The sequence below is a fragment of the Poecilia reticulata genome, chromosome 5 (assembly GCF_904066995.2).
Source record: "Poecilia reticulata chromosome 5, P_reticulata-male-v2, whole genome shotgun sequence".
Lineage (NCBI taxonomy): Eukaryota > Metazoa > Chordata > Actinopteri > Cyprinodontiformes > Poeciliidae > Poecilia > Poecilia reticulata.
Genome location: NC_088834.1, coordinates 26,155,506 through 26,298,162, shown reverse-complemented (window position 1 = coordinate 26,298,162; position 142,657 = coordinate 26,155,506). Strand labels below are relative to the sequence as shown.

The window sequence follows — 142,657 nt, the reverse complement described above, 5'->3', positions numbered from 1 at the left end:
TTATTCAAAATGTCTTTGTTATGACAACTTGACATTAACCAAGAAATCATTACTGATATAAATTTGTTATAAAAGTATTACTGATTGCACTTAAAAAATTAGGTAACTTTATATTGTTAAAGGTAAAGTTTAAACAGTAATGATTTCTTGGTTAATGTCAAGTTGTCATAACAAAGACATTTTGAATAATGTCAACTTTGTATTAAAAGTGTCATAATTTACTGAATGACGCTTTATGACAACAGTCTTAAATATTCATGAAGGCTTATTCATGTTCATGACAGGTGTTATGTCATGTTTATGAAAGTATCATGACAGTCTTATTCACCCCCCTTCAAATAAAGTGTTACCCAGCATGTAAGCTAGCGTTAACATAAGAGTTACAGAGGGTTGGAATACGTTTTAAAAGAGCAGTGCAGACTAAGTTTTGGTTTTAATGGCGAGAAATAAGCCGTGGCAAGTCAAAGAGAGAGGAAAACTGATGAAGGAACAGATGAAAAAACGTTCAGGGGTGAGATGAGACGTGCGCACTCAGAAATGACGGTGTGCAGAAGTCAGCCCAGCAGCTGGCCTCGCCGCCTCGCGCTCCCAGCCGGCGTGATGGGGAGCAGGCTGATTGCCACCAGAGGCTTCAGATGAACACAGGACAGAAATGGAAATGCTCACCATCGGTGAAGCAGAGGATTCTCATTTGGAAAAAGGGCACCTGAAAGTAGGCTACCCGAAACACCTGCTGGAGAGGAAATTTTAGACAAGGGCGGGGAGTATAAGATGCCGAATGAAGGCAGGAAGCCAAGAAGTGCTGGTAAACAAGCTGTCCCAGAGAGCAGAGGTGGCAGTTTTTTCCACTCTAAAGTCTTACATCAGCCTTCCTCTACAACAGGCTCACGGTTTCCTGGTTGCCAGCGGCCCCCAGAAGGCTGCTTCGGTCTCTAAAGACTCTGCTCATGATTGCCTGAGTGAAACGCTGCATGATTACCGGGCTACACACTCAGGGTACATTAAGGAGCAAAGGTGGAAAGATATTCCCAATCTTAAAATCACAGCAGCGGAGCAATCTGATCACCGAAGGATTACACTGAATCCTACTCATTTTGACCTTCCTACAATAATGGCCTCAGTCACTTTTTTTATTTTATTTTATTTTTTTTGCCGAAAGTGAAATCACTTTAGAAAGGTGACGTTGTGACACGTTGGTTTTCCTGCAGAGATCGTTGGATTGGCTGTCCAGGTTTATTTTTTAAAGTTTATTTCTAGGAGACTTGTAGCTCTAGTGTGATCTCAACCCGCTGCTCTTTAGGCAAAAGTACAGTTCAGTTACTATTTTTGAAAGCACCACCATCTAATTAAAGGGCTGCTCATGTGGCACACACATCAGCCCGTGTGACGGTTGCTGAAAAGCCTGACCCTGGAGAGGAAAGAGCTTTGAATGTTCTCCATCTTTAAAAAAACAAAAAAAGGCCAATTAGACTGAATCTTTGAGCTTAGCTCTCTGCAGACAGATCATTTTCTAAATGCAGATAAAAGTCTTGGCAGAGAACAGCATGGCCACTCTTGCTAACTAGCTGAGTGTCAAAGGCAGGAAAACGAACAGGCCGTTGCATTTCTGGACGTAATTTATCTACTTAAGTCGCCACAAGTGGAAGAGGATCACCAACGACTCCTCCAGGTGATTGAAACCAGGAACATTTCCAAGATTTGAAGAAACCAATAATGAGAACAAATATAGTCTGTAAATGATCAGGCTTTTTAGGAACTAATTATGTCATTGCTCATATGCTATTGTGACAGATGTACACCTGCATACAGAAGAGTGTCTACAGCTAGATATGATCAACGTGGCTTTCCACCCTGGGCGCCATCATTTCAGAGAGCAGCATTAGCACTCAAAAAACAAAAAACGTACAGCTGCCACCTGAACAAGTTCTGTTCTGCTTATTGATGCAGAAGTTGGTATCTGATTGAGAGGTTCCGGCTTGGCTCTATTAAAGGGACATTTTACTGTTTTTATTGGAATTTGAACTACATTTGAACATCTCATGTTTGTTATCTAAAAATACGCCACACCAAATAAGCTTCTGAACATCATGTCACAGTAATGTGACAGTATAGTTCATTCAGTTCAATACACACACACCACCAGAGACTCAGATTTACTGATAAAGTCACAAATGTAGAGTAGCACCACTTTCCACACACATCTGATGTGCAGTGCTTTTCCCCTCCAGTGTGTGGAACCAGAAAGTGTGAGACAAGAGAACGCCTGGCATGTATAATTGAACAGCTTTGGACACATCGGCTTCTCCCAGAGGCAGCAGCTCAAAGATTAAAAAAGATGAATGGCAGCGGAGATAATCTCGCTATTCCTGCGTGACATGCTGATGTAACAGGTTGTCAAAATGACAGAGCTAGTAATAAGAGATAAAGAGGGGATACATGAATGGAGGATCCATCAAGGAGCGGGGTTATTTTGAGGAATTTGGTTGGAAATAGAAACGCTGCGGAATCACAGAACAAAAAGATCACGATTGAATAACAACGGTAACAATATGGGATGTGTAAAGTGACAACTGAGCCGATCATATCCTCATGATTCTGTTCATTGTGACTTGAATACCTTAAAAATAAAGACAAATTTTGCATCAGAAAGCGTATTCTTTCCCTGAGGTTGCTTTTGGAACATGGAAAGTTTTTCATGATCTGTGTATCTTACAGGAACGCTGCAAGAACTTCAGACCGAAACGTGTGATGAATGAGGCAGACAACATACTGCGATAGATCAAACATGCAGCACCGTGCAAAGTATTTATGTCCCTTTAACTTTTCCATAAACCAACTAATCTACAGTGCAGTTTATCTACAGTTTAACATTTTCTTATATTACTGCGTTATTCCAAGTTTTATTAAATTATTTTCTTTCCCCAACGTTATCAACACTTTGACAATACCGATAATGCTTTTTGAGATTTTTGCTAATTTATGAAAAACAGAGAACCAGTAAATCAGCTTTTGCTTGATACTTTGTTGATGGCAGCAATTAGAAGCTCAAATGTTTTTTGAACACGGAGACACCAGCTTCCAGTCACCTAACTTTATGCAGCTTGACCAGATTTTCCTTCTATTTCTCCTCCAGCTCCGTCAGGTTGGAAGGGAAACGTATTTCAGACATTTTCAGATCTTTTTAGTGATTGTTCAATTGGATTCAAGTCTTGGCCACTCCAGTCCGGTGAGCTTCATACGGACTGCCATGTGCCTTTTGTTAAGGAACAGCTTCGGTCTGGCCACATAAATAAAACACTAAAAAGCAGCCTGACACTTGACTTCTGGACAGTGAGTTTGGCGAGAAATTGTGTGTTTTTTTCCACTGTGTTGCAAATGAAAACAGAAAAAAAAAAAAAGATTTAATGAGCATCTTTAGGAGGATTTCTTCTGCCTGCCAAGCCCTCAGAGGCATTTTTAAACAATTTGTTCTGAATGATCCTAGAAAACCTGTCTGTAATACTGTAGTTTACATAAAATGAGGCCAAGTTCCACTTTTCCAAATCAGTTTTTTTTTCTTAATCTATGTAGTTAGACCTTTCCCCAAAAAATCATCTGCAGTTTTGTCATCACAGAACTAAAACACAAATGGTTAAATCACGAACAAAAAAAAAGACAGTCACGAGAGTGTGATCTGCCAATTTCTATGCCAATTACGGCATAAATCACAAAAACTAATTCCTACAGAGCCCTGCGGGGTACAGCTGCACCAGTCAGTAAAGTAAACCTTCTGCATACAGAGGCTGAGCAAGCTGCTCGAGACTGTATGTTTATTGGAGACAGTGATTTAAACAGCTTTCATTGTCAACCACACGCTGTTTTATGCACAAATGAAATGTGTGCTGTTTCTTGAGGAACGATTTGTTTTAGACGTGTCCCTTCGTAACACCGGTCCATAAAGAAAAGCAGTGATTTACACATTAAAGCTACATGCAGACCTTGTTTATACATGAGTCAATAAAAACTCTATTATTAGTGGCGGCTCAGACATGTGTTGGTCTAAGACGGAGCTTAAAATCCACAAAAAAAAAACTTTGCAAAAATGCCAGGAAGCAAAACTCTAAAACGGCTTCATTTGATTTAGAAAATAAACTAAGCTTTAACGATGAACCAAGCAAAGTAGCAAAAGTCCAAGATGATGAAAGCGTGAAAAGAGCCGCACCCACCGAAGTCTCGCTCTGCTGTAGCAGCTGAATAACCAACCAACTAAAATACATTTTACAAAGCCTCTAATGGTTCCTGTGATTCCTCTGACTTTGTTTTTAAAGACTTCGCTGGTACTGAAAATAGCTAACTTTGTGCTCGCTTCCCATGGTAACAACTTCCAACCCAGCAAGTGCGGCGGCTGCGATGCATGGTGCATTCACTAATCAGAATATTTTTATTGGTTTTTTAATTGTCTCTTTTCTTTTAGTCCAGCTAAAAACCATCCAAAAGTGGTCAACTGCATCTGTAGTTAAGTAGAAAAGAGAAGGCGTTCTCATCATGCATGTCTCTACAGATGGAGTCTTTACAGGTGGAAACAACTGTGAAAAGGAAAGATCTCCTGTAGAGGGGTGTGCTGCAGTGGATCAGCAGTAGCCTCTGACTGAAGACGCTGTGTTGTCGAGTTATTGTATTATGAAGGTTGTTCAGTCTTTTCTTAATTTTATTCTTCTCCCCACAATTAGCTCTAGAACAGTGATCAGAACTGAGCTCGGCTCTCTCCTGAGCTTGTTAAGCTTTTTTTAGTCACTGGGTCCCATGTTCCTACGCTAGCTGATGACGTCAGAGGAGATTACACTCTAAACAGCAGACTTATAAAGATTTAAGGACATAAACTAAGCAGGCAACATACAAATCTTACATTAACACAGTAACATATTTTTGGCACTAATAGAATCCCTACCAATACATAAGCCCACAGCAGATACAACATATGCCCCTTAAAGCTTCACTTTCCTAAAATAATGGCCTAAATCATTTTTTTTATCTTTTTACAAAAAAAAAGAGGTGGTGATTTTTTGTTTGTTTGTTTTTTTGGTCAAAATTTCTTTTGGCAAAAAATGACTTGAGCCATTATTTTACACACAAGCCCGCTACATACACAGCTTACTTATGTACAGAGACATGTTACATTACATAAGCACGCTACATAGATAGATGTTTACATTTACATTTTTGACACTAAAGGAACCCCACATTAAACTTCACCAATACAGTCTGTTGTCCAGGGAGACGGAAAATGTGTTTGACATATTTCTACTGCTTCTAAAATCTACACTCTTCTCTTCTTCACATTAAAAATACAAAAACCACAAATGTATTTAGCTGTCTGAACTGATGTTTTCCTTTTGTTATTTATTGCATATAGAAAAACAAACCAACTTTAATAATAAATAGCCACTTTAACTATTTATTACAATAATCCTCCACATTAGTAGGAGTTTAAGTGTCACAAAGCTCCCCTCATTAGCACAGTCACTCCTGCAGTACGAAATGTTAAGTAAACAAGGAGGCATTCATTAAATACCTCCACTTTTCTCTTCATCCGAGGGCTGACATGCCATGCTTATGTTCAAATACTTCATTATGATGCAAAGTTATTCAAAGAGGCTCCCTAAAATCCTATCAGGCTGTCAAATCAATTCAAAGGAAGCTGTCAAGGGAATGAAGTTTCTGTCATCTTCTGTTGCTGGAAGCGTCCAATGTGACATGATTTGCGGGGTTTAATTTAATGGTCAGATGTAATTAAAGAAGGTTCCAGGTGCAACTTGTGGATTATGAATAAATCAGAACACGCGGTCTCTTGTTCGTGTGTTTGGCCTGGTCAAACCTGACCTCAAGGAGTCCGTTCATTTTTGTTTGTGTAAAAAAAAAAAACCAAGCAAAAGTTGACTTCCATCACCTGCTGCAGCATCGTGGGCACAAAGCAAGTAGAGCAATGAGTCTCATATGAAGGTATTTTAATGCTTTGGTAGAGTGAAAAATGCACTTAATTTTTTATTATGTTTAAGATCTTTAATTTACTGTAGTTTATCTGTGAACCTCTAACAGTAGTTTTGTGTCTGTGAGTGATAAATATTCACCATTTACTTTGTCCCCCCCCAACATGTGTCATTTGTTCTGGGCCATTTGGGGGGGAATGTAAAAGTGTAACTTTTTTTTAATTTTTAGGATAAATACAATTTGTGCACTTTTTACTTAAGAATTATTTGAAGAGGTGCAACTGCTGTATGTCAAATGTAAAACCGCAAAACCGTTCTACGATTTTCTCTCTGACTTCAACTTCTCAGGTTCAAGGCACAAATCTTTTTTTCATGAAAAATACCTTCATACTCTCATCACATTACTTGGATCAAACCTGAGAAGCAGCTGCAAAAATGGATGAGCAACCACAACAAAATAAATAAATAAAAGCAACATGAGAATATACAGCAAGAAGTGCTTGTGCAACAGAGAAATCAAGCTGTTATTGGAGAACTCTCTCCAGATTAGCCACCATGATGGAGACAAAATGTTAGTTAGATATGTGCAGGCCACTGCTCATCCTCAGCTCAATTGACCTGAGAGAGAGAAAAACAAACCATGCCACACACATAGCGGCGCATGCACTGAGTAAGTTGCTCTCCAAAGACTCCTGCTTATAGTCCACACTAAATGGCTTTGTGGTGAGGCTGAAAGCAGAGATGATGAAAGTCAGGAGTGTAACACGGAGCTGTGAATGTTTGATACCAGGAGATGAAACGCGTCTAACAAATCAGCCACAGGGTCCTCGGGTCGGTCAGCTCTATTTCTGTCCTGCTCACACAGACCGGTCAACGCGCCTCCTGAGGGACGGACTGCAGTCCTTGGACGATTTGTGATTGTGAATTTTCCAGTAAAACGGTACTTTAAGAAAGTCTTCATGCCCCTTAAGTCTTTTTCCTTTTCTTTACATTACCAAAAAGCGTCTCCATGTTTTATTGGATTTCATGCGATAGACCAACACAAAATAGACTATAGGAAAAAGATACAATAATGAGAATAAGTATTTACTATCTTACGGATTTGTTTGTTTGCACAACGAAACAAATAAACTCATTTCCATATTAGTTCATCTGCACTTTGCACACAAAAACATTAATCTCTGGGACACAGCTCCTGCACATTACCATGGTGCTTACACTTTGTATTGAAAGTTGCATTATGCAACTTTTCTAAAAGTAGATTTTTACATATTTGTTAAAACTGTCAGCATGTTGTGATAGCATGAGACAGGTAATCTGTGTGAAAAAAATCAAACTCCTCCACCTCCTTCTTGAGCTACTATATTGCTGTCTGAAGAAATTCACCGCTTCCAATAAAAAACGACCTATTGGAGTCAGGGGGTGGGACTTAGTGCTGTCAATCACCTCGTTTACGCTCTGCTCAGTGTGCTGAGAAACAACTTACCGTTACGGGAAAACAGTTTATCCACCGTCATTGGTGGTCATGCTAGCTAGCCTTAGTATTCACAACAGCATCTGTTCACAGATTGTCTCATAATATACTGTCCAGACAATTTTTATGAGTGATATATTTTGATTTTTACATAAAGTCAATCACTGACTCACTGTGTTGAGGTGTTGCCCTTATACCCGTCCTCAGACAGTCGACACAAACGTTGTGGATCAACTTATCAGAAGCCCACAAAGCCATGACATTATCGTCAACTGGACTTTCCCATAGAAAGTTCTCCTGGCTCGGTGCTGTAGTCTTTGGTTGAACTGAGCCACTGAAAGAGATTTAATTTACTCTGTGTACTGTGTGTTTTGTGTAGAAAGTATGCCTGAACAGGTGATTTTGTTTGTTTGTTTGTTTGTTTTGGTTCCTATTAAAAAGGAGGGATTCTTTTCCACTGTCGCCACTTGCTTGTTTAATCCGAGGAATTGTTCTGAAACGAATGACTCCATGCAGCAGGTTGGGCTTGCTTAGACAAATCCTTTTGTTGTTTTTTTTTTGTTGTTGTTGTTTTTTTCTTTTTTACCAATTGACATTAATGACCCACTGAATTTGCACTGCATTCTGGGTTATGAATGGGATCCCATGGCTTTGCTTTTTCTTGCTCGTCAAGGCAGAAACTTCAACTGAAAGTGCAACAGCGGAATATAAAATATGAAAACGCAGCACCAGTTGCAGCTATAAAAAGTATGCAGCACCTACGTTATCAGCCTACAGAGTTACGTCATGATGCGAGCATTATTTATGCAATGTGTTTTATATGTATTAACAATAATCTTTAAGTACAGTGTGGCCATAAGCAAGGACGGATGTAACTGTTCAACATACAAGCCTAATAAACTGGGTTAAGTCTGAAAGTACTGGATCAAGTTGGTCTTTTTATTAGCAGTTCAGGTGAGTAAAATATATGTAATTTTCTGTCGCATGTAGTGAGAAGCTGGAAAAAAAAATATTCAGAGGCATAAAGCTTTAAAAAAAACACTAGAGAGCACCTAAAGGGAGAGGATGAATAAGAAAAAAAATCAAGTAAAACCATTTTTTTTAACTAAGTTTTTAAGAAAACATCTTTCTCTTTTTCACATCTTATTTGCATAAATCTTCAACTGACAATAAACAAGAGAAGATTATTTGGTCACATTTGTCGCGTCTACTTTTCAGCCTCTTTGCACCGAATGAAGCCAGATCCATTATTCAGTTAGACTTTCCAAATTTCAGGTTTGAGGGGAGAGCATGGGAGCTCTAAGTGTTGCTTCCCATGCCACCTGAATTATTCATCACGCGTATGAAATATGGAGCCGAAACAGCCGGCCGCTGAAAGGCGAGAGAGAGAGAAGGTGGACAGAAAGTTGTCCAGCAACAAATTGATGAGGTAAGTCAACTGAATGAGGATTAGAGGTCAGCTAATCAATCTGGCCGACTGGAATCAGTCATACACACACACACACACACATGCACACACGCACACACAGGCTTTCCGTCTTCAGTGTTTCCCTCCTTAATGTTGCAATCAAAGCTCTCCGCAGCAGAACAGAGCTCCTACCACACGCTTTCATCAAGGCTTCTCCCTTTTTCTTTCTTTGCTTATCTCCACCTCCACACCGTTGCCAGCAACGCCTCTCTGCTCAGTCGCTCCTCTTGCTGCATCTCATGTAGTTTCTCTCCATCTTCTGTACATCCATCTCTTTTTTCCCCCCTCACCATTTTCTTGTTTTCACAAACTATTTCGTGTCTAAAACCGCACTATAGGCGACAAGTTCAACTGGCTCTGATGTCAGTGTCATTTTCAGCCTGAGGGTGAATAATAAGCAGCAGTGGAAACATCCCAGCTCCACCTAAAATCCATATTTTGTTTACAGATTGTTCCCATACGTTTATATGATGCCCTCTAAGCTTTTTCCACATTTATTCACAAATTGTATGTATTTTATTGGGATTCTGGGTGATTAGATCCAACACTGAAGAGTTGTGTGCTGGGGCCAGTGCAATCCAGTAGCCAAGCAATGACATTTTGTGGACAAATTCACAAACGTGTCTTTGTGCAAAGACAATAAAGTAAGTCTAAGTCTAAAGTAAAGCTCATACTTATGAAGAGGAAAGAAAATAATTAATGAATATTCTTCTTATTATTATTCTACAAACAAAAATTTGTATAGATTTTAATTGGATTTGTAAATTCATATCTGAATCAAGTAGAACTGCTTTTGGTGTTTGTTCAACTTTGTTGTTGTTATAAACCAATTGGACTTTCTGCTTTCATCCTCACCTATCATCACTTTGAATTGCTTGAACTGTAATTAATGAACAAGAAGAAAATGTTTGTTTTTCCAAATAAATAAATCATTAAAATTAAAACAACTCCTTTTGATGGCAAATGCCCCAGGGTCACCAGTTTTGCACATCTAGAGACTGAAACCTTTGACTGTTCTTCTTCTCTGCCAAACAAGAAGAAGCTGTCCTGTTACCAGACTCTCAAACTTGATCTGTACGGTTCTTCTAGTGACTCCGTTCACGAGTTTGCAGTTGTACCACTCTTTGTATTTTTTTTTTCCTGGGAGATATGCAACACATATCTCTAACCAAACTCTGCTTTAAACTTCTCCACAAACTCTCAAGATCTCCTTGATCTCCATGACGCTAATCGCTCACTAATGTTCTTAACCTCGGTTGTAATTGCAGTAAGACAATAAGTTGCACATAAAATTGTATCCAGGTGTTTCAAAATCAGGGCTTCTCTTTTTGCCATGTAACAATTCTACTTCTGTTGGTACATCAGATTTTGCAGCAAATAAAATGCACTGAGGTTTGTGTTTCTTATGTATAAAATTATGAAAAGTGGTGTAAAAAATTTTTTTCAATGACTTAAATGCATAGGAAGTAAAGAAAACAGGAAAGAAAAATCCTTCTCTTTTTTCTTTTTCTTTTTTTTACTGTGTGTGGCCCAAGACAGCATATATGACTATAGATATGAAATAGGTATATAAGCCTTTTTAAAAATCTGACTTTAGTAACGCAGCTGGCAGCCCCCCCACCTCCACCCCTCCTCCTCCCACTTGATCACCTGTCCCCCAAAATGTCCGTGCACGCCGCTGGAAGCAATTATTCGTAACCAGCTACTTGTTGATTAACACGGTATAAAGTCCGCCAAGCCTTCAACCACAGTAATTACCACACATAAACCTCACTTGTAGATGATTTGAAACGGCGTTTTTAAGTCCTGCTGGACAAACGCAAACGCATCCAAGCGGCCGGTGCGCAACTCCGGTGAGCGCAGCAGCGAGATGTTTCCAGCAGCTGCAGCGGGAGGCTCCCCGAGGAGCGTGGGAGAAGCACAGCCCGTGTCAGGCACCCCACTCCCACAGACACAGCCCGAGGTTCCCAATAAAACCCAGATTCCTCTGCAAAAAATAAAAAATAAAAATTCAATATGCGAGCACGCTCTGTGCCGAGCGGCACGCAGAGCGATGCGCCGCTCCAGCAACGAGCACGCATCACGTAAACAACAAGAAGTTGAACGTAAATGTTGAAAGCGCCGTTTGTTCACGTTTTAGACACTTGAAAGCAAAAATCAGGACTGCGTAAAAGTTCACCAAATGCAATATGGAAGAAAGAGCTTAACCACAATTACAGAATCATAACGCAGAAATCGCAGTTTTAAATGTTTTTACGAAGATTGATGTCAACTATCACCATGCTACTTGTTCTCGTTTTGAAAAGAAATCGCAAACAAAGCATGAAATATCTGCTTAGTGATGAAAATCATCTCACCTCCCGCCCCGCGTCCGGACCGCGCGCTCAGTGATGCATTTCTGCAACCTGTGGGCTGCCTGGCTGGGAGAGTTGATGTGAAGCTGGATCCCGCCTCGGTCCTGTGGTGTTTTTTTTTTTCTCCCTCTGTGGATCAGTAGCAGCAGAACAAACAGCAGCCAAGCGACCCAATGAGAGACAGAAGAGCTGCAGCATTGTCCGCAGGCAGAGCTCAGGCTCCTGCTGGATCCTCTGAAGACTCCTCTATCAGCATGACTTTCACTGACTGGGTGGTGGAGGAAGAGGAGGAGGAAGAGGGCTACAACATATCTATATTGTTATGAAGGCCAAACCACATTTGCAACTCATTTAGACTTAAGAGTCTGAGCTTTTATCTGGAATCTGTTCTGTGCTTGAACCAATTGTATTATACCAGGTTTTCAAAAGAAATGCTCATAATTTAGACGTAGTGGAATAACCACGGGAGAATGACGTCCCTGAGGTGAGCTACAGGCAGAGACTCCAAAAAGGTGCACATTAACGTAGCGATGAAAATGGATGTTTTTTTAGTCCTTTTCAGAAAAGGTCATTATAAACATGAGCTCTCTTCTCAAAGTTCCTTCCTTCATAAAGCAAAAATAAAACATTAAGCCACTCTGTCCACACTTCAAAGTTAACTTTTTTCAGTGCTTAAAAGTTTAAAGCTATTCAAAAGGAAACTGCATTTGAACATTTTAAGAAATCTAAAGTTCCTTCAGAGAGAAAAAGAGTGAGTTTCAGCAGATAACAGGAAGGCTGAATGTATTACAACCAGTTAATAGAGTAGATTTACTTGAGGAACCTTATAAAACAAATGCAACACTTTTAGTTTTACAGCACTATTTTTTTAACTTAATGATTCTCTACAAACCTCTACTTTACCAAAGAAAAAGCTCGTTTTAACCAAAAAACATGTAGCTCAGCGAATTGACTTTAAGATCTTTTTCTTACAGCCACTTCTTTGCTTTCAAAAACTCGATAAACATGTTTTAAGTTGTAAATGAAATGTCCTTTACATTAATAAAACCCAGGAGATAATATACATAGCATTTATTGTAATTCACACATTTACACTCAAGTACCAATTCTTCCCCATATATAAAAAAAGAGGAAACATTGTTTTAAAATACAGATAAGACTGGGAAAAAAAGAAACCAAGTGCCACATGCAACATGAAAGGGTGCCACATTTGCTCAAACCCTAATGAATCTGACATTTATCTTCTACTCAGGACGCAGACACCCAATTTTGTGAAAATCTGTCCTGCTTCATTTGCCGCCTTCCTGAAAAAAATGTTGCTTCCATCCCCAGTTTTATCCAGCACCGCCAACCCCCCCCTCCTCCTGCTGCTGCAGCTGCTGGTCGTTCCCTGATTTCCTCTGCAGGCTGCAGCCGACAGGACGGTACGGACCGGGCGACAATTAGGGAAGCGTGGGAGAGACAGCCGAACCTGTTGCCAATTACGGCGACCATGATCTGGAACGGCACATAAAGCCGGATTAATGGGCTCCCAGAGCGCGGCGTAACTCGCTCCACAGCTCACTCAGCTCCACCATCAGGCACGGAGATAAAACAAGGTGCTTTTATTTATTACGTTTCCATGGGAACAAGTTATACACAGAAATAAAAAAAAAAAAAGTGCATTCAAAGGAGCAACTTGTCAACTCCAATATTCAAAAACAAACTGTAACAGCAAAAAAAAAAAAGTGAAGTTTTAAAGGTATGACACAAATCTAACCGGAACTGTTCAGTGTGTGTGAAATCTACACTGTGACCTAAATCAAGGAGCTGGCATGTCCGCCTGCGACTTCAGCGCATCATCGTCGTCATCAGTCGGAGCTCTTCCCCAGCAGCATGCTCTGAAGCTGCCGAATCCGGCTCTCCTGCGGCAGCGCCGGCAGCGCCAGCCTCTTCTCAGCACGCTCCTCTTCCTCCAGCAGCTGCTCGATGTAGCAGGAGGAGCCCAGCAGGATGTGGCCTGTGGCCTGCATGGAGAAGATGGTCCATCGCAGAGCCTCCCTACGGCACAGAGCACAGGCAGAGTGAGGAGGAGAGCGGGTGAAAATAGGACCGTTCCTCATGCAGCAGCAGAAATACACAGCTCCGACATGCATATGTAAACATCTATACACCATTTGGATTGGTTGGGTGCAGAGTAATGCGCATCCAGAGCAACAACCAAAAAGGACCTGGTACAGTGGGCCACACAAGTATTCGCACCATTTAAACATCTCCATGTTTGTCACATTACAACGGTAAACTAATGGGTTTTATCAGAGACCAACAAAGTAGTGGGTAAGTGTGAATCTGATGTTTCACAAATCTGAAGTTTGTTATTTGATCGTATTAAGCATCCAGCTGCTTCAATGCATTGTACAACCAGCTAACTCTGCAATTACAGCTAGAAACCAGTAGAGGCGCACTTCTACCAGCTTTGGAGCAGGTAAAGACATTCTGTTCGCTCTTTGCCAAATAGTTCAAACTCATCCTGGATAAGACTTTTGCAATAGGTTTTGCTGGATGATGAAGAGTCCTAGAAATTGTTGCAATAATGTTTTGAGACCATTTTAAATTAGTATTATAATGGTATAATAATGGACGTTTTCGCTCTCAAAGACAAACTTTAACAGAACACTCCAGAGTGGAACTGGACAACATTTTGAATACTGTATAGAAAAAATTAAAAAAATAAAACAAACAAAAAAACTACACAACCAAAATCAAATAAAATTGATCTAAACAAATCAATCACACCTTGAAAAAAAATAAAAATTAAAATGATATCAAGCTCATGCTAACTTATGCAATTAAACAATGATTAATTGCTTACTGCGACAGGTTTAATCCTAGATTTAGAGAACCTATTAAGACTTCCAAATCTTGGAATTAGGTCTAAACTTTGACTGGGCTATTCTGACATGAGTATGCTTTACTTTAGTCCAGTCCAATGAAGCTCCAGCTGCATGTTTCAGATAATCATCTGACTGGTTTTCTTTCAGTCTTCTTAGATCAACCATCTCATCACTGCTGGAAAGAAATATATATAAAAAATGTAAAAAAGCATCTCCACCATGTTTTGTTTCCAGGTCTGGTGCCTCGGAACACCAGACCTTTATTGTGTGGTGAAAGTTTGTCATTTCCTGGATTTTATTTAGGGGCATAAGAGTAAAGAGGGCTCAACAAAAAAAAATTCCACTTTTCAGATTTGAATTTATAAATATTTTTGTCCTCTATTTTGTGCTCATCTTCCACATAAGATCCCAATAAACTACAGTGCACTGAAAAGTGTTTGTTGTGTTAAAAAAAGAGAAAAAAAAGCAGCCCAAAGCCATTTTTAGCCTTGCTTCCTCAACCTGCTCTCATGTCCTTTCAACAGCAGAGCGAGTATCACATTTGACAAGTCTGCAAACCATAATCCTCTTTGGCCGAGGCTCCGTATCAAAGCTGGAAACCAGCCGATCCAGGCAGTGGTGACATAACACCTCGGAAAATTAATCTCACTAAAATCTGACCTTTGTTCTTCTGTCAGCTCTCTGTATTGTCACCAATAGAAAATGAGCAGATAAATTCCTGTTTTGTCTATTTAAGGTGCATCTAATAATTCTGGAAATTGGTGCTCAGAAAAATAAAAAAGGTCACTAAAACATCTGGAAAGAGGGGCACTGGCTCCAAAAAAGCAATTCAAAGATTGGTTTGCGGTTTGTAGATGTCAAGTCAACCATTTTTTTTAAACAAGCCCAGACTTTATATCGACTCAGTTCTACAGGAGTTCATTTCAAAAGGTCAATTCCTTAGATGGGACACAGCAGCTTATCTTTAAGTTACTAAAGTAAAATATAAGACAGCAGTTCTGAAAAGGCCTCAGAGAGAACATCCCAAGTTTTGAGCTCATGAAGCACCATTGAATCCATCCATTAAAACTAGAAAATGGCATAAGAAATACAACTTCCTGTTTCAGTTTGCCACATAGGAAGCACAGGAAACATGTGGACCAATTTGAGAGTACACTCCAAACCAACGCCATGTCGCAATCAGCACACCATTCTTATGGTGAAGCAGGGTGATGGCAGCATCATGGTGTGGAGCTTAATCACTACAACTCCATTTAATTTTGACCAGAGTTTAGGTTTTTGAGAAGTTCCGTTGGATTTGCGTAAACTGCGTTTAGAGTTCATGCCAACTTGAATGACGGATTCATCTTTTGCACTTTGACAACTCAGAAGATGATTTGATTTGTAGTCAGGGCACCATTTCAAAAAGGTCTTTAAGAAGGTTATTTGCACTAGAATTACCAATGGTGCAAAAATCCTGTTTTGGAGAAGATTACATAGAGCAATTTCAACGTTTTTGTAAAATCACAGATTTTATATATTTTTTTAAAAAAAGGGTTGTTATAGAAAACCTAAACTTTAAACAAAAATATTTTTTTTTAAAACTGACTTTTTTGGAAAAAAAAAGTGCTGCTGCAGTCATCAGTAATTTTATGCTGCAACAATCACAAAGAGACATGGCAACATCCTAGAGGGACTGACTAGGAACTCCTAATGAAACCCTCGTCAGCCAATCACCTGGCATCACCCATGTGTCACACGAACTGAACTCCATGCTTGCTTATAAAGGAACTACAGATAGTTTGTCGATCAGAAATCCTGGTTTTTTACCTGCATTATTCAAATAAAGTAAAATCTCTGCTATACGTTTAAGACTCACTTGAGCATCTTTTTGGCTGCGTAGCATCGCAGGTCGTAGGACACAGTGTAAGCGCCGTAGAATGTCGCTTTCACATTAAGGCAGCCAATGAAATCCTTGGGGTTGTTTTTGTATAGGTCCAAAGTCAGTTTGGCCACATCTGTGCGGGGCTTCTGTAGGCGCTCGATGGTCTGAAGTCTGGAGGGGCAGTTCTGTGAGGAGGAGGAGAGACAGAAGAGACATCGTTTGGTTGGAAGAACATTTTGTTGGCATTTCTGGAATGGAAACCCCAGTAAACATTCATAAGGAGGAATTCAACCTTTCCCTTTAATTATTTTATATTATGAAGACACCTTATGTTGATTATTTCAGTTTAAAAGGGCAAACCACATAATTAAAATTGTTTTTATTCTTTAGGTTAGATATCTAACATGCATGCAGCTGGATTGCAACGCCTGACATTTCCCTACCAAATAAACAACTGGCATTTTGAGGCATGGACAGACTACTGAAGAGTGCCATCTAGTGGCCGTTACAGTGAACAAGACTCTTACAGGATGTAGACTCCACTTTTGTTCCTTCTCTAGAACCATCAGAACCGTGTTCTCCGGAAGCGTTTGGAAGAACTCCTCGGTTTCCACGCCGGTGCCATCCTCATCCAGAACCAAGGCGCTGACGCACTGCAGACTGAAAGAGTCACTGACCTGGAGCCAGCAAAGAAAAGCAAAGATAGTCAGCACAGTTAAAAAATATATATATAGATATACATATGATTATAGACTTTATAAATATGCTAAAAATGTACAGAAAATCTGAATTTAGATGCATCACAGGATATTAAAATCCAGGTGGTCTTCTTTGAGAGAGAATCTGACAAACCTATCAAGACAGACACTTAAACCAGAGGTACAGTGGAAGGGTTTAGGATAGAAATGGAACAATTTGAAAGATTTGGGCAGATATCCAATATTAGTATTGCCATTTAAATGCCGATAATCAATATACTGTAAAGATTTCGACCCTGATACCATGAAAATACAACCACATGACTGACATTGATTCTCCGTTTCAGTTAAACACCCAACAGTCTTGATCTGAATCACCATCACATGACCAAACAAATCCCCCATGGACTACCATTAACTCAGCACCAGGTTATCCACTGCCAAGGCTTCAGCTTATATTTAGCTTTTCCATCTTCTCACCTTATTCATCAGGTCTAGAAGGGTCTCTGCCATGATTCCTTTCTTCACACTGCGGTCCACATTCGTTACCCTGAAGGGTTTTGGTCGAAGGGTTCGACCCGAAAGCAGCTGGGAGGTCATGGAGGCGCTGGCCGAGACGCTGGACGTCACAACCCTGAAGAAAAAACGAAATGGTTTGAGTGGAAACCTGCTGCTTCAACTTAGCAATGCCTTGATTGTGCAGGCTAATGGAGGACAGGCCTTACTTTGACAGGGAGGATGGAGTCAGAAGGCTGAGAGACTTCATGGCATAATCCATGTGAGCGGATGCAGACCTGCAATTACAAACAGCGTTGGTTGACATCTTTCTATAAGCCAATGGTGACAGCTCAACTTGGTAACTTTGTACTTCAAGTAAAACCCAAGCAAAACGGAATCTATTCCTCAGTTCAGAACAATGTTTGACCGTGAAGCCCAAAACAGTAAGTTAAAACAGTCTTACATTTTGAAAACGTGACTAATCCCCAGCAGCTGTCCTCAGTTTTCTCTCAAGGGATATCCTCACTTTCTTCCTCCAATACCGATCCAAGCTCAGTTAGACTCCTCAAACACCAACACAGATGCTCTCCCTGTTCTCTTGTCTCTTCTTCTTGCAACACTCGGTCACTGAACTTTGTGCTGATGACTGCTGAGCTGGTGGCGAGCCGTCAGCTTTATTGAGAAACTCTCCACGGACACTCCCACTGACTTTGGACCACACTTTGACCCAGTGGCACAAACTGCAGAGCTTACTGGCCACCCAGACAGAAAACTACATACTTCAATTTTAATTTTTTCAAAAATACATTCATAACAGTTCAATACTATATTTTAATTTAATCCTGAAATAAATGTTAACATTGCAAGCTATCACATTTCAGGGGCATTCAAACACTTGGTAGCTTTGGTGGACTTTTAACTATTTAAGATCCTAAAGCCCAGAAAAAGGCAAATGGAAAAAAAGTGGGTTTATAGCAACAGAAGAAGAAGAAAAAAAGTCCAGTCATCATTTTATACTCTTAGCGTTTTGTGAATGCTCACATGATTTAATTTAAACCTCTAGTCTCTGACTAAAATGCAAGTGCTGTACAAATCCGATACTGTTCACAGTTTCACTGATCTCATGCTGATTCACTGAAACAACGCTAGAGTCGGGTCTAAATTCATTTAGAAACTCTGATTTTAAAACTTGGGATCAACAAATTAAGCAAGCAGTTCCCCGTTTTACTTCCGTTCAAATAATGAGGTAGCTAAGCAACCTGTAGTCATTTTTCGCTGATGGACTTCAACTTGAGATTTATGGTGCTGATTATTTACTGTGTCAGAGGTCACGCTGACTTTAACAGTAATTATGATGGGACGGATCAATTCCCCGCATTAGGTCATGGTTAGTGTACAGTACATGCCAGCTAACACACCGCCGCTGTGTCAGCTGCTATAAAAATCACACAAGGTGTGTTCAGAACACGTGGTTAATTATCATGGTTCACCTGGAAAGAGTGGATAATTATTTTTAAAAGAAACATGGGTCTACGTACACGGTACTCTGCCGAGATATTGACAAACGAATCACAAATTATGGGTATTTGACATGATAAATAAAACATTTAGGCAGAGCAGGATAATGGGGAAAGCAAGAAGTAGATTTGACCATAAGAGAATCCAGAAACTTCAATAGAATGTTATAAAGAAATACCTTTAAAAGGTCGGAAAAACACAAACTTACTTTCCTTGTGTTGCTCACGCGAAGTTCTTCCAAACAAGCCTGCGTCTAGGTCCGCACCATTTACACGCCGGCGTAGCTTTGCGGCAGAGGAAGTAGGAGGAGTCGGCAGTCCCTCTTAAATTGGCACATCAGCTGCCTGACAAATAGCGCAAACCGCCAGCATCCGCCAAGTTAAGGTTGCAAAAACAATAGCCTATGCTCCGCAAAAAGAAGAAGAAAAAAAAAAGTAAAGAAAGATTGGAAAGCTCTCGAGTATTTTTAGCTTGTAGCCATTCAGCCATATGTATCTGTTTATTTCATGCTATTTTTGGGGTTGCACTTTTTTTATTGGCAAGTGAGGACACAATATTTCTTATTTGCTCTGAGACGTCCTCTCCGTTTCAACACCATCTCCCTCTGGAACCGCCTTCACCGCTTACGGCTGGTTTCTGTGTCGGGACTCAGACGTAGGAGCGGACCTGATGTCTGATTAACACCTGGATAGCATCAATTAAAGGATATGTTTCCAGTCTGCCGTTTTTCGCAGATTATTATGTTTTTTTAAGTTACGTATTAAAACATAGGGTTTGTGCTTATGTATAAAGTGCATTTTATACATAAAATGTATGAAATAGATTTTAATACAAATGCATTTTAAAGCAAAAATACATTTTAAAGCAGTGCCGTGCAGAGACCTTTGGAAGGGCGGGGGCTCAAAGTTAAAAAGGGGCACACTGGAAAAGATCTTAAAACACCGTACAACAACATAGCAACATTCTATATTAATCAAGAATCTAATATTTAATTGGACTATATCATAGTCATCATGTGGGGACAATGCAAAGCAAATAGTCTAGTTTCCCCGACAGGCATAATGCTGCTGTTTCTGCTGCTGACAGAGCTGGAGGGCTGAGTAGATCTGAGACTGTTGTTAAACAGACCATAAGAGAAAAGTTTGCTGGTTATGAAATAAGCAAATGTTATGCTATTTTGCTAAATAAGCCCTACTTCTGTTTAACCTCTAACAACTTGGCTGCGCCTGCTTTAAAGAACAAAAGAGCTCTGACAGCTTAACTACATAATTTCTTGATGTTAGCACCTCAGAGATCTAGAACTGTAAGACAGTGATATCAAGGCAAAGAAAACTCTGTGCTGTTAGAGTCCTCCAGGCATTCAGGGGCCCCTATAAATGGTTGAATTGTAATACAGATCATAGATCTAAACTGTAACAGTCATTTATTGAAAATTACAATGCTATAAAATTTTCTTTAATACATTCAATAGAGAAAAAAAATGTAAAAAATAAATAGTACATTTAGGATTTAATGAGGAAGTTTTGTTCACAAGTTTTTTGGCGGATGTTTACGCCTCCTTTTTTCTACAATGACCCTAATATGTTTGTCGTAGTAACCCTACTGAAATAAATCCTTGTTTAATTAAGAACTATAAAGTGAAAGCTGGAATAGCTCAACGCGTGACTTAGTTTTTCTTTCGCGCCTGCGCATTAGTCCTTACACACGGAGCCCTCCAGGGGACATGGGGATTTTTTTTTTTCTTTTGCGTTCCCTCGCAAAAGGTTTTGCGTTCCCTCGCAATAATCTATTCATCAGTTCATGCGGCATAATTGAATACTGAGCCTTTCTTACGGTGGCCGCCGTAATTTCTGCTTTAATACAAGCTTATGTGCGGTTTTTCCATGGACTATTGAGTTATTATCACGGGGTAATAAGTCATTTGATTGTGTCTATTGTGTTCGTCTGAATGGTTTAAAGAGCTGCTTTCAGTGCCGTTCCATCTGAGCCTTTACAGACATAAACATGCAGTAAATAAATCGATTTTCAATCAGTTTTCTGCACCAAAGAGTTAATAATAATAAACACGTTTTCACTGAGGCTCTATAGGAGCCATATGAATTAAATAATTATTGATATGACAGAAGCAGCGGCTTTGACACCTGGTGGTGGGTGTGTCGATGTGGGCGTGACTGTCATGAAGTATGAATGGGAAGGTGACTGGCTGCTGGCTCTATGTGTTTTAGGAAGCGGGTGAGCGAGGTGGTCAGTCCTCGCAAAGTTTGGAGCATAATTAAAATTTAATAAATCGATAATTATGACAGAACAAAGAAGAGGTTTGGAGTTGATTGATACACGGACAGATGAGAATCCCCGAGTTAACCCAGTGAGCCCCTCTACCACCATTAGTTTGCTGTGTTTTATAATAATAAAACGTGATTGTTATTATTAACGCTTTGGTGCAAAAAAAAACTGATTGAAAATCGATTCATTGACTACATGTTTATGTCTGTTAAGGCTAAGATGGAACGGCTCTGAAAAGCAGCCCTTTAAACCATTCAGACAAACACAATAGTGTCATGAGGCGGTGGTTTCCGGTGAGGAGAGACGCAGGCAGGACCCAGGATGTAGCGGGAAATATAAGTATTTATTGAAAAAACAGGAACAACGGGGAACAACACGAGGGAAACTGGCAGCACGGAGACGGAGGAAATAAAACAGACAATCAACAGGGACCATAGACAAACTCTTGACCAGGAATCGACGAGGACTACAACTATCGACAAGGACCCGACGAAGAACACAGACAACAGGTGAGACCAAATACACACGGGGTAATCACGGGAACGAGACACACCTGGGAGACAATCAACGGGGAAAGACACAGAGACAGGACTAACAGGGAACAGGATCACACAGAAACTCAAAAATAAACACATAGAAACACGGATCATGACAAATAGACACAATCAGATGACGATTTACCCCGCAATAATAACTCAATAGTCCATGGAAAAACCTTATAAGCTTGTATTAAAGCAGAAAGTACGGCGGCCACCATAAAAAGGGCTTACAGTATTCAATTATGCCGCATGAACTGATCAGTAGATCATTGCGAGCGAACGCAAAACCTTTTGCGAGGGGACGCAAAAAAAACAAAAAATTCCCCATGTCCCCTGGAGGGCTCCGTACTTACACGCATGCAGGCGGAGTAAAAAGTAGTTCCCATCAAATCCGTCTTTTTAAATCACATTAATTTAGTTTCTTTCTAAGGTGCACTCGTTAAGATACATTATCTAAAGTCACTGAAGTATTGAAAGTATTTATACTTGACTTTGAGAATCGATTTTAAAGCTTAAAGGTCTGATATCGGACGAATAGATATTCCAGTATCAATCCGCACAACACTTTCACCAGTCAAAAAGCGAAGAAGAAGAAGAAGAAAGAGTTCTCTCCATTATTAACGGATTGGTGCATCAGACTCAACTTTACTCGTTGGATTATTAGAAAGCTGTATTTCGATAAAAATGAGGGAAATTCTCCATCTTCAAGCTGGTCAATGTGGCAACCAGATTGGTGCGAAAGTAAGTAAACATTCATTTTTAAAAATGATACCTAAATTCGTTGGGACACCACAACTGAAAAGTTACATTTAGTTTGGGCGGGCTTCTAAATTAGCGTTAGCTAGCTTAGCAAAAAAGAAAAGAAAAAGAGTATAGGTAAGTACTAGCTAAATGACAATATATAGCCATGCAAAATGAAATAGCATGTCATAAATCCATTTTACATTGTTTAACACCGTCTGAAAATTTACATTTAGGTTGAGGCCAAAAGAAAGTTAACATAACCGCCAGCCGTTGGTTTCCATTACTTTCCCGCTCAACCCGTTACTAATCTTCTCTCTTTGGTTGTAGTTCTGGGAGGTAATAAGTGATGAACATGGCATTGACCCAACCGGGGTATACCACGGAGACAGCGACCTGCAGCTCGACCGGATCAACGTTTATTACAACGAGGCATCAGGTTTGTTCACACTTTGCTTCACAGTGCAGTTAGTGGAGGAAGCGCTTTAGCACCTTTACCACAGGTGGGCCGTTACATCGCCTAATTAGATTTTTCAGTGATGCACACAAGTCCAAACTATGAGGCGTTGCCGTGGCGAAGGGGTAGAGCGCGCGACCAAATACAAGGAGGCCTCAGTTCTGGAGGTGGCCCGTCAAGGGTCCGAGTCCCGCCCGATGACCCCTGCCCCATGTCCTCCCCCCCTGTCGCCCTCCTGCCTGGTCAATCCCAAATGAATGAACACACAATTAAAAAAAAAAGCTACCAGTTGCTACCATTTTTCCCGAACTGGTAAAAACGAATTATGAGTGTATATAGGTTTCTGACGATTCTGCTTCAAACAGTTTATACTTCATATTTTCCACAAATCATTTTTGACCCATTCAATAAAAATGTTATCCCGATTTTATTTGTCACCCAGTTAATGATGTTAATGTTTTTGTGTGAATATTGTCTCCCCTCTCTTCTACTAGGGGGGAAATATGTCCCTCGTGCTGTGCTGGTCGACTTGGAGCCAGGCACCATGGACTCTGTGAGGTCTGGACCTTTTGGCCAAGTGTTTAGACCTGATAATTTTGTTTTTGGTATGTATATTTCTGTAAGAATTTAGTTTTGATTTTTAAAAAATGAAACTAACATATATTGGGGTGCCTAACAAAACTGGAGTGTTAATGGTTTACTTTCTCGAATGTTTTCCCATATAAATAAATGAAACTGGATATTTAGTTTGTCAGGATTTTTATAGTAAGCTGACTTTTTAAAAATAAAAAAATTAAATACTTTTATCTGTAACAGGTCAGAGCGGTGCTGGTAATAACTGGGCTAAGGGCCACTACACCGAAGGAGCTGAGCTGGTGGACTCAGTCCTGGATGTGGTGAGAAAGGAGGCAGAGGGCTGCGACTGTCTGCAGGGCTTCCAGCTCACCCACTCCCTGGGAGGAGGCACCGGCTCCGGGATGGGCACGCTCCTCATCAGTAAGATCCGAGAGGAGTACCCAGACCGCATCATGAACACGTTCAGCGTGGTGCCATCACCCAAGGTTTATATCGTCACCTTCCTTAAATAATGGCCCAAACGGGTCCCCTCCTGTCCCAAAATGGTTTTATTTATTTCTTTATGTTGCTTTACTCATCTTATTTGCAGTAAAGAGGTGGTGATGTTTTATTTTATTTCTTATTATTTTATTTATTTATTTATGTTTTTGCCAAGATCATTTTTGTAAAAAAATAAATAAATAAATAAATTTATTTAGGTCATAAATTTAGGGAGGTGATGATGCTTCCTCAAGGTGTCAACACATACTTCAGATTCATGTGTCTCAATGTAAGGCTTTGAAATGTCCTAAATTCACCTAAAAATAGCAAAAATATATTGACTTGTGGGAGTTAAGCTTACCGGTTCACTTGCTTGCTAACTTTTTTTTATGTCCTTGGTGGGTAAGTGTAAATTTGTCGCCATTTGGGTGGACGATATTCGTCTTATGTTGCCAACCCATAAGATTCTGTGTGCTGGGTACAAAAAAGACTGTAGTCAGCAGTTTGTAGTACGAGAAGCACAAAGCTACACATTTCTTTTGTACATTTCTGTTGTGATATGGGTCTTAAATTTCATTCATAGTCATCTTAAAAAGTCTTATATTTGGGTTGGTGAAATTTTCAGAAGTCCTCCTCCCAGCCTTAAACTAGGTTCCATTGTTCTGTCTGTATTCCCCTGCTGGCAGGTGTCGGACACCGTGGTGGAGCCCTACAACGCCACCCTGTCCGTCCACCAGCTGGTGGAGAACACTGACGAGACCTTCTGCATCGACAACGAAGCGCTGTACGACATCTGCTTCCGTACGTTGAAGCTCACCACACCCACCTACGGCGATCTGAACCACCTGGTGTCGGCCACCATGAGCGGCGTCACCACCTGCCTGCGCTTCCCCGGCCAGCTGAACGCCGACCTGAGGAAGCTGGCCGTCAACATGGTGCCGTTCCCCAGACTGCACTTCTTCATGCCAGGCTTCGCGCCGCTGACTAGCCGCGGTAGCCAGCAGTACCGGTGAAGACGCTCAGTCCACCCTTAGATTAGGATTATCCCCCACTTCTTTACATACTTAATTCCAACTGAATGTCTTCTCTTTTCCAAGGGCCCTGACCGTCCCTGAACTCACCATGCAGATGTTCGACGCCAAGAACATGATGGCGGCCTGCGACCCACGCCATGGCCGCTACCTGACAGTGGCAGCCATCTTTCGCGGCCGCATGTCCATGAAGGAGGTGGACGAGCAGATGCTGAACGTTCAGAACAAGAACAGCAGCTACTTCGTCGAGTGGATCCCCAACAACGTGAAGACGGCCGTCTGCGACATCCCGCCGCGCGGCCTCAAGATGTCCGCCACCTTCATCGGAAACAGCACAGCCATCCAGGAGCTGTTCAAGCGCATCTCAGAGCAGTTCACCGCCATGTTCCGCCGCAAGGCCTTCCTTCACTGGTGAGTTAGGGTTAATCAAACGCTAGTCTGTTTGCCTAGAGAGTTTGTTTGGGGAGGTGTGAATGTGCTATCCAACTGATGTGGACCAATAAAGCAAACTGGTCCTCCGAAAAACCTAGGTCTCAATTTGGTTGAATGAACTCTGATGCTGTTCAAATTCATATGTGAATGCAAGCATCCCAGAGACCTCTCCAAAAGCAGGAAGCCAACTTTAACACAGGGCATTCTGGGTAAATGCATCTAAAACAAATGCATTAGCAGAAGAAATGGCTCATGGTCAAAGACAGAAGCGAAATTCTACATCCACTAAAACCTGACGTCGCTCCATTTGTTTACTTTTCATTAAGAAGGAAGTAGCGCTCAGTGTCTACTTCTCAAGTTTCCTTCAGTAGTTTTTTTCCCCTCCTTGATCCAAGGAGAGAAACAGGTTTTTCAACAGGTTTGGTCTTTGACACAGTGCAGTGTGAAAGTGAACCGCACCATCTGAAAATGGAATGAAAAAATATTGCAACTTTGATCCTCAATCTAACCGAGTTTATCAGGTGTACTAAAACAGTGGCGTTCTAGTGCAAGGCATAGATGCTAATGTTGTCTCGTCACAGGTACACTGGCGAGGGCATGGATGAGATGGAGTTCACCGAGGCGGAGAGCAACATGAACGACCTGGTGTCTGAGTACCAGCAGTACCAGGACGCCACGGCCGAGGAGGAGGGCGAGTTTGAAGAGGAGGAAGAAGACATGGCCTAAGCAGCTAATGTGGTGGTTTTGCTCCTGGGCAACATTGTTAGATTTCAGCCTTTCTTTCTTTGTTCAAAGTGTCGAACCAATGACACTTAAGGTGTGATAAATGTCACCAGTTTTGCTTGTTCTAAAAGTTTTAGGATTCCTTTCAGGCCTTGCAGAAAACATGTTAAATATTACATTAGAATTTTTTTTTCTGGAAAATAAATGTATTAACCTGTAATTCTGTCCTGTAGCATTTTGGTTGTTTTGTACATTGAAGCTTTAATCTGTGAGCGGTTTGTTTTTATGTGGTCACTCTTTTTTTTTTTTTTATTGGATTGTGATGATGAGTGTTTTTCTGAATGTTGCAACTCCTCCAGTCTGACCTCCACATTGACCGCTCACAGTACATTTCTGTAAAGCTGTTGTGGTTTCATTGATATCACTACATTAATAACTTGATGGTATGTTCATAGAGTTTTAAATAAAGGTTTTTACCGTGGTACTAAGCTGTGGATTAGTGATTTTGTCAGTTGAAGACATATGAATAAATACTTTAGCAATTCGAGGGGATTTCAACGCTTTCATGTTGAAAATGAAGGAAATAAATCTGGACTTTACGGAGCCTGTGTATAAAGGGGCGACATCTGCTGGCCAAATGGCAGCATTGTATTTAATCGGAGGGAACTTTTGAGCCATATGGAATTAAAGTCCAGCACATGCGCAGTAACATGATGTAATGATCTGAAACAAAAATAAAACTAAACTTAGAATATTTTCAGGTCCATCAAACATGCAACAGCTGAAGTTAGTGATGATCTGCAGAACTGAGGAGATGGGGACATGCTCTTAAAACTATTTTTGGCTCAGTATTTTCACTTAATCGGAGCTACTGAAATATTATGTAAAGTCATACTGCATATAGGTACCATACTCTAAATAAAAACTACAGTACGTTCTTGCTTTGCTATATTGACAAAGTACAACAAAAATATTTCCATTTGAGATTTCTTTCTTTCATTTGTTGCCCAAAATCATCACAGCACCTAATTGTGCACTCAGGATTCATTTTCTCTGTGGACAGACCGCCAAGAAGTAGCTCCTAACTCCATAGTGAAAGTAAAATGTTACATAATTAAATATAAATAGATATAAACATCTGAGAAGTGTGGCGTGCATTTATATCCAGCCCCCCTTTTACTATTAGTTGCATAATCTACAAATCTCCCTGCATGCATAATCCATTACATTTACGTCCTGTTTCTCCATAATTAATTAAAGCTACAGTACTCTGACATGAAATAATCCAGTTCCGTGCTCAGCGCAAAACAGAACAAGCTGAACGTAAATCAGGCGAGCAGCTCGTTTCCCCCCCGCTGCTTCAGATCTTCCTCTCGGAGCAGGAGCGCAGATGACTCATCCGCGCAGATATTCGCCTAATCAAGAGCAGATAATGCATCTAACTTAAAATAGCTGCGGCATGTTAGCCAAATTTATTAAGTATTAAGTGAACAAAGGGTCCGCAGAAAGGATCTGTTCTTCCCTCAGAGGTCAATATCCTGCCCGGGCCTTTGTGCCGCTGTCGCACAATCAGATACCGCCGTCGGGTGACGCAGACTCACTCAGCCGGGCTTTTTACGGGCTGCTGATGCTTGTAATTACGCTGAGCACGGCTGATATCAGCACTGAAATGAGGAGGAAGCGTGATCATCACATTGGATTTAATTGAACAAGTTTTTTTTTGTTTTTGTTTTTCTTTCAATTTAAGATCACACATGCAAACACGAGAGACGTCGTTTCACACCACAGTGCAAACAAAACGTCAGCCACCAATGTTCACAGCATCGAGCGGGTACGTGGGCACACGCACGTCACTCTGGTTATTTGGACTCCAAGTCAGTAAATGTGGTGAAGTTTAAGTTATTTAGCATAAGTAGAAAAAGTTGCACAGAACAAAACACGGATCGTAGCAACAGGATTCACCCCAAGCTGAGTTAGTTTGAAACAAAGATTTATGTTACAAAGTCTCGTTTTAGTGATTTTTTTCCCAGAGCCGGTCCAAGGTTGAATGAGGCCTTGAGCAGAATGTGATTTGGGGGCCAAGCTTCCTGTCAAACCCACCTTCAAAAAGACATGTTAAGGTCTTTTTGAAATGGAAAATGTTTACGACACCAATAACTTTTGTTTGTTTTTTTAAATGCAGTTTTTTTGCTCTTATTTTACAATAAAAATTGTTTTGCTTATTTTTTTACCTTTTTGTCTGTTTGAAATAAATAAATATTCTCACAAATTTAGAAAAAACAAACAAACAACATTTTTGTACATGCCGATACATTGAACTTGATTATTCTGGCTTGTTCTGAACTTGAACATTTCCTAATTATTTTCAAACAAAACAATTGAATTTTTAAAAGTTTTATTGCTCTGGAAATTCCAATTTGTGTTTTAAACTTAAAATGTGTTTACATTTTATTTTAAACATTCGCAACACAGTAATTCTAAGTACTAAAAGATCTAATCTTTAAAACTGACGCATTCCTTTTGTGGTTTCGAAGCCTGAGCTGCGCCTTGCTTCGCTTGTGCCTCGGGCCGGCTCTGGGTTTCCGTCCCTCCGGCTCTTTTCATTTCCTCTTGCCAATCCTCGCCATGAGTTCCGCGTTGGCCGCTGCCTTGGTCCTCATGTCCTGGTTCTTGGCGAGGTCTATGAGGACACTGAGGATGCTGGTGGGGACATCCAGGGACAGGGCGAAGCGGGAGCCCTGCTGGGCTCTCTTCGGCACCCGGGACACGGGGCGCGGGGCTCTGGCCTGCCGCAGCACCAGGTGATGCTCCGAACGGAGCAGTGAGTTCAACACGCCGTCGCGGTTCAGGAAGTCGACGGCCAGGACGTCTCTTTGCGTGTCCTCATCGAGCCGGGCGAGGGCCGGGCGGCTCACCTGGCCCTGAACGCAGCAGGGCAGCAGCAGAGCCAGGCAGAGACACACACACACTCTCCTCATGGTGAACACGTCTGCAAGAAGAGAGAGAGACACACACACAGAGAGAGAGAGACACACAGAGAGAGACACACAGAGAGACAGAGAGAGAGAGACACACAGAGAGACAGAGAGAGACAGAGAGAGAGACACACACAGAGAGACAGAGAGAGAGAGACACACAGAGAGACAGAGAGACACAGAGAGAGAGACAGAGAGAGAGAGACACACAGAGAGACAGAGAGAGAGACACACACATAGAGGCGGTTTCAAATTTTGTAAAATTTGACCAGAACTTTGCTCTTTCAAGTCTTCTATAAGCGCACCAGCAGCTCCGTCCCTACTGTGCTTTTTGTGCAAGTGACTCCAATTAAAAAAAAAAAAAAAATTAAATGTACTGTACTGATAGAATCTAATTTGATATAAAAAGCAACAGCTTTTTATATAAATAATAATTTTTGCTTTCTTTTCCCATTTTTTTCTACATACCGTAAATGTGCCAAGTTTTATACATTACAAAGAAAATAAATTCCACTACCTGACAGTTTTTAATGAATTTGCACACACACAAAAACAAAAAACAACTCCTGGAACAGAGTTGTTTTTTTTTGGAGAAATCAGTGTTTCTCCAAAGTTTTAGAAAAAATAGTTTCTATGAGATAGCAGGGGGAAAAAAACACTTTTGTTGTCGTTTTTGGTTTGACAGAACTGCAATATAAAAGGTTAACACTTCTTAAAAGTTATTGATAGTTTCAAATGATCCAATTCATAAAAAAAACACATATGTAGATACATTTTTTTTTTTTTTCTACGACAAGCTTTTAGTTTGCGTGTCGAATGAGAGCAGGATTCTGGATCTTCCAGGTTCAGAAAACGTTCGAAAAATGCAAAACCATCTTCAACTCTTATCCAACTTCACATCCACAAAGGTCACGAAAGCAGAGGACACTCGGCACTCACTCAGGAGGGAAAAGCTGACGGCGTATAACCAGGAGGCACCTGTTGCTCCTCTTGCGGTGATCAGATCACCTCCCAGTGAATCTGCAGCGTCCTCCTCCTTCTTCTTCCGGCCTGTCAGATCTTCCTCTCCACTTGCTCGTCCTCAGCCTCTCCGGTCTTCCTCTGATCCGGTGCGTCCATCCCCTCTCTGTTTATCTCTCACACCCGGGCGCCCGCCCCTCTTTTCACTTCCTCTGCACTCCAATCGCCGTCTTTCTCTTTCTAAAAATAAACATGATGCTAATCGCAGAGTGGCTTTGCTTTTAATTAGTTGGATATCTGCTCCGGTTTGGAGGCAGAGCGCACAGCCACGTCAGGTTGCACATGTTTCGTGCGAGATGTTGATTTGACAGCTGAGAGATGCAGCGAGGGTGTGATTTCTGTTGTGGGTTATATAACCGTATAGGGAAAAGGGTGTGGAGAAGCAGATTTGAAATAAATATGTATCTAATCACTTTGGGCATTCTTATAGATGAATGTGGGGAATTGCAGCATGCGAGTGTCCCAACATTAATAACAAAAGTTAAACTTTTTGCACATTTTTTTCATGTTTTTTTGCTGGAATTTTCTGTTAAAAATCAGAAAAGCGTTTGTATTCCCCCCCTTCTTACAGTGATACACTTAAATAATATAACAACAATAATCTTAATTGCTTCTGGAAGTGACCTCATCTCTATCCTGTTTGAGGCTCAGAGAACATTACCAGCATTTGCAACTATACAAACCGGAGAAAATATTAGTGAAATTAAAAAAAGAAAAAAAAAATACCACGAGAGAAGAGCTGCAGTTCAAAGCATCTTTAAATGCTGTGATCAGCGTCATAGAATCTTTTCAATCCAGTCTGGGGCAGAATGGCCTAGTCAAGGGTCTAGACCTCAATCCAAATGTTTATCTTTAGCAAAACGTAATAAATGCTGATTATAGATTTAGCTATAGATATGTAAAATTGGTATACCAGAACAGACTTGCAGCTGCATGCCTCACTTTTCAAGTTAAAAAAGAAAAAAAAACGCACTACTTTTATTGTTTTGCGCTGTTTATTGCGTCCCAAACAACGCGATGAAATACATTAGTGCGTAATTACAACGTCAACAAAATGTGACGTTGTAATGCAGCATCAGAGACTCAACTCCCGACGAGAACAAGGAGAAGGAAGAGGCTGCAGGCCCAGAAAAGAAACCCAGCGCGTCTCGAGTCACCTCACCTCTACCCCATCAAAGGCCTTCTCCTCATCTCACTAACGACACAGAACGGTAACAAAATCCAAACCCCGCAGCGCCGGGGGATGATCTCAGTAACATCAGTGCGGTGAATTAACGCAGTGGGTCGGACCAGCAACATGTCTGCCATCGATCCATCAGAACCTGAGGAAACTCCACCATCAGTGTGAAGGATAAAGTTTGGAGCACCGGGTTTTATCGTGAGATTTTAATGTTAATTATTGCTCTGAGTGACTGTATTCTAATAACTGTTCTTTTAGTGGGAGAGAATGTGAATGAAAGTTATTCAGCTTTATTTTATAACCGCTTCTAACATTTTTACGCTACAGAAGATCCACTTTAATCTGTTTAGGAAATAGCAATGATCTTTTCTAATTCAAGACTAGCTTGAACTATAGAAAAGTAAAAATAACCTCCCTGCTCAATCTACCAGCATTAATGAAAATGAAATTTAAAAAATACCAAGAGAGAACACCAGGACGTAAGAGCAAAAACTAGCAGTGATGAATCCTCTAGTGTCAAAATAACCTCCAGTGACAATTCAAAAATAATATATATATATATATACATATATGTATATATAATTTCCCCGCCCGTCTCCTGTGCATCAGAACGATTGGCCGTGATTAGTCACACAATATGACATTAACCTGTAAATTAAAATTCCTCCATGCAATATATATATATGGGAATATTTATATGGGAAGACTGCTAGAGTGATAGTTAGCTACATGCTAACAGCTCAATTTCCAGGCAGTAGAGAAAATATTCCAGTTCGACGTCTCCAGCAGGACACAGTCAGTTGCTGTCGAGTTCTGCTGATCCGCTTCATCTTTAAATCTGTCGGCTGTGGTTAGAAAGCCAGGCTGATCTGGGAAGTACCAAGTATCACCTGAACTTTTGAGATGTTAATCAGATGCTCCCAGTGGTAAAAAACCCTCCCCCCAAATAAAAACACATTATTGTCCAAAGTAAAGAAAAATAAAATCCTCCAGCTGCACACCGGTTGAGTTTGCCATTTTTGAATTGAGGTCAAGGAATAAAACAATTCACTAAAGCTGTATTGTTTTTATTTGTGTCTTAACGACAACTTCTGGTATGTACAATAGTGGACAGAAAACAAATGTTTACAGAATGTATAAATATTCTCTCGTTATCCCAACTTGGATACTGGCTGAATTGAATTACGAAGTTAATAATCAAGAATTTACGTTTGTCCTCGCTGCAAGTTTCTCAACAATGTTTCAGATGGCAAGTGCCTGAAAAGTACAATCAACACACGGAGAATATTTGAGAGACTCTGACCGGCTGCTTCCCCGACGGGTAACTAAGATACAGAATGGGTGAGATGAGAGGAGGACCCTCGGGTGACAGAAGAAAAGGTAGTTAGGACGAAATGAAGAGAAGCGGATGTTTTCCTAGAACCGGAGCCAGTACATGGCGCTGCGCATCCTGTTGTAGTCCGGTAGCTGCTCGATGGGACCTGGTGGAGACGAGGACGGGACAGGTTAGAGCGCGTACAGCGGTACCCGGTTCTGATCCTACAAGAACAGGAAGGGTGGAGAGCTCACCGACAGCAGCCACGGCAGGACACTTATCGTAGATGTATTTGGAGCAGATGTCGCGCACCATCCTGGGAGTTACAGCCTGGAAGACGAGAAGAGGAAGAGAAAACTCTTCAGACTGGAAAGTTTTGAGTTGTAAAAAAAAAAAGGCACCGCAGCGTGCTGTGGAAAGACGGCTCACATCGATCCGGGCGTCCCACTCTGCTAGAGGAATACGACGTCCGTAGTTCAGGACGTGTCTGCCGATGTCGTCACAAATCGGTGTTGTGCCTACGAGATGGAGTGGTTGTTAGCTTAGATTGATGTGCGGCGTGTAGACTGAATTGTAGACATCCACGATAGCAAACCTGTAGCTCTGGGGCCACATTTAGTGTGTGTGAGTTTAGCTTTCTATTTAAGATTTCTCTAGCATATTCTTATTACTAACAGGCCTTATGAGAGTCAAAGCTCTGCTCTAATGTGGTGAACCTCCTTCTATAAGGCTATGGATTAGGATTGGAGGTTTGGTGTGAACTAACCTTTGGCTAAAGTTTGGAATATGCTGCTAATCGTTAGGGTAAGAATGGAAGTCAATACATTTGCTGAAATAAAACATCCTACCAAGTATATGTGGTCTAGTTTCTACTGCAAATATCCTAGTATACTTGAAATTAGACAAAAACTAACAAGTAAACAATTAGCAGGATGAAGAAGCTTGTTTTAAGTCAATAATTCCTTAATGTTAATGAAAATGTACTAGCTACACGATAAATAATCTGCCAGTTAAACAGGACATTTTCCCCACATAATAAGTTAAAATCTCTTGTTCCACTGGCAGATTATTAATCTTATAATACAGTTTCATTAATATTAAGGAATTATTTACAAACTCACATATTTTACTATAGTTACTTGTAAGTTAGTTTTATCTAATCTTTTTGAAGATTCATGAAGGTTTCACAGCTCAAGACTATTTATTTAACAGTAAGTGAAACAAAAATCATTGTCTAGATAGTAAAGGCAGCAGGAGAGAGACCACGGTACCATTGAGCTGTGCAATCAGACTGGCCTTCAGAGCGTTTTGGGCTCTAATGACATCACTGTCTGTGACCGTGGTGCAAAGGTTCATCCTGCAGAGACAAAACAAGGCAGGAACCACATGAAGTACAAGCACTCCTCGTATAACCAGCAGGATTAATCCACCTCTCCGACTCTGGATTAAACGATCTCGGATCGGTTCTTCACCAGGCGTTCTGGGTCCAGTGCATCATGTCGTCGATGTGGTGCTTGTCGGTCACAAAGTGGATGCCCAGCAGGCCGGTGTCGCTGTAGGCAGAGTGGAAGGCCTGGAAGCTGTGGCACAGGTTGTCCTCCACCGCCAGGCGAGCCAGACGGCTGCTCAGGTGCTGAGAGAGAGAGAGAGAGAGACGCATGTCAGACCAAAGACATGCAAAGAAATTGATGACACCCAACAATCCATGACGTAAACGATGCTCAGCAGGTGTGTTCCTCCCGACAGGTCCGGAGGCAGAGGGAAGACCCCTGACTCAGGTTTTTAGACAGGCAATGCTTTACCCCTCCATAATGGCCACTCAGGACATGGAGAGTCCCGAGTGGGCAAAGCTTAAAGGGGATTTTCTTTTTTCCCACCAAGTCATGAGATGTTACTGTTCTCACTACCAGAGGAAAGACAGAAAGAAAACAGATGTTCACCCACCTTTCCACCCCCGTAGGTGAGGTCATAGCTGCCAACGATGGCGTTGGCGACCATAAGGGGAACGATGTCGGGGCTGGAAACACTGGCGCCCTCCACGGCGATGGCGATGTGCGCCAGGGGAAGACCGTCGTCCCGCATGCGGATCTGAACAAGACAAAGATTTTACTGTAAACGTTCCAGTCAATAAGGATGCAAAGGTACTAAAGCGTCACCAATATTTCTCATCAAAGTCTGACGAGCAAAGAGCCACACAGCTGCTGTCAGTCTGTGACGGCGCCCGGCGAAAGTATTCACACCCACTGAACATTTATACATCATGCCTTCGCTACAACCAAAAACTCTAATGTGGAAATAATCTAATAATTCAGTGAGATGAAACATGCTGGTCAGACTGAAAGATTAACCCAAATATCTCACAGATATGAATAATTCTGTGCTTAGTATTATTATAATTGTCTAACTGAATATACTTGAGGATTTTTGGGGAATGTTTATTTTCGGTGTCTCACCTCGCTGCCAGTGAACCGGCAGGGAGACAAGACGGGGACGGCGTCTCCCTCATACTGAAAGGAAAGTCCACTAAAATGAGACTTGGCCATGCCCACCAGCTCGTCGTGTTTCACACCTGTAGATGAGGCGTATGTTAAAAACATTAAAACTCTGGGTCCCACCGCCATCAAACAGGAGACGGGAGCTGCGGACCCACCTCCTGCGGCCGCCAGCACCATCCGGGGGCCTTTGTAATGGCTGCTGACGTAATCCACCAAGTCCTGACGGGTCAGGTTCCTTACAGCGATCAACACAAGAAGCAGTGTTCATTTTGGCAGCCATGTTGTCTCTGTCATCAGTGTCTTTAGCTATGTTACGATGAATAATGTAGCAGCTGGACTCAATAATGAGCTACGTCCACAAAAAGAGCAGCTTCAGTGGCGCCGTTATTCTAGTGGAAAGAATATTTAATACCAGGGTTTGAACACTTTTCACACCGTAAAACATTTACGGTGTTTTCAAACGTTTCCAGCACCACGATTTGGAGATATAAACAATACAGGTGAAGTAAAAAATTATAATAATAATTTCACCATTATATGACATTTATTACCGTTATTAAAAATGTTTTACGGTGGTATTCTACGTTCTACAGCAGGAACAAGGTAAACTAAAATATAGGTTTCTGTTTGCAATGTTTCTCTCACTCATCCTGTAGGCACATGAACACAATACTGACTTAAAAAATCTCCCAATTTCAATAACGTTGTATAAGGTACAAAATATAACAATCAATAAATCATTAGGAGTAATACATGTGAATGACATTGAAACAATCTAATCAAACTGTGTTAAGGTAAATGACCTTTTTGTTCAAATTAAATACTAATAATATTCAAAGTTACAAAAAAAACGCTAAACCTCCTCACAAAGTTTTCAAACATTTAGCAGATAGAAATAATTGAGTTCATCCTAACAAACCTAAAGCACAAAAAGTTAAGTTTGATTTAACTTCAGACTGAGAAAAAAAAAAAGTGTCTTTCTATTAAGTGGAAAAGAAATCTGGCTTTGTCTGTAACTGTAATCAGCTTTAGGCTTTTAGATTGATTAAAAGCTTGATATTCAAACTGTGCAGTTTGAATATCAAGGACTTTATACAGAATTCAAGCACTTTCCAAACCTTGAAAAAAACCTAAATGAAATTCAAGCGTTTTTAGGGATTTCCAGCCATAACTCTGTAAACCCCGACTACGTGAGCAGAAAGCGCCCCGTCCCTCCTACCTGGCGTTGCTGGACGGCCCCAGCACGCTCTGTCCTAGCGGCGTCCCCTGGAAGGCTGTGGCGTGCAGCAGGTCCAGACAGACTTCCTGCAGGTTGCCCTCCACCTCCTCCATCTCCCGCAGCACCACGCTCCTCTGCTGCTCGATGTCCGCCTCGTTCAGCGTGCAGCTCTGCACCACGTCTGACAGCAGCTCCAGAGCTGGAGACCAAGGGTCAGTTAGTGGTCGGGATTTGAGGCGATGATTTAATGTGATCGTTCCAAATCGCTAAAACATTTCATGGCTTCTAGGAGGTTTGTTTTCTCACCTATAGGAAGGTCTTTGGTGAAGGTCTTCATGTAGAAAGCAGTGTGCTCCCTGGAGGTGTAGGCACTCAGGTGAGCACCCATAGACTCCACCTGCTGCTCCAGGGCGGTTTGGGGGTGCTTCTTTGTTCCCTGCCGAAAATCGATTTGTACACTTTTAGTTGGGATCGCTGCATCCTGGCCGATGCTTGGTCTTTGGCTCCCCCTACTGTCACTGAGTTTAACATCACAGGCTAAAGAAAATCTCTGAACCTTGTGGATGGGAACTGATGGAGCCTAAAAGTATCAGGAGAAGCCATCAAAATCTAGAGGAGGTGCAAGTACATGACCCAGCAAGAATAGGACTATGTTTTCTGATAAAGACAGACTTTAATAGAGGAAAATGTAACGTCTTCTTTTTTTTCCTGATATACAATATGGCCCAAGTGTAAAACAGAAAAAAAAATATGTAGCAGAATTTCACTAATTGGACACTGAACACACTAAACCTCAGCAATAAAGAGACTCTTCCTTGTGGAAAGTGTGACTGAGTTAAAAGAAATAAAAATAAATAAATCTAAGTAACTTTCAGAATTGATAAGTCATTTAAAAATGAAGTCAGATCAGAACTGTAATTTCCACGACGTGTCAACACATGCCAGTAGTTCACTGCTATGTAAGAGAGTGGGACAGCTTCAGCTTAATGTATTGCGGGAAGTTCACACTTTTTAGCTGGATTTGGAAAAGTTGGCAGCCTTTTAGGCATCTTAGAGTTAAACTAAGAATCATTCTCATTCTCTAGATTAGCGGTTCTCAACGTGGGCGGTACCGCCCCCCCAGGGGGCGTTCAGAGGACGGCAGGGGGCGCTGGCGGACATTTTTACAAAAGGGGGCGCTGGGATTCCTTTGGGGGGCGTTTGGTCGAAGATAAACTTTACACTTTATAAGCACAACAATGCCAGTTTAGACTTTGAGCAACTTTCTAAGACTATATTGCGTAACATTAAAACATGCTTGGCTGCAACGTTATTGATAGCAGTTCTCCTTCTATTCAGTGTTTGTAGCTTCTTGGCGCAGCTCCTCTCCTGCTACTGGTAGCTTCACCGAATCAGTTCAGCGTTACACCGGCTGATGGCGTTGCTGTGATTCATGTCAAAGCAGCAACTTATATTAAAAAGCGTTGTATTTCCGTTTGAAGGTTGCACGCTTCCATGGAAGGCTAACAGAAAATCGCTCTTATAAACATGTAATTACTAAAAATCACAAAAATCAACCCTCACTTTGTATCCCTCTGAAAAACGAACCCATTTAAATAAAGAAATCCCTCCATGGGTGATACCACGATAGAGAGCGTTCATTTTTAATCAATGTTTCTGTCTCATATTTGTATGACATTAAAAGGACCTGTAACTTTTGTGTTTCCACTGAAAGCTCTGGTTTGCACAATAAATGCCATGTGGGTGAAATTTTATGTATGATACTCTGATGTCCCATTCTCCTGAAGGCAGCACAGAGCTGCACCACCAGAAACCGACAGAAACACTGAAGAGAAGAAGAGTTACAGGTCACTACTGTAACTACAGGTCACTGTAGTTACAGTTCTATCCATGTTTTAATGTTGCAGAGCTCAGTCGTTTTGCAAATAGATCAAAGTTTAAACTGGCATTGTTTGTACATCTTTTATCAGGTCATTTTGTGGAATATTTAACAACTAGAAAATGGCAAACAAGAACATTTTTTCCACTCTGATTGGCTGCTCTTAGGCCTACCATTTTTAACTTGAATGTTCATTGCATTTTTTGTAGATACCTGTGAAAATAATTTCTATTCCCATGGCTTTTTTGTTCTCTGAGAAATTATTTTTGATGATAAATACAGAAACAAGCATACAAATCAAAACATCTACAATAGTGATAGTAATATGAATAATAACATAATAATCAGTGCAAAGTAGCCTACAAATTATTTGGTGGGGGGCAGTGAGGGACCTGGATAAAGGCTAGGGGGTTGCTGGCCCAAAAAAGGTTGAGAAACACTGGTCTAGAGAGTACATGATGCTAACCATGCTAATCACTAACAGATGCCAAAAACTGTTAATTCCATGATCATTTTCTCTTTGTTTTAGAATATTAAGACGACATTTTACAGCAACAGGTCTCACATACACTCATATCATGCTCATGACAGTAACAACTACATAAAAATATTCTGAATGCTGCTCTTATAGCTTGTCATTTTACTTTTCTTACCCAGAAATCAGAACAAAATTAACAGGTCACTAAAATCTTATTCTCTTATTTCCTATTCTGATCCAAGTTTACACATTTATTTTTTAAACTGCAGCATAAATGCAGTCAAGGAAATGTAAATTGTGATGTTTTGACCTCATATCCAACTTTACTGCTGTTGCAGGGCTGTTTCAGACAACAAAATGTCATTAAAAAGAGTCAAATGAATAAATACATACAGTATATTGACATGCAACAAACATATATTTTACTTAATCTGGCCAAAAAGTCTTATTTTAAACGTTGAGTGATGACTCCACCTTGAAAGCCATGTGCTCCAGGAAAAAGCCCACTCCGTTGTTCTTCTCGCTCTCATAGCGGCTGCCAGCGCTGATCCAAACTCCAACCTGTGAAGGTGAGATGAGGTCAGAGGTTAGGTTGTTGATGTCCATTATGTACGTTAACACTGTCTCGGCTGGGACAGGGGACTAAAAGGACAAATGAATATGCTCTTACGGTGCAAGTTGAATGTCCTGTGTCCTCAGATGCAATTCTCAGACCGTTGTCCAGAACAGAGACGTGGGTTTCAGGGGCTCCTGCCAGGCTCTGGGCATAGCTGACCGACGCCTGTCCACGTCTCAAAGACAGCAGGATGGGCTACAATTTGCAAAAAAATTAAAAACTTTTAATTGTATTTTTGAATTAGGTTCAAAATTATATTTTCGACTCATCTCTTTTCTGGGTGTTACTGGTTGCAGTTTAGAAATACCCTAATGAAAACATAAACATACCCAGAATATTATGAGCATTTTTTTTCATTCTAGTTAGGGAAATAGATGAGAGTAATTTTTTGAAAATTTTATTTTAACTTACTTTATTTACTTATAGATGAAGACAACCTAAAACAAACCAAATTTTGTTTTTAACCATTTATCTACTGAATATCAACTGATTAGATGTGCGAGTATAGATCTGATTAACCAGCTCAAATCCATATTCCATCAAAAGCATGACAAAAACACACATTAATACCTAAAATTTAGATTTAACAATGTTGGAATGATATATTTTTGTCTACAGGCTAAATATCCATCAGTATTTCTAGTTGCTATTTTCAATTATTAAAACAGCATATTTAAAAGCACTGACTGTTTCCTTATGGCGGACTAAACAATTATACAACAATTGGTGGCACTTTCTTGGTGGTGCCACACCAAGAAAGTGCCACAATTTTTAACAATCATAAAATTGTTATGATTTTAACCCGTAATCATAACAATTTTCTTAAGGTAATACCATAGTATTACCTTAAGAAAATTACCGAAAATTACCTTAACAATTTTCTTAAGTTAATACCATAGTATTACCTTAAGAAAATTGTTATGATTACGGGTTAAAACCTTTCGGTTTTCAATGTAAATGAGGGACATAACCCCCCCCCCCAGGAAATAATAGTTAACCTAAAGGTATGATCATATGGAAGTGTTGACAAGACACGATCTAACCAATTACTATTCACAAAAAACAGTCCAAAGTAGAAAACATATTTTCAATCTCTGCGGTTTTCGATCTCGATTTCATGTTCTGCCTTTGCCATGCAAGTACAGTCACCTATTTTAATTACAGAAATGTAACGGTGCATAAAAAGTAGACGCTGCTCCACTAGTTTCGGCGTAAACATGAGTGGGATTCAATAACATTCTCAGTCATTTTGTTTTTTTTTCAAAGTTACTGTCCAAACAAAGCATACAGAGCAAAGAGTTAGAATTTGCCTTTTACAAGTCACAATGCTAACGCTGCCACCCAGGAAGCTGAGGACAGGGGAGGACAAACAGAAGTTATTACAATAACTGACTTCGTGGAGGACAACAAACAACGAAAACAACCGGTATCCCTATTAAATAAACTGGACATTGCGTTATAATAAGAAGTTAAAAGTCGTGTAGCTCCATTTGGTAATTGACCTTGCATTCACTGTTAGCTAAACGATGCTAACCGGTTAGCAACTCGGCACAGCTAGCTCGACCATCACACCGGTCTGGCCGTTACACTTCCGGTTATTTAGTTCAGCAATAGCAACACTGCTCAGCTAAAACATCTACTAATTAAAAGTCTGTCGAAACACTCACACTGCGGGTTTTGGCGAGGACTCGCCCCACGGTGCTCCCTACTCGGCACACGGACGCCGCCATTTCTAAACTCGGTGAGAAGGCTGTCGCCACTTCGCTCTTCTTCTTCTTCTTCCGGCTGAAAGAAAGTGATCTTCAACTTTTCGATGGTACTGCCACCACATGTCCAGTGTGTGTACTGAACCTAAAAAAATGTAATATTCCTTAAAATTGCAATTCTTTTAGCGCTGATACTGAGATCATTCTGCTCCAAAAAGTTAAAATTTATTAAAATTCCCTACACAAAAATATCAACGTGGTTTCATTAAACCCCTGAGCTCTTTCACTTTTTACAGTATACTTTATCTGTACTGACAAAATATGGAGGATGAGGATGAGGGAGAAATCTTAACTGTGAACTGTACTGTGAACTTTTATGTAATTCACTTACTGTCAGTTTTATCAAATCTCTCAGTAAAATAAATTATTTAAAGTGATTGCCTCCTTTCAGTTACATAACACTGAAAATATTATGAATTTATCTTTAATATTTTTCCTGGCAGGAGGCGGATAACCGGCTTAGTCACTGTAGGAGAGATTCAAGTTAGAAGCATTTAAATAAAACACATAATGAATGCCAAATACCAGATTTTATTTTAAGGGAAATAAAATCCCTTAATGGAAGATATTTTAGGCACTTATGGGGCTGCTGGCTATTTTACTGGGCTGTTTGGATTGAACATCACCAGGCGCAAAGAAGCTTGCTTTTTCTCTGTTGCTGTTGTTGGCTGAACTTTTAATACCTCTGCATGTTTCTTTGAGAAATGCTCAAAGTTAGAGCCTCCATCAACTGACAGAACTGTCACTGGCAGATGAATTGCGACTCTGGAGATTGATGGTTCAGGAGGAAGAGCAGGAGATGCTTCGCTGCTGGTCTTGTTCTCTTGTGCCTTTTGGATAACCTTTGGCAGAGGCTGAACCTTCTCTGGTGCAGATTCCTTTTCTTTGACTGCACCCCACCGTTTTGAAGATGACAATTGGGAAGATTTCAGTGGAGGAAGAACACATGGGTTTTTAACAGCAACGCCCTCAACAACCAGGTTGATCCCTAAGTACTGTGGGACTTCTACCGCCGCCTGGGGATGAGGAATGACATCTGAAAGACTGCTGACACACACAAACAGATAACACATATTATGCTTTGACCTCAACCTTACCTGCCTATATATGAGCTGAAAGTCCCCAGTGTTTGCGGAGCGGTCCACTCTGCGGTCCAGAACCACTCGTAATGTGTCCTCCTGCACAGCAGTGCAGAGCTGGGCGGTCACACAGGTTGAGGGTGCCATTGTGGGGCTAGCGTTGATTTCTATTAACCATGGGTGCAGGCTGAGGTCTGGTCAAAACACAAGCAAAACTGTTTCTTGGGATGCAAATTTTAATAGGTATTGTGTGGCATGCAAACATAGTTGGACACGAAACAACCATTATATTATGGCCACATGCTATAAATTGTGGCTGCTACCAAAATAGCCTCGAATTGTGGAGATTCTACTACATCTCCAAAGTTGTAATATCTAGCCCGAAGATGTCAAGGGTCAACATGTGCACCACCTCATCAGCAGTTTGAGCTACAGTAGCTCACCTGTTGGATCAGACCATTGCACTAAACTTTGTGCGCTACAAACACATGTTTTTTTTGTCAGCCATATCAAAGCGCTTTCGTCACATCAAAAGAGTCATGTGATCAACAGCCGATGTTACTACTGGCAAAAATGACAAAGAAGATGACAGGAAGTAGTAGGAGGATGATGGGTTGTTTTTGGGGTTGAGGGGGTTTCGGACTATATGTAGCTCACAACATCGCACAGTTCATAAAAAGTTGTATGTCATTCTAAAGTGTTGAATCCATAGCTTTTTTGTTACTGCTGTGCCATTTAACAGAAATGGTAAATGGTCTGTACTTGTACAGCACTTTATCAAATCTAGAAGACCCCAAAGTGCTCCTACATTCAATCATTCACCTATTCACAAGCTGATAGTGGCAAGCTACTGGACTGTAGTCTGGAGGAGTCTGACAGGAGTGAGGTTCCACTGGACTCTGTGACCACCTGAAGTGTCTTTACCAAGGACACAGTGACAGAAGCGGACAGACCAACAACTGCGGGACGAACTCTTACCATTGTCACCACTATTGTCCCATCAAAACATCAAAGCTGAGTAAGCTGCTTTGATTCTTTACACAAAAACAACTTTGTAACTCCCAAAAGGAGCAGAATCAAGTTTGTGTTTCAGGAGAAATTCTGCCTTGCTGTCTTGTCATCTGTAATACATAAATCGAGTGCATCATACCTAACATAAAATCAGCGCCATAAAGCTCAAATGTGTTCTTGCGCGACTCTATCAGATCCTGTGCTGTCTGCAGTGCGTGGATCACAGTTGTCTTCATTCCTGGGACTACAACAGTCTCCCAAAGAGCATCCTTGCCCTGGCTGGCCAGAAAGGCCTTGAACTGGTCATCCAACCACATGTTGTGTGGTGGAATGCAGTGATGGCGTTGATGAGAGGGCCTCAGGTGCTTCTGGATGGAGTTATTGCACAAGTGCACCGAGCTGAAGAAAGAAAAGAGAAATCAGATGAAAAGGGGTTGGGGACAAAATGAATCTAAACAGTGGCAAGCACACAAAGCTACGCCAGGGTTTGTAAACCACTCAAGGCCTTGTACAAATGTAGCCGGGTTTTTAAAAAAAACAAATGTTTTTCCCGAATTGTTTAAAAAAAATAATATTGTACATACAGGATCGGTTTTACAAAAGTTTTTAGCACAAAAATCTCTCCTCAGTGTTGTTCTAAACATTCCACGTCCACAGGGGGCAGTGTAGGGCAAAGCTAAAACCTATGACAGCCAATCAGATTGCTTCAAAAGTTAGGAGGCTCATTTGTGTGGATAGATACATAGGTTGAACTACGTTTAAATAGCTTATTAGTATTACAAGTTGATAAAACACACAGCAATGTTTTTATGAAGTATGTGAATATATTGGTGCATTACTTGTCGCAGATTGTAATGTGTGGGACTTAAATATCCGTCTTCCCACGTACGTACACACGCAAACACAAATATGAAGTTTTCTCACAATTTTATAAAGGTCAGAGTTTTTTTCCATTTGCGATATTAAACAGTTTTATGTGGGCGAAATGCCAAAACGTATAAAGTGTATCTATTTTCCTAGATATGTGTCTACATGTGGACTATGCCTTACTCTTAGACTCAATGAAAAATACTTATACCATTTCAGAAATATAATAGGACATAAGAATAGATAACAAGAGACAAGCTGATCTTTGTATTCTAAAAATGTGTCACAAATTCTTGCTAATCATAATTATTTAGACTACATCCACGCACAGTGTGAGACATTATGGAACTCCAATGATTTTTATTTTGAAGAAAATCAGAGGGATTAATGATTTGACTGTCAATCTGCTGAATGGTGTAAAACCTTCTATTTAGAAATAGTTTTAAATGTGATTCCTTTGTGATAAATTGTGTTGATCTATTACAAAAAGGTTAAAAGAAAATTCCAAAAAGAAAACACAAACTAACTACAACACCACTATTTCTGATTTCTGACGATGTGTCGCTTTCTAACACACTCTACACATGAGCAGCTTTCTCTGCTTCCTGTGGAATCCATGAAAATTCAAACATGATTAGGTTAAAGTTTCAGAAGTTGCTTTTAGTCCAATTTGAATTTTGCTGCTGCAGATGTCATAGATAATAATAACCCACCCTTAAATATGCCATTTGGTGAAATAGCTTCAGGTTACACACAGATGCTACCCAAATCTCCCTCCAACAGTGATAGGCAAAGGAGACATGTCTTTTTTCTGAATTTCACTTCCTGTTTCTCTATTTCAAAATTTATCACTGACGCATAGATGGTTTCCCCCATTATTGAATTTACTGTCTTACCTGTCCAGTGTGTCTAATGAGTACGGCTGGGTGGAAAAGCGCAAATAGCACTTTTTGTAGAACCACACAGTCAGAGGGTTCCAGTCAGTGACCAGAAACCACTGGCGCACGTCAAACTTGGTGTCATGGATCAGAAAGGGTTTCTCGATGTACTTTTGCACCACCCACTTGCTCTCCTTGATAAGGGTTGGGTCTATGTTCACTAGCCTGAGGATCTGATCAAGACGCTTTTCACATTTGATACCTTGAAGACAAATTCAACAGATCAGACGGGACGTTTCAAATACAATGTGTGTGTGTCTGACGGCCTCCGGTGTCCTACCTCTGCCCCTGGACTTTGCCCCGGGTTTGATGATCCAGATGTTTTGTGTGCCATCTATGCCCAGCTGTGGGCTAACCTTCTCAAGTTTCTGCAGCATGGCCTTGCAGGAGCTAACGAAATTTTCTCTTTTCTCGATATGCGCTCCACCACTGTGGAGGAAGCAGAGAAAAACAAAGCACTATAGAGATCCTGAAGAGCACGTTTTCCAGACAAAAATCAAAATAAATCTCTCAAGCTTGATGAACACTCACTGAGCAACAAGATAATAACTGTTAAGAAACCCTTCCCACTGCTCCTGTGTCAGTAGTGCTTCCAGGCTTTTGTCGATGTCTCCGTGTTCCAGACTCTCCAGGTATTCCTGGCATACTTTGAGCGCAGTAGTAACCGTTTCGGAAGGGACCAGTCGTTTACAGCGGAGTTTGTTCTGTTTCTTCAGCCCTGAATGTGGAGGGAGAAACTGAATCTTCAGGAAGAAGATTAGGTCAGTGCCTCGCAAAATGTGAGCTTAACCCTTAAACCTTTTCAAAATGTCACTTTACAACACCCAAACCTGTGTATGATTGAGACTGTACGTGGAACATCAACACAAAGTTGTACATTATCTTGCAGTGGAAGGACAAGGCTGCACAGTTTTCAAAACAACCTTAGATTGGTTTAGATCAACACATAATCGTGTTAGATTTCATAGATAGATTTCACCTATAGTTGCAATAAAAAGGTAGTTTTCTGCTAATTCACTATCATATGCTATCTTGTACAGCATAAAATCCCAACAAAATACATTGAAGCTTGTAGTTGTAATGTGACAAAATGTAAAAGTGTTCACAGTTATCAACGGATCATACACTGAACATCCTGAAAGTTCTGATATATTTCGTTCCACTGAATGTTCTGGTCCTTTTCCACGACATATTTCAGTAGACTGGTGCACGCAGTCCGCCTGTAGTCCTCTGCAGAGAACAACACAGAAAGACAAGACTACATGAACAAATTGCAAACAAATAAACAATTGCTGCAATTATTGTTAGCTCGAATGCAAAACCAGATCTGACCAATGAAAGCTTGCTTCTCATCCCGGGCTGCGAGTTTGTAACAGCGGGGGAAGAAGCTGTCTGGGTCAGCCGTGTCAAACCAGTGGAGGTTCCTTAAGTTCACACACAACCCTGCCTGTTGGAGTAAAAAGGTTGGTGATGAAGGTGAGCGTGAAGGGCAGAGGTGGAAAGAGTACAAAAATAATGTACTCAAGTAAAAAGAACATGAAAAAAAATGTGTTGTAAATCTACCTTTGTGGTGAAACTGCCTGCCTTAGCAAAATGATTGACAATCTGTTCTTTCTGCAAGTTGTTTGTGCTGATTGCGTCTCTACGGTTCGTCCAGTAGAAATAAACCATCTCGTTCCGCACAAGGCGAGACTGAAAAAAAAGAAAATAATAAAAATAAAAAATAAAAGAAAGAGGGATGGCTTGAACCACTCAAGTAAGTTCTGACACTTTTAGCGACCAATTCTGCATTTACCATGAGACTGTGCAGTCTATCTGGCTCCTTTTCTTTTTCAGTTTCCTCTGAGTTGTCTAAGGAGAAGGCTCAACATTTCAAACAACGATTCACCACAAAAGGATGTTTCGATCAGATGCTTTCGGCTCACCTTCTTCCGCATCATTCGATCTGCTGTCACTGTTCAGACGCTGCTGGACCTGCTGCGGCATGCGTTGTTCAATCCAGCCTCTGGCCTTCAAAGCTGCCCTGATGACAGGATACGGGCCTTGGATGGTGAATATCTTGTGCATCTGAAACAGCGGGATCAAAAGTTATGGTTTCCTTCTCGGAGCAATGAGAGTTTTGGTCTCGAAGAAGTCGCGGCTGACCTTAACTGCCTTCTCCACCAAACTCTTGGCTAACTTCACTCTGCCTGGGTTGATGTCGGGTAATCCCACTTTGATCTCAGGAGGATCTGTTGACACACAAACACATGTACGCACTTATTTTTTTGTAGAATTTTGGACAAAGATCTAATGGTGCAAAGCCAGCTAGAAAATACAGTTTTGCTAGTTAAATGGAAGAAATCTCCATAAGTAATTTCGGCGATAGAAAATGTGTTCATGTTGGATAATATTTCTAAAGGCCTGGACCAAAAAAAAAAAAAAAAGATGAATTATTAATTCACAGCTTCTACGTTCAAACATTTGACTCCAAGTACTGCTCATGACCATATGATTAATTCAGAACTGTTGATCCATAATCTGTTGCTTGGAGGTGTAAAAACCCAGTAATTTAAAATCTAATGTTTCAAGCTGAAAAAGGTCCTTGTAGTACCATAAACCAGACCAAAGTAATTTATCATTTTAAGGTGAATGGTGTTTTTTTTTTTTTTTCCAGGAATAAAATCTGAAAAGTGTAGCATACATTTGGATTCAGGACCTCTGAGTGTGTGTGTACCTTATTACTACAGTAAGTCTTTTGGTGCATACTAACCACTGAACACTTGAGTTTTAATTTTGCCATACATGCCCAATTGGATTTAGATCTTTTGTTTACTTATTTATTTATTTATTGGCAATTTTGCTCTTTGAAATTTGCTGAAATCCATGTATCACTTTTCTGCCACTTCACATTGAGGCATTACTTTTGCATTGGTTTATTAAATCCCTTTTAAATACATTAAAGAATGTGAACAATGTATACAAATATTTTTATTTTGCAGTTTTGCATTCTGAATGTCAGTCACAAAAAGATTAAATGTCGATCATTTTTGCTTGCTTGACATTTCGGTTGTCCACTTACTGCATGGATACGGTAGACTGTGTTCCTTGCCATCCTGCAGTTTCTCTAGGCTCAGGATTACAGCCTTGGCAGAGTCGGTGGCCTTCATGTTGACATCAACTCTTCTTGCTCAGGGAAACCATTTCATGTGTTTCATTAGCTCCCACTGTCTTGCAGCTTTGGGACTGAACCAGACAGCATAAAGGTGAACACCACCTGAAGATAAAACGTTTCCGCAAATACAATAACACATATTTGTACGTTTTAAGCTCTCTCTCTCTCACAGCCGGTGAAGATGATAAGCCCCTCCTTATATGCTCGTGCAGCATTAAGTGGGTCAAACTGCTTTGTTGACAGCTTGGCTCCACCCAGAAGATTTCAATTGTGTGAAACTTTCATTAAGCTACGGCAATAAAAGGAAAGCAAACCTAATTACCTGTGTGTTTATGAGACTTTTGTTATGTGTGTATTTATTTATGTTTTTTATATAAGCTATGAAACCGCCAGGGCTTCCCTAAATTGTCTGTTAAAACAGAGCACATGCTGAGCCGCTTCTAAACCTTTTCTGTAAAAACTGTTACAAACTCCACCTGCCGCTGTCAGCAGGATGTTCCGTGGTGTTTACCAAACACTATTAGTTCAGAGATGTTCTTCTCACCTGCTCTATTAACCTTGTACCGAGTTTCACCACAGGAATCCCCGATGCGCCGGTGTTAACTTGTTTACTGTTACTATGGCAACCTCCTTACAGTTAGTTGCTAGACATGACGACGAAGAGCTGTCCATTGTTAAAAAGGGAAAAAAGGCCGTAAAACATTAAACGGAACTAATTATTTCTGATTAGACGAAATAGCTATTTAAAGCAATATATATATATATATATATATATTTTTTTTTTTTTAAAAACCATCATAGGAATATAATGAAATAAATAAATAAATAAAAATAAAATACCAAAATTCAGCCATTTCCTGTTGGAAAAAAGAGTGAAGGAAGCGAATGCCTATTCCTAGTACTGTTTCTTCCTACAACATGTATACACAGAAATATTAACACCTATATGATTAATTCCTTCTACCTATCAATTTATACATATAAAATAAATTTTTCGTATTCAGGTTCAATAATTTACAATATCACTAAAAAGTTTATTTTTCATTAATTTAATACAAAATACAACACATTTTATACATTCAGTACTCGCATTGGAAACAATTGTTCAATTCAACTTTCTACCCCGTTTTATGACAATCGTGAGTGTAATTAATTTGCAGTTTACAGTTTATAAATGCTTAATATCTGTTCTGATAATTCCCCCTGCTGTGGTGCTAAAGAACAGGTGAAGGGATTTGATTAAAGGTATGACAAAAAAAAAACTTCTGGCGTAAAAAATTTTTTTTTGTCATACCTTTAAAATCTGTTTTTATGGGTTCAAACAATGTTTTCAGGTTTATGTATTATTTATTTATTTTTATTATTATAAACATAAAAGAAATATATTCAATTGTGAGTTAACCTTTTGTTTTAAAAAAGTCACTCGTTCTTTTATTTGTTTTTATCTTAGAAGCAAAGCCAGCAAATACCAGCTAATTACTGGTATCTTGTTTCTGATATTATATTCTATATTATAATATTATATCATATTATAATTTTGAATATATTATACTATAATAAATAAATATATTATGGAAGTTAGCAGAAGAAGACGCATATTATAATCTGACATTATAAATTGTTTCTGATATATTTATATTTTCTGATATTGTATTTATATTTTCTGCTTAACACCGTATTTTTATTGTAGCAGTTTTTCTTCAAAGTGCATAATTTAAGCGTCATTTAATGATAATTATCCCGAAGTCGTTATATATATGGAGGACCGCCATAGATTACAGCGGGTTATAGTGCTGTACATTAGACAGGCTCATAAATTACCATAGCAACCAGCAGCGGAGGGTTTACGAAACCCTGATGTGGCAAACAGCCGCCATATTGGATCCGGGGCGGGGAGAATTGCTCTGACAGCTTCAGTGTCCTACCCAGACAAAATCCGCGCACTATTTCTAAATACACAGTAACTCCCAGCACCTTGAGTTTGACATTTAGCATTATACGTCAATACTGGAAAAACTGGTACGTTTTTTTAAGGGTCTTAATAGGCCGCGAGAAAGACCTTTTGTTTAAAAAAGTCACTAGTTTTTTTTTGTTTGTTTTTAGCTTGGAAGCAAAGCCAGTTTTAGCTTTCTGAGATGTGTGGAAGAACTGCGTGCACTCTAGCTCCGGACGAGGTGAGCCGAGCCTGCTCGTACAGAAACCGGGGCGGACAGCGGAGACAGCCCCACTGGAGGGATGGAGACGCGGACAAATACAGACCCTCCTACAACAAGAGTCCCCAGTCCATGAGTCCGGTTCTGGTGTCGCACAGACATTTCGACAAGGTGACTTCAGCTTTAGTGAAAGTAGTGAAAGTGGATATTCGTGTAACGTTTACACTTGCGCTAAACGTTACACGGACTTCTTCTAACAAGCTGGTCCATTGTTTCCCTCAGCTGAACGGTGCCGAGCCAGATAACTTTTGGTTCCCGCCTTTAAATGATTCCGAGCCTGTGCTGTGTATCTCACTTTATTTTAGTTTTTCTTTAAAGGTTGAATAGACTGCGTTTTGTGACAATTTATTGTTTGCAAAATTCAGTACAAATTCTAATCAAGTTGTATATAAATAGTTTCTGAGCTTTTTCCAAAGCATATTTGAATAAGTAGTGCATCTGAAGGAACTTTTTCTTGAAAGTTTTAGTTTTAGATGTAATGTGTCCAGAAATATCACTGTCCTTTAGATTTGATTTTTGAGTACTTTGTTGTGTTTTATTTGGATTTTATGTGGTACACCATCACAAAGTGGTGGATAATTGGAAAATATGAAGGATATATATATCATTTTTTAAATGTTAAAACTAAAAGAAAAAAAAGTGACATGCATTCAACTCACTTAAGTTGAATACATCTAGAGATATATGTATTTTTATAACCATTCCTCTTTACAAATTAGCTCATGCTCTGTCAGTATCTATTCAAACATTTCTTTTCTACGCTTTGAATATGCTAAGCCATCCCTATAGTGAGGGCTGTCCTACTAGAAGTTGCTCATTTATGTCGTCCCTAGGCTGCTCCTGTGGATGAATGTGTTTTGGCCTCAATGCGTTGGGGTCTTATACCTGCCTGGTTCAAGGAGAGTGACCCCAGCAAGATGCAGTACAGCACCAGCAACTGCCGCAGCGAAAACATTCTCGAGAAAAAGTCCTACAAGGTGTGCACTTCAGTGGAAGTCCTTCTTTCCTGGGCTTTGTCATCCTTTTAATTTCTTTGAGCTTGTCATCCTGACCTCTTTTTACAGGACCCCCTGTTGAAGGGACAGCGCTGCGTCATCATGGCTGACGGATTTTATGAGTGGCGGAGGGTGGAAAAGGAGAAGCAGCCTTTCTTCATCTACTTTCCTCAGAAAAACGGCCCGAGCCAGGAGCGGAAAGAGGACCAGCAGCAGGACGTCACGTCTTCAACTCGCAATACAGTCGTGTCAGAGAAAGGGGAAATCTCGCATGACCTGGCAGAGGTTTGCATTATCTTCTGATGGAATAAAAGTACTTCAAATTATTTATTCGTCTAGAACAAAATTGCAGAAATCGTTGGAAATCATAGGCAGATAGGTGTTCATATTGGAAACAAAATGTAATTTGAAAGGAAAGTGAAGCTCCTGCTGAGTGGACTGGGTGGAGGTTGCTGACGATGGCCGGAGTGTTTGACTGCTGGACACCACCAGGCGGTGGAGAAGCTCTTTACACCTACAGTGTCATCACTGTGAACGCTTCCCCGAATCTCCAAAGCATTCACGACAGGTTAGTAGTGGCTGCAGTTTTTCTCTGTTTTTGTATGCAACAAAAAGAAGGTTCCTACACTGTCTGGAAAAGTAAAAGTTTTTTTGTGTGTGTGTGTTTTGAGGAGCAAAAATGATAGAATAGATAGAGGATAGAAAATCATTCGGGTTTCAAAGTCTTCTCCGTTTTATTTAAAAAAGATGGAAGATTTGGATTTCTATAAAAGAAATAAGATACTTGTTTTCAGTACACATCAATGTTTTCGCCTAAAACAAACTTAAATTCAATTTAAGAAATTTTAAAATGTAGTTAGAAATGCACTTTAACTAAAGAATCAAATCATATATTCATTAATGCTTGATAAGTTGGTATTATTAAAAAATAAGCATTCAAAATTACAGATAAGGAGTTAAGTTTTCTTCATCATCATATTTAAAGATGCACCCTCTCCCATTGGATTTTATACCTGGTTAAAAACACGGACCTTTCTATTCCCATCGCTATACATCAGTTTTTTCACACAAAACAATCTCTTTTTTGATTTTACAAATATATTGAAAATTCTGATCAAAATCACTTATTGTTCGAGATGTATGATATATCGGCGTCAACATCGGTATCGGCCAATGTTAGTAATTTTTTTTTTTACATATTCTAATCAATTCATCAAGAAAATAAATATGTTAATGGAAAATGGACATTTTAATTGTATAACCCGGATAATAAAATTTAAACAACTACGTGTTTAATTTTTTACATTTTTTTTGTCAGGATGCCAGCCATCCTGGACGGAGAAGACGAAGTGAGAAGATGGCTCGATTTTGGGGAGGTGAAGTCCCTGGACGCCATCAACCTGCTTCAGTCCAAAGACGTTTTGACTTTTCACCCCGTCTCGTCTTTTGTCAACAACTCGCGCAACAACTCCCCAGAGTGCCTGCAACCGGTGGATCTCAGCAGCAAAAAGGTAGCAAGACCAACAAGTGACTGTCTTTGAATAACAGCCATTCAGTCAGACAAGAGCATCTCAGTAAATGAAACTATTAAAAAGTGAATTAATCTCAGTTGTTCAATTCAAAGTGAAACATATGTATTATATGGATGAGCAACATAATCTGATATATATATATATGCTTATTTTTGCTGATTATGGCATGCGGTTTTACTAGCAAATAACACCTGTTAGATAAAAGTATTTTTAAAATTGAAACATGATGTTTTAGCTAACGTAATCATGGGGAGACGGCTGATCAGACCCAAGAGTGCAGACAAACTGTAGGGTGTCATTGGAGCAATCTGGGCTTCTGACACTTCGTCTGTCATGCACTTTTTCCATCCACGCCACGCCTCTTTGGTGCAGAAATTCATGCAAAACAAGAACATGAATGGAGTGAAATTAATGCAACACTGGATGTGAATAAATCTTGTGACTTTTGCAGAAAGTTTTTCAAACAATACCACAGGGAGTAGTGTGACACTTCTTTTTAGTCTCACCAAATAAAAAAAAGAAGGAACATAGACCATCTTTCCTGGCTGACATGTTTGTATCACTTTTTATGTCTTGTAAAACATTTATAGAAATTTGAATTTCGAGAGTTTCTTCCCCATCAGACTGATTTGCCTCCTGGCTTTTCAGGAGATCAAAGCCACAGCTAGCAGTAAGATGATGATGAGCTGGCTGTCGAGCGGCAGCCCGGCTAAAAGAAAGGAGCCCGACACGAACGAGACCAAAGGAGAGCAAGACAGCAAAGCTAAGAGTCGATGCAAGCCCGCCGGAGGACTTCAGCTGTGGCTTCAGGGAGTCAATAAGAAACCGAGAACAAAATAAACACAAGAAATGTAGCTGTTGGATATAATTTCAGTCTTCATTTTTGTAGATGAAAATGTTTGTGTATTTCTTATGTTGATGCCATTTATGTTTTGACTGCCCAAGATTTAATAATAAATACCAAGAACTCTTTACGCTTAAGTCAAGATTTTTTTATTATCCATATTACTTGAAACGCAGACATTTTGAAACAATGTAGATGTTGTGCACTACCATATTCTAATAATGATGAATGCCAAAGACTTCCATGTGTCTTTTTAAGAGTCAGTTACAGTATGTGTGCTATTTTAGACTCTACGATGAATTTCTAGCTCTCAGTATAATACAAACCAACAGTTAAAGATCCAATCAGTTAAAATAAGATGAGAAGTACTTGAACTGTTTGCCGCCACAGGCGAGTTGGCAGTCGGATATGGAGATTTACAACAGCTTTCTTTGCCTTCCCTAAACCATGATTGAGAAATTCGCAATTATACACAAAGTCTTGTAAAAGAAACATATTTAATAATAGGAGTTATTTCAGAAAGAAAAAAAAAAAACAGCTCTCCTCCCGGTTTATCTGGCATGCTGTATTGATGCAGCTGGTTCCCATGTGAAATGATGTGAGAACAGTAAAAGATTACAAGATGAACCTTCATTTTCCCAACAGAGGAGCAGCGCTTAGATCAAAAGTCCCAACCTAAGCTACAATCACATTTATTGTGTGGCTCGAAATGAGTCGTCTCCATAAATTTAAGCTACTGGGTATGACAGCATGGTTGCAAAGTGAGGATAAATAACTACATATTTGTCAGATTGACTTTCCCCCCCACCCACTTGATTCTCAATTATATGCCAATTTTTTAAGAGTCAGCCACCATTATTTTCATCTAATTCACTTGTTTAGTTTCACACAAAAGCCCTGCTGAAGTAGGGATTTCTTTTATGCGGTCCAGGCTGTATATACACTGCTCAAAAAAATAAAGGGAACACTTAAACACTTAAGTGAACACTTAAATGTTCCCTTTATTTTTTTGAGCAGTATATATATATATCACTGTAACAAGTATTAGGGAAAATATGGAGCAGCAGTGTTTCCTCTGTTCGTGCAGCAGTGGTGGACCGAGAAAATAACCACCACAATTACAGACATTTTGATTATTAAAAAAAAAGAAGAAAAAAAAAACACAAAACAATATTTGTCCAAGTCAGAAATTCAAAATACATACAGAAGTAATGCTTTGATTTCCCACTTTAAGTATCAAAATACAAGCAGTTGGGAGCACACTGGGAGTGAAAGCAGGAAATACATGAAATGGAAGGAAATTCAGCCCCAAACCACCAAGGACAAGTAAGAGGGGCAAAGACTGGGGAGGAAACAAGCTTCAAACAAATAGACACCTAATTCTTTCCTTAAAGTGTTCTTTGGACTAAAAGACTATTTTATAGAAAATGTATTTTGTATATATATATTTATATAAGGAGGTGGGTGCAGCATGTTTGTGTGTAGTAATATACTCTCATGAGCGGGAACGCTGCTTGTATGTTGGACGTCAGGGCGTAACACAGCGGGGCCACGGGGAGGGGATAAATAGACAAGGCAAGACAGGGTGATGCGGGCGATGACGAGCCCCTGATGATCCTCAGAGCAGAGGCCTCAGCAGCTGCAGGTCTCTGCTGAAGGCCTGGCTCGCTCGTTCCTGTCCAGCTTTATTGGCTCGGGGAACTCATTGTACAACTCCACTTCGGTTTCCTGAGATTAGAGCCACAATGAGTGGAGGGAACATTAATTAAACTTCAACAACACAAAAAAGCTGATGCTTCACAATGACGGTCACCATCCTGTGTTACCTGTTTAAGAGCATTGCGTGCGATAGTCTGGAAGGCCTGCTCCACGTTGATTGCCTCCTTGGCGCTGGTCTCGAAATACGGGATGTTGTTCTTGCTCTGACACCAAAGCTGTGCCCGCTTGGTTGGTACCTGAAACGCAACAGCAGCTAATATTATTGGCCAAATAAATAAATAAAATAGGGTGGTGGTCGATCTATTTGAACGCCAAAAATCGGATCTTCATGTGATCAGTGAAGACACTACTCCAGGCCACACAAGCTACAATCAGGGTTTCTGCAGGTTTCATCAACTCAAATTTAAGACTTTTAAACCATTATGAATGGGATTTACGACAACTATCTTCACAGAAATGTTCTCCATCCAACTGGCGATACTCGCAAAAAAAGCTACCTAGATAGCAAGGGTATACAGGTCCTTCTCAAAAAAATAAGCATATTGTGATAAAGTCCATTATTTTCCATAATGTAATGATAAAAATTAAACTGTCATACATTTTACATTCATTGCAAACCAACTGAAATATTTCAGGTCTTTTATCGTTTTAATACTGATGATTTTGGCATACAGCTCATGAAAACCCAAAATTCCTATCTAAAAAAATTTGCATATTTCATCCGACCAATAAAAGAAATGTGTTTTAATACCAAAAAATAATTATGTTCAGTTATGCACTCAATACTTGGTCAGGAATCCTTTTGCAGCCTTCAATGCAGCGTGGCATGGAGGCAATCAGCTTGTGGCACTGCTGAGGTGTTATGGAGGCCCAAGATGCTTCGATAGCCTTAAGCTCATCCAGAGTGTTTTGGTCTTGCGTCTCTCAACTTTCTCTTCACAATATCCCACAGATTCTCTATGGGGTTCAGGCCAGGAGAGTTGGCAGGCCAATTGAGCACAGCAATACCATGGTCAGTAATACCAGCGGTTTTGGCACTGTGAGCAGGTGCCAGGTTGTGCTGAAAAATTTAATCTTCATCTCCATAAAGCTTTTCAGCAGATGAAAGCATGAAGTGCTCCAAAACCTCCTGATAGCTGCTGCATTGACCCTGCCCTTGATAAAACACAGTGGACCAACACCAGCAGCTGACATGGCCCCCCAGACCATCACTGACTGTGGGTACTTGACACTGGACTTCTGGCATTTTGGCATTTCCTTCTCCCCAGTCTTCCTCCAGACTCTGGCACCTTGATTTCCGAATGACATGCAAAATTTGCTTTCATCTGAAAAAAGTACTTTGGACCACTGAGCAACAGTCCAGTGCTGCTTCTCTGTAGCCCAGGTCAGGCGCTTCTGCCACTGTTTCTGGTTCAACAGTGGCTTGACCTGGGGAATGCGGCACCTGTAGCCCATTTCCTGTACACGCCTGTGAACGGTGGCTCTGGATGTTTCTACTCCAGACTCAGTCCACTGCTTCTGCAGGTCCCCCAAGGTCTGGAATCGGTCCTTCTCCACAATCTTCCTCTGGGTCAGGTCACGTCTTCTCGTTGTGCAGCGTTTTCTGCCACACATTTTCCTTCCCACAGACTGTCCACTGAGGTGCCTTGATACAACACTCTGCGAACAGCCTATTCATTCAGAAATTTCTTTCTGTGTCTTACCCTCTTGCTTTAGGGTGTCAATGATGGCCTTCCTGACAGCAGTCAGGTCAGCAGTCTTACCCATGATTGCGTTTTTGAGTAATGAACCAGGCTGGGAGTTTTTAAAAGCCTCAGGAATCTTTTGCAGGTGTTTAGAGTTACTTTGTTGATTCAGATGATCAGGTTAATTCCAATCCAATCCAATCCAACTTTATTTATAAAGCACTTTAAAACAACCACAGCTGATACAAAGTGCTGTACAGTAAAACACAACATAACAATATTAAAAAAAATAAATAAATAAAAGAACTAAAAAAAAAATAAAAAAAACTCTTACAGTTTAAAAACAAAAAGATAAAATGTTTTGTTTGTTTCTGAATTGCTCGTTCAGAGAACCTTTTCATGATATGATAATTTTTTTAGATAGGAATTTTGGGTTTTCATGAGCTGTATGCCAAAATCATCAGTATTAAAACAATAAAAGACCTGAAATATTTCAGTTGTTGTGCAATGAATCTAAAATATATGACAGTTTAATTTGTATCATTACATTATGGAAAATAATAAACTTCATCACAATATGCTAATTTTTTGAGAAGGACCTGTATTAGCCGTGAGTTACCGATAGCTTCAACCACCTCAAGTCACAGAGAGCAATAAAGAATCTAACAGAAAAGTCCAGCTAGACAAACAAATACCCAACTTTCTCCGTCCTATCATGGAACATGCTGGATTTGGAAATTTTTCCGTGCCAATTAAAGGCTACAAATCTTTGACAGGTGCTCTTCTAGTCATGGGCGGACTTTTCCAACTTACCCCATTGCACTTTTAAAGAACTAATTTTAATCAAATTTTGTAGCCTAGAAATATTTCTATAGTGAAAACATAATTTTACCTGTCTGTTCTCCAGGTCAATCTTGTTGCCCAGCACCACAAAAGGGAAATTCTCTGGGTCTCGTGGGCTGGCCTGGATCAAGAACTCGTCTCTCCAGCTGTCTAGGGTCTTGAAGGTGTTGGGTGCGGTCACATCGAACACCAGCACACAGCAGTCTGCTCCACGGTAGAAAGCTACACCCAAAGACTGGAACCTCTCCTGACCTGCTGTGTCCCAAATCTGAAAGGCAGAACAGTTACGGTTTCTTAAAGCTTGTATGCACCAAATAGATGTAGAGAGCCAGAAGTAGCTTCAGTACCTGCATTGTGACAAGTCTGTCATCCACCATGACTTCTTTCGTCAGGAAATCGGCGCCAATCGTGGCTTTGTACTGGTTGCTGAACTTCTTATTCACATACTGGTTCATTAGAGAAGTCTTCCCAACTCTACAACAACAAAACAAATATGAAGCCCATATTAAAAACATTAGGAAAAGAAAAGTCACCATAACGCCAGGATTGCTGAAACCAGGAAGTGGCTTTTCAGCTGCTAGGAAGAGTCGTTTTTAGAACCAACGTGAATCTGCAACAACTGCTTACCCAGAGTCTCCAAGGATGATGACTTTGAGTAGAACTTTCTTCCTTGATGTCATGATTTCACAGCTGTGAAGACAAAAAAAATTAGAGGAAAACTAAAAACAAGAGAAGTAACTACAGTTCCTATATGTTCTCCTTGACAAAGTTTTGACTTTTAAGTCTTAAATCTTAAGTCTATAAGTTAGTTCATTTTTTTAACTTGGGATGGATAGAGAGACAGTTGTTGTCATGAGACTCTAGCTGACTAAACATCACATTAGCACGTAAAATCCAAGTTCATAACACTTGAAATAGATCCGCCCAGCAATTACTGCACTCCAGTTTGGATCTTGATCAGTAATGTTACGCAATCGTCATATACTATGCTGCCCAAACTTGAACACAGGCAGTCAGTGTTTGGATTTGGGCCAAACACTGTACCTCTTCTTTAAAAAAAAAATGTCTTCAAATACAAACAGAAGTAAACAAACATACTTTAGCTGAGTTACTAACGTGATGCTAAAAATATCCGAGCAACTGATTGGACTGGAAATGCAAAGAAAGCTTTAACTGGAAACACTGAAACGACACGTGATCATATATGAAGGTTCATACAGACTTTTAGTTTTTTTTTTAGAAAAAAACTAAAAGTGACCCCTAAAACAATTTATAACTCTACAAAACTCTGGTCCTTGAACAATGAAGGATCCGTCTCAGGCCTCTTCAGCTCTACTCCAGGAAAAACAACCGCAAGAGACTTTAAGGTTAAAGATGAGAACAGATACCAAGGCGCATTAATGGGATTAATTTAGTAAACTATTCTTCCACTTTGCGAAGTAATCAAAAATGAACTCTGTCAAAAAAAATCAAAGCTGATTTCTTTCTATGTTTAGTCCTTAGAAAAAAAAAAAAAACTCTGAATCAGCAGGTTCGACCTCAAAGAAACCAGAAACTGGCATCTCTAAAAAGCACAACAAATCCTTGCTGTGAAGATTACATGTATTTCAGTCATGTTGTTTTCCAGTTATAACTCATAACCTTTAGTAATAATAAAGGTATAAATAATTAGAATATGATCCATCCATCCATTTTCTTTACACCCTTGTCCCTCAGTGGGGTCGGGAGGGGTGCTGGTGCCCATCTCCGGCTAACGTTCCGGGCGAGATGCAGGGTTCACCCTGGACAGGTCGCCAGTCTGTCGCAGGGCAACACAGAGACACACAGGACACACAACCATGCACACACACACTCACACCTAGGGACAATTTGGAGACGCCAGTTAACCTGACAGTCATGTTTTTGGACTGTGGGAGGAAACCGGAGTACCCGGAGAAAACCCACGCATGCACAGGGAGAACATGCAAACTCCATGCAGAAAGACCGGGGCCGGGAATCAAACCCAGAACCTGCTGCAAGGCAACAGCTCTACCAACTGTGCCACTGTGCAGCCCTTACAATATGATGTTGATGGTTATTCTGATTGTGTGTTGGACACTTTTGACAAATAGCAAAGACATGAATAGAACGGGAAACAACAGGAACACAAAGCAACTCAGATTTTAAGCGAATTTTTCAGCATTTTAGTGTAATAACACTAATATATTGTAATAATAAATGCACTGAGATGTCTTCCCCAGCCAAAGATTCATGTATCAGATGGCTTTCTTTGGGATTTCACCTGCAGATTCAGATTGTTCTCCTAACAATAACACATAAAAAAAAGTTTTCAATCAACCAGAAAAAGTAAGAATAACAAGATAATCCACACTTATCAAAGCACATATTTCTCTTTTTTCTATTCATTTATTTTTCAAATAAATAAATAAATGAATGAGACGGATCCTTCATTGTTCAAGGACCAAACTGGAGTGCAGTAATTGCTGGGCTGATCTATTTCAAGTGTTATGAACTTGCATTTTACATGCTAATGTGATTTTTAGTCAGCTAGAGTCTCACGACAACAACTGTCTCTCTATCCATCCCAAGTTAAAAAAATGAACTAACTTATAGACTTAAGATTTAAGTCTTAAAAGTCTTATTCTGATCTAACTGTAATCACACCTACTTATACAAACACAGTGGCTCATGCCAAACACAGTAAAATATATACACATTTTGTATGATTAAAATTAGAAAGCTCCTAGAGCAAGATGATTTGTTTTAGTAAGTCCAGTAAATCAAATGCAACCCAAAGCTACGTTCAATGTTTCATTTTAAAATGTTAAATACATAAAGCTCCCCAACTTACAATGCGTCTAAATTTTATAGTAAACAAATCTTCCAACCATGGCAGAGGAGCTGCTTTGGTAGCAAAGCAACGAGTCTCAGGGAGACATTGCATTATTGCATTAGACTTCTGACTTCAGTCTAGTCCTGTTGCGCAATACTAACCTCCTCATAAAGCTGTAATTCTCAAAGTCCAAACTCCATTACTCTATTATTATAGTGGGGTTAAAGCTATCACTGCTATCAGGTGACGCATTTAACAAGCCCAAACTGAGAGGAATCATGGATTCCCAACAACCCGTGTCCTAAACTTTGACATACTAACGGTTGTCCGAGTACAGCCGAAAGGCAAAAGAGAGAGCTATCTTTGCAGCTCGCATAATCTGAACCCCATGACACAGTGTCAGGAACTGATCACATGGCTTTAAACACAACGACTAACGGAACCATGACTTGGCAGGCTGCGTTAGCACAAGTGTTGCTGTTAACTGGAACATAATGGGTTACAACCGGCTTCATTCACAACTGACCTATTTGGTTCTATATGTTTTTCATATGATGATCCACTGTATAATGTATCTAAGGGCTATAAACACGGGAACGTAAGACTTGCAACACACTTTCAGATAGTTAGCATTGTAAACAACTGACAAAGCTACACTGCAAATGACTATGGTAAGCAGATGACCAGAAAGAGAAACACCAGAGACAACTTCTAATCGGCTCTATTACATATACGTAAAGAAATCTGCTTGAAAGTGTTTCATGGTCGATTTTACAACACGACATAACCATCTAGTAAACAATTAGGTAACATACCGCTGGCTAAAGCAGGGGAATGTTAATATTTATGATAATTACAAAACGACAGCAATGATATATTGTCAGTAATAAACAGACTGAGTCACTACAAACCAACCTAGGCGACGAGACGTCAGATTAAAAGATTACATTTTTTTTTTTTTTTTTTTACAAAAATCAAAGGTAGACTTTTTGTTTCGCCTGTGATGGAAGACCTAGCTTAACGCGCAGGACGGCTAACAGCTCCGACAAATATGACACAAAACAACACGTTTAGAGCGACGACAGCTGTCCGAAAGTTAGGCTCTCCACTAAGCCCATATGTGAAAACCAGTACTGTCAATGTCGGAGTAAAAAGACTAAATATGACGGGCGATTTAGGTACTCACTTTTTCTGTCAGGCTAAGCGGCTAGCTGCTAGCTGAACGTAGCTCTCTTCACTTCCTCCAAAACAAGCTGCGCTCGTGAGGTCTGACGTCGCGCGCTGGTCACGCCTTGTTGCACAAGAGCCAATAGAATACACACATGTTGCGAGCAAATCACATAGCGAGCAACCCAGACTCAATAAGTCAGTCAAACAATCAATCAATCAATCAATCATATATTTATTCCAGATACAAAAAGGTCCATATTTTCCTAAAAATAAAACAAGAAAGAAATAAAATAAAAAAAAGCGTGGGCATGTAAACCTATTAATTATCAGCAAGTTAAACAAATCTCTAAACATTTGAAGAAAAACTAGAACATAATATAAAAATGTTTTAATGTATCTAGAACGTTGGTGTAAACTGTATAGTCCAAGGTACCGTCTAAAACCTTTACAGCCTAAATAAAACTTGCTCAGAGCCGGAAATGTTACATAACATTTTAGAGAAAAGATCACTCATAATTTTGAAAAACATATCTCATGTAGAAAACTTGGTGACATTTTTGAAGACCTACTATTTTATTCATGTTTCTAAGAGACACATACATCTTTTGCAAAAGTTTTTATGTCTATCACTACCAATCTATGGGACTGGTTGTGGTTTTTTTAAACCCATACTTTCCAATATAATGACAAGAAAAACAAATTTAAAGAAACAATAGTGGTACGTTTAGTGTCAAGAATAGAATAGAATAGAAATAACCTTCACTGCTCCTCAGTCCGGGCAGTGAATAACACAGTTATGTTAATAACACAGTTATTAACTTGGTGTCAAGTTAATAACTTGACTGTTATTAACTCTGACGTTAAGAACTGTTACTTCGTTAATAACTGTCACTTCCAACTGTGACAGTTCCAACTGTAGATTGCAACTTGTGGTATATAAACATAGTAATAAGTTGAAAGCAAAAGCAGTGTTGTATTATTTAGACCAGTGTTTTTCAACCTTTTTTGGGCCAGCGCCCCCCTAGCCTTTATCCAGGTCCCTCACTGCCCCCCACCAAATAATTTGTAGGCTACTTTGCACTGATTATTATTTTATTATTAATATTACTATCACGATGTTTTGATTTTTATGCTTGTTTCTGTGTTTATCATCAAAAATAATTTCTCAGAGAACAAAAAAGCCATGGGAATAGAAATTACTTTCACAGGTGTCTACAAAAAATGCAATGAACATTCAAGTTAAAATTGGTAGACCTAACAGCAGCCAATCAGAGTGGAAAAAAATGTCTTGTTCTTTGCCATTTTCTAGTTGTTAAATATTACACAAAAGAACCAGATAAAAGATGTTCAACATGCCAGTTTAAACTTTGATCTATTTGCAAACGACTGAGCTCTGCAGCATTAAAACATGGATAGAACTGTAACTACTACATTAATCATAACTCTTCTTCTCTTCAGTGTTTCTGTGAGTTTCTGGTGGTGCAGCTCTGTGCTGCCTTCAGGAGAATGGGACATCAGAGTATCATACATAAAATTTCACCCACATGGCATTTATTGTGCAAACCAGAGCTTTCAGTGGAAAAACAAAAGTTCCAGGTTCTTTTAATGCCATACAAATATGAGACAAAATCATGGATTTTATCTTTATATAGACCTGTCTATAGATTTATAGATTAATAGTTTTTGTAAAAATTTCCGCCAGCGCCCCCTGCAGTCTTCTGAGCGCAACGTTGAGAACCGCTAATTTAGACCATAGGGCGCATTCTATATGAATACGCCATATGTTATTGGATTTAACTGAACTTTCATCGGGAAAAATTTCATTCACCATTCACTGCCGAAACCCGGGATCGAACCAGGGACCTTTAGATCTTCAGTCTAACGCTCTCCCAACTGAGCTATTTCGGCGCGAATAATATTATGCTCACACACAGCACTTTTCATAAAACAAAAAGACGTCTATGTGGCGCAAATGTTTTTTCATATTATAAAATACGCCTGATATGACTCTCTGGCGATATAGTTGGCTTATCTGGTTTGTTATCTGGTTTATTTACTCTTAACTCCCAGCACGCCGTTGAGTGCGCAGTGACGCCATCACGTTCGACTGAATGAAGCGTCATCCTTTCTGATGTAGAGAACGGCGCGGCGGCCTTTTTTCAGCTGCGCTCCGTTTTCCACTGCAAACCCTCTACTCCAGCTTCAGCATTTTAGTTCTTATTTCCCCATTAACAATGACACGAAGGTTGGCGTTCGTCGCTGTGTGCTTGCTGTTTGTGGCCGCTTTGAGCTCGGAGGTTTCAGCGGACGGTTTGGTGAATGAGGATGTGAAGAGGACGGTGGACCTGAGCACTCATCTGGCTAAGATCACCGCGGAGATTGTGCTGTCCAACCATGGGCAGTCCTCCGTCCAGAGCTTTATATTGGCCGTAGATGCAGACCTGGCACCTCACATGGCATATATTGGAGCTTCGGTGAGTCCAGCGTTTGTTAAAGAAACAGTACCGACACCGCATCATGTCACCTGCTAGCTAGCGTTAGCTTGTGATCTTTTGTAAGCGCAGATCACTGGCATCAAAAAACGCCACAAAAAGCAGGTCGCAACCGTTTTATTATTTAGGTTTCAACTACACAAGTATGCGCTCATATCATGGAAGTGTGTTTTTTTATAGTAGGCATGAAAGCAAAGCAAAAAAGACGACCCTGTTTGGTTATTATTCTGCAAGCTAGGAAGTCAGTTCACCATAAATGGCGAGTGGTTGCAAATGTTAACAGTTGTGTATTAATAAATGCATGACATTTACATCAGTTCACACGCTGTGGTGTGATAACTAAACCCCAAGAGAATCAATGGAAGCTGAAGAGGCTAACAATGCTAGCAGATACCCTCTAACTTCCGCAGGGCTCCGCGCTCTGTCAGTGGCTGAATGACACGTATACGCTGGGCAGGTCACTTCCGTGTGTGACTCCGCACTGCCCTTTTCCCATGCCTTTTCCTGTGGATGACTGTCACAATAACTAATTTTGATGGACGATATATTGCGCCAGAAGTTATTGCGGTGAACGATAATACTGTTATTTTGAGACCATTTTCAAGTAATTTAATGGTAATGGTATAATAATGCAAGACCAAATTATCAAAAATCAATGAATTTTAAATAAACATTTAACACCGGAGCTCTAAGACATTTTACTATCCAAAATATATAAGCAAAACAACAGAAACAGAAATGAATTATAAAGTCTCTGCAAACAGTTGAGACCAAAGCACTGAAGCAGACTGAAGATCTTTGTCATCCAGTTTTTGGCAGAAAGAGGAAAAACAATAAATCATGAATATGGAATTTATTGATCTTGATTTAGTTAATCATGCGATTAATTGATTGTTTATTTTGACAGGCTTAGTTGCAAGGCTGTTTTCTGACTGGACACCGTGACATCAAGCTGGACGTTCTCTCACGTTTTGTATCTTAAATTTTATTACAGGTGAAGGGCGATGAAGAGGAGGATGGCACACTCGAACTTCAACAGACATCAATCCAGGGACAAAGGTAATTTGATCTCCTGAAATCCATTGTTTTCCGTTGTAATTAAAATACCATGTCAACTGTTTACACACACTCCTAATCAAAAAGAATGGATTATTAATTTCAAATATTTTGAATAAAAACAGAATCAGATGTTCCTATCACTATGCTTGACAGTGTTTTTAAATATGAAAACCTTACCTTGACTCCTCTAAACATCGCTCCTGTCATTTTGACCAAACAACAGTTTTTTTTTCTTTTTAGGTTGAGTATAAAGCTCTTCTCCAGAAGGCATTTCGGTTGTTCACTGGCCCCAACCTCAAGCTTAATGAAAATATGTGGATTATGGAAGGAAACAACAAATTTCAATGAGCTTTTTGTTTTAGAAAAAGGTCAAATTGGTCCGTAAGATGCTGTTAAAATGGTTCCAAATGTTTGATGGGTGCAAAATGCACGTTTTTGAGGTGCAGCTTGGTTATAGATATTTTAAAGAATTTTTTTAGTGGGGGTTGCATCAATATATTTGAGCCTGTGTGTGTAACTTTACCTATCTGCAGATTGGAGAAAATTCACAGTAAATTCAAACTTCCACATCAGTAAAAAAAAAAAAGAAAAAAAAGATTGAAATTCATGATGACTGAAAGCAAGCTTCTGTCTGGTAACTAATCCAAATTTTTCTTCTTCTGTCCCGTGTCAGAGGGGAGTTCTACAAAGTGCTGCTGCCCTCCACTCTGGCTGCCGGTGCTCAGCTGAAAGTGAAGACCGAGATGATGTTTAGCCACGTCCTGAAGCCGTTCCCTACACAGATCACGCAGGCCGAGCGTCAGCTGGTGGTTTTCCAGGGCAACCACTATCTGTACTCCCCGTATCCCACCCGCAGCCAGAGCACCCGCGTCCGTCTGGCCTCGAAGACGGTGGAGAGCTACACCAAGCTGGGCAACCCCAGCAAGACCGACGAGATCATCGAGTACGGACCGTTCCGCGACGTCGCTCCATTCAGCGAGGTATGGCTCCGCCCACGTTTGGTCAGCTCGCCTAAAAAGGTGCCAGCAATGCCGGCGACTTAGGTTTGGTTTTTGTTTTCTCAACCCGTCAGGATGCGTTGAAGATCCATTATGAAAACAACACACCCTTCCTCACCATCACCAGCATCACTCGCACCATTGAGGTGTCTCACTGGGGGAACATCGCCGTTGAGGAAACCATCGATCTGAGGCACACAGGGGCCATTTTGAAGGGCCCTTTCTCGCGTTACGACTACCAGCGTCAATCGGACAGCGGCATCTCCTCCGTCAAGTCCTTCAAGGTATAAATGCCAACATGCAAGCAAAGAAAATCCTTCAAACATCAACATGTGAAAAGCTCAGGCCTTTCTACTAGACATAAAGTCAAAACAATGTAGTTCTGGTCTGGTGATTATTATTTCTTAGATTGAAAACCATCTGATCCAATTCTCTGTTTCTCTTGTTTTCTCTGGTTTGCTGATGACATACGGTGACTCCCGTCTTTTCTCCCACACAGACCATCCTTCCTGCCTCGGCTCAAGACGTCTACTACCGGGACGAGATTGGCAACATCTCCACCTCCCACCTGCAGGTACTGGATGACTCTGTGGAAGTGGAGGTCAGACCGCGGTTCCCCCTGTTTGGAGGCTGGAAGACTCACTACATCATAGGCTACAATCTGCCCAGCTACGAATATCTCTACACCCTCGGTGAGTTCTGGAAATACTTGGTCGCTGTACTGCATAAAACTGAGATGCTAACTTTATTTATTTATTTGCATTATTTTCCATTCTAGGCGACCAGTATGCACTGAAAATGAGACTAGTTGACCATGTCTATGATGACCAGGTCATCGACTACATGACTGTGAAGATCATACTGCCAGAAGGCGCAAAGTAGGTCCCCCCCACCCCCAGTCAAATCTGTCCGGTAGGTCGATGATATGAAAATGAAACTTTGGCCGACGTTAATATGGTTTTTTTTTCTCTTTTGTACCAATCAGAAACATCCACGTGGACACACCTTACAAAATCGACCGCATGCCAAACCAGCTGCACTACACGTACCTGGACACGTTCGGCAGACCGGTGTTGGTAGCAACTAAGAACAACCTGGTGGAGCAGCATATTCAGGACTTTGTGGTAAGATGATGGACACAACTGATTTAGTGATCTAGTTATGAAGCATTAGTTGTTTTCATTTTTTTCTGTTGTAGACGAAAACCTACCATCTTTAGCTGCACCTTGACTTGATGCATGTAACAACCCTGAGATAAAGGAATGTTAAAGTAGCTGTAGTGTTTAACAAAACTAGACTAAGATGTGAGTGGTTGTACCCTAATCCTAACCTTACCCTTTTGAACGTGTAATTATTCACTTTCAAAAACATGGTTATCCACCAGTCTGATTAACTCGCCGTTCCCTCTTATCATCTGCAGGTTCATTATACCTTCAACAAAATCCTGATGCTGCAGGAGCCTCTGTTGGTGGTCGGGGCCTTCTACATACTCTTCTTCACTGTGATCATCTACGTTCGGCTGGACTTCGCCATCACAAAGGTATAAAAGACCGAATGCCATTACGAGTTATGTTTGTGTAATTTCTTCGTTCGCTTCGTTCATTTTACTCTTCTGAAGACTCGAGGCATCGCCATATGGTGCCTTGGCGTTCCTACCAGCTGAATAAAAAGCCCCATCATTCCAGCGGTGTCTGTCCTTTGTTCAGGATCCAGCAGCCGAGGTGCGGATGAAGGTGGCCTCCATCACGGAGCAGGTGCTCACTCTGGTCAACAGGCGTCTGGGTCTGTACCGCCACATGGACGAGGTGGTGAACCGCTACAAACAGTCCCGCGACACGGGCGCGCTCAACAGCGGCCGCAAGACCCTGGAGGCCGACCACCGCACCCTGACCAGCGAAATCAGCTCGCTGCAGGCCCGCCTCAAGACGGAGGGCTCCGACCTGGCCGAGAAGGTGCGCGGGCCGGCTGTTGACAATTGGGAAGACCGTCAAACCACCGCGTCGCTCACCAGACTGTGTTCTTTTTTTTTTCTTTTTCTTTTTTTTATCAGGTCGGAGAGATTCAGAAGCTGGACGGCCAGGTGAAGGAGCTGGTGTGCCGCTCCTGCTCGGAGGCGGAGCGGCTGGTGGGTGGTAAGGTCAAGAAGGAGACTTACATTGAGAGCGAGAAGAGTCTGACCGGCAGGAGACAAGAGCTCATCAGCCGCGTCGACAGCCTGCTCGACGCCCTCTAAGCTTCACACCCACCAACATGCTGCTTTCATCAAGTATTGGTATGAAAATGACATGAAATGTGACACGTTTTACACGTTTTTTTTTTTTTACCGTCATTGCATCCAGACATGGACTATCAACATCTCATTTTATGCAAGTGATGAGTTTATCTGGACATGTACCTCTGTGCCTGGTGATAAACTTGTGGTTCACTGTTTGCTTGGGTTCGGAGCAGCTACATAACAATGTTTGTTTCTGATCCTTTTTTTTTTTTTTTTTTTTTTTTTGAGCTAGCCCTTAATCTCTGTTTCACTTGCCTCAGATTTCCTGTTCTGGTCATTCCCTCTGAAGCATTGCATGGTTTAAGGTTTTTGAAATGGCCTCACATCTTTACTCACTCATACTGTATTCTGAAACTAAAGATTGTAAGCGTTGTTGAAGAGGATGCTTTTTGTTCTATGCTGACCTCAGCTGCAGTTTTTTGCCCCCGGACTGATGTTTTAAAATTTGAAGCTCTGAATCTGCATCAAGGCCAGCGCTTGTTTTTGATGTTCCCGACTCATATTTTCTACATTTTGTATGATTTACTTTTTTTTTTTTTTTTTTTGACTCTGAGATTAAAGACTAAAGGAGATTAGATTGTGTGGAAGACGAGACATGGAAGCTTTTGTTTTGGGAAGGGGGCATTGATATGGATCTCGGTTAAATTTGGAAATAAAGTTTGGAGAAACTCATCTTTGTCTGCTTTTTTTATTCTTTCTAGAAACGCAGTACCCTTCATTCACCACAAGAGGGCATACTGGTGCAAAGAACCACCTTTTTGAAAAGCTAAAAACCGTCTTTAAAAATGTCAGTTTCATTTTTTTTTTCTTTAACAGCTTCAGAAAAGATGAATCCACATTTTCGTGGCGACTTCTGGCTCTCATGGTGAAGTCCCTGCAACTTTCTAACTCCAACCCCACCAAATACTTTGGTAAAAAAGTCTGGGGTGAGAACAAGTGCAAAGAGGGTCAGCTGAAGGTCAAAGCTTTCCCTCCAAGGTCACCGGGGTCCCGACAGGTCATTTCCTGCTCCATAATAACAGCCCGGCTTCTCTCACAATGATGGCGCTCACGCATTGTGTGTGCCGTACAATAATCATTCTCAAAACACGGCGGTGAGAAACCACAGACAATGTCCGTCAACACAGACGCTTAGTGGTGGTAAAAGGTCACACAATGGCATTTTTGTTTGTGTCTTTGGACTTGAGTGGAGCTTTCTCTGAGTCAGAGATGACTTCTACTTTCACAAGCTGTTTGGATCACATCTGCTCTACTCTAGCATGACATAATCAAATGTCAAATGGATCGGTCAATTTATTAAGAAAGTTCAGGTCAGAGAGAGAATGACAACTCGCCACATTTACATTCCATGTCTCCAACTTCCTTAAAGGTTGCAGACATGGAAATGGTGCCCCATGAGTAGGCGGACCATTTATACTGTAACAAGACCACCATGATGCATAACGGTACTAAAAAGCCCTGCAAAAAAACAATAGAAACGGACCCGTCTGAAGTAATTTAACCAAGACAAATGTGAAACAACCAAAAGAAAATACACACACACAAAAAAAACAAGTTAAATGAGATGCAAAATGAAAATGGACTGAGATCGACCAAAGTCAAAACATCTAAAATGAACATAAAACAACTTCAAAGAATCTGTAATAGAGCAGAATAGTACATGGCTAGAAACAAGCCAACCACTAACCAGGTAACTCCAGTGTTATATGTTTGTTGGGTTGTGTGTTTTTCCTTTTGGTGAATGGGATTTTTTTTTAACATAATGCTAAAAGAAATGATTGCGTACACGTAAATGTGCCAGAATCCTGGACTTCAACATTTTTATTCTAAACCAGCTGCTTTTGTTAGGCCTGTTTTTTGAAGAATGGACTGTGGGGAAGATGGAAGCAATCTTATAAGTATGCATAGCCTTAAAAGCTCTATTGTCATATTACAACCACAAACTAATTCATTCTAATGCAATTCTATAAGACAAACCAACAGAAAGTAGCTGCATGGTGGCTCAGTGGGTAGCACTGTTTCCTTAAGGTCCTGGCTTTGATACCAGCCTGGGCTCTTTTTGCCCGGAACATGACTGTCCCATGTTGTTTGTCCTGTGTAGTCTGTGATGGACTGGCGACTGGTCTAGGGTGTACCCAACCTCCTACCCAGTGACCACTGGAGATGGGTACCAGCTTCTTTGTGACCCTAGACAACTGACGGATAGAAAAGCTGTTTAAATCTTGGGATATTGTTTTGTAACATAATTCTGCTTGATACATTCCCTCAACCTTCTCCCTGACATGTCTCCTGTGTTCCTTGGTGTTCATGATGCTGTTTGTTCGCTAATGTTCACTGATAAATCTCTACATTTATACTGAGAGTAAAGGGAGTGAACAATCAGGTAACATATGAAGGCAAATACTCACTAGGTCATATTTAAGGACATCAGAGTTAATGGGGGTTAATAAAAATGGAAAATGAAAAGCACCTGCACCATAAAGAGACCCAGCTGAATGTCGGGGGGTATTTCGGGGTTGTGCTACTTTGCTGAAGCCACCTCAGATGGCTCCCTGCATCCCTGACAGGCCACTGGCATGTTGTGGCTGACTGGAGGCCTTGCAGTCCTTTCAGTTCTTAGCCCAGGATATGATTACCGGTCGCACAAGCACTGCGGTTTATCTGTTGCTGTAAACTGAGCAGAATACAGTTTAAACCGGAATTCGTGTGCAGCACTGTATCCTGATGTGGCCAACCGAGCGTGTGTGCGAGTCTGAGGTGGATGCTGGGGTTTGTGCAGGGCGTGTTTGGGACTGGTTTGGGCCATGTGGTTGAGCTGCTCATGATCCCCCTCAGGCACGGGCTTGATTATTATCTTCCTTTCCTGAAACATGGTGTTGATGCAGCCTGTGTTTTGGCTTTTATCTTCCAAAAATCATGAATATGCAAAATGAAAAAGGAAATATGGACAGGGTTTAAACTAGACATCAGGTGAGTGTGTGCCGTACAACTTCTGGGCCCAGTGACGCGGTGGTGATTGATTACATTCGGGGCTCACCTGCGATGCTCTTCCTCTTAATCTTTCTTGCTCTATGGTAGACACACACAATCACACACCGACACACACAAAGAGAGAGGCAGAAGTCACCAGTCAGGGAACAATATCCTGCTTAGAAGACCCTTCACAGCACACTCTCATAAATCACTGAGACAGAGCCACCACCCTGACTGTCAGCATGTTATTATGCGCCCACTCTCAGGTCTGCATTCTTCACTATATAAATTCATTCAATTCCCCCAATCCTACTCCTCTGCCATGAACGCATGTCATGAAAAAAAAGAAGAAATACGAGTTCAATCTGAACACACACACACACACACACACAAAAACCTTCCTCACCTGCACTGATTCCCTCTGGCTACGCTCAAAGTGCACACCATCACAACGGCGGCCCTGTGTGCCCCGAACCCACCGCGGCCTTCTGCAACCGGCCATTCCTCAGTGACAGGGTGCCGGGACGAGGGGGATGAGAGGCTCTGAAGGGCGAGGGTGAGGAGTGGATGAAAGCCTCCGCGGCTCGGCAGGCTTGTGCAGGTGGCAGGTGTGATGCGGCCGGGTGCAGAAGCGCGAGGGCGAGGAAGAGGAGGACAATGAAGGCGTCTGTGACCCTCGGCGCAGCTGCAGGAGGAGGGGAGGAGCAGGGGCTGACAGACGAGACGGTCTGACAGGAGAGAGGAAGGGGAGAGGATGGCCCCGGTGAGCGCGGAGATGGAGATGGAACTTCAAACGGAGGATTGGGTTTGTGGGTGTAGAGAGACACATTCTTGTCTGGCACGGAGTAGGTAGGGACATGAATGGGTGGGGGGTCAAAAGTAAGGCTTGGGTGAACCAAGCCCAAGTCTACGGACGTATTCCTCCTGTGCGGATGTTACTGCGCCATGCACTTTCCCCTCAAAGCCTCTTGTCTCTGTCAGTGTGCATACTGATGTCAACCACTCTCTCTGTATGGATTTGTATTGATGAGACAGTAATCCTCTCCCCTAGCTGCCCTTGTGTGAAACTGTCCACAGCTCCCACTAAGGCCCACTGATCTCTGCCACATGGAGCCCCATCAAAGCATTGATGGTCATGCCTCTCAGAGCGCGTTTTGCCAAACATGCGCCGAGTGGCTCGCACACGGTCCCTCGGCGCGGAGGATAAACCACAGATGAAGGTCTCTAACGCCACGCCAGACTTTGTATCATCCTGGATCATGTGAAGACGGAGTGAAACAAGGCTGCTCTGTGTTAAAACAGACACACGCCCATGCTCGCTTCCTACTTTCTCTATCGGACCTGATTAGAGTGACAGGGCCACTTCCCATTGGCTGTGAGAGTGGCCCTCTCCTTTCCAGGGCAGCCAATTTCCCCTACTCCAGAGCTGATAGGAAACTTTGATTGTCCACTCAGCTCAGGAGAGACAAAGAGATTTTTCCTCCTGCAATCCACATATCGCTCCATCACATCTCTGCCTACAATACCCCCCACTCCCCTCTTCACTTGCCTTTTCCTCTTTCCCTCCACCATCTCTCCTTCTTAGACTTTCTGGGCGTATTTCTATGAAGCTGTAGCCACTTTCTGTTGCGGGCTGCAGATGGTGAGTCCATTAAACAGGCACTGACTACTTTGATGGGCAGGAAGTTTCACTTCATGTGGTGACATCTGCATCCTGTGACAAAATCCTACCCCCTGTGCATGATTTACTCTGTTGGCTAACCACCGTCCACTGATAGCATTCCTTGATGAGATACATTTGCAATCCTGCCGCATGCAGAACAGTGCCATGGTCTTGTTGGATGTGAAGTAAAACAAGCATGGATTAAAGATTGGGTCACGCTTAGAGAGGCTTCTGAACATATCTGGGTGGGTAGGTGGGGGTGAACAGGAAACATCTCTCCCTTTCTCCCTCCACCCGAAGCTGGCGCTCCATGAGAACACACTTCCTGTCAGGACTCCTCAAACTTCCTGTCCAGCCACCGGGAATCCCAGCTGGAACATTCCAGCTGTGCGCCGCTCCTGACCCCCTCTCCCCCTCCCTCTTCATCCAGTTTCTTTGTTACAGAGTTCATTGGAGATATCCACTCACATTTATTATTAAGCAGGAAGAAATCAAGGTGAAAAACTCAAATCTCCCATTGGCAATTTTTACATCTGCAGTCTGGAGGGTTAAACAAGCAAAAGAAGACAAGAAAAAAATTACATTCCAAGGGAGAATAAAACAAACAGAGAAAGTTTGGGTAGGAATAGAAGCAGAGCAAGTCAGCAATAGAAAGACCTGAATCTGTGAATAGAACCAGGTAATGTGAATCCGAGTGGTAAGACAGAATCAGAAAAGTGAAATCAGCTATCAACACAAAAGTGTTTTTTTTTACAAAACTGCCTTTTCTAGCTGAGGAAAAACAGTAGCCTTTATAGCTAGTCTTATTCTATCCATCCGTTGTCAATACCCGCTAATCCTCGCAGGTGTTGCCTATCTTCAGGGTAATTTGATGAGAGGCAAACTACACCCACAAGGACAATTTAGAGAGGCCATATAATCTAACAGTTATGTTTTTGGACTGTGGGAGAAAGTGGGAGTACCTGGTGACAATGCAAACTCTGCAGAAAGATTGGGATTCAAACCCTGGACCTTTTTGCTGCAAGGCAGCAGTGCTACTACCATCTGTGCCAAAATGATGATCTCTTATTTATTCCATAATATGAACAATACATACGACATTTCACATGCAAATGATAAAAGTAAATATAACTATATACAATAAAAAAAGATTAGTGGGAGTTTAGCAGTCTCATGGCACGATGGATGAAACAGTTATGGAACCTGGTTGATCAGCAAAAAATATGGCAAACATTGGGGGGTGCTGTGGTGGTTAAGCACAACCCACATAAGGAGGCTTTATTCCTCTCCACGGTCGTTGAAGGTTCGACTCCTGGCCTGGTGACCTTTGCCGCATGTCTACACTCTCTCTCTTTTTTACCACTTTCCTGTCTTAGCACTTTCCAATAAAGGCCACTATAGCCAAAAAAAAAAACTTTAAAAAAGATGAAGAACAGTGAAATTGAGGAAGTACCAATGGCAGTTGTATGGGGACATGTGGAGACAGCTTTATTAATAATCTCTGAGAATAATCAGAGTATGACTGTCCTTAAAGCACAGAGTTCAAACGGTGTAAAGGAAAAAAATCCTTAAGAATTCACAGAAGTCACACTTTAGTAAAATGTTCCTGAACTATCTTTAAAGGTTGTGCACTCCAGAAATCTGGCCTTTATGGGAAAGTGGAGGGAAGAGAACGCTGCTGTTCAAAGAAGTCAGAAGTCCTGTTTGCAGTGGGCCACAGAAAACATCTGGCAGACGGCCGTCCTGTCAGATGAGACAAATGTTGTTGGTCTTCATTTAAACGTGAATAAAGGTTAAAGCAGCACCACACCCTGAAAACACCATCTCACACATGATGGCGGCAGATGCAGCAGGTTTTCTGTTCAGCAGGGCGGATGGAGATGCAAACGGCTTGAAAACAGAGTGGAGGTTCACCTTTCAGCAAGACAACAAATCCAAACATAACGCCAAAGCTACAATTCTCCAGTTTAGATCGAAGCACGTCAACATCTTAGAATGACCTAGTCAAAGTCCAGACTTAAATACAATTCAAAATCTGACAAGACTTTGAATTCAAATATCACAGATAATTTCCATCCAAACGGTCCAGCTGGAGCTGATGTGAAATGAAGACTGAACAAGCATTTCAGAATTCTGATGTGCAAAGTTGGTGGCAGCTGTAATCTACAATGTATAGTCAACTCAGCAAACTTTTCAGAAATGTATTCATAAAATACTTCGAAAATTATGAATCCCTTTCCTTTCACTGCAGGATTACTACTTGTGTTGGTCCACCATATCGAGTCCCAACAAAAGGTTTGTGTACAAATATTTTTCTACGTACCATATCTCGAAAAACGAGTCAGTCAGTTCATTCACGTAGTAACCTCTCCTGACCGAGCCCCGCTGCTGAAGTTCATGTCTTTCTCGCCAGGGGTCGCTACATAACAGCGCATTCCCTTCCCCCTGAAACTCGAGTCTCGCAGCTTCAATCCCAAAGGTTCCTACCTTTCCGAGCTTTGCAGCCTCCTCATTTCTACGTGCACGACTTTGTGTGAAAGCGGGGAAATGTTTTCGGGGCTATTAGTCTAATGGCATGAAATGAAAATGGCACAGGCATGCTTATGAATGCGCCCTGACACCGGGGGCCCCATATGGCGGAGGGAAAGAGCAGGTTTGGTGACTTTGCGTATGACCTTTTCGGAAAGAGAGCTAATCCCGAGCTATAATAGACTCCGGGACCGATATGGAAAACTGCAGGCCCGTTATCTCGGTTGTCTAGGAGACCATCAGAGCACCGGAGCCGGTGGAGATGCGGCGGTATTAAAAGAGAAGCGTGTGTGTGTGTGTGTGTGTGTGTGTGTGTGTGTGTGTGTGTGTGTGTGTGTGTGTGTGTGTGTGTGTGTGTGTGTGTGTGTGTGTGTGTGTGTGCGTGTGTCTCTCTTGGAAAAATATTTTCGTGTTTTATTTCCCCCCTTCTTTTTTTCCTTCTAAAAGTCTCGCTCAAATGTGCTGAATCACATCTTATAAACCCGGAAATGCTTATTTTATCCCCTCATTTTTGTTTCTTTAGTTTTAAATTCAGAATAGCAAAGAAAAAGGTTCGCAGCGCCCATAGGTCAATGGGGTTTTGTCATTATTCCTTTAAAAAATGAAAACTCACTCACCTGACATCAATTATAATTTTTTAAAAGGTCTGATATGATTGAAATGGGAGCTGAAATTGGCACAAAATGCCACTGCAGTTTGCTAGAAAGACACCAAGAAAGAAAGAAAGAAAGAAAGAAAGAAAGAAAGAAAGAAAGAAAGAAAGAAAGAAAGAAAGAAAGAAAGAAATAGAGAGAAAGAAATAGAGAGAAAAAGAAAAAAAAAAAGTCAGGTTCATTTGGCCTGCAGATAACAGGGCTGGTAAAAACCAATGGTGCTTGTTAATAACGCCTCCGTCCTGTTGTGGAGGTGAAGGTGGTGCTATCATAATTAGATGTGTTTATTAGTAAGGAATCAACTAGGAAATTAGGTCTTATCATGTTATCTGTCCCCCCCGCCGCCACACCTCGGTGTTGGATAAATGAAAAGTTTATAAATCATTACAGGCCAAATTAACAAGGCGTCGTCATATATTGCCTAGCAACACAATAAGCATCCCAAAAGGTGACCTGAAGAAATCAAAGAACTTCATCTAACCTAAATAAGATCAATCAGGCAGATAGGCTTCGCATTATAGTGACGCGCGGTTAATATTGTATTGATGTGCAAAGTGCGTCTGGCCAATAAGCTCCCCGTGTGACGCCAAGTAGAGTCTATTGGTGTAAAAAAAAAAAAAAGGGGGAAAAAAACAAAACGTGCAAATATGTCTCTTTCCTTACACGCCTATCTGTCTGTATCAACCTGCGGCATCTCTCCTTCCCCCCCAACCCCGCCAGCCCCCTCCACCAAATGATGCATTAGATGCATTGAATGTATTTGTTGTGCGAGTTTGAAAAGGCGGCGATAATCTGGGAGGGAGAGATAAGGAACACCAATTTATTCAGCAGCACTTTGGACCCTGCTTCCAGCCTCGGTCGGCGCTGACACCCCCAGCAGTTTGCTGATAACGATTAGGCCATTTATTATCTTCACGGAGAACAAAGATTGCGTGGTGCCGATGAAATATTACCCCTGGTAATAATCAGAAGGAGAAGGGCCCCGGCATCCATAATGCTGTGTGCATAAAAAAAAAAAAAAAAAAAATCTCTCTCTATATATATATATAAATAATATATATATAAAACACCGTGCGCGCATGCACACTACGGGAAGCACTCAAATTAATCCTTAAATAATAATAATAATAATAATAATAATAATAATAATAATAATAATAATAATAATAATAATAATAATAATAATAATAATGTTTTTGCTGATGTAAAAATTTTGCACAAAAAATGTATTTTAAATTTAATCTGAGCTAGACGTCATTGATATTTGCAGCCTAAAAGTCAGACCACAAAGAGCCCACAGTTGTATTTTTGATCTAATAAGATTCTAATTAAGGTGGTAATGTTAGAGGCATCAACGCTAAACTTAACTATTACTTCCGGGATAATTAGATTCATGTTGAATTCAGGGAAGGAAGGAAGAAAAGAAAGAAAAAGAAAGAGAAAGAAAGAAAGAAAGAAAGAAAGAAAGAAAGAAAGAAAGAAAGAAAGAAAGAAAGAAAGAAAGAAAGAAAGAAAGAAAGAAAGAAAGAAAGAAAGAAAGAACTCAATCGGATTCCCCCCGGGTCACCATAAACTATAAACTACATCACACCCAGCCCACATTTTTAACTTTTATAAGTTAAGTGAATTTTATGATTGTGATGATGAATTATGTTTGTTATATTCACGCTAAACAAAAATCTAAGTCACATCTTCGCTCTGCTGCTTTTAAGCATTTCACGGTGATTCCACTTTTTTTTTCCTTTTCTTCCTTTCTTTCTTCTTTTTTTTAATCGTCTCCTTTTTGTGTGCGTGTGCACTCTGGGGAGCACGAGGCCCGAGTAACAGAGGTCCTCGCGCCCCTTGCACCTGCCTGGCTGCGGCGCCGCGCACGAGTCCAGGTCGCGTGCAGGAGATTTTAGGAGCTTTGCATGTTTTACAAAGTTTGCTGCTGCTCTTCTTCTGTGTTGGGGGGCATAAAGCTCCAAAAGGAGAGGGGTGAGGTGGGAGGGAGGGAAGGAGCAGGGCGCATTTTTCTCCTTTAACACATTTAACAAAGTGGGTCGGAGGGGTTTGTGGGGGAGGCAGAGGCTGAACCACACATAGCCAAATCTCAGTGAGTTAATTAAGGCGCAGGGAGCTGTCAGAGTTCTCTCAATTTGGGTGACCGTCAGACTGAGAAATGAGATCAAACATACACGAATAAAGCAAACAATGAGAATTCAACCTACAGAGCCGGTGCAATAATTAGCATGTCTTTTATTTAGGTTGATATTTCTGGGTAGAAATATGCCAGTTTAACATAGAAAAGAGAAATACATTAAATTGTTAGCAAAACGTTCCTAATTGAAATCCCGTGTTCGAAATAAAACGTGAATTCATTTGTAACTAAAATGTTGCTGAAACTGTAACCACAGCAAATGACTTCCCCATGGGCAAGAAACTAGACCTGGTAGCTAGTGTGGCTTAGCTAAAGAGACTTCCCAAACTTTCTCAAGCACAAGGCTTATGAAGGTTCTGCAACTTTTACCAAATTTGATATATATATTTGTTCTTAATACAACCCATATAAACATATCCTTAAAGTAGATGGATGCCACCACACACAACCAGTTGACAAAACCAACATCTCCAGTTAAATTATAATCAAAAAGTACCGTTTCTTACCAAAATAAATCAACATTCTTTGCTTTCAACAATAATATACTATTTTTTAAAAAGCATCGGAAACTAATATGAGCTATAAAAATGTACAAAAGTTAATTGCCTCATATTTAATACCTCCGAAGTACGTTTTTATAGTGTAAACAATAACTAGCTAGAGGGCCTAATGAACGACTGCTGGGTGAGACAATCTTTTTTTTTTTAAAATAAACTATTTCTGCAGCTGCAATAAGAACAATTTTTAAAAGTGTGCCAAATAATTTACGCATCATGTAATAGTTGTGCAGCCATTATGGTTTCCTTGTAGCTTCCTTTAGCTTAATGCGATTTTAAAGGGGTATTGTCTCTAACAGGCCTTTGTACAAACAATAGTCACACACTATAAAAAGGAGCTTTGGAGAGTGATGAATACTAGTCAGTAAAATTATCAGCATTTTACTCAATCCTAATATTCAATAATAGGTTAAATTCTAATATTGGCTTCCTTATTTTGATAAGAAAACCATCCTGAACATTTTAATTAGCATTTGACTTAAGACGTGGCTTCAGTGAGTTGTAAGGCATCCAGCAAAGAATGGTGAGACTGTTATGTTTATGTTGTTGTTTAAAAAGTAAAACAACTTGGTAAAGGCTAAGAGTCATCATAAGACTTACGGTTAATGATATTTCTCCGTTTGAGGAAGAATGCAAGTAAGCAACTTTAGCCAGATGTGCTGTGGTTGTGAAAAACAGTCATTTAAATGCCATCTTGTTATAACAGATTTTCAAAGTTTACCACTGTTTCAGTAACATTTCATGCCCTGACCGTAGATCAGTCAGGGAAAGCAAAAATGATCTGAGTAACTACACAGAATTGAAACTAGTGACACGACTGTAATAAATTGGATTTACATTGTTGCATTGATTCATTAGATCAAATTCTAACAGTTTTAGCAGTGCAGCGGCATCGTGACGGTGTATTTTACACAGTTTGGCACCAATTCAACAATACATGTACATTTATTCGTCATTTTAAACACACGTTTTCATCTAAAGTCAAAGACAGGATGACAACTAGTGCGCATGTACAGAAAAAAAAAAGAAAAAAGAAAAAAGAACGATTCTTCATTGTGAATCGATGTGACTCTGTTGGCTCTCCTCTCATGGATCAGGTATAACCATCCGCTGTCAGTGTCTGTATTTAACCGGGACCCGGAAGACAAGCCACTGGCTGGCTGACGTGCCATTACGTCGGGTTGTGTGCCCGTAGTCTCTCTCTCATCCAGCCACACAAGTTTTCAGCTCTGTGCACAGAGAGGCTGTGACAGAGCAGACAGACAGGAGGGAGAGTCAGAGCGCAGCGCGGCAGAAGCACCCGGCGGATCTTACAGTCTGCCTGTTCGGAGACCGATAACTTCATTAAATTCCCTGAACCAACCGGACAGGTGTGGACACTGTTTTTTGATTTATCATTATTATTATTATTATATATATTTTTTTACATTCAGCGTTATTATTTTTGGAGAGTGAACCAGAAGGAGCCGCTTTCACTGGACGCGCTGTGACTTCAAAACAGCAGCCCCACGTTTTCTCTCTGTGGAAAAGGTAAGAGATGTGTTTTAACACCGCAAGGCTGCGTTTTCAACAATTAAAAGGAGTAAATAATAATATTAATAATAATAATAATAATAATAATAATAATAATAATAATAATAATAATAATAATAATAATAATAATAAGAATTAAAGATAAAGTTTGTTGAGAATTATTTGTAAAGGAGAAACAAATAACTGTAATGAATTAGGTTGGCAGGTTGCATGTTTTTTATTTTTATTTTAAAAAAATAAATGTACCCTCAAGACTTACTGTCGCAAATATTCCAACACTTACTGACAACTACATTAAAATCGATTGTTTATTTTATACAATGAAGGGAAAGAAGGGGCTGCATTTTTGTCTTCTTCGCAATTCGGCGTTTTTAATAAGTGCAAGCAGTACAATTCAACAAAACAAGAAAAAAAACAAAAAAAACAAATGCACTTGAAATTGTAAATATATCCCAACTACTAACTCGGCTCACCGCAACAATGACGCGCCTGGCTAGAGTGCGCACTTTCTAATATTTCGCTGTATTACCGTGCAGCACACATGCGGCCAATAACGGCGCTTTAAAAAATTTTTTTTTTTTTTATGCGGTGCGCCCCGCGTCGCCTGCGGGAAGGGAGAAGGTGCTCCGCTCCTGGAACAAACCCCCTCGATCGTGAAAATGGTCCAGTTAGTGTGTCATCAGCATTGTATTAGCGGCGACAAAAGTATTCAATTGTCACGCATTTGAAACGCATAATGACTGCGGCGGTCCTCTTTCATCAGCAGACAGAGCAATCACACCCGTACAATGGTGGAGCCGAGGCAGGGGGCGGGCTGGGGGTCTCCGCAGGCATGCATGGAGCAAGGAGCACACACACGCACACACACACACACACGCGAAGACCGACACCTTGTTATACCCTTTTCAAATACCTGATGGCTGATTTGTGTATATTATTCAAGCAACATGCAATGGCGCCACCAAGGGAGGGGTGAGGGGCGCAAAAGGCCACCACTGTAAATTGGCACATTGCAGCCCTGACCCATGCAATCTTATAAGTACAATATTTTTTACGAGTATAGATTTAGAAGTAAACAAGGTGAGGAGATATATTGCTTTCTCTGTTCATTAAATACAGATTGTTGCAAGAAGCAAAAATGTCTGCGCTTCATGTCTGTGCTTTCTAAGGTAGGAAATCAAAGATTGAGTCTGTAAGGAGGCAAATCCTTAACTATAACGGAGTATTTTTTACATATAACCTCCAAATGGCAACAGCATAATAATAATAATAATAATAATAATAATAATAATAATAATAATAATAATAATAATAATAATAATAATAATAATAATAATAATAATAATAATAATAATAATAATAATAATATAACCCCATATAGTCACTCCTTTTGAAAACTCTCTGGAGGCATCCCTGATTTCACCAGTGACCAGTGAAACAGCCTGCATTGTTTAGAACGTTTTGCCAAAAAATTGTTGCAGAACTTTTCTGCGCTTTCCTTTCTGCACCCTCCACGACCTTTGCTTTCTCCAAAATGTTGTTTATTGTTTTGCTCATTCTTAAATCAGGGAGTGGAGTGGTGCCCTCCAAGCAGCATCCAGGCCCCCTCTCATAACGGTTTTATGGTCTTGTGTCTGGGTGCTTGTGTCTATAAAGCCCTCCCCAGCGCCCTGGCTCAATCTAATTAGCCGTGAGTAAAGGAGACAATAATGCTTCAGCTGGTTTGTGTCATTCTCTTCTCTCTGCCTCTGCTTATCTTCACAAGCCCCACTGTGGCTCTTCACATAAAGATACACACACACACACACACACACACACACACACACACACACACACACACACACACACACACACACACACACACACACGCGCACACACACACACACACACACACACACACACACACACACACCTCTCCATGCAGAGCTGGGCGCTGCAGTCACACACACCTCCACTCCGGATAATGATGGATGACTGTGCCCAATGGGAACAAACAGGTAGATAAAGCCAATCCCATTTAATAACGCCGTGGATCGGAATGATAATCTTGTTGTTCATTAGCCACTGCGGCCGCACGGCGACGCGGCCACCTCGGAATCCCCCTCGCCGCCGCTCGTGCAGGAGGCGTTATGAGGTGGAAGTGTCCTCCGGCAAAGGCGTAGGACAGGGTAGCATCCTTGGGTGAAAACAATAATGCTGTGTCCTTGAGAGAAACGGAAAGCAGCAGCGTGTCCCTCCCCTCCACTCACTCCACACCCTCACCTCCGACACACTCCCCCATCTTTTGTTGGGGCGCATATACAAATGGGATTAATGAAGGTATGAATTACAGAGAGCTAAATCCTGCAGAGTAATCCATTTGGCAAACACACAAACAACAATGGGCATGCGGCAGCCGCTCTCCTGAGCCTGGGCCTGCGGTGTTTAACGCAGCCTAGACAACACAGGCTGACCACTTGGCTCGGTGACACCTTACAGTGTCCATATAAAGTGTCCTTTCACTGCAAAACCGCAAGACCAACAGCATCAGCAGCCACTCAGGATCCAGGCTCAAACAGGGGCGAGCCATTAGATCCTACAGGCTCAGCGATTAGCCAAACTCAGAGACACTAAATTCCTGTAAGTAATACTTTACTGATGACTGACTGATAACTGATAATCTATGAAATACATTCAGTTACAGGACAGGATATGAGGGTAAGAATGTTCTTATACTCACCCCTGCCTAATTTTACCCTTTTTTTCCTCCCTATTCTGGAATGCAAGTTACCATAGACTGATGAAACAGAGACTGCTGGATTAAACTAATAATGCTGGAAACATTTAAATTGGATATATTTTTGGGTAAATTTTTTAAATGTCTTTTAAAAAACAACACATTTAGTCAAACTATAAAACAACAATTCCAAATTGCTACATTTCTACTAATTATTTTGTTAATTTTTCTCCTCTGGTTTGTTCTCCCATCCTAAAAAGAAACAGATAAGTGGTTTAAGATTAAGTTGTAAAACATTAGTGTAACTGTAAGGAGTCCTGACAACAAAAGCAAAAGCTATCATGTCAAGATAATTACTTCAGCTCAGCTTGTTAAGAAGCTGCAGCTAGTTTAGCTAGTTTAGCTAGTTTAGCGACAATTCTAAACAAGCCAAGGTTTGCTAGCTGTATACAAACCTAAGTTCTTGCTTTGACACAGAAACATTCTTGAGAAAAAACTCCAACTTCATTCTCATATTTTACCATTTTAAAATGTACAACCAGTAGGCTAAATTTCAAGATTTAGACAAGCAGATAGGAACTACATGTTATATTAAACGTAAGAACAGGAAGTCCTCTGACACAGTGATTCCCCAAATTTCAAGCAAAATAAAAATGTAAGAAGGTCATGACCCCAACTCTTGTTTGAACATACAGGCATTTTTACCAAGATGGTCAAAAAACGGTACAATGACAACATCAACAGCTGTCATATTAACCACCATGTTTGTCCTGTTCTTCAACTTTACAGCATTTCTAATATCCATAAGCTCTCTAATCGTCATTTTTGGTATTTCGTAAGAGTACCTCCTGACCCCAAAGTTACGTTTTTGTGATCTCAGGTGGGGCCTTGGAAGCTACTTCTCTAACAGGTAGAAAACCGTCCACTGGGCTGGTACGAAACATCCAGGTGTCGTGAGTTCTTACCTGAAAACGTTGGGTACAAAACAAACAAATGATCAACATTCAAAAGGACAAGCAATGTATTATTAAAAACTCTATTTTGACGTAGACATGGCAATAAAAAACAAAAAACCCTTATAGTTGTGAAACTATTAATCCATTGTAATTTATATGTAAACAAATCTTGTTTGTTATGGCACCAAAACTGATTGTAGTGCAAGTCAGAATGTGGTTTCCTTTAAGTTAAAGTCATTTTAAAGCTTTAAGAGTTACAAAAATAAACTGATGTTATTCAACCGTTATTGAACATTACACTTAAAAACTTATGCTCAACTAAAATTCAAATAATTAATATTTAATACCATACTAAATTCTTTTTTATAGTGTAATCTTCCTTCTATTCCTGCCATTGCACACACCCAGACTAATTTGTTGATTTTAAGAGTTGACAAACTCAAAGGGGCCAAGCTCATCGGCCCCTTGCCCCTGGCAACATGCCAGTGATTTAATGACTGCTGACTGACACACACACACGTACACACACATTCACACACAACGAACCAGGAGTGTATGATGGCTGCTCTAATGACCTGAACAGAGGCGTCGTTTAATGGAGGGACTTCTACCTGCTAGAATGTTCACAGCCACAGGTACCTAAAGTCTCACGTCACTCAGTCCACTGCACATTTTCTGACGTCAGATCAAGGCGTCTGTGTGTCGGATAGTAAATGCCCCGGGCAACCTCCATTTTTTTTTTTTTTTTTTGGTACGTGTCAACCACTGTCGCGAGCAACCAACCGCATGTTGCGCATTTCAAGTTTTATCTAACCGTATTAAAAAAAAAAAAAAAAAAAAGAAAGAAAAAGAAGCTAAACACGCCTATCGGTGTAAACGTAACCCGCCATTTTTTATTTGTTCTGAGTAGTTTTGAGTCCTCGCGCAGGTGAGGCCTCGCGCCCATCTTCTGCGGCCTCCCTCGCGGCTCCCTGCGGGCGCATATGCAGAGTGGCTCCGACTGGCCGAACCCTGTTTCCTCAGGAGGAATGTCCCGCTCCTAATTAAAGACAATTAGGCCGCTCCCCTCACAATGCAAAGAAGTCCAGTTTAAGGGGGTCATAAATTCACTCCTCCTCTGTTGGTGGAAGAGGCGCTATAATCGCTGTTTATTTACATAACAGCCCTATACAAACAATAGCACTTACTTGTTATTATTATGATTATGATTAGAGAGCTATAACACACCCAATTAATCTCATCTTGCATCCGGATAGGTAACGAGTAAAACAAGATCTCTGTCCTCTCGACTGCTTAATGCAGGAAAAGGGAATTGTTCTTTTTATTTGAAATCATAATAATACTGTGCAAGCAGAATTTCCTCCCTACGTTTGACGTCTGTCTTTAAGCTCTTAAAAACGCTTATTGGTTATATATATATATAAAACAAAGTTCACTCCGTTTGAGCTTCTGGCGAGAGAGAAGGAGAGAGAGAGAAGAAGAGAGAGAGAGAAGAAGAGAGAGAGGAGAGAGAGAGCGAGAGAAAGACAACATAAAGTGGGCTGCTGATTGATAAGTCGTTTAGTTTTGTGGGGGTTGAGGAGAAATAGAGAAATTTAAAAGCAGGGAGAAGAGAGAGCGAGGATGCGGCGAGCCAATTGTGGCAGCGCGCTCCGTGATTGGCGCAGAGCGACGCTCCACCCCGTCCAGGCTTGATATGGGAATTTACTGGCGCCAGCCGCATCAGTCTGCGCCACATCTCATTAATGAGCCCGAGCTCTGCACGGATCAAGAGGTTTAGCACATCCAGCCTGCGTTTTGTGCGTGTATGTGTGTGTGTGTGTGTGTGAGAGAGAGAGAGAGTGTGTGTGTCCCGTCAGCTGATCGGAACCTCAACAGGTAGCTACTTACCGCAAACGGGACAGAACTTTTCCCTGCGTTTTTTTTTGTGTGTGTTTCTTGTCTTTATTTTTTGCAGACACGGGATGTGCTTTAAGACTCACACACTCACACACACACACACATACACACACACACAGCTGTGCTCTTTACTTTGCCAAAGCCGCAAGGACCCGCTAAAGCTCACTTCACGTCACTCGATACGAGTAGATAAAACACGCAGGACGCTCCTTGTTTTCCGTGGAAGGAGGGATGCAGAGGTGAAAAGTTAACGCTTTGCTCTCATCACTTTGCAGGTCATCGCTGAAGGAGAAGGAGGGACGCGGCGCTATTTAAGGATTCTATTTCTAAAGCCGACAAACAGCTGGGAACTATACACTGCAAAGAGGAGAGCGAACTGACCGATCAGGAGACGGAATCGGAGGGGGCGAGGGGGGGGAGAAAAAAAAAGAGAGAGAGAGCCTAGCCATGGAGGTCGCAGCCGCGGATCAGTCGCGGTGGATGGCGCACCATCACGCGGTGCTGAACGGCCAGCACCCGGATTCCCATCACCACAGTCTGAGCCACAACTACATGGAGCCGATGGCGCCTTTGCTGCCCCAGGACGAGGTTGACATGTTTCTGAACCACTTGGACTCCCAAGGGAACCCTTACTACACCAACTCCCGGGCGAGGGTGACGTACAGCCAGGCACACGGTGAGGACGAGCGCGGGTTTATAGAACAATACGAAATGTAAGGGACCTAGCGATGAAAGTAAAAAGAGTTATCACAAAAATAAATTATATACAGTCGTATGTGTGTCACTCAATATAATAATAATAATAATAATAATAATAATAATAATAATAATAATAATAATAATAATAATAATAATAATTTCATTAAAATGAATTCAATAATAATTAAAAGAAATTGTGATAAAATTGTAAAAAGCTCCTCCTTACATTTCTGGGCCAATTCACTGACATAAAAGGGATTTCTAGCAAATGACAGCGAGAGGAAAGGGAAGTATGTCACTTAACCCCTCCGTGTTGGGGCAGGGGTTCTGCAAAGAGAGAAAGAGAGAGAGAGGCACTTCCCGGATATAAAATAAAAACCGCAAATTTACTAATAACAATCTTTAGTCCGAGAGCTGCAGCAGGGAGGAAAAGATAGCCAGCCTGTACAAGCTGTCCAGACCTGGAGCTGCTTTTATCTGCGATCAGCGGGACTTTATTGTTTTAACAACAATGGGCCTGTTGTCATTTTAGTAAAACGAGGCCTATATGATTATATAGTAATTAGATCTACAATTTAAAACCGGCCTGAACGTTTTATTTACGTCTGGAACTAAATGTCGGATTTGAGTCACTTTGAGGTTTTAGCTGGTGAGATCTTTTACTTTAACTTTTACAACTTGTCTCAGGATTGTTATGTTCTTAAAGCTGTGGAATAAAATGTGGCATGTATGCTGATTGTATTACAAAGAATTCAATAATAATTTTGTAAAAAAAAACAAACAAACTGTATTTTCAGCTCGCCTCACTGGAAACCAGGTTTGCCGGCCACACCTCATCCACAGCCCCGGCATCCCCTGGCTGGACCCCGGGAAAGCCGCCCTGTCCGCCGCGCACCACCACAACGCATGGGCGGTCAGCCACTTTAGCAAACCCGGCCTCCACCCCGCCAGCTCCGGATACCCGTGCAGCAGCAGCGCCGGCACGGCCTCCGTGTCCTCGCTCACCCCCGCGTCCCACTCCAGCCCGCACCTCTACAGCTTCCCCCCGACCCCTCCGAAAGACGTCTCCCCGGACCCGGGCCCCACCTCCCCGACCTCCACCAGGATGGACGAGAAGGACTCAATCAAGTACCAGGTGCCGCTGACGGATGGCATGAAAATGGAGAGCTGCAGTCCGCTCCGCGGCGGCCTAGCCTCCATGAACGGCCAGACCGCGGCCACGCATCACCCCATCCCGACCTACCCGACCTACTCGCTCCCCACGCCCCACGAATACAGCGGCAGCCTCTTCCACCCGGGCAGCCTGCTCGGCGGGTCTTCCTCCAGCTTTACGCCCAAATGCAAAAGCAAAGCCAGGTCGAGCTCAGGTGAGTCTCTGATGTTTTCGTTCCTCCGCATTATTATCAGATTATTAAGCCAATTAAAACGATTTATATTCATATTCACCCGATCCAGCCTGTTAAAGAGCGCATACATGTTTTATCTGGCACGGTAATAATGTTAGAGTTGTTGTTGTTGTTAAACATGCGGATATAATTGTGTATGCATTGCCTTGAGGGTATTTGCATATTTTGCCTGAGCTCAGATTTGGACCTAAAATCCCTCACTGTGCAGTTTTTACATTTGTTTGCCGCTCTGTCAAAACAAAAAAAAAAAAAATGAGAGGAAAAAAGAAAAAAAAAATTTCATTTCTACGCAACATTTCCTCTCCGACACCTCTTATCTTTGTTCAGTCTCACTCTTTGCAACTTAACTTTAACGGGGGGGTGGAGTGGGAGGATGGTGTGTGTGTGTGTGTGTGTGTGGGTGGGTGTCAGTTCAAGAAGCAATCCACTTCAGGATGAAAGCTTTCAATCCAATCACGGCGATTTAAGATAAAAAAAGGAACTTTAATTGTTCAACTAATCGATTATTCGTGAACATCTCAGATTCCTCTGCGTGTTTTCAATGGAATTATTGTGTTTTCATTGTGCAATTATTAGACGAAACTGACAGAACTTTGCAGCGACTCATCCGGTTCTTTTGGTTACCCTATGTCACCACAAACCGCCTAATTGCTGCTGCTTCTTCTTCTTCTCTTTCGTGCCACAGACTATTTTCTTTTTGCCTTTTAAACGTGGCCTTTTACTGCGCTTCGAAAATAAAGCAGTCACGACGCCCTGACTCCTGCCATATCCTGTATACCTCCAAGTGAACAAATCACGACCTCCACCCCCCAACACCACCCCCTCACCCCAACCCCCCGCCCACCGCTCTCCACAGTCCTAACAAAGCCCAGGCGACAGAGTCCTGCTGTTTGTGTTTTTAAGCCTGGCCTTGGCCCAGTACGTCCACAGTGGTGGACCCTCTTCTCTGTGAAGATGAGAATGCATTTTGCAGAGCATTGAGTAATCATCATCGGGCGCAGTTTTTTTTTTTTTCCATTCTTGCACTTAAAAGTCTCAAGGTGTTAATATTTTTTTTTCTTACATGTTTTTGGTTTAGGGGAATTGTACGACTCTGTGTGTTCTCCACTAATGGGAAACCAAGTGAAAATAGTAATAGAAAAAAAAACAAATCTTGTAATGAGTCAGTAATTTCCCCACATTGTTTCACTTGGTTTTCCATTGAATTAACAGACAAAGAATGCCTTGCAGCATTAGCAGCTTGTTAACTACTAATACACCAGTCAGATATGACTACGCTCATTTGTAGGTCAAATTCTGGCAAATCTTATATATTTTTTGCCCATAGTTGCATGCATCAAAAAAGAGATGCACTGTGGGACAGCTTTTCATATTTCTCTGAGTTTTGACAATCTGATTCTAAATTTGACCTTTTTCACTATTTTTACTCTAAGCAATAATGAATATAACACAGAAAATGCGCTGCAGGTTCCTTCATAAATGGCATAATTAAATTCTAATTAAAAAAAGTTTAAAAAATAAAAGGTCCACCTTAGTAATTTCCATCTCTGACTAGATCATTTCTGCTGTTGAAAAAATCTCTTTAGTTTTGTGATAATCAGTCGTCCAGAAATTGGTAAATTTTCTCTTGATTGTCTCTGATATATGTTTGGCTGGTTAAGTAAAGAAAATTTAGATTTAAAAAAAATCTATTTATTAAATGTATTAAAAATCAAAATTTTTAGTCCATAAATGCCTAAACCTACAACATTCACTTTGCACTGAGCTAGAGACTAAAGGGACGTGAGATTTGACACGTAAACGGACACAATCTTGCAGTATCCTGTTTTCTCTATCAAAGAAATTTCAGATTAGGTTTTATCTTTTAATTTTTACTGAAAAAAAAAAAAAACGAACCATCAGAACTGGCAAGTCAGATTTCAAAGAAAATTGGCAATAGGCATCAGCAAAGGAGAAGCTCGATAGGTGCATCTCTGCTGTTAACAAATCGTTCCGGATGCAGTTGTGCAAATTATCAGCGCTGTCATCTCTCTAAACTACACCTGGGAAAATGCTGGCCGCCCGACAATTGGGAGTGAATATGAGCTGTTGTGGCAGGAGAAATGCTATAGTGTGACATTTAAAACAAGCCAGTCAGTCTTTGCCCGAGTCAGTAACACAAACATATCTGCTGTACGGCATTCAAAAAAAAAAAAAAGGCCTCTTATCTGTCAAACTCTCTGCCCGGTGTCCGTAATGTTGATTGACTGTTGTACAAAATGCCACAATGACATTTCAGCTGTCAGCACGAACACCTTGCAGTCCTGCGGCTTCCTGTCGAACTGACCTCAAACCGAGAGCTCTTCCCCCATCTGACTTTCTTGTGCTCGGTGCTTCTTCACCCTTCCCATTTTCTTTTCTTATTTCGACACAATGTGTTGCATAAAACAGAACATAGAAGTCACGGTTGATGAATATTTGCAGCTTTAATGAGGGCCTCTTCAGTCTGGTCGCCGGACTTGTGAAACACTTAAGAGGAAGGAGAAGGGAGGACTAAGAATGATGCATTTCAAAAGGAGAGCCTAGCTTTGTACTCAGGTCAGATTCCATTGTAGAGCAAAGGGTGGGACTTTGGGTGTCGCTGGCTTTATAACAGGAATAATGAGATGGTGCTCTGGGGAAAAATAGGGATTCTTGAAGTGAATTGTCTGTTTAGCAATAGACTGTTTGAAGTCAAACCTGTAAGGGAGAGATGAGGACATGGACGGAAGATTAAAAAAGCAGATTTTTTTCTCTCTCTCGCTTTTTTTTTTTTCAAAGAATGAGCATTTGTGGTTTGAAACCAGCTCAAAGTCATTATTAGCAGCCAAGTGACATGCAAGCCTTTCGTCAAGCCCTGCGACACTGTCTGCCACATTTAATACCTCCAACTCGCACTAATGCTTCCTCTCATGGGTGCCCACTGAGTTGATAAATAATGTAATCCTAATTTGATGGTGTGTCTCATTCTTCTTGTTGGACACCTCTGGACATGCTCTCGCTGCCTCTGGATCGGTTTACACGGAGCTGTTTGTGTCCGTGACAACCACTCACACTTTGCTACACCTGCACGCCAATGCGGACATTGTCCCCGAAGCCGGGCGGATTTTCTCTTCATGTTACAGTGCCATCTGGGGTCACCCGGCGTGGGTCGGCTGCCCGAAAGCGCCGGACAGCTGCCACATGTGCAGCCTCTGACAGAAGGTGAACTTTTTAATTATATAAAATTTCCTTCCCTTGTCTTCCTCTTGAACTATATGCAGAGGGTCGAGAGTGCGTGAACTGCGGCGCCACGTCCACCCCTCTGTGGCGGCGGGACGGCACCGGCCACTACCTGTGCAACGCCTGCGGACTGTACCACAAGATGAACGGCCAGAACCGACCTCTCATCAAGCCCAAGCGAAGACTGGTGAGTCTCTCGACTCTTGCTCTACGCCCCGAAGTTGTGTGCTCCGAGAGCCGGCTACCCAAATATGAGCACAAAGCAGATGCCGGCAGCACAATTCCAGGAAAGTTATATTTTCCCTATGATCTTCCTGGAATTGTTTGTCCCTCTCGCCCCCCGACGAGCCGCCTTCACGGCCTGTTACAATACTGCTACTATTGCCATTGTTCCTGCTATCGTTATTGCTGGTACTTCTGATACTGTTACTGATACTGATGCCCAGGCTGCTTGAGTTAACACCATGATGGAGTCAATGGAGCAGTGGGAGGAGGATGCTCACATCTATCTATCTATCTATCTATCTATCTATCTATCTATCTATCTATCTATCTATCTATCTATCTATCTATCTATCTATCTATCTATCTATCTATCTATCTATCATTGTACATGCTGCTTCATCATCCTTTCCTACTTGTAAATAAGCAGTTTAATACCCATGTACTTAAATCGTTGCATATGATTATTTTATTTTATTTTTCCCTGTATTTGAATCTGTTTATGAATTATGGCACTAAATAGTCATGAAAATGCTCAAATCTCATGTGTATCTTAATTTATTTGCATTTTACAGTGTGCACTATTTACATTACACTGTTACACTGTTTGTTTTGGTTCTGATTCTCGTTTGAGTCAAAAGACTATTAAAATATGACATTTGAAACTCTGACCAAACAAAAATAACTCTAACCAACCTCCTGGTGGTGGACATTGTTATTTATGACAGTATTTCGTGGTCAGGCTCCTTACAGTAAACTATGAGGAGATAAAAAAAAATTGGGTACAAAATGTCTTCACATTGGGTATGAATAGAATGTTCTGCTGGAGAACAGGACCATTTACTATTGAACACGTGTCTGTCACCCCTTATTTTATTGCTATGGTTGGGTCAAATTAATAAATTACCCATACCACTAGCATCACTACTACAAATAACATCAGCAGGTCAATGTTATTGCGTCAGATTATTCCAAAGGTCCTGATCAAAATGTTCTCATAAACATTAGCTGGTAATTAGTCTCGCCATGAGACGATCTCTGAAGATATTTCTGATCGGCTCTTTTTCTATTTATTTTTTCCCTCCCTCCGCCTCCATCACCTCCACGCCGTTCCTTCTCCATGAAAGCTCCATTAGCCCGCATTTTCCACTGCCCATGTGGCCGTGCTGCATTTTTGCATTTTCAGCTCAAGTGTTTTTCAGAGTTGTGTTCAAAGGGGCATCCAGTTGTTTCCTATCCGGATATCTGGCCGGGCCAGATAAGGAAGTCAGGCTCCCGGCTGTTTCCGCCTTCACCCGGCGCGCAGCATTCTCTGCGGCCGCGGCTGACATATACTGTAAAAGAGATTATCACAACACTGAAGGAGCCGCTTATGTGTGAAGAGACGGGCCGAGAGGGGCGGCCATTGGAAAAATAAATGGATTTATGGTCCTCCTCCTGTTTGTCATTCTGTGCGGACAGAGGTAAAATGTTAATGCGCGGTTGTTGTTTTTTTCTATATTTGTTTATAGAAAAAAAAAACAACAGAAACGCGTATTTTGTTGAATAAAAAAAAGAGCGAGCATAAATGTTAGTGAACCGCCAACTCACCTGAAATTGATTTAAAAGGGAAAAACCTGAATGCTGCGTGTATTTAAAAAAAAAAAAAAAAAAAAAGAGAGAGAGAGAAGAGAACCGGAGGGGTTCGTGCGTGTTCGCTTAATGTTTCTCATTATGCGTGGAGAATTGATCCGCAATGGTTGCGGGAGCGCATTGTCGGTGAGGACACCGGCTCCGCTTACACAACCTGTAGCGCAGCTTTTCCTGGATCAGGACGCGCACCGGGACCCAGCCGGGTCCTCCATTACAAACTGGTAATAACCGGTTTCGTAACGCAACGCACAAATTACCTGCAGCGACACGCTGAAAAAAATTAGAATGTGCGAATTTGGTCAGATATTTGCGGAGCAAAATATATAAATATTTTTAGACATTATTGCAAGAATGCGCGGAGCCATTTCCTCCTCCCAAACTTATATGCAATAGCTTAAAAAAAGGCCACTTCGTACCCATGTAGCTATATGGTTGGCTTCTCTATGAACCAAAGATGAATGACCGTTACACACATATTAATCTTATTAGCTGCATGTTATTTTCATAATTGTATTTTCCACTAATAGTGATTCTAGATCTTTTTTGGGCCCGCTGACATACTCACCTCACAAACTAATCGGAACTCCAGGAGACGGAATAAATATTTTTTGAGGTCACATACCAACATTTCAGTGCAGTAAACGACGACTTAATGCAGAAAATCAATTCCAATCTCTGCTTGTTGTCGCAAAGTCAATATGAAACCATGAACACCGCAGAAGTACGAGGGGTGTCAAAAATGATCAGCACCCAAAGCAGGGGGATCTGAACCGCCACAAATGGAAACTGGTTGTAATACAGGTCGCAGAAAATTATATGCATTTAAATGACTTTTATGCACGTGTTGCTTCATAATATATAAAAATTAATGCAACAACAAAAATGCTTAAAATTGCTTTATTGGTACATGAGTATGAACGTGAACAAAATTCAATAGGAAGAAATGACAAGGTGTGTACAAAAAGTGGGCTTGAGGGGGAGAAACTTCAATTAATAATAATAATAACAATATTAATAAATTTGAATATTACGGCTTAATTGATGCAGTGTCTATATGGGAAATGATGACCACAGGTGTTTTTGGAGCATGCCGTCATAACACTGAACATTTGTGATTTATTAATTTTTTTATTGTTGTTATTTAAGGATTTATGTCTCTTTCGTTTTTATTTAAAGCAAAAAGTTATCTTGAAAACATAACATTTTTTCACATTGTTGCTTCCATCCAAATTTAGCAAAACAAAGACGTCGGTTTGATCAACTCCAACCACATTTAGATGTTAACAGTGGTGTTTTTAACCAGCCATCTTTCTGTTTGTACCAGAGGTTTCTAAAATTGGGGTCAGGACCTCATTCGGGGTCACAAACCAACAAATCTGAGGTCCTGGGTTCCTCTTCGTGAGTCAAAGTAAACGGGGACAATTAGTTTAAAACCACCTTCAAAAGAGATGGAAGCAGTGTATGCAAATAGATAAATAAAATATATTTACAGTGGTGATATGTAGAGATATTATTTATACTGTCGCAGTCAGCCGACAGGGTCAGAGGTTTACTGTCATTTTGCAGGTTGGAACCACTTTAGAGAACAGACACTGTCGTCTTAACCACATGTTGCCCAGGGGTGTTGCGCCCAAACCGACCTGTTCAGTACGACATAATGGAGCATTATTTACAATGTTTACGTTCACTCTGTCTGCTCTCCTCAGTCTGCTGCGAGACGTGCAGGCACCTGCTGTGCGAACTGCCAGACCACCACCACCACCCTGTGGAGGCGCAACGGGAACGGAGACCCGGTGTGTAATGCCTGCGGCCTCTACTTCAAACTACACAACGTAAGTAAGCTTAGAGAGTGGACACACACCCACACAAAAAGACTTTCACCCAAGTGTGGAGTTTTGGGGGGGAAGAGGGTTGAAGGTGGTGCTTAACCGGTTAAGTGGGCGGACAGCGTGTATCGATTTAGGAGTGTGCAAGCAGAGCCTGCTCACCCTGTCGTGCAGAACCCACACCGGTCGTCTCTTTTTATTAATCCGTCGTTGTTTCAATGGGGGGCGTTACTCCCCGGAGAGACTGCCGGGTGGGACTGTCATTCAGTGTAACGGCGTCGGTTACACTGATGAGGATTTGTCTGAGGCTGCTCCTTTCACACCCAGCCTGTGCTCGTCCCCATGAATTCATATTGACCAGGAAGGTTCTGTTTGGCTCAGACAATTAGACAAAAGCTAAGATAAAACGCCCCTGACTGGCCCCAGAATGCAGCCAGTGGACATGCAAAGCAGCTGCTCATTATTTATGGGGTTTACTTTACACTGGTACGATTCATGAAGGGCAACTGCCATGACAGAAACGCCGTGTACATGATAATTGGCAGCAAGTGAGAGATTCCGGCTGACATTTTCGGCCGAAGTTGGGAAGCAAAAAACAACCTTGAAGCACAATGATGTAGCATTCACACTGTCAGAGCGTCTTTTGTTTGGCGTGCCTTGAGCTAATGTGCCTGCTCCTCAACAGGTCAACAGACCCTTGACCATGAAGAAGGAAGGCATCCAGACGCGCAACCGCAAGATGTCCAGCAAGTCCAAGAGGAACAAGCGGGCGGGGGACGGCTTTGACGAGCTCTCCAAGTGCATGCAAGACAAGGCCTCGCCCTTTGGAGCCGCGCCGGGCCTCACCAGCCACATGACCCACATGGGTCACCTTCCGCCCTTCAGCCACTCGGGACACATGCTGCCCACCCCCACGCCCATTCACCCGTCATTCGGTCACCCGCACCACTCCAATCGGTCGCCGGTCTGGGCCGAGCCTCACTGAGGTCGTCCCTCTCCGCCCCGCGGAACGCAGGACCTGCCACATCTCCACAGACACTAAACGGGGGACTTGTGTCCTGTACAGCGGTTGATTGGAGCGTAGCGGCTTTCAGTTGGACTGAATGACCGATGGCCTCGTCAGGCCACGGTCTCGCCGAGAGGGGGTGGCCGTCGCGAACTTTTGTGGACTCTGTGAAGAGCTAATGCGACGAGGGGGTTTGTCCGTTCCACCCACCTCCTCCGTCCCCCGAGGCAAGGGGGGCTGACAGGAGAGAAGTGAATGGAGAAGCTTGTCATTCTTTTTTGTTTTGCTTATTTTTACTAAGTCACTTTGGTACCCACCTCTCCCTGACCCTGTAACAGGAGACTCCAGAGAGGGCCTGAAAACAACCGCTGTTTCTCACCTCATGATCATAGAGTCATACTCCGAGATACGTGCACCTCGTCCATCCCTGCGCTGATGTTCAGAACTGCCGCCATCACACACACACACACACACACACACACACACACACACACACACACACACACACACACACACACACACACACAGACGGACTCCTTGGTGCTGGAAGCTGTCTTACAGGCAGAACTGCTGAAAGGCAACAACCAACCAGTGCTCTCTTCACATGCTGGATTGTGCACCACAGTGCTCACCTGTTTTTCATAACTGTTTTATGGGAAAAAGAAAAAAGAAGAAAAAAAAAACACACCCCAACACAGTAAATAGAGTGTTTATAAATGCTTAATTGCTATTATTGTTGTTATATTTGATGTTATAATTATTGCTACGATAATTTATTTTCACTCTTTAAACTTTCACCGGACACACATGGAAACGTATGATTTTAATTACATGGTTATTACGTAAAGAAAAACACTGACCTGTCTTGGGCGAATAAAAGTCCCTGAGCTGTACGTTTTTATCATTTTTTTCCATCTCACAAAGAAGAGAAAATAAAGTTTAATACTGAAGTAACGTATGTCTCTATGATTCTTACAGATGTACATCCTAGGAATCTGAGTGGAGAGAAAAGCAAAGATGAGGACCAAAAAAAAAAAAAACTGAAGGAATTTTACATGATTTGTTTAAAGAGGCTGCGATTTTCAATCGGGTCGCTTTGCAAAAGTATTCACACCTTTTGAAAGTGATTTGGTGTGATTGCATGCGCAAAAAGCAAAACAATGAAGGACGCATTTTTGAACTGGAAGGTAAATCATAAATTCATTTCCAATATTATAACAAAGGAAAGAGTGAACACTCTAGTGTGTATTTGTTTTCTGTCCATACTTGTGTTGTGACGGTACAAGCTTTGAATGGAGATATCTATGAACAATGTGTTGTCTAAACTGTCTAAATTTCTCACTTGGATTCAGGCCTAAACTTTGAGAAGGCCATTATGACTTACGAGTATACATTCAGTCCATCGTAATTTTGGCCGTTAAAGGTCGTAATGCAGAAAAATGAACATCGGATCCGGTCTCAAGCCTTTTGCAGGATCGAACAGGCATACTTCCAAGAGTTTCCTGTGCTTCGCTCCATCCATCTTCCAATCAACTCTGACCGCTTTCCCTGTCCCTGCAAAAGAAAAGCGTCCTCACATAACTAGGCGGCTGCCACCAGGCCTCACCATGGTGATGGTTCAGGCTTTTGTGCAGTGTGTGTTAATCATACAGACCTCTGACAGAAGACCAAAAGTTCTTCCACACGTTTCTTCTTGCTACTTTTTCAATGAAGGACAGATTCGTGGACTCCATAACTAAAAGTTGACTAAAATCTCCAAGCTCTCGATCTCAGTTTAGGTTGGATACCTACCGTGAATTGGTAGGTTACCGTGTATCGGTAACCTACCGATACCAGGTATCGGTAGGTTTCACTCCATTTTCAGACGATGCTGTGGACTGGGCTCTGGGCTGGGATGTTGTTTTAAACATTTTTCTTCCCCTGACCTGCTTGCAGTGTCACTTGGTCTTCATGGTGCCGTTTGTTCTCTAAAAACCCTTCGAGTCCTTCACAGAGCAGCTGGATTTACACTGGGATTAAATGACACACGGGGGATAAAGTTAATTTACAAATCATCTTCATCTTCTGAAGGTGACTGGTTGCACTGGGGTGTAAATGCAAAAACGACTCACATTTTCCAGAATTTTAATGTTTCATCTTCACTTTTTGAACCAACAAGTTATTGGCCTATCAGATAAAATCCTAATACGTTACAGAGAAGCTTGCGGTAAAAAGATTACATGCTATAAATACCTTTACAAGTTGCTGCCTTTTGCCTCCTCGAACGATCTTGTTTTCGGATGTGTCTCCTAATGAGTCCGCTTCTATGTTGGGCCTATTTTTTATTTTTTTTTGCGAAAGCAAGCGTGTTATTCTAAAATGTTTGTGTGGGACGGTACACATGGCTATTACGCTGAAGTTCCCCCTTCACAAAGAGTGGTTGGTCATTAAAATCATAAGCGGTATCAGATGCATCAAGAGAAGCTCTCTGATCCCTAAAGCGTGGTAATGCTTTGGTCAGGCTCCTCCTCTATCTGTGATGGCTCGTTGTTAAGAGAAGGCCTCTTTGTGGAGCGAAGGCCCCAGGCTGGACCATTGTGCCCAGACAGCAGGCTCCAGCGAAGGGCTCCGGAGTCACACACAGTCATGCATATGCGCGTACCCTCATGCTTACGCACATGCAGCCACAAATTCACACCCCTTCGTTTGACGAAACAACGCGCACAGGCGTCCCCCCTGTTTTTGCCGTTCAGAAGTCCCAAACGTTCTGTGTGAACTCGCGTGTGTGTGAAAAATACTGAGTCACGAGAGCCGTGTTTTTCTCACTCCCAGCGTCTGTCAGAGAGTAGCCCCCTTTCTCTCTCTTTTGGCCGTGGTGACTGGAGTGAGAGGAAGGACAGCGGGGTCTTTAGTGGGAGAGCGGAGAGGAAGGAAAGGCAATCAGGCGACCTGAGCAAACACGTGGGGGTCTGCTCAAACCCCTTCTCACACAGATGTGCTCGCAGCTGAGGCTGCCAGGAAGCAGGCGTCGACTCCGTTTCTTTCTCTTTGTTTATTTTTTGTGTGCTCTCTCTTTCTCTCTCTCTCTCTGTCTGCTCTCCCATGTTTTTTGTTTGCCTTGTGGTCTCCTCCTTTCTGTTTCGCTTGCCCCGTCTCTGCCTCCCATTTGGACGATTACAGTAAACCGAAGGGGGCGAGGGGACGGATTGAAGAAACTTTGAACACCGCCAAGCGACTAATGAGTCTGCTCGATTAGGGCCAATTTTAGGTCATCATTGCAGAGTTCAACATGCCCTCACACGCCCACAGCACAAACCGTCCGATTAAACGGTCTAAGCTAAAAGCGGACAGCTACCCCTTCCTGAACCCTCCACCCTGTTGACATCTGCTGGGGTTTTCCAGAGGTCTGGGCTGTTTAAATCGCGAAAAAAAAAGAAAAAGATCTGTCCAGGGACTTTTATAGGTACTGTTTTTGTTATCCAGCGTAGGCAAAATGCTGCATCATACACAGCTGTCCGCTTCAGAAACCCTGACAGTATGCAGGACCGGGTGGCTGCATCCAACCATCTGAGAGAGGAAGGGATCCTCTTGATTCAACGGCTGAGCACCGGTGAAAAATGCAACGCACGACTGGCAGCGAGCGGTCTGGCCATCTGTGTGCAGCGCGGCTCTGTGGGAGCTGGGCCGAGCGCCGAGGGCCGCGGCTCCAGTGGGCTGTGAGCCGCCGCAGCCGAAGGGTCCGCTCGGCTGGGCTTTGGCCGGGCTCCCAGAGAGCAAGCACTCTTCAGGGAGGCCCTCCGGAGGGAAGGAGCAGCCCTCCCAAAAATAATACAGCGGTCTGAAACACCAGAGACTCCCACATCACACATGAACATGCAAGTGCACGCACAGATGCGGACAAATTTATTGGTCTAGCAAAGAAGAAAAAAAACCTCAGAATAGTTTCGCTTTGAGTGTCAGAAGCAAAATTTCACAGTGGAAAGATTAGAGAAAACTTTCAATTGGACATCTATTAAGTGAAATAAAAGAAGAAAAAAAACTCCATGCTAAGATATAACTTTTTTGTTTGTTTTTTAAGTGAGTAGTGCCCCCAGAAAATGTAGGGGGGCACAGCTTTAAAAAAAAAAGATGTATCTGTGTACTTTTCTGTGACATGAACATTATTCTCTGCCAGCATTTTTTAAGACAGGGCTGTGGCCCCCCCGGACTCTTCCCTGAAGGTGCCACTGCCGGTGTCACAAATAATGAATCTGATAACAGAACAATAACAACAAATGTAGCTGAAGCATTTTTAGTCTATCTTCTTTTTTTTTCAAGTTAACCTCTGATCTTTCAATTAATAATCCATAATGTTCTGTTTAAATGCATGAGGTGTAAACATGACATGATGCAGAGGGCCTGGCTGCTCGGCTGAACGACAATCCAGCTTAGTTTTACCTCCATGCTCAGAGAGCAGGATGCTAAGTGAGGGAAAGACAAGAATCAAAACTTTTTGTTAGATAACTTCTGAAACGAGCGACCTTCTGGGGTCAAGGCTTTCTAACAGATATTACGTGTCGTCTACCTGACAATTGGTTCTTTTTTAGGGAGAGTCTTTAACTAGACTGATTAGATGAGACTAAAATTTAGCTAAAAGTAGGTGATGCACAAAGCAAAAGATAAATATGAGGAAAAAATAAGCATGGTGGAGGAGATGTCATGCTTTCTCCTCCACAGACCCTGGCAGCCGGTAACCTTGTTAGAGTTTATGAGCTCTTTGAAATACCAGGAAGAATAAAAAAAAAAAAAAAGGTGCCAGAAAGCTGAAAATGGCTTACAGATCTTAAAGCGAGATAATGATAAAAAAAAACATGTCGAAATCGACAAGGAAATGGTTCAACAGACACAAAATTAACCAACTGAGCACTGATAAGAGGCATGCCGTAACCGTGCAACTGGCGATGAGGAGGAAAGCAGAAAATAATTTCAAATGGGTATTTTTCAAATTAAACATGACATTTTTCTAAAGTTTTACTAGGAGATTATGCTGCTGAACACATTTTTGCTGCCAGGGCAATAAAATGTGTCACCATGCACATATTCATGGTTGCAATGTTTTAATGAGGTGGCTGTGCATTTTTTATGTCAGGGGTAATCAAGATTGGGGTAACTGATGGGAAATAAACCTTTGATAGCAGTACGAGAAAGTTCTTTGTAAAGCTTTAAGAGTACGGACTTCTGGGTCCTTTTAGTTTGCTGATCTGCTGTTTTAAAAAGTATTTGATTTATAAATCCATATTTTAGGCCTTGAAATGTTTTAAAAAGACATGTAGGAAACTATATTTGGACACCTATTTCCACTCGTTAATTTAGCCTCACCTTGGCGTATTACAATCATAAATATCAGCGTATTTTAATGGGGGACAGACCACAACAAAGTAGAATTAAACCTTTACAAATAAGAATCTGACTGCTCTGATATCCCTTAGCACAATTCAGAGAAACTAATGTGCGTAGGTAAACCTGATGCACTAATACAAGGTCTCCATGGCGACCCATGGCGGTGAAGGCACCTGCACACTGTGATGAAGTGCTGAAGCACTGGAATCACACGGCAGAGTTGAGAAACATCAAAGTTATATTTAACCTGGTTGAGTTATCAGGTAAGTTAAAGCTCATCTATTCATTTCCTAGGTTGTTGGTAATTCATGTAGGTCTTCATTTTAAACAAAATGATCTTAAAATGGTCTTTATAAAGTTGTAAAAGAAGCTGATTATCGTAAATGTGATCAGTCATGTGACAAACACGTTTGCTACAGTGGCTTGTCATATTATAAGGACCCTTGAATCTTCTCCACATTTTGCCACGTACTACTCACAAGCCTCACCATACTTGAAATGGAAAAAAAAATAAAACAAGGTTTAAAGCAGATCTTAAAAATAACAGGAGTTTGGAGAGTGGTGGGCAGCTGTATTCAGCTGCACGAGCCAATACTTTGTAGTCTTTGTCTCATTGTCTCCATCAGCTTTACGCATCTAGACTTAGTTTTTGCTTCTAAGACTGGATGAAGACAATCTGTGAGTAATTTCTAACATATTGCCACAGATTCTGGCTGCGTAACTCGCTGTTTGTTTGGTTGATCAAACAAACAACTCATGACCAATTCGCCCCTCTCCCGCCCAAAACATGTACACAAATGACAAAAAGATGGAAATAAAATTAGATATTATTATCTGCAAAGTTTTACGTATTATACCGATACCGATATGTTAAAAAAACACAATAATATCGGCTGATGACATAATTTTGCTGATACGTCGTGCATGTAGCTCAAACCACTTCAGAATTGGTCTCTTGGCGAGCAGAGCGCCTTGTTCCACCACCCTTACATCACAAACTGCAAACAAGGCTTCATTTCTTTTTTACTTTTCTGATTTTACAGTAGCGCATCTTCTATTTATCATATTGACACTCTATCCCACTTGAGCTGTGGATTTCTGCAACTCCACCAGAGTTCATCCAAAAATTTGGATTTTTGGGATTTATTGTTTTTATTCGTTCCACACGAGTTTCTCGTAGAGCTGTCTGGTGTGTATGTTGAGCTTCATGATGCTGCTACTTGACTAAAATTCTTCTATGACTTCTGATTCTGACGGCATCCAGAAGTCATTTTATTTCTGATAACCCTTTTATTTAGGATTATCAGAGCAAAAGTAGGTGAGTACAAAATAATTTTTCAGAAAGCCACGTCTTTTCCCTTCTGCATCGTAATTCGGCACTACTTTGTGCTGGTCTACTGCATAAAATCCCAGTGAAACACACTAACGTTCAAGGTAAAAATGTTATAAATCTAACTGGTGTTGAAACGCTGATGGACCCGAAGATGAGGCATTAACATTCACACTTGGAATGAGTTTTATATTTTGAATACCGAACACTATTTTCACCACTGTCCACCCATTCAGATTTCTTGGCCCTTTATTTTGGTAAAGCGAGGACGTTGTATGTTTTTTTCGCCTCCCTGGGCCGACGGCTGCGCTGAGCGCGGAGGCGTCCCCTCTTGACTCTCCTCCTGAATTATGTGACACAGAAAAACATAAAGTAGGAAGTTACTTATCTCGACTATCAGAGTGGCATTCCTGAGGAGAGATGAAGAGGAGAGATCTTCGGTGCGTCAGTGGGGTGAACATGGTGGCCACCTAGATCAGAGCACCGGGAGGTTTTACGACTTCAACCTGGAACTGGATGTTTTAGCTCATCTCCCACTCCCTGCCTCCTTCTCTTTCTCCCCTCCGCTCTCTTCTGTTTATACTCACCGACTTCCCTCGCCGCCACCGCCGCCTCCCTCGCCTCCCTCGCTCCCTCCCAGAGCTCGACGCGAGTGTCCGATCTCCTCGTCCTCCTCGCCATCCCTCCACCCCCCTACCCTTGCTACTCCCACTCTTTCCTCGTCCCCCGTCTCTCCCCCGGAGTATTTGTTTTTCCATCAAATTGAATTAGCGGAATCAAAAGGTATTCCGAACATCCCCTCGCAGAGTTGAGTTAGGGAGAAGGAGACGTAGAAGATGAAAGGAAGTGCAGCGCGGTTCAAACGCAGGTCTCGTAGAGCGTGTGCTGTAAAAACGGGCCGGGGTGGAGGGGACGGAGGGGGGATTTGACCTTTGCCTGGGCCTTGCTGGTAAAGCATCCCTCCTTCCTCAGACCCATAGAAGGATATTAAAGCCGCAGGACAAGAAAGAATTTAGATAAAACGTGGATTGGAGGATCCAATCTGCACCATTAGAAGTCCTAAACCCATGTGGCCTTAAGGCGGGGATATCCAAACCTTTTGTCAGGTGGGCCGAAATCATTTAATTAAAAGTACTAAAAGGGCCCCCCCTCCAAAAAAAACTTAAATCAAACAAATAAAGTTTTCAATTTTATTATTAATATTTTGTCCAAAATGGATTTTATTCATCACAGATCCAGAACTTTAACAGGACTTTGCAAGTTTACTGTGTCAATAGAAAGGAATCTGGTTTTCAATTTCTTTTGGGCTCGACTGAGCAAATTTATTCTCTGTCGTAAAACGGGATTTGGGTCAGACGCTTGATATATTTGGTCGTATTTAATAAATTAAATTAAATCTGATTTGGGTGCAGCGAAGACAACTTTTCAGTAATAGTCTCTGGATAAACTTGGTTCTACTCATTATAGAAGCTCGGATATATAAAAAGATGAATACTTTGTGTTGTAATGAACATTTTCCATTGTAAGAAGATTATGCCGGTAATGATTTTACCCTGACTGAAATAAAAAGTCTCCATCTGAATCAGGCATCCATGTTGGATGGGTTACATCTGCATCATTCTTAAACTACAGCATCCTCACAAAATCAGTCCAAGGGCCTCAAATGGTCCCCGGGGCCGCACTTTGGACGCCGCTGCCTGAAGAAGAACTTGAGCAACACCATGACAAAGTATATCTATGAAAAGCTCCACTTGTAATGGTTATCAATTTATAGGGTTTCTTGCTATCAAGAGACCCAAAAATGAACTTCCTCTTTTGCCGGATGAAGAGAAATTCATAGAAATACCCCGAGTCAGAGTCTTACAGGAAAAAGGAGTGTGTATTCAGTAAAACACCTGGTCCGGGCTATTCATGGAAACCTCAGCAGATACACCAAAAACTGACACTTGAATAACCCTGAGCACTTCTAAGATTAGCCAAGCACATCGTGTGGAGCGATGATGTGATCAGCAGAGTCCTGACAGGAATAGACGTCAGTCGCAGCATTTCTGAGGTGAGAGCTGATCATCAGCGATTATCGCCATCCCGCTGAGAGGAAGGAGGCGCATCCTGACCCGCCCGGAAAAAAAAAAAGCCAGATCTCATCGATGATCGATATCGCCGTATTATGAAAGTTCGTGCGAAAGTAGTGTTTCTTGATCTGGTGCAATTCTGCCTCTGTTCAGGCAGAATTACCTCTGTCGACCGTTACAAATTTCTGAATGTCTCTCCGCCTCAGAACCGGCGCTGAGAGACTCTGAGCCACCTACAGCTGCGTCTCAAGCTTGACTGAAGAGCCGGCCTCTGAAACACGTGGAAAAGAAAGAAAAGAAAAGAGAAGAAAAACAAGAAGTGAGAGATTCAAACAGGAAGTACTTATGTGGTGCTATTAGGACCAATTAAAACCATAGATGTTTTGACAGGGACAGTAAAAGGAGATTGATTGGAGCGGGTACAGCACTTAAGAGCAATTGTGTCATTACAGAGCTCGCCACTGATTATGCTGTAATATTTAATATTCATTTTGGTCATAACAGGTCTTTTTCCTCTTCACAGAGTGTACATCGCCTCCTTCAAAATGGCAACACAAACGGTCGGGAATTCAATAAACACTGCCGTCCCTGAGATTAATATTTTCTGCTTCTGCTGCATATTGGCACATCAGTGGTTTGCCATCGAAGTAGAAAAGCGAAAAAGGGAAAATGAAAACATTCAGAGCTAGACCTTCTTGATATGGTTTGTGGTCTTCAAACGGATTCTCAGTAAAGTGCAGTAACACTGAAAGAAGCTTATGAGTTGTGCATGAACTCACAGGATTTTTGTGGTTACACAAGTTGTTCTCGCTTAAGACGATCTGCCTCTGTCACTTAGTGTTCTTTGGCTCCGTTGTAGTGATTGCACTGCTGCTGATTTGGTAAAGTTTATGCGTTTCCTTGTAAAATAAATACTTCAATACCCTGAACTTAAGTGTGTTTACCTGATTTAAATAGCAGCCTTCATCAAGTTAAGAACCGCAATGTGCTTCATCGTAGAAAAGATATATAAAAACTACAAAGGAAGCGAAAACAGAAGGTCGTCAAGGTAAAGATAAAACAGCAAAAGGAATAATCATACTGCCCTCGTAAAGTTAAAATCAGTCTGAACAAATGAGTCATAATAGTTGCTGCTGAATCAACACCACCAAGACAGGAATCATGTCTCAGTTTAGACCTTACATTACCACGCAAAAGTATTCACACCCCTAGATTTTTTTTTGGTTTTTTTTTTGATAATGACAAAATGTTGCCTAAATATTTAGTCTGATATTGCAAAAGTAAAATCCAGTGCAACCAATGGCATGAAGGAGTTAGCTAATTTGTGAATACAGAGCACCTATGTGTATTTTTGGGTGCATTCACACCAGCCCTGTTTGGTCCACTTCAATCGAACTCTGGTTTGTTTGCCTAGAAAGTCCGGTTCGTTTGAGGAGGTGAGAATGCATAATCCAACTCTGACGCAAACCAAAAAAGCGAACTCTGGTCCGCCTGAAAACCCAGATCTTGGTTCGGTTGAAGTAGGAAGTGCACTACAGTGCAGGGGATTCTGGGTAAGTACAATCAAAACAAACATATGAGTCTAGCTCTAGAGCAGCGGTTCTTAACCTTTTTTGAGGTACCGAAGCCCCCAGTTGCATATGCGAATTCACCAAACCCTTCTTATTCCAACCCCCCCTAACCCCCCCGACACACAAAATACTTTGTGGTATTCTAATTTAGTAATGTAATTACATTAGCTGTGTAACCACCCCCACACCACTAGAGGTAGTACCAACCCCGAAAAGATGCGACTAAGGAGCAGATTTAGACTATAAAATTTGGTAAAAACAGTGAGCTTTGCTGAAGTAATTAAAGACAAAAGTTCAAATCCATGCTGAGAGTGGAACTCCTTCAATCAGTGCTCCTCCGCAGCACTGATTAGCTAAGCAATGTAACGTGATCCTCTGGAGCAAGTGATAGCAAAGCGGCGCGTCATCACGACTTTACACAAGTGTGTCTTTACCTCCGCGCCAGAGGCTCCGCCGAACCCCTGAGACCAACTCATCGAACCCCTGGGGTTTGATCGAACCCAGGTTAAGAACCACTGCTCTATAGGGAGAAATGGGTTGTGGTCTTTTACCAAAGACAAAGTCTACAAATCTGACGCATCTCCATTTGTGTTTACATTTTGTGAAGAAGGAAGTTGCACTTGTGTCTCATTTGTTGAAGAAGACATGATTGACTGATTGACTGAACTAAAACTAACAGCACATTAGACTCAACAGTCACATTGAAACATGGTGGTGGCAACATAATGCGGTTGGGATGCTGTGGTGGTGTAGGGGCAAACACAACCCACATATGGAGACCTTAAGTCTTTGATGTGGATGTTACAGGATCAAATCCCCTCCTCTCATTACCTACTTTCCTGTCTAACAATTCTCAAATAAAGGCCACTAGAGCCAATAAATCCCGTAATGTGGCTGGTCAGAGTTAGCAGGAAGATGGGTGGAGCTAAGTGGAACATAGTTTTTGAAGAAAAGCCATTTCATCTGGGAAATAACCCAAAACATGCAGCCAGAGCTGCAAAAGACAAATTCAGATAAAACATTTACGTGTTAGAAAAGCCAAGTCAAAGTTTGGACTTATATCCTATTGCGGCGTGATTTGAGCCGTTTGGAGCATTTTGACGGCCGGCAAAGGAGATCAACTGCTACAGCAATTTTGATGCGTCTGATGCGCCCTCAACGCGCCTCCACATAGACTTTAAATATAAACCAGACACGGCTGATATGCGAAATGCTAGGTGTAGAGCAAAATTTCAAGCATTTGCGATCAAAGTGCACACGTGTTGAACTTGAAGCGTTTGTTGTGAACGCACCATGAGTGAGGTAGTTGATGCCATTGACCTAGCTTAGCTGCCATGAGAGGTTGAGCAGCTAAAGTCTTTTTCCTCTGCCTACATCTCCCAGAATGCTGTGCAGTTCTGGATCAGAGTTCAGTGAATTGACTGAATGTTGTACCTGACATATTATCTATTGATGTTAATCATGTTTTTATCACAGTATTTTGTTGCTGATTTATTGCCATACATTGTTTTCCTTCTGTTTCCCAATATGCTTCTTTGTGTTGGTCTACCAGACAAAGTCCCGACATAAAACCTTCCCCCAAAAATCATAGAAAGACTCAACAGATTTGAAATGGTTGCAATTAACCTTTCTGGACGTTTTCACAAATTCTTCACTGATAGATTAAAGTGTGCAATCAGAAAGAAGCAGCTGTGAGGACACAGGGTGTGGACATGCTCCCCCCCACCTCCTCTCCCTCCCTCCATTCACCCTGAAAACCAGGCCAGTCTCCTCTCACCAGGGACGGGGAGCATTCAGCATGTCCACCTGGGGACAGGTAGTGTTCAGGTCTCATTCATGCCCGGCTCTGCGCCTCCTGCTCACCTGCTCCGACAGACAAATTCTTCTCTGCTGTTTGAGGACAAATGGGCCCATTCATGTTGAGGCTCCCACTGACATAGTGAGGCTGGGGGGTGGGGGGATACAGTACCAATGCCTGGGAAGGCTCTGGGGAGTGGGCGTCTAGATCTGGCAACCTCTTCGCCGCCCATATAATGTCGCCCAGCATTCCCAGCCTCTGACCTGCTCCCCTTGCTTTCACCGGAACGTAACAGGAGACACGCATGAGCGGGTGAGTCAAGGGCATTCTGGACTGTCGCCAGGAGTGAGAGGATAAGACCCAGGTGCCTACTCCTGGGTAGATCCTCTGGACGAGGACGGGGGAGGTGGGTGGAGGATGACCAGAAGGAGAATGGGACAGCAACAGAGGACGGTAGGAGCCCACAGAGACCTGATGTTCTCTGCTCAGACTCCCAAGCTGTTCTGCACGCTATTGTGGACGAACCATAGATGCTCGAGAGGTGGATTAAGTGACAAAGCTGCCCTGAATTTATCCACTGTATTTTGTTGGCTCTTACGGATGAGGCTAGAAATTAGGTAGGGCTGTCAATCGACTAGAAAATTTAACCAGATTAATCAAAAACAGCTTAGAGATGATAAAAATTAGATTTTCAATCATAAATTTACATCTCAGATATGACATTTTAGGCACAAAACAGGTGTTTCATTACTCAAGTTTTTTTTTACTTTTTTTTTTTTTTTTGCTTTAGTGTCAAAGTAAGCAGGGCTGAAAATCTCCAGCAACTTAAGAAACAGATTTAATCACACAAAAAATAATCAAACAAGGTTAAATACAGTTCAGGATTTTCAGAGACAGTTTTTGTTTGTTGCAGGGAATAAAGTAAAATTGAACAACTTCAAGACTCTTGTCTAACCTTTTTCATTAGAATACTTGTTTTCTCTTTGTTACTGATAAAGCAAAAAGAAAAATAATTCACACAAAAATTATTTTAGCATTTTTAATTGAAAAAAAAAAACAACACAAATAAATTGTTGAGCGCTACCAACTTGCTAATTTTGGCTCGCCGTGCAAAATGTTTGGATGCCACTCATTTACACACTTGACTGTAAAAATCCACGTTTTCAAAAAAATTTTAAGAAAAAGCTTCATTGTGTCAAACCGAGCAATTCAGTTTTGCAGGTCTTCATTTCATTGCTTTGAAAGATGAAGTTCTGTTTTAAAACGTAAATTAGCAATTATAAGGAACCATAAACTGGCGGGTTAAACGACCATTGCTGTGTTTTTCAAAGCGAGTGAGGCTCGGCGGTGAGATCATCTGTACTCTGATCACCTGTCCTCTCTTTTCACAACTCAGTTAGCGATTCTGAGAGGTGTGAGCTCAGCTAAACGCTGTCATTTAGCATAAGTTTGTTGGTTAATAGGTCCCAATATCATCTGCGCAGTTAGTCATAAGGTTTTCCTCATGTAGATGTACAGTCATGAGCAAACACTATTGGAAACCACAACACTATGAACGAAAGGAAACTTCCCTCGCAGGAGCCGGGCGGCCAGGCCTCATTTAAGCTCTGCTCATCTGGCCACTCATGCAGAACCACCACATGCAATGAGGGCATTCCTAGATCAGTTTGTTGTTGTGCTTGTCGTCACAATGGCATCTTGTTATGTCTTGTGTTCTGTTTACTTGGTGAATAAACATGGACAGGCATGCACAAACACAGCCAGATACGTGTCTAAGCTAATTTTAAGGGAAACAACGTGTGAGAAACTGTCCATTTAATGCGACGCAATGTGGTGTAAATTAACTCTGAAATTGAGTTCAATGAGTTTAGACAGGAATGGCTGTAATTGTTTTTTGCCTTTTTATGTGATTGGTTAATTCAAGTTGATAAACAGTATCAACCTTGTCTGCGAGACCTTAACGCTGTCCAGATACGCAGTACGTTCTCCGAATGTCTCACATTCAACTTCTGCTTAACTTCAGACAAGTTTCAGGATCTGACATGTGTGCAACCTCCAGTGGAGACAGAAATTATCAGGGGCATCGCAGACGCAAGCGCTCGCTCACGGACTGAAGGGCTATCTTTGGAGGATCGGTATGAAAAAGACGTTGTGCTCACTCATTGGCTCGGTGGGATGTTGCAACCCCGGCACCTAACTGGTCCTTATCTCCCCTGAGCAGACTGCACATCTTGATATGCATCTGTCATATTTGTCGGGAAAAAAAAAGACACAGCGGTAAGAGCACGATGAGTCAAAAAAAAAAAAAGAAAGAAAAAACAACACAGTGACATAAACTCACTTCTCTGCGGTTTCTGCATGATCGCGTTGATTCGTCATGTCTGCGCCGTCTCCATGTTGGAGAACATGAAAACCCGTCCACTGGTTCTTTGAAAGCGATGCTAACTTTTTGTATTGGCAGCTTTTATGGATGTATCTACAGTAATTTGCAAAAGTCGCTTTACCATGTGAACTTTTTTTATTTTCCCATGTTACAAACTTCATTGTGCTTCATTTGGATTTTATGTGTTAAATCATCACAAAGCAGTGTTTGATGTGGAAGATGATTTAGCTCTCCTTTTACGCAAATACCCTAAAAAAAAAACCAATACAGTCTAACCAACTGCATTCAGAAGACACCTGAGCAGCAGAAATTTAATCTCAGTATAAATCCAGCCGTTCCACGAAGGCCTCAGACGTTTGATGGAGAACATTAGTGAGAAAACAGTCTCATGAAATCCAAGGAACACAGCAGAGGAAAGTTATGGAGGACCATAACTTTCGGGGGAAAAAGTTATGGAGGACCAGGGTCAAAGGTCAATCATCTGACGGTGGGATAAGTGTGGCAGAACTGCAAACCTACCAAGACACGGCTGTCCACGTAAGCTAACAGGCTGGACCAGGGAAGTAACAATCATAGTAACTATGGAGGAGCTGCAGAGATACACAACTCAGGTTGTCGAAAAGACAAATACTATAAAACTGGCCTTTATAGAGGAGTTGGAAATAAAAACACTGCTGCTCATAAGAACTTAAATTTTAAAATTTCTACAAACTTCCTCATGTAGGGAACACAGCAGTCCTTATGTGTGTGTTTGAGCAATATCAGCAGAAAATATATTTTTAGTACTTTTTCAGTGCTGTGTTGTTCAACCAGTAACAATGTCCTTTTTGTTGCTAAATGGGCCTTTTCTTTTTCTTACTAAAAACAACTTAACCGGCTTTGTCCTACAAAACAAAATTTTTTTCCCCCTCTGTAAAACTTTGAGATTTTTTCTCTGCACGAAAATCTAATCGAAACACGTCTCTCTTGTAAGTAAAGGTCAAATAGTACAAAAATAAATAAATAAAATGTATTTTGATTGTATGACACGTAAGATGTCACTTTCCCAAATCGTCAAAGGTTCTGTGGCTCCGAACGCTGATAACGTATAGATTGACTTCAAGAATCACTCTTTGAAATAAAAAGCTGGCTGACGCATGAAATCTGTTAAATACATTTAAGTTTGGTTTTTGCAGATTGATAAAAGTTGTGGGAAAATTTCATTGCGAGGTGGCACTCCTGATCTCTTAATCTGCCAAGATCTCTGCACCGGTGTTTTTGTTCCTTTTTCATGTACTGCCTTCATGCCATCATGTTCAAAGTTACCAGAAGAGCAGCTTGTCGTCATTCCATCACCTCAGTGATAGATAAGGCCCCGACGGCTGGTCGTCACAGCTGCTTGCATCAGCTCCGTCGGCTGCTGCCGCTGCCGCTAAATGAACCTGCAAACGTGCGGGCAGGATCGGAGCAACGCTTCTTATCCAGGAGGTCAACGCCGGTCAGCGCCGGTCCGCGCGTTTACGCCGCTGATTGACACTCAGCCTGCCAAATCATCATCAGCTGGCACAAACACACATAAAACAACACACACCGACATCTAATCCGGCTAATCCATCCAGCCGGTTCAACAATTGCTAACGCGGTTAATCACCCATGTAAAAAATACAGACGAGACCAAATTGGCTGATAGAGCTATTCCATTTACTCGTTTGATTAAAACGTTTCCCCGCTGCCATGGTTCACTGGAGATCATCTTGGGTAAAAAAAAAAAGAAAAAAAAAGAAAACAATGCATTGAAATTAATTAAAGCCGACGCTTCAAACAGCTTCATTCAATTATTTGGTACAAATAACAAGCTCTGACGTACGATAGCTGCAACACGCAGACACATCGAATTAGCTCGGAAGGAAAATGGGGATTCGGCGAAGCGCTTAGACGTTCAGACAAAGGCCTGCTCTCCAAAAAGAGGAGAACGAGTTCCTGAAAGGCAAGAGAAAGCATTTTACTACATCCTTTCAGCTGGCGTAAACACCAGCTGGACACGTGCTTGTTAAATTTTGGGTCAGAGCCCCAGAACCCTTGCTCCTCATCTGACCTGTGACCGCTCAAAGTGAGGAGCACTTATATGATGGTGCGTACGCCTCCCCCCCCCCCAAAAGTCTGAGCCCTGAGAGGCAGAGTGAGACAAAGGAAAAGTGTGGCGGCTGAAGGGAAGCGCTCCGATTTGTTTCCTTGGCAGCTTGACAAAACTGCGGGGAATGCAAATGGAGAAGGGAAAGAGAGGTGATCAAGAGCTCAAGATGGGACGGAGGGAGAAAAACGACACAGCAGACGAGTGGAGAGAGGGGAGTTCTGGACGAGCCGGGGCTTTCAACCGACTGGCTGTTTTATTTAAGATCCTACTCTTTTAAATATGCTCTCCAAACGCAGCACTTCTGCAAAAGTATTTGTGCCTCTTGAGGTTTTTATCCCCCCACATTTTCGCATGTAACAACCACAGACTTTACAGTTATTTTGTTGGGTTTCTTTATGCGACGGACCAACACAAGCCAGTGCAAAAAATCACAAAGAGGAACAAAAAACTGATGTAGTTTTCAAAATGCCTTACAAATAAAGGTCGGACATTTTGGTATGCTTTCGTATTCAGGCTACTCAGTTAGCAACTTTGCATATTTTCATCCTTTCTTCTTTAAAACTAAGCTCTGACTGGATGACAATTATCTACAAACCCCCAGCTTTCTGATTTTGACAAATATTCCCAGCTGGATTAGAGTGAGGAACTTTGACTAGGCCACTCCAACTCATGAATATGCTTTGGTTTTCTTGTGCCTTCTCTAACACTTTTGTTGTGTCCCCGTCTACAGGGCACGATGGCTTTCTTTCACCATCGGTTTTCTTCTTCTCACTCTTCTATAAGTTATTTTAAGACCAGTTAAGAGCATGACTAATGGCTGTCCTGTGGAAAGAGCTGTGCTCGTCAATTCAACGCTCGGCAGGTTTGAAGCTGCGCTCTGCTCTGCATTTTTGGAAGATGACCTGTTCTATGAGTGACACTAAAACCTTGGGATCCCGTTTTACAGCGTAACTCCACTGGATTTTCCTTAGAGGCATCAGAATAGGGGCGGAGGGGTAAAAAAAAAAAAATCAATGAAAACTACAACATATGCCCTTCCTGTGAGTAGCGGCCCGAGTACACACATTCGACTGTGGGCACATTGGGAGAAACAAACACACAATGACAGTGGAGAGGGCAAAGGGCTGCCTCTGTCAGGCACATTTCACAGTGGCCCATCATGGCTAGTTACAGCCGGCCTGCGGCCAACCACTGCTTATGTTCTGGGTAAACACTACCACTTCAGTTGCATGCAGTCTCAGGCACTCTCTGACGGTGCCAGCCAACTCGCAGCCACACATACGAGCTGGATGATTAATGGTTTGTTAGTGCTGGGGACGACACTGTAACTAAGCCTCAGAGATAAAAACGTTCGACAAAGTCATTGCAGCTCCTTTCATCTGTATTTGTCTGATTTGCCTCCTTCGCTGGTGTGCTTCCTTGGAATATTTGGTTTTTAATTTAGCAGTGATGTAATCTTCTGGTTTTTCATATCTGCAAGTCCTTCACTGTTTGTAGGGCAAGCACAGTTACGCACTGTAGTAAAGCTGCAGTATGTAACTTTTATAAAGAAAAAAAAGTGTTTTTTGCATAAACTGTCACTATGTTGTGACAGTTTAATACGAGACAATATGTGGGGGAAAAAAAATTGAGCTCATCTGTGTTCTCCCTATGGACCTGTTGCCGTTTTCACAAATACACCGCTCGGTCAGAAACAACCAATCAGAGCCAGGAGGAGGGACTTAGCGCTGTAAATCACTAATTTACAACATGATGAATGCTAAGGCTAGCTACCAGAGCCGCCAATGATGGCAGATGAACGGTTTGCCATTAGCACATTGAGACGAGGCTCGATGTACACAAGGATGATTGACAGCGCTAAGACACTCGTCATTGCTCTGATTGGTTGTTTCTTACAGGGGGCGGTGCATTTCTTCAGACAGCAGTAGCACACGCAGGAGGAGCTGGATCTTTTCACAGATTATCTGTCTTCTATTATACTGTCACCACAGGGTGACACTTGATAAGTATGTAAAAAACAACAACATGTTTTTGTCAAAGTTACATACTGCAGCTTTAAAGGGGCATCTCGGTCTACCTTAGAGGTTTAAAAGGTGTGAAGCTGTGAAGACAAGATAGGTTGACTCTGGTTTCAAAAGTATACCCTCTGGTTTATTCAGAACACTGAACCGAGGCCACATGTTTACACAACCCAAAGTCAGGTCATGAGTCATTTGTGCAGTTATTCAACAGTTTGAATATAGTTTGGCTTCATTATATGCCCATCATGTGACAGCAGTCAGCCAGAGAACCCCCCCACCTCACCCTCCACAGCGCCGTAGCTCCTCTTCCCTCGCTCTGAGTCTTTTCTCTGAGCCTCCCCCCCCCAACCCACCACTACCCCCAACAACCTTCGACTGGCGCCTGTACGGTTAGTTAGGGAACGCCACAGGACATCATGTGACGAACAAGCAAACGCACACGGACACGCTGCCACGTGCGTGCACGCACACAAAGCGGACAAAAAACTGCGAGCACGGACACATTCATTCGTCATTCCCCCATCCATTGACTTCTTTCATGTGGGCTGAGCTGAATGAAGAGTCGGCCGCCCCGACAATAGAACCTATTCTACTGGCCTCGTCGAGGCCGTTCGTCCGTGTGTGTTTGCCCCAGCGGTGGCCAGACGCACCTTGAGGCCAAATGTTATCGCTGACTGCAGCCAGAGAGGCTTGCTAAATTTAAAAATTTTGCAAGATGCTCTTTTTTATGTTGCAAGTAAATTTATGTTAGTTTTGCTTTCATGTTTGAACGGTGTGTCCTTGATGATTTTGTGGCCATTAATATTTCCGAGAAGGAAGACAGCTCACCCTTCAAGTGCTTTGATTTATGGAGGTTGGGGGTATTTCTCCCTTTTTGTGACAAATGGATGCTAGAGCAACAGAAAATATTAATATTTCAAAACAAGGCCATTATGAGATAACCGCCTGTTGATTGTCGTATTCATTGCTGAGCCTCCTTTACCAAGAACATCCAACACAGTGTAGCTCCACTGAAGCCCCCGCCTCTGTCTTCCCCTCCTCTCTGGCAGACCTCCAGCATCTGAAACTCTAGACGGTGCCGGTTCGACCTTTTACACAAAATTTAGGAAGCCATTAGCGACATCAAATCATTATTGGGGGTCGGGGGGGAAGAGAAAAAAAAGGAGAGATTGAGAGAGAACGAGATTGGAAGGAAGAACAAGAGACACACAGAGAAACAGACACGGAGAAGGAGATCAGATTTCTTCTGTTTTCAGTCGCCCAATTACAATAATGTGCAAGGGCCGATTTTACTAATACATATTGGAATGATACCCAGAACACAAAACAGGCCAAATCACCGTCACAGAGGTTAAACTCGATACATTCAGCCTACTGGCGAGCATGCGAGGAATGCCATTTTTACGGGATACGGACACGAACGAGCTTTGGATAGCTACCTAGATGTTCAAATCAGACCTTAAAGGGCATATATCATGACTTTTACAACCTGTTCAGTTGTTTACAGTTTTGTAACACGTCATGTGTGCATCCGTTTCCATAAACAAAGCTGAAGAGATGTAAAAAAAAAAAAAAATTGTGAAAGAAAAAAAGCGAGTAGCCGAGAACACTGCCAAAGTTTGCTGAAAAGTGATGAGATTATGTTTGATAGCAATGTCTCCTGCTCCAATTTGAGTTAATAAAGCCAAGATTTATGAGGCGATTCATCCGGTGAGGAGGAGGACGTCAGAAGGAATGTTGTCTGAGAGCAGCAGCTTTGTGACGGTACCTTACAGAGAGGCGTAGCAGCAACATGTACTTATGTGACAATGTCTCTACTTTTAGAAAGAATGGAAAGGCAAATTAGTTTTTGTGACTATTAAATATAATGATAGTCGCTACATAAATCCTAGCCCAAAATAAATTCCTCAATTAAACAACAGCAACCTGTGGCTGATTTCTGCCAGCATTTCTACTGCTGTCACTTCTTTTCCCCAACTTTCCCTCAGAGTTAGCGAGTCTCTTTAGTCCACCATCAGCCCGATTCTAATCCGGTTCAAATGTAAACAGACCTAGGTCTTCATTCCTCACTTAAACCATATCAAATGCATCAAAGCAGAGGCTCGCTGGTGTCCCTGGCTGCAGAGGGGTCAGACCAGGGCCACACGGGGCCACACACTCTACTCAATTAGTCCAAGAGCCAGCCAGTCTGTCCAACTAACACCACGTTAGTTTCAGCTCGATGTGCGTGCTACACGGAAAGAGGCTGTGAGTGTTTGTGCACATCCTTAGCTTTATGTATCTACATGTTGCGATTTCTGGATGTGAAACCTTACTTGTGTCTGTGAGGCTGAATGTAAATGGTGCTGTGTGCTGGGTTAATGGGTCAGTTCATGGTCATAAGGGGCATGAATGTGTGTATATAATCAAGTGTGTGCGTATGTGTGCATGTGTGTCCTGCAGAGACATGAAGTCTAAAAGCTTCAACAACCAAAAAGGAAAATATGTGAAAGGTTGTCTGCAGGCTAAGGACAATAATATACTCTGTGTCTGCAGAAACATTATTTCTCTGGTTAAGCCAGAAGCCCTGGAGGAGTCCTTGATGGCCTTGAGAGTGCATCTCTGATCTCAGTGGAAAAATTATTAGTTTTTTTCTCCCCGTTTGAAGTCCCTGTGAAATCAAATTCAATGTCAAATGACAAAACTTTTAATGTCACGTGTACCGTCTGTACTTAATAAGAGAGCAGTTGTTTTGCAGACATTCTTAATGATATTTTAAAGTTTGTAATTTCCTGAAAGAACAAAACACATATTGATAACCCGCCCTGCCTTTTGAGGCCGCAGTTGAAGGTGGTGAGTGCTGGTTTTGGCCTGCTGGAGCCAAACAAGTAACCAATGAGACTGGACTGGTATTTCACAAAGCAGTTTTTAGCTTCACTTTGTAATATGTAAAAATAACAGCTAAATTTAGACAGGTCTATCAGAAAAAAAAACATTTTATAATTTTACGAGAGGTTGTAAATGAGTCAAAATAGATCGTAATGACCCTTTGCACACCAGCGCCGAGCTCAGAAGTCCATTAGTTAGTCTTGGAGGCTGTGTGCAAAAAACCTTTCTTTGTTTTGTTCTGACTGGCACGACGTTGAGCAGAGCAACACTTGCTGTGGAAAAAACTAAATTGGTATGAGCTTTGACCACAGAGTGCTGTGACGTACCTTAGCAGACACTTGTGGCATCGTGAGTAAATCTAGCCCAACCAAAAGTCGTGGTAAAAGAGAAAGAAAACAATTGTGAACACACTTTAAAGGATAAAAAGGTCAAATGGTCGGAAATCTACCCCTTGAAGAGACAACCACAAACACTAAAATAATTTTTAGCACAGCTCATTTATATCCAAACACAGTCAGAAATTGATCAAGCAAGAGAGAAGTGAACTCCAACAATCCTGCGAATGTGATAAATTGATTAATTTTGTTGCTGATGAAGATATTTCTCTCTCTCCTTAGAGTAGCTTGTCTGGAGATTTTCAAGGGATGCTTTTCTCCAGATAATATCGTAGCATACACCCTTTGACCCCTATTCTTAGATGATGTAGCTTCCATGCTACATTTATATGTGAGAACAAGCTACAGCTACAGCTCTCATTGTTCACCCATCTCGCTTCATGACGGAGCAACAGGAAAAGGAACGCCATCGGGAGTCGTCAATTACACAGGTTTTCCTTATCGGACTCTAAAGATGAAGATCTCGTAGTTTTTGCAAGGACCTAATCTAACACAATCTAACAAATTCAGCGAAAGTGAAACTCATGAGGAAAATAAATAATTACAGAGATCACCCACTCAATTGATAGAGATTGCTGCTAATAATAATTCAATTGAATTACCACTGAAGTCGTTCCACCCCAATCAGCTCCCTTATGCTCAGCATATTTTGTAAACTCCAGAGGTCCCAGTGGAGCAGAAGGGATCCTCCTCCCAATCTGAGTCCCAAGCCCATCACTCTTCCTCAGGCACTCAGCTGTCAATCCGGCCCTGATCTGGGAACCCTGTTTTATCTGATCCCTCAGAGTTCCCTGGAGGATCTGCAACGGAGGGCAGAGGCGGTGGGCCGCCCCAGCCAAGCCAAGCCACGTCTGCAAACCTCCCAGTAAACAGCTGTGTTAAGAACTCGGCAAACGAAGCACAAATGTGTGAATGTGTTTTGAAAAATGTCTTAATATGTAATGAATGGGGTGGGGGGGAGCTTGTCAGATATGTTTGGTGATGGTTAAGTTATCATTCATCTTTTTTGGCAGAGTGAGGGTCAGTAAATTTTGCAGCCCGGTGTTTTAATTTGTGTCTTTTCAGAACCAGTTTCTCATGTTGTTGGGTGTTTGCACCTGAAACCAGTTTCAGACAAAAAGGCTGTTTTTTGTTTCTCACACAAATGCTTTGGTAATTTCCTGTGTCCATTATTTTTACAACTTTATCAACAGAAAATGCAATGACGTGTTTTTCTTGTGTAATTAGTTTTTTTGCCAATAGTTTCTCTCTGATTTAGCCAACCTGTTCATAAAGCATTAGTCCAGATAGAGTGCAGTTGACTTGGAATAGTTTTTGTCATGTCTCTCTTAATTCTTTTTGTCATTTATTTTTAGCATGATTCATTTTTCATTACTTCTTGACTTCTTACCCAGACGACATATTTCAGTATTCGGTTTGTTAGGCAAACAAACCATTCCTCGAGGTTGCAAGTGATCGGCTTGAAGCCCTTTTGATGAACAATTGAAACGAGGACTAAAAAACCTTTAGAGTCTGAGAATGACTCAGAAATAGTTCTGCTTCCTGATCACTTTTGCTTTGGAAATCACTAAGAAAATGACACAATCCCCCCCCAGATCATCTTCGAGATACAAAAATAAATTTCTTCACACAAACACTGACGAGCTCAGGTGAGATTTTTCCAAGCCATCCAGTGGGAGTCAAATATGCAACAAATTCAAACATAAAGTTTAAGATGTTTTATAAAGAATTGGCACATAATTGAGAAGTAAAATAAAAAAAAAAAACCTATAGGGTGTTTTTGAATGCAATCCGCCTGCTAAAATTTCTTGGGGTATAAATGTTGAATAAAAAGCATGATTCTGCCACTAACGTGTTTCACCATGGGGATAATGACGGTCTGAGTTAATGCCTAGGCAACATTAACATCATCCAACCTTCTTCCACATATTAGTTGTGTCCTTAACTTTACTTGTGGCAAAATGTAAACTATACTTTTTATACATCTCTTCAATAATGACTTTTTAATTGTCAACTCTTCCATAAAAGCTGTTCTTGTTTCCAAAAGTGTTTGGGTGTGAACAGAACAGAGCAAAGATGTTAGAAATGATTCAGTGACTGATGTCACTTTAGAAGCAACTGCGCACAAAGGATACATGTAAAAAACAACGTGGGTTCACGTTGAAATTATGTGTAAATGTTATATTTAAGTGTTGCGTTTCACTGCATTGTTGTTCACTGTTTTTCCTCAGAGTATTGTTTTGCTAATTATTGTCAAAGTTCTGCAAACAGCTCTGGCATCAGAAGGAAATCGTGAACGCAGACAAAACCTGATCTCCTCAAATAAAATAAAAATAACGTGACGACAATCAGAAGCAGCACTAGAACAGAGCATCTGCTTCAGCGTTTTGTCCGTGCCTGCGTGTGTATGACATTGTATCAATGTGTTGCCCTGTCGTGTTTCCCTTTATCGACAGATTCCATCATGTAGGAATAACCTCCGTCGGACCTCGCTGCTAATCATCCTGAGCCTCGTCCGTCAGACGCAGATTCAATTGGGGCCTTTTAATTAATAATGCCGTTTATCGGGGGGGACATCAGGAGCTGGAACAGAGGCAGGGGGGTGGGGGGGTGGTTGGTCGTCTTTGTAATTGGGACGCCTGATTAGGCTCCGGAGGAAGCTTTTAAGCCAGCAAGGTTATCAGTGCTCCTCCCTCTGCTTGTCATCGTCTCCTCAACGTGGGCTCTGCTTTTCCTTTGCTCTCGTCTCGTCATTTTGATCGCATTATATGTCTCTCTCTCTCTTTCTCTCTCTCCCCGTGTTTTACCATCCCGGCACCTTGTGTTGCGTTCAACAGGTGTCTTGCATTAAATTCCTTCAGTGAGCTGCCTGCAAGGTGTATTAAATGTCTTCTTTCCATTTTTTTCTCAACAATTCAATGACTCCCTGATGTCCGGGTCCAACCTATCAGAGCAGACGGTGAGGCTCAGCACTCAGCCAGCTGGACAGCTCCGGTCCGGCCCGATGTGAATGGAGACTTATTGATCCCAGTGGGCTGTGGTTTCCATTCCCACCCTCCAGTACGCCTTCTACACATTCTGTTTGTCCCTCTTAATTACGCAGACACTGTAATGGATCTATGCAGCTCTCCTGATGCTAAATGGCTTCCTCTCCTTCTTTTATTACCTATTCATTTGATCCAATTTACCCACTACCCCTCCTCTATCTTTGCCCCCACCCACAGCTCCTCTGCGCTCAGGAATCCCCGGGGTATTGCTGCTAACGGCACCACTTGTCAGCCCGGCCTGGTGTTGGCATGGCTTGTGTTGTTTTTGCTGTGCAATGGTGTGTGCTCTTTTGAAACTATTCAAATTGACCAATAGTGCTTGGTAACAGTGAGTAAGCCCCCCCACCCCCGCCACCACAGTCGGCTGATGCTTCATGCGGTCGCGACTTGTGTTGAGTATCTCCAACATAAAATGCTCAGCATGCACAACACACACTCGTATCTTCGTTTTGAAGTATTTTGCATTTTTGAGCTCTGTGATCAGAATTATAAATCATCCGATGTCAGATTATTCGTATATTGTGGGATTGTATTACCTGCTGACAAGTTAAAAGCTCGGGAAAATGTCCGCCTCTAGAAATGTGAGGATCAAGTGAGGAGCCAAACCAGACTACTCCAAATCTTTCTCATCTCATTTTTCCAGAAACGTCTGGCCAGTACCTTTACGCCCGGCAGAAGGAAATCATCAAGCGCACAGAAAGAAAAAGACACTTTTAGCTTAAAGCAGTTTTCATTATGACTGCAGATGACTAAGAACAAAAACAAATGATCACTTCTGGATGAAAACAAACCACATTTCTTTCCATGTAATAAAACCCATTAATGTCCCATGTGAAGAATATCTAGCAGAGATAACAGCGTTAGGGTCTGTGTTGGGGAGTTGTGCGATCTTTGTCTGCTTGTTTACAGAGGAGACGTAAATCATCAGAGAACAGTCTTAAATTGTGTCACAAGACAGAGCCAGATAAATGAACAAGGAGGAGGAGGACAGCTTACATACCACTCTATTTATGACGGAGGTTCTTCAAATGCTTAATCCAACACCTTAAAACAAATGGCTTTGTTTCTTTGTAGTAGATAACTCTCAAAACATGAAGAAAAATGTGGTTAATCTTTTAAGACAATTTTGACAGGGGGAGAGTGACGGTAAACCATTGAAGAACAATGACAAATATCCAGCTTGAGTTAAAATTTTATGTTAAATACTTTCAAATAACAGATTAAACCTTCAGGTTAGACGTTTGGGGTTCTAAATAATATTCTACAAAAATGTAGTAGGCAGTTATTATTTTGAAGTTGAGGTCTCTCTTAGTGTCCTCATTAGGTATTAACCCACATTAACTGGATCTGGACGTTGAAGCTAAAGACCAAAACAAACTTTTGCCGTGGTAAAACAACTCCAACCTAAAAAAATGTCACAGTGGTTTGTACAAAAGGGATGCTATGAATCTTTTAGCTGTCATCACATTTGCGTTGGAGGTTTATTTACTCAAAACCTGATGATCGTTTGCATGGGGAGATGGGGGTAGGAGGCGGAGAGTCGCCAATGAGTCTTCCTGTGTGAAACAGGCACTAAGAATAGAAAGTGTAAAACATTTCTGTGCAGATTAATTACTTAATGGTAAAGTAAGGTAGACAAAAATCCATTAACTAATGTACACTTAATCCACTTCTGTCTGTTACATCACTCTACTTTTATATCAGACAATTTCAGTGACGGGAGACACTTGACTTGTTTCTTTCTCTGTACACGTTTCTTACAGGGAGATCATTGGTGGAGCTATGCCTGCTTCCTCCCTTTCCTGCTTACATTCATCGACATCGGCATAAAAATGCCAATAGAAGCCTTTTTTGGTGTTAATTTTACTTAAAGATGCCAAGTGAGTGATGCAAGTAAGATTTTAACCTTTTATGAATACCTGACTCAAAAAAAACGATCCCTTTAATAACTATAAACTGTCACTGATACTATTTTGCTGTTCTTATGTTGCTCATACTGGAAAAAACAGAGCCAAACTAAAATCAAAAAGCCAGAAATGTATTTTTTTTTTGGGGGGGGGAATTCTCTGTTTTTGTTGTCTTTTATGCCAGAATTCAAATTGGTGTAAAGCACATTAAAATGTGATGTCATATCTCAAAGTGATCTGATAAAGATTTTAAATAATGGCAGCCCCAGGAATATAATTAAACCACAGACATGCAGCTCTGATGTAGTCGACAGCCCTCTCTATTCAAAGTGAAACCCCAGTGATGCAACACAAAAATACCCTTCCATCAGTTGCATGCAGATCAAAAGGAAGCACAAAATGGTGGCATTGATGACAACATCAACGCTGTTATCTATGACTGATTATTTGGTGTTTAGTCACCTTAGGAAACGTTCATAGTCAGGTTACCCTATTAAAGAAAGCACTAACCCATAGATAACCCTGGGCATCATGACAATACATGCATTCTTTGTGTCAATGTATGATCTGTCAGTGACATAACCTGGTATGATAAAATTCAGTGGAGTTCAAATCTGCTCTATGGAAGTCCCACACACTTGAAGCTCAGTGTAACTTAAAAAAACAATCTGACCGACACAAACTGCTCTCTCTTCTACTTCTCTCACCTATGTTATCTTTGCATGGTTCCAGGGTAAACAGAGTCCTGGTAAACAGGCTTGTTTGTGGCAGACTATTTATTTATAGACGCATATATATAAATATGCTAAAGTTTTGGTGAATAACTATTTTCTGTTGCGTGTGAACGGCCGTGTCTTCTTGTCTTTCCCACTTTTAAGAGTGTTTAAAATAAACTGGCCTCTGCATCGCCTTATATTTGCACTCTAGGAGGCATAAGGATTACCTTCTAAGGGTTCCTGGACACACTAATCAACATAAGTATAAATTACAAAATTGGCTTCCAATATTTTTTATTGGACAAAAACTGTTGGAGAAGGTTGGAGGAGATTATGCTTCTGCAACAAGAGATGGATTTAGTTCAAGGTTTTGTCCACATCTTACATATCAAAGTCACAAATAAAAATAAAAATAAAAAGAATGACTATTTATACCAACTAATAGCTCTCCCTCGCATCTTACCTACCTCTGTTTTGGTTTATTGGGGACTTGTGGTTGGGCCAGGGCGCTCTGTCCTGCGGCCCATCCGTCGGTCGGTTCCTAATCCAGTTAGAGCGCATGGGGTCTGGCGCTTCCCGTCTTGGCTGAACAGGCTGTGCTAAATGAGGTTTCCACTTGCCCTGGGGAATCCAACTTTAATGGACGGTGGTCAATGAATGCAAGAAGAAGAGAGGCAGGCCAGAGCAGGAAGCAGCGCTCAGAGGGAGAGGAGGAGGAGGAAGAGCAGTGACAGTAATTAACAGGTGAAGTGATCGGCAGATGATCCGATAAATCAAATGCGGACGTACAGCGCCTTGCACAAGTGCTCACTTCAACTCTGTCACATTTGTCACTTGACAATCACCGACTTTTCCGTTTTGTATCGACAGTTTTTTTCTGATAGAGCAACAAAAACTAGCAAGTAGTTTCAGACAGTAAAAAAAGAATATTTACACTTTTTCTTTTGCAAATAAAAATCTGAAAATCATTACTTTACATAACCAACGTTTAGGTAGGCATCTAACAGGTTTGCACACTGCTTCACTAATTGTCTTTATAAAATAACTCGAGCCTGTCAATTTTTAAAGCGACGCCATAGTTTTTTGGCCAATTTTATCCAGGATTGCCCTGTATTTCACTCCATTTATCCATCCAACAACTCTGACCAGCTTTCCTATCACCGCCCAAAGCATGATACTGCTACCACCATGCTTTTGTTAGGTAAGTAAGTAGCTGAGAAAACAACAGTGATGCGTTTAATTTATACAATTGAAGATTTTTGTCAGCTAATGACATGTTAAAACAGAATCAAGATTTTGTTAAAGAGGAACATCATTGTCGATTGAATTTGTGACAAGAAACATCACATTAAGATGAAATGAATTTATTTTTACTTTACTTATTATTAGAAAATTATCAATTACAACTACTATATTCTTTTTTTTTTCACCGTCTAGAACAGTGGTTCTTAACCTTTTTTGAGGTACCGAACCCACCAGTTTCATATGCGCATTCACTGAACCCTTCTGTAGTGATAAATAAAATATTATTTCTCCCCCCCAAATTCAAGACATTAAGTCACTAAGTCTTCTTAAAAGGTAGAGTCTCTGAGAACAGTTCTTCAAAATATAGTTAGTGTTTTCAGCAAAGTTGAGCTGACTGCAGGAACGACCCAAGGTATTTAAAATTTGCCACAGTTTCAAAAGTTGGCCATCGAGAGAAACTGGAACCACTTTAAGGTTTTGTTTAGCTCATTTAATTAGGTCTACATTCTTAAGAGAATGAAAAATTAATAATAAATAATGATTTAGTAATGTAATTATATTAGTTGTGTTACCACCCCCACCTCACTAGAGGCAGTAGCAGGCCTCGAAGTACACAGAAAGCTACAGAATTTGGTAAAAACTGTGAGCTTGGCTGAAGTAATTAAAAACACAATTTCAAATCCATGCTGAGAGTGGAGCTCCTCCAATCAGTGCTCCTCAGTAATGTGATGCTCTGCAGCAGGTGATGGCAAAGCAGGGCGCGCCATCACGAGTTTACACAAGTGTAAACTCTGCGGCAGAGGCTCCGCCGAACCCCTGAGACCGACTCATCGAACCCCTGGGGTTCGATCGAAACCCAGGTTAAGAACCACTGGTCTAGAGTCTAGACGGACACTTTGCAATCAAAATTAACTTTTTTATGAAGGAAAAAAATGGGAATGAGAGTAACTGTTTGAAAAGTTCAGCCATCATAAAACAGTTTGTGAGCAAAGAAAATAAAACAAATGATAGATAAAGACATGATCCACAGGCTAAACTGTGAATGACATCACACCCTATTTAACCCTGTTTCAGACAAATTATGATGAACAAGAACTAGTTGTAGTGAGAGCCATGAAATTAGTTCAAAATATTTAGATGATGAATCAATTCATTTCAGCCTAAATGAACTGAGTTTAGTTTAGTCTGGGATGAACTTGCAGAACTTTAGGTCTGTCACATAAAATCCAAATGAAATACATTTAAAAAATGCGGTTGTAATGTCACAGGTTTGAAAAAAATCAAATAAAATCTAGTTCTCTGAATGCTCATTCACAAATGGGTATTGTGAATTAAAAAGAAAAAGCTAAAGGAGAACCCTGAAGTCATCCATGTCTGGCGCATTCATGATCTTAAAAGGATTGAATGTAGAGTTGGAAATGCTGTAATGCTTTTAGTCACACAACACCGAGGCGACAGAGGTCTACGCTCTGCTCGGTCCACTTCCTTTCTCCTGCTATTAGAAAAAAAAGCACTATTGTGTGTATGGAAGTATTTATAAGCTGTAGCCAGTGTTGTGGCTGCCTGGAGCCCTTTGGTACGGTCAGAAAATAGTTCCATCTATAACTCTCTCTCTCCCTCATGCATACACACAACAACAAACAGCCCTCCACTCCACCCTTTCCCACTGGGTCCACTGGATGGGCAGCGCACTCAGGGGAAATGAGGCAACACATACACACCCCGCATCCACACACAGATACCTTAAGCAAACATAAAAAAAAAAACACACGCACACACACGCACACGCACACACACACACACACACACACACACACACACACACACACACACACACACGCGCACACACGCGCACACGCACAGTGGCAATGCGGTGCCATTCAGGCCTCTGTTCTCCTCCCTCCATCACAGCTGTCAATCTTAGGGAATTTCTCATTGCATCAGGAGACCTCGACCCACCTTTTAAGGCCTGGAATATTTGGTCCTGCCAGTTGTCATGGGAACCATCCAGATGTTGGTCTCTGATTAGCTGGCAACGGTCAAATGAAATCAGAGGAGGTGCGATAAGATCGGTAAGCGACAGAAAACTGGGAGAGAGGTGGCCGCGAGCGGCAGACGGAAGAGGGGAGGCGGCGGGGGCGGGAGGATAGTAAAAGTCACAGAAAAGAAGGGAGGTGGGCATGGAGTAGAGGGGGGCTGTACACAAGGTACCGCATTCAATGGGAGCGCTATTCTGTTCCATACAAACACTTTAATACCCAACCAGTGTAGACCTTGTTGTGTTTTCTGAATGAACACGTCTTATGAACAATTGTACGCAGAGGAAGCGGGAGAGCTGAGACTTTTCCGCCTTGTCCTGCGAACCAAACGCAGAAACATCTGAAAAGCAGATGTGCCTTTATTGAGCCGATAAGTCGATGGTAAGTGGGATACAACGTTTGCAAAACAAACTCCAAACGGCACTACTCTTCCACCCCTACCTGTCCAACAACAAATCTAATCGCATCCAAAGTCCCATTTCCTGTCAATGAAATTACATTTAACATTTCCCTCAAGGTCCTTGTCCAAAGTGACCCCAAACTCACTGCGACTGATAAGGGTGCTAACTAGGTAAAAGCGCTTCCCCATGTCCGCTCAGTGAAAAGAGCCGCGGCGCAGGGAACGCGGAGGGGAGACGAGTGGAGGGTGCGGGGGTGGGGGTTCGGCTCTGCCCCTGCTCACTCCATTTTCCAATAAAGTCCGGCAATCAGATCAGTGCTGCTTTAAATGGACGACTCGATGGCAGCAGGCTGCATTAGCCTGGTGTTCTCCCAATCCGATTAGATGGAGACAGTGACAGTTTCCAGCTAGAAAGGGCAGGTAGCACACACACACACACGCACACACACACATGCACACACACACACACACACACCCCCACACACGCCCACACACACACACACACACACACACACACACACACACACACACACACACACACTTAATCTTAAAGCAAAGACTTGATCGAAATAAAGCTCTCTAAGAGAATTAATACAGCAGCATAAAAGGACGCGTGCAGACGGGACCTCTTGTGGCGCTAATTGGATAGTCAGAGGCAGATGTCATTATTGTTATGTGGTCAGTCAATTGATGTTTTCAGGTTATTGGGCAGTCATTTGGGCATATTAGCAGCTTCTTTGGGGCAGAGGTCGCGCCCTAAGGCTACTTTACGGGTCTGTCAGTGCACACATAGATGTGTTGCGTGACTGTTGATGTGCGCCGATGTGAGCGCCTGTGATTTATGCACACAAAAAAACCCGACTCCCTCCATCTCTGCCCCTTTGCCTTAAGCAGCAGCCTTTTACGACCATATAATTGCCCTTAATTGTTTTTATGTTAACAATGGGGTACTTTCCGGCGAGCCTGACGTGACAAATAAGCTGCTTGCCGCAACAGGCAGCACTATAAAAATGGTTGCCATTCTTCAGATGGCTTAAACCCAGGGAACGACTGCTGCTCCTGAAGACTTACAGCGAAGAGAATGGTTCCTCAGTGTGCTTATCAGGTAAAATAAACCGTCACGATGCAAAGTAAAGGCTGGGTTACATGAGACTGCGTGTGTGGGGTAGAGACTGGAAACTCTGCTCCTTATCACAGTCCAAGAAACAGAGGAGTGAGACGATACTTAACAGATTTAGACAGCCAGTGAAGCCCAACACCTGGACATACAAGAATAAGAGGGAGGAGACTGTTGCAACTTATGTTAACATTTAAAACTCAGCTTATGCACAGAAAAAAGGAAAACCTGGATATTGGATAGTTTGCACAGGTTTAGTTGCACTGGATTAGGGTTGGTCAGTAATACAGTGTTAGGGGCTGCTATCAATAACGATATTAAAAACAACGTTTCTGAAGTTGACTCTTGCGTCCACTGTGAGGATAATTAGTGAGGATATTCTCTACTGGCTGTATGAGACAACATCAGCTAACGCACATACGTAATTGCCCATCTACAAATATGTACATATAAAACTACACATTCTATATGTATTTTACTTCTATAGTCCAGTTTTCTGAGGTATAATTTGGTTTTTAACTCTACATAAAGTTCACCTATGTCGTTTTTCCACTGTGGAGTGCCAGTCTAGCTGGTTAATGTCTGGTACGATTGTGTCTCTCTTAATCACCATGTGAGCATGAATATGGGCAGGAACATGGAGGTGCGTATGGAAACGTGGCCAGGCTGTGAGCGCAAAGGACCTGTGGTCATGCTCTGATGATGTCATTGTGTGCATGTATGTTGGGCGACCAATCTATTGGCATATTTGTTCGTTGTGGGTTGCTCCATCCAACTGACGATGTATGCGCTCTTCAGTCACAGCTGATAAAAAGGTTTGGACCTCAAGGTTTGACCATCTACCTGGTAACTACTACTAAGGTCTGAAAGTGGTGACTGAAATGTTCTTGTTCATGAAAATCCATACAGGTCAGTCAACGAATGAAGCCTGCTGCCGACCAAATTGTTTGCAAAAAAAAGTTGCTATGTTGAGAACAGACCTTCGTCTGCCATTTCTGTTATGTGGAGGTATTATTATCTTTACAGTGACTTTACAATTGGCTCACAGGTGTAAACATTCAGGCCTACTTCACAATAACCCAGATAGTTGGCAAAACTTTATTCTGTTTGGACCTACTGTTTGCACAAGCTGAGATTTGGTGGTGGCTTTTAATAACGCTGTAGTATGTTCAATAGATAAAAGAGAGTCCTACTTTGAAATGTACAACAATTTTTAACAATTGTTGTACATTTTTACAACAATTTTAAAAATGTACAATTTTTAAGAACGCAGGGGATGTACAAAAAGAAAGTGCAACATTAACTTTTTCATGGGATTTTATCAAGTTCACTTCAACTGAAGATGAGTAAAAAAAGAAATAAAATACTTAGTACATATTCTTTTTGGCCTACATTTGCACCCATAAATAACAAGCCACAAATAGTTTGGAAGAAAATTTTGCTCCAATTCAGAATCTTTTGATTTAAATTTTGATGTATTACTGGAGGAGCAAATATTACAGTTTTATTGATGGGAATCTGACACAGGGTGACATACAGATTCACTTCAAAAATGCTTCAAAAATGCTTTTATAGTATCATAGTTGTGATTTGGCAGCACACAGTGATGTATAATCTTGTTCACTTAGTTAACACCGAGATTCATCAAGACCCAGATCCATCAAGACAAGAATATCTTTCCTCGTTTAAAACCCTGACTTTGTGAAGACGCTGTCAGGGCTGGAGGAGAAGAGGGAGGCAGTGAAAGAAAAACGCAAGTGTGAGTCAAACTCTGATCAATACCAACACAAACCCAGAGGAAGAATAAAAACATACGGGAACAAGAAGCACTGGACTGACTGGCTGCTAGGAAAAGTTTGTCTTTCACTAAAGGGAAATGTAACAACAGTTCTTTCTGTGTGCGGCCCATGAACATCAAAGCCCAAAATGTTTGTACTCACAAAATAATTACATTTCAAATCATTTTCATTTACTTATGAATTTGCTTCTGATCGGCAATGAGGAAGGCATATCGCCAAAGACAATGAAACAACCTAAGAGGCAAATCCATTTTGAGAAAAGGATTTTTATTTACATTGTCATAATAAAATGGTTCGTGAAAAATATTTATGCACTTCATAATAACAAATGCATGCTTTTACTGGTATTTTGACCGTTTACCTTCATTGATAAGTTCCCAGTATATTTAGAGATGTAAATATACTGGGATTCTTGTATTCTTTTCCTTTTAGTTAACAATTTTATGCTGCTTTAGCGCATAAAATCAAAACAAAGCACTTCATAGTTTGCAGTTGTGATGTGACAAAAACAAAAATAGTATAAATACATTTGACAAGGAAATGCTATGGTGGTGCCTTAAAGTGAAAAAGTTAGGCACACCAGTGGCACCAGTGGAAAAAGTGAGCGTGGAGCCCAGACAGTGGCGAAGCCGTTTATATTCAGATCTTTTTGTTCTCTGTGATTTCAACGAGTTCAGCAGTTCCACGTTTCTGTGTGATAAACCCTCCTGGCTGCTTTCAGACCAAGTGCAACACATCACAAAGAGCAGCCTGTAGATAGAAAGATTTAAAATGAGTTTACTCTGCATAAGTGAGAGCTGATAAAAGCAGACTACCGGCTGTTTTTTAGTGTTTTATGTTGGAAACACATTAGCGGCACGCAGCGCTACCTGACGCTTTCTGATCCGCCGGTTGATGACGGACCGCAGATCAGCTAGTTAATTTAGGCCAGATAAAAGCCTCTCATCTCCGCCAAGGTAGATTACTGTAATAGCAGCCTTTCACATCTTTTGATCTTTTTTTTTTTTTACTGCTGTGTTGCTTAATTTGGATGTGTCAGATATACAGCTTTATTTGGGACAATTTTAATGGGAACAGGAGGGATTCTAGACACTAAAATCTGAGGCAGATCAGCGCTGACCCCCCCTATGATGTTTCACGCTGTTGCTTCACATACATTTATGAGCAAATTATCTGGGTGCAGGTATCCTGCAAACACTTATTGAATAAAATGCATGCAGATGTATAATCTAATAAAGCACTCAAGCAGCTTCCAGAAAAGGAGACATAACATACGCAAACATGACGGGGACGCAAACACACAACAAGGCACAAACATTCCTTCATGCCTGCACCTCACTGACAACACGTTGGACTTCTAAGCTTTTTCTCAGGCCTCGACCTGTCACTCTCCTGTCTCTCCCCGGCTGCTTTTCTCCCGCAGATATGGTCGACGCGGACGTGTATTTTGTCCAGATCATGGTGAGATGAGATGAGAGAAAGTGGGAGGTATTGTTCTTCCTGTGGCGCTAAGCCTCTGGGCGATTACCCTGTCAGGAGAGAGAACTCAGCGCCAGCGCCGACTGCCACGAACCAGTGCTAAATCCCAACTGATCGCGAAAAGAGGCCGATTTTACACTTTAGATTCCTCCCATCTCTTAATGCGGCCGATGAAGCAGCGGATCTTCGCCTCTCCCTCATCTTATCCTCCGCTGCTATCCTCCTCAGCCGGTGGCGTCAACCCCTAAGCTTGCGCTGCGGGGATAAGACTCAACGCCTTGTCAGGCCAGATCAATGTGATCTTACAACGCAGTCCAAGAGAGGGGGGCCCACATAGCCAAGCGTGGTGCAGCCACGGCGGATGGCCCCTTAAACAAGCTCGAGCTCAGCTCAGGAGCGATTCTTGCCACCACTTTGTATCTATCTCGCTCAGATAGATACCGCAATCTAACAACAATCTAGTACAAAAAACCTGCCAGCTGCATCGGCTAAATCTGACTACCTTACACATACCTGTACTATCCATCACCTCTTTCCTCTCCCTATCTACCAGTTTATCATAAGGGTCGATCTCCCTGAATGCCTCATTGAACTCCTCCATCGGTTTATCTTATCTGGTTTCTCAGAAACACTCCTCAGGACAGTTCTTCAAATTCCTCCCAAAGTTGTCAAAGCATTTCTTTTAACAGAGTGAGATCCCCACAGGATTTGTCCCCTGAAGATGTTACAATCATGAGTGCATGTATATTTGTGTATGTGTGAGAGGGAAGCAGAGATTGTTTACAGTGCCTGCCAAGAGTATTCACACCCTCGGCACTTTTCCCCCATTACTGCAAAGTTAAATGTATTTAACTGACTATAAAGAAGTGCTTAACTGTGATGCTGAAGGGATGTGGCACAGAGTTGTACAGTACTTTATGAATAAAAATCTGAACTTTTTGATGTGCATCCTGAGTCAGTGCTTTACTGAACCACCATTTGTTCTTCTTTTTGGGGTAAATATGTACAAGGTTTGATATCTAAAGGTTATAGAAGATAAATTAAAACCTTGGACTGGACGACATGGCTGAAAAGCATATGCAGTTGATGTTGATAATTTGTCCGTCCGTCCGTCCGTCCGTCCGTCCGTCCGTCCGTCCGTCCGTCCGTCCGTCCGTCCGTCCGTCCGTCCGTCCGTCCGTCCGTCCGTCCGTCCGTCCGTCCATCCATCCATCCATCCATCCATCCATCTTCTTACACCCTTGTCCCTCAATAGGGTCGGGAGGGGTGCTGGTGCCTATCTCCAGCTAGCATACCGGGCGAGAGGTGTTGCCCTGCGCCAGTCTGTCGCAGGGCAACACAGAGACACACAGGACACACAACCATGCACACACACACTCACACCTAGGGGCAATTTGGAGAGGCCAATTAACCTGACAGTCATGTTTTTGGACTGTGGGAGGAAACCGGAGTACCCGGAGAAAACCCACGCATGCACAGTGAGAACATGCAAACTCCATGCAGAAAGACCGGGGCCGGGAATCGAACCCAGAACCTTCTTGCTGCAAGGCAGCATTGATAATTATTGTCTTGTTTTTTGTGTTAAGTGTCTGAAATACAGCTGAACCTGTAGTGTGACCTTTCCTGTTTTACCCACAGTCTTCACCACTCTGTGCCTCGTATTTTTAAGCAGCTATGAGGCAAAGTGGCAAAATATGAAACTGCTGCTGCGCAAGTTATCCAACAGGTTGTTGCTAGGTAATTAAAGCGTGAGTGAATTAGTTGATGCCACCAGTCTTGATTAGCTGGACATGAGAGCTTTAGCCTTTTCTCTGCCTAGATCTCCTAGAATGCTGTGCGGTTCTGGATCGGAGTAAAGTGAATATTCCATATACTGACTATTGAATATTCTATCAGACGTATTATCTATTGATATTGGATCATGTGTTTATTGCAGTATATACTTTTATTGATTTATTGCCCAGCCCTGCTTGAACCCCAGTCTTGAACGGTGAAAATGGAGATGGTAGTAAGCCAGTAAGTGCGGTCTGAGCAGATTTCTGACTAATAGTGGTCCTTTCAACAGTCTCCCACCTGAGCTGTTATTTTTTGTAGATTCTCCAGTGTTATAAGGAACCTCTTGATTGTTGCGCTAAAATTAGGCTAACCAGGTAGGCGTGTCTTTGAAGGTTTGCAATCATGAGTGAATGATTATGTTGTAAAATAGGAGAGCAAATCAGGAAAAATACGCAGCCCTCCAACCTGCACTCTCCTTCGTTTAACCTTTCCTCTCCTTGGTTGTAAATTGTCGAACTAGAAAGATCACATTGCCTTTTATGAGGAGAGTTGGATCAAAACAACTGTGAGCTGAAGGACAGTGGGTCAAATATTTTGTAAGTATTTCTGATAGTTATGTTTTGATGCAAGTTCCAAATTTTACAATGACAATGAACAGAGACGCTCTAATTTTCAGAGCAATATTGTTAAGGCTCCTATGTTTGTAATCGTGTTGTAGTCTTTCCATCTGCAGACCATGGTACTCATGTGTCTGGTGAAAACAACATATTGCACTGGATTTTCTTTGGCGGTGCCAAAGTAAAGGGGTCTGAATGCAAATGTACAAAGCACTTCTCATATTTGTATTTGGCAATTTTCCATCATTTTCATAATGTTGAGTTATTCTAAACACAAAATCTCAGTACAAGACCATGTATTGAGATTGTCGCGACATGAAAAAGTCCAAGGGCTGTGTGGCTACCTTTCCAAGGTGATGCATGTCTGAGTGTGACAGAAGATGTTAGAACAGATTTAACCATCATCCAGCTGTTATTGTGTTGCATAATGCAGCTCCAGTATAATTGGACCTTTTTATTAAATTTCCAACAGGGATAAATGAAATCAGGTTTCCTCAGAAAGCAGGTATGTTGGCAGACTGGGTGAAATGATGAAATAATATAAATATCACTCCACATCAGTGCATTTGGTGTCAGTGTGCCATGTCTGCCAAGCAGTCCGACTGATTTCCTGTTTCATTTCGATAATCACACAAGGCCGTGCTCCGATATCATCCACTCCCTCACTTCTTCTCTCTTTTAGCTTTACGAGTGACAGTGGAGGAATAAAGTGGAGCGTAAATCTCTGGCAGTAATAAAGCTGCTCAGGCCAATGTTCCTGCCTAATGCCGGTTCGTCTCTGCCTCTCAACAAATTTGTACTTTTTACAAGACAGGCTATGGACCGCCTTTCAGCGCTCCCACTAAGTCCTCCTAAAGTGTCAGGTCTCAATCCGGGTTTAGTGGAAGATCCACAGAGCACAGCAAATACATCCACAAGTGCAGTAACGCATAAATGTAGTTACATCTGGCCTTTCACACAAGCTCACCTCTATCTATTTTGTGTGCGCACACACACGTTTGTGTTTCTACCCACATCAGGACTTTGTGTCGCCTTCCATTCACTTAGGTAACTACATTTATGCCTAACCCTGAAAATAACCCTAACCTTAACCATTACTAGTCTGTTCCTGACCTTAACCAAAACCTAATTCACACCTTACCTCTAAATGTAACCACTAACCATAAACAAGAGGGCACACTGTATTGGGACCGGGTTTTGGTCCCCATAAGACCCATTGGTCTTCAGAAGATTAGTAAATAATCCAGAACTTGTCCTAAGTAGGGTAACTATACAAGTACACACACACACGCACGCACACTCACAAACACAGTTTTACCTTTGCTTGACCACATTCCAGTAAAGGGCAATCATGAATCTTGGTCAGGAATCCGAGCCCTGAACTGGTAATACAGCTTGTGGCAGCACTCCTCCTATCCCCTATAAAGTATCCTCTGGGTGGGCAGCAAAAGCCCCCCCACATCTTTCTGACCTCCATCTATCATTTAGGGGAGAGTGCTCACCTTTAGTCAATGAGGTGAGGTCCCAAATCTGCCCTCCAGAAAGCAGCACAAGCCTTCATGTGGACACAGACAGACTGGACTCAGTCCCTCCGGCTACATCTAACCTGTTAGAGGCCCACAAGTGTCAAAACATGCACTACCTGAAACACACGGCTTGAGGCTCTTGAATCAGTCAGGTGTTAGATAATGAAGTTAGTGATTCAGCTCCTGACTGAGCAATTAAAAATCAGTCTTTAACTCCTTAGTAAAGCTGCAAGAACAGCAGGCCGTCATTCACCTGACGCTCAGTTTTAACAATTGAATGATCCTACAGTGATCGGACTTCTGTGTGAACGGTTTGTGACCTCCAAGCGAGTCGCATGTGCAGAAGAAAAACTTTGACATCACACCTCAGCGCACTTATTACGAGAGTAATAATAGATGGAGCCGTTTATGAATCGATATGAAAGTTATTGATCAATGGGAGCTGAGAGTATCGTCACAAGATCATAACAACACGAAGGAAGCAAAGCAAAAGAAAACACAACTGCTAGCGACGGCCTTTTGTGGACTGCAATCTGTGGAGAAGTCTGTTTGGATCGGTAGTTGGAGCCAAAGTGGTGGGGTTGTGATGTGATGCGCTTCAGTAACACAAACTTCTTTCATAATTCTAATTTTCAATCATTGTTTATGTCCTGATTTACTGCGTCTGGTTTCTTCTGGGGCAGATTTAAGATGAGGTAAAAACCAGATGAAATACGATCAGAATTTGACCATTTAGACAGACAAGGGCAAAAATAAAAAAACAAAAGTTGGATTGGGATTGCATTTTGCTGCTGTGTGAATTTAGAATACGGTGAACTTAAGAAACATGTGGATGAATTAACAAGTATGTACTCCACATCCGCTTTCTCAGTAAGTTTGCATTTTCAGTCCAAGATGCACAAAATCCACTACACAGGCTGCAGCTTGTGCAAATACAGTTTGCGTGATCAGATTTTTCTCATTACAGTCAATTTTTATGTGGATAACTTGCCCAAATTGCATTAGAGGCTGGGCACATCATTTTCTCTCTTGCGGTTTAGTCAACTTGCAAACCAACAGGATATCTGTCTTGACGATAAGTTAATGTGAGAACAGATGTCAGCATTTATCAATGTGAGAAAACCTTGAACACCCATCCCCCAAAAAGCAAATGAGTGATGCTCGTCTGCCTGCCTATCTGTGGGATCTTGCCCTTGAACTTGTGCTAAGCAGTAGCTTAATCAGTGTAATGTAGTACAAGAAGAAGACGCAGTAAAATTTGACATTTGACCCTTGCACAATCACATATTGGGCATTACTGAAGATTTTATTAACGGCGCTCTGTTTTTCTATTCACACTGTCACCGCTATTTTCTATTAAATCTCTAAAGAGGACTCGTAAAATATGAACTCTTGTTTAGTGGCTTAGTGTGACGTGGGACGACTAAACTGTTTTCAATGATTAAACAAGCATCGCCAGGGGCTGTATTCCAGTTTACAAAGGCTTTCTCTCACCTCAAGCTTTAAGACCGTTCCCACCAGATTTAGGCCCCTCTTGACAAAACAAGCACAAAGAATGAGTTGTTGTCAAACTGTCAAAGGAAATAATGACGGCATGTAGCAAGTAAGAAGTTGTGGTCAGCTTGCAAAAAAAATCAGCGTGAAGGTCAGACTATTTCATTTTCTAGGGTGGAATGATTACACTCTCAGTGGCAATAGTTGTTAAAGTAAGAGTTAGGTGAACAAGACAGAATTTACTGTGGATTTTGTAATCCACACAGGGTCAGGAATATACGTACAAGCTGAAATAAACACACACACACACTAGTTACTTAGTTCTTTTAAAAGTTTCACTTAGATCAAGCAGCTTCTGACTTAACAGTTTTTCAGGCTGAGCTAACATTTTCTTTAAAATTGGTTGCTATGAAACATGATCCACAGTTTTTAAATGGCCATTGAGCATTTGAAGCGTCAAGAGCATCCAACGGAAAACACACGCATCAAACTTCAAACGCGTTTTTTACACTTTAGGTGTGAACGCACCATAATGTTTGCCTGCTTTATCTATTCCATAAATAGTTTTTATGTATATTTAGGAAGGACATTTAGTCCCAAACAATAAAGAAGCCACTGCTACAAATTTAAGACTTGTAGCATTTAATTTCACAGAGGTCCATATGGACAACCCACAAAGCTTCTGTAGATAAGCTTTGTGGTCAGACAAATATGTGCTGCTAAACCCATTTCACTGGGGCACATAACCCAGAATTTATCAGCCGTTTCCCAGTCAAATGTCCAGATCACATCACATGTCAGACACCAACCATTCAGTGGTAGACTGGTCCATTCTGGAAATGTCCATAATTGCCTCTTACAGCGAACAACAGCGGAGGATGCGGGCGAGGAGAGTGAGGAATGCGTGCATGTGGCAGAGCATGTCTCAAAGCACGTAGGCGCAGGTGGCATCAGAGAGATAGGAGCGAGACAGCGGTAAAAACTTCCTGCTAACTGAGACTAATCAGATAGCAAAAAAATGCAACAAATACTAAAGTTTTGAAGCTGAAAACCGAAACCTTTGTTAGCTTTCCTCTCCTCTGCTGGACAGATTTCAAAGAATTAATCCCAAAGAACGTAGCTGCTCTGCCTCCTAAAGGAAGCATGTTCCCTGCACCAGATTGTAGCTAAAGCAGGAGAGGTTGTAAGTGTAAAACACAGAAAAGAGCACTTCTAAAATCTTGAAAAGCAAACACAAGAAGAACGATGGGAAAGTCGAAAGAGTGTCTGAAAAAGGAAGTTGATAAATGTTTAAATAGCTCAGAGCTTTTTGGTGGCACTGTAGCTTCCAGTAGACGTGTAATGCAGTCACGTAGGTCAAGGAACTGGTTCAGCAGGAACTACAGCAGGCGGACGATAACCAGAGGAGCATCATCAGGTCACGATGAGTAGAGAGAATCTAGGCCGTTTGAAGGTCCAGAATATTATGAAGAAAACAGTCACACTTATTAAACACAGCAGAACGGTGCCATCAATTGTCATCAATTGCCATCATCTGCTTGAACCAAATATTGTTTTAAACTGATGTTTTAGCTTAAATAATATACCAATTCTAATATTAAGAAAACAAGTAATTATAAAATTATTTGATTCAATTCATTTTAGACACCATAAGTTGACAAAATGTCTCTGAGGAAAGTGTCTAATTGTAGAGATTACACTAAAAGATCACATTCTGAGTGGAGAGTAACAGTGCAGCACAAAAAAAGGGTTGATAAAACTAGTCCCTTGAAAAACAGTAAGCAAGTCAGCCAAAGAGATGTTGTCAGGCACGGTGGTGGCAGCATCATGGTGTTTTACAAGAAAGCGGAAGGATTACTGAAGAATTTCATTTCACAAACATCAAAACAGTTCTTGAACAGACAAAGCAGGCCGTCATTTGTCCTGCTGAATCGGTTTGACACAATCCATATAACACACTTACAGTACATAGGATTAATTTAATAATTAAGTAGGATTAATTTTACATAATTCTTCCAATCCACAGCATCATCGTCCACTACTCTTAAGATATTTGGATGACATAAATCATAACATTCAATTTCCCTTTGGGATAAATAAATTCACTTTGAACTGAAGTGAATTGAATTGAATGTTCTCCACTTGGTCCATGCCAGGAAACCAATCAGTTTAAATAAACTCTTCTACTTGTGATAAGAAGAGTAGTAAGATTACCATTCAGATTAATGCCAGAAGCTGGTTAGTGGCTACAAAAAGGGTGTAAATAGCTGTGGGGCATTACAATTTGTTAACAACATGCAGAGACCCAGATTTGACTGATTTTATCCCCCTCCACTTCTGTCTAAGAACATTGTCATTATATTGCATCAGCCTGTTATCTCCGTGGCCATCTCTTACGCAGAGCAAATAAAGAGAGAATGTGAACAGAAAAAGGACTCATTTTGAATCGACTTTACTGCGTCTTCCATCAGATCGGTGGTAAAAATAGTTACCCTTGTGGTATGAACAGGGCCATAGAGGTTTCTGTCCTCTTTCTGTTCATTGATTTGCCACAGTTTGCTGCTCAACCAAAAGGATACTTGCGAAACCACATCCAAGATCACAACCCGTACTTCAACATGTATTGATTAACGAGCGCAAAACCTCTCTGCGGGAATAAAGCGAGAGCCCCACCCCAACATGTTGCTTTTGACAGCATGGACTTGTCAAACATGAGCGACGTGAAACTGAATTTTTTTTCTCCTCTGACTTAATGATCGAGATGAAGACAAAAACTGGGAAATTTGATTTCCTCAAACTCAATACCGTCATTATTTACAGCAGGAACTTAAATCTACCAGTGATGCGTTTTACAGTAGACGAGCTACTGGTCTGCTATTAGTGCTGTTTACCTCTTTTTGGTCTCCAGGCACAAGGTGGCAAAGATCATGTGAGCGTTGTTGGAGCTGTAATCATAAGAGTTCTATTATGTTTGGATATAGCTGTAAGAAAAATGAATGAAAAGAGATCTTTTCAGTCGAGTGGAGCGCGCAGGCTCATATATTCCATGTGTGAAAAGGGAACACTGTCGTAACTCCATATGTAGCTTTATATAGTTTTTAGTTTTGATAATCCTTTATATTGTTCTGCCACCAAACAGATTTTGTCATATTTACTAACTCTGCGATTGGCTCACACTCTGCCGCTGCTGCTTTCATTTACATTTCTCACCACAAAAATGATCATACAGAACATGTTGGTTGTTCCACAATAAAAATGCAGCCCATAGCTACAGATTCAGAGAATCCTCACATAATCAAAGCACATCTCAGGAAAAGCGCTAAACATTTAATGGGTTATCACCATTTGAAATCCAATTACTAATCCAATTACTAATACAACCCTATCTGGGTACTGTGGTCTTCACTAGGTCTGTCACGATAACAAATTTTGCTGGACGATTAATTGTCTAAAAAATTATTGCGATAAACGATAATATTGTTTCAATACCTTTTGACACTAGAAATGGAAATGACTAATAATGCATGCAATTTCCTGCCATAGATAGATACACTTTATTTTCAAAAGAACACATGACACTGGAACTGATAAACTAAACAACCAAAAACAAAAATAAAATGTATTCTAAGTCTCCATTAACAAAAAGCGTACTTGAATACAAACTAAACAACATAAAGCCAAAGTGGAAATAAATACTGCATTCAACCAGAAGAGTGCACATTATGAAGTCTGTATACTATATTGCCCTTCAGTAATCACTAGATTTAAATAGAGAAGATGGGCACATCCGACAACCTAATGCAATAGTTCACACTACACCATTTTTTGCCCCTATTTTCTCCATAAGATAATTTTAGATCGTTGGCCGATCTAACCGATCATCCTGCAGTGTGTGGTGTGTTACGGTAGATCATCGTGGCCGCTCCGATCTAAATCAGGGGTTTTCCCCGACTGGGAGCGTTAACGCTGAATGTGACAGGTAGCCAATCAGAAAGCGCGGATTCTCCTCCGTGCTTTCTGAGGGGAAATAACGCAGGAAAATCCCAAACAGCTGACACGAAGTCCAGCGGACATCGGAGATGATTCGTGGAAACAACATTAATGTTTATTCAACATTTCGTGCAAAGAATACAGAAATGATAAGGAGAGGAGTTGGAGCCAAATTGCTACCGCGGTTGATAAACCCGTTAAGTTTTCAGCTGCTCTTCGTTAACTTGACATAAATATGTTATAATGATTTTCATTCATTCAGGACTTTACGCTGACTCTAGCCACATGCATTGCAGGTAGATTCTAATAAAGAATTGATTAATGCCTGATTTTAAAATTAGTTAACTGGACTTGTAGCCATTATTTTGTGCACATGTGGCTGGACACCACACGGCACGACAAACCCGATCGAACCGTTATACCTAGGATTTCTGTCGGCTAATGTGTCTCAGGTTTAGAAAATGGGCCGACAGTCAGCCGACAACTCGTGTAGTGTGAGCTGGACATTAGGCTAAGGAAATGAGGAAGGGAGGGTCAGTGGAGAGCACCGGAGGTGAGCCTTTTTTCATTCAGTGTCAACAATAGAAAGACAAAAAGGCAGGAAGAGACGATAAAGCCGATAATTAAAATGAGGTCGATAGATGTAATTTATTGTGCGATTAATTGATTTATCGATTATCGCGACAGGTCTGATTTAAGTTTGCTTAAACTAATCAATCGGCTCATACAAAACTTTATTTACAAGTACGAACAGTCTCTACTACCTTAAAAATATCAACACAGAAGATGAAGTGAAACCAGACTTCTTTCTCACCTTCAAAACAAAAGTCTTAAGGGAACTATAATGTGCTCTGAAATTTAAATATATTATTTTAAGGCTGACTAAAACGTGTCACAGCATCGTCTAAGTTCATATGTGCTCTGTATGATCTAACATTGTTTAATTTAGGGAACTGCTTAATTTATTAATCGTTGTTTCTAAGAACAAATGCTCAAGCCTCGTCAAGACGAACCCAAACATACTGCAAAGCAAGAGAAAATATAGTCTCAAAAATGAATGCCATTTGTGTTTCTCTGTGCAAAAACCACAATAGTAAAGTCGCTTTCGTTTTCATTGCCCAGTTGTGTCGCTTTGTCCTGACTGCTTCTTATTCTTTGCAATGGGAGCTGAGGAACTGTTGCTGAGAGGAAGAGGTAAAACATGACAGAAAACCAAGAGCTACAAGGGTTTCAGCCTATGTTTTATTCATGCTCAAAATCTTTCTTCTATGAATTTTGATTACTTTAATCGCAAAATTAATGATAGCTACTGTGCAGATTG

General features: G+C 41.4%; 10 protein-coding genes and 1 non-coding gene across 12 annotated transcripts in view; 4 read left to right on the top strand and 7 right to left on the bottom strand.

Annotated features, from left to right (window-relative positions):
* LOC103465069 (G-protein coupled receptor 22-like) overlaps positions 1-11,850 on the bottom strand; it is a 20,984-nt gene extending 9,134 nt beyond the window's left edge. Inside the window, exon 1 of one of the 2 annotated variants that reach the window (XM_008409614.3) lies at positions 11,266-11,850. The gene's annotated coding sequence lies outside the window, so the exon portion shown is untranslated. Of the gene's footprint in view, positions 1-10,682; positions 11,242-11,265 lie in introns of those variants that run through there. The other variant, XM_081607375.1, reaches the window with a different exon arrangement.
* Positions 11,851-12,318: 468 nt separating this feature from the next.
* cidec (cell death inducing DFFA like effector c) lies at positions 12,319-19,063 on the bottom strand. Its single transcript, XM_008409613.2, has 6 exons — positions 18,922-19,063; positions 17,423-17,491; positions 17,178-17,331; positions 16,527-16,676; positions 15,994-16,184; positions 12,319-13,302 (listed from the first exon to the last, which is right to left on the bottom strand). Exons 2-6 carry the CDS (start codon positions 17,473-17,475, stop codon positions 13,113-13,115), a joined length of 738 nt encoding a protein of 245 aa, XP_008407835.2. The 5' UTR covers positions 17,476-17,491; positions 18,922-19,063; the 3' UTR covers positions 12,319-13,112.
* Positions 19,064-22,093: 3,030 nt separating this feature from the next.
* On the top strand, positions 22,094-26,459 carry LOC103465067 (tubulin beta-4 chain-like). The gene is made up of 7 exons (XM_008409611.3): positions 22,094-22,276; positions 22,607-22,715; positions 23,228-23,338; positions 23,550-23,794; positions 24,476-24,798; positions 24,887-25,231; positions 25,834-26,459. The coding sequence occupies exons 1-7, from the start codon at positions 22,220-22,222 to the stop codon at positions 25,976-25,978; spliced, it is 1,335 nt and encodes a 444-aa protein (XP_008407833.1). The 5' UTR covers positions 22,094-22,219; the 3' UTR covers positions 25,979-26,459.
* A 1,202-nt stretch (positions 26,460-27,661) lies between these two features.
* LOC145551746 (uncharacterized) lies at positions 27,662-32,087 on the bottom strand. Its single transcript, XM_081607374.1, has 2 exons — positions 29,890-32,087; positions 27,662-28,964 (listed from the first exon to the last, which is right to left on the bottom strand). The coding sequence occupies exon 2, from the start codon at positions 28,951-28,953 to the stop codon at positions 28,576-28,578; it is 378 nt and encodes a 125-aa protein (XP_081463500.1). The 5' UTR covers positions 28,954-28,964; positions 29,890-32,087; the 3' UTR covers positions 27,662-28,575.
* A 114-nt stretch (positions 32,088-32,201) lies between these two features.
* On the bottom strand, positions 32,202-40,978 carry uqcrc1 (ubiquinol-cytochrome c reductase core protein 1). The gene is made up of 13 exons (XM_008409609.2): positions 40,820-40,978; positions 39,207-39,347; positions 39,011-39,097; positions 36,486-36,615; positions 36,180-36,378; positions 35,116-35,195; positions 34,919-35,034; positions 34,410-34,553; positions 33,938-34,098; positions 33,737-33,822; positions 32,895-32,983; positions 32,720-32,795; positions 32,202-32,631 (listed from the first exon to the last, which is right to left on the bottom strand). Exons 1-13 carry the CDS (start codon positions 40,880-40,882, stop codon positions 32,567-32,569), a joined length of 1,437 nt encoding a protein of 478 aa, XP_008407831.2. The 5' UTR covers positions 40,883-40,978; the 3' UTR covers positions 32,202-32,566.
* Positions 40,979-41,429: 451 nt separating this feature from the next.
* Positions 41,430-48,654, bottom strand: ttll3 (tubulin tyrosine ligase-like family, member 3). Its single transcript, XM_008409607.2, is given in 16 exon segments — positions 41,430-41,934; positions 42,016-42,191; positions 43,148-43,407; positions 44,772-45,015; positions 45,094-45,242; positions 45,345-45,531; positions 45,939-46,043; positions 46,146-46,260; positions 46,377-46,505; positions 46,609-46,664; positions 46,739-46,880; positions 46,959-47,044; positions 47,875-47,977; positions 47,979-48,038; positions 48,512-48,600; positions 48,603-48,654. Coding segments are annotated over 16 exon segments (2,361 nt in total). The 5' UTR covers positions 48,640-48,654; the 3' UTR covers positions 41,430-41,511.
* Positions 48,655-49,781: 1,127 nt separating this feature from the next.
* On the top strand, positions 49,782-53,681 carry hmces (5-hydroxymethylcytosine binding, ES cell specific). Its single transcript, XM_008409606.3, has 7 exons — positions 49,782-49,986; positions 50,071-50,291; positions 51,014-51,157; positions 51,245-51,460; positions 51,589-51,743; positions 52,494-52,686; positions 53,356-53,681. The coding sequence occupies exons 2-7, from the start codon at positions 50,103-50,105 to the stop codon at positions 53,545-53,547; spliced, it is 1,089 nt and encodes a 362-aa protein (XP_008407828.1). The 5' UTR covers positions 49,782-49,986; positions 50,071-50,102; the 3' UTR covers positions 53,548-53,681.
* A 3-nt stretch (positions 53,682-53,684) lies between these two features.
* rab7a (RAB7a, member RAS oncogene family) lies at positions 53,685-61,966 on the bottom strand. Its single transcript, XM_008409604.3, has 6 exons — positions 61,818-61,966; positions 58,426-58,488; positions 58,146-58,272; positions 57,848-58,066; positions 55,378-55,506; positions 53,685-55,279 (listed from the first exon to the last, which is right to left on the bottom strand). Exons 2-6 carry the CDS (start codon positions 58,476-58,478, stop codon positions 55,184-55,186), a joined length of 624 nt encoding a protein of 207 aa, XP_008407826.1. The 5' UTR covers positions 58,479-58,488; positions 61,818-61,966; the 3' UTR covers positions 53,685-55,183.
* A 1,670-nt stretch (positions 61,967-63,636) lies between these two features.
* On the bottom strand, positions 63,637-63,709 carry trnaf-gaa (transfer RNA phenylalanine (anticodon GAA)). Its single transcript has one exon. It is a non-coding gene; the product is annotated as a tRNA-Phe (tRNA).
* A 198-nt stretch (positions 63,710-63,907) lies between these two features.
* rpn1 (ribophorin I) lies at positions 63,908-69,297 on the top strand. Its single transcript, XM_008409603.3, has 10 exons — positions 63,908-64,275; positions 65,288-65,352; positions 66,026-66,332; positions 66,425-66,634; positions 66,850-67,042; positions 67,129-67,228; positions 67,336-67,474; positions 67,771-67,890; positions 68,057-68,302; positions 68,401-69,297. Exons 1-10 carry the CDS (start codon positions 64,036-64,038, stop codon positions 68,581-68,583), a joined length of 1,803 nt encoding a protein of 600 aa, XP_008407825.2. The 5' UTR covers positions 63,908-64,035; the 3' UTR covers positions 68,584-69,297.
* A 16,570-nt stretch (positions 69,298-85,867) lies between these two features.
* Positions 85,868-97,229, top strand: gata2a (GATA binding protein 2a). Its single transcript, XM_008409601.3, has 6 exons — positions 85,868-86,223; positions 86,520-86,920; positions 87,741-88,310; positions 91,631-91,776; positions 95,150-95,275; positions 95,955-97,229. Exons 2-6 carry the CDS (start codon positions 86,692-86,694, stop codon positions 96,252-96,254), a joined length of 1,371 nt encoding a protein of 456 aa, XP_008407823.1. The 5' UTR covers positions 85,868-86,223; positions 86,520-86,691; the 3' UTR covers positions 96,255-97,229.
* Positions 97,230-142,657: the final 45,428 nt, after the last annotated feature.

Bases quoted from the DNA above. Each gene is read 5' to 3' on its own strand.
- rpn1 (XM_008409603.3), top strand. From the start codon at position 64,036: ATGACACGAAGGTTGGCGTTCGTCGCTGTGTGCTTGCTGTTTGTGGCC. The intron at 65,353-66,025 runs GTAATTTGATCT...GTCCCGTGTCAG, and splicing joins ACATCAATCCAGGGACAAAG to AGGGGAGTTCTACAAAGTGC. The intron at 68,303-68,400 runs GTGCGCGGGCCG...TTTTTTTATCAG, and splicing joins GCTCCGACCTGGCCGAGAAG to GTCGGAGAGATTCAGAAGCT.
- rab7a (XM_008409604.3), bottom strand. From the start codon at position 58,478: ATGACATCAAGGAAGAAAGTTCTACTCAAAGTCATCATCCTTGGAGAC. The intron at 55,507-57,847 runs GTAAAATTATGT...GTTGCGTTTCAG, and splicing joins TTGACCTGGAGAACAGACAG to GTACCAACCAAGCGGGCACA. The intron at 55,280-55,377 runs GTAACACAGGAT...CTCTAATCTCAG, and splicing joins CACGCAATGCTCTTAAACAG to GAAACCGAAGTGGAGTTGTA.
- hmces (XM_008409606.3), top strand. From the start codon at position 50,103: ATGTGTGGAAGAACTGCGTGCACTCTAGCTCCGGACGAGGTGAGCCGA. The intron at 51,158-51,244 runs GTGTGCACTTCA...CTCTTTTTACAG, and splicing joins TCGAGAAAAAGTCCTACAAG to GACCCCCTGTTGAAGGGACA. The intron at 52,687-53,355 runs GTAGCAAGACCA...CTGGCTTTTCAG, and splicing joins TGGATCTCAGCAGCAAAAAG to GAGATCAAAGCCACAGCTAG.
- uqcrc1 (XM_008409609.2), bottom strand. From the start codon at position 40,882: ATGGCGGCGTCCGTGTGCCGAGTAGGGAGCACCGTGGGGCGAGTCCTC. The intron at 34,099-34,409 runs GTGGGTGAACAT...TCTCTCTCTCAG, and splicing joins TCACCTACGGGGGTGGAAAG to CACCTGAGCAGCCGTCTGGC. The intron at 32,796-32,894 runs GTGAGCCGTCTT...CTCGTCTTCCAG, and splicing joins AGTGGGACGCCCGGATCGAT to GCTGTAACTCCCAGGATGGT.
- LOC145551746 (XM_081607374.1), bottom strand. From the start codon at position 28,953: ATGAGGAGAGTGTGTGTGTGTCTCTGCCTGGCTCTGCTGCTGCCCTGC.
- LOC103465067 (XM_008409611.3), top strand. From the start codon at position 22,220: ATGAGGGAAATTCTCCATCTTCAAGCTGGTCAATGTGGCAACCAGATT. The intron at 22,277-22,606 runs GTAAGTAAACAT...CTTTGGTTGTAG, and splicing joins GCAACCAGATTGGTGCGAAA to TTCTGGGAGGTAATAAGTGA. The intron at 25,232-25,833 runs GTGAGTTAGGGT...GTCTCGTCACAG, and splicing joins CGCAAGGCCTTCCTTCACTG to GTACACTGGCGAGGGCATGG.
- cidec (XM_008409613.2), bottom strand. From the start codon at position 17,475: ATGGATTATGCCATGAAGTCTCTCAGCCTTCTGACTCCATCCTCCCTG. The intron at 16,677-17,177 runs GTGAGAAGATGG...TGCTGGCTCCAG, and splicing joins TTCTAGACCTGATGAATAAG to GTCAGTGACTCTTTCAGTCT. The intron at 16,185-16,526 runs GTAAGAGTCTTG...TCCTCCTCACAG, and splicing joins AAAAGTGGAGTCTACATCCT to AACTGCCCCTCCAGACTTCA.
- gata2a (XM_008409601.3), top strand. From the start codon at position 86,692: ATGGAGGTCGCAGCCGCGGATCAGTCGCGGTGGATGGCGCACCATCAC. The intron at 86,921-87,740 runs GTGAGGACGAGC...CTGTATTTTCAG, and splicing joins GACGTACAGCCAGGCACACG to CTCGCCTCACTGGAAACCAG. The intron at 95,276-95,954 runs GTAAGTAAGCTT...GCTCCTCAACAG, and splicing joins TCTACTTCAAACTACACAAC to GTCAACAGACCCTTGACCAT.